We start from the raw sequence: 144179 nt of genomic DNA, 5'->3' as shown, positions 1-144179 counted from the left end.
CGTCATTGATTTGAGTTGCTTGGATGCTGGGTCACAGTTCATCTTGGCAAAAAGGTCAACAAAGTACTGTACAGTAGGTCTTCTGCTGGCCAGACACCTCATGGTGTGTCGTTTCTCCAGGGAGTTGGCTAGGCTGTGAACCTAAATTGTAGTACAACACAAACAGCAATATAATTTATAAAACCGACCAGGCACCGCACACTTATTTCTTTCTAATGTGTCAAATCCATCAACCTGCTCATCAGGAGCAGTTAGTGGTTAAATGTGTCTTGCTTAAGGACGCCTCGACAACCCCGGGGGAGCTGGGAGACCTTCCAATTCCCAAGCGGTCACTCTTCCTCCTGAGTCTCCTGAGCTGTCCCCAATACATCACAACCTCTTGAAAAAGATGAAAGTTTCATCATGAAACGGTTGAAAATACTGTAGGAGAGAGAGGACTCACCTCAAGCTCTGCTCTATCAACTCAGCTGTCTCTTCCACAGCTCATATCTGCTGTTCTCCAGCTCCACGGGTATAATGCTGGAGCAGAAACATACAAATGCATGTGAATGGAATCAATAACACCAATACATGCTATACATTGCTGTAACGGCTTGTGTTTGTGAGTGTCCTTCACATCATACGTGTACAGTTTGTTGATGCTGTTGTTTCTTTCTGGAGTAGGTCACACTCTCTGGAACAGCTGAGCTGAGCCTTTATCCAAGGCGCTTTACAGAGATTTTGCATTACATTCACCCATTCACACGCACATTCATACACCGATGGCAGAGGAAAACATGCAAGGTTCACCGGGAGCAACTAGGGGTTCAGACTCTTGCTCAAGGACTTTTCGATACTAACACTGGGGGAGCCCAGGATCAAACTGGGAACCCTCCGTTGTTCTAAGATTTCAACTCTACCCCTGAGCCACAACCACCCCTCTGGGGTCTGGGAAGCAAAGGGGGTGTGGTCAGACTGCACGGTGCATGGGTTACTGGGGACAGTTACACCCCTCAGGTGGGGGCTGCGTAGCAATGTGGCTGAGAACGAAGGGCTTCCCAACATGCCTTGGGGTGCACACACACTTATTGTTCTATAATTGGTGTTTGGGGGAAATCATTAATGAACCATTATGATAGTTCCTGCCCATGTTTCTGTTTGGCTCTGGAAAGTTTTCATTGTTCTTCATAGATATAGACAATGCCAAGAGTTGTTGTCTTAATTCTTCACCACTAACTAAAGTAGGCTATAAGTTGGAGTTTTGCTGAAGAGGATTGATAGGGCCTGAGAGATTGTGGTTGTAGGCTATACGGAAGGAAGGACAACATTCAAAAGTATTCAATCGTATTTTATTTTTTTAACCTTGATATTATTTTGGCTCCATTCTATATGCTAAAACTAGAAAATAGTTTTGTAATATAAAATTGGATGTCAATGTCAAGCTCCCCTGTAACACAAAACATGGTAGAGGAGCATGCTTTTGCCCTTAAAGGTTCTGGTTTGATCCCCCGATCTGGCAGTCAAAATCTAGGAGAGGAAGTGATTAACAAGGTTAAGTGGCCGACAGTAAAGACAATGGTTGTACCATGAATGTGTGTATATAAGCAGGGCTTTGCTGAAAAGGCCCCAGGGCCCACTTGAGGAAAAATACATCATTACTGTGTAACTTGGATGTCAGATATAACTTGACCACAATACACCACTGCCCTCTAGTGGTCATTCTGGTGAATAAAAAGGCCAGGTGCGGTATTTTACAGAAGGTAAGCACTAAGCACAGGTCTCAAACATTTTCATGTCAAGGACCCCCAATTGATAGACCTATGTTGTAGGCCTTGGACCTACATCTAATAACATAATAATGTTGTAGGCTACCAGGGACGGACCCCCTTAAGATTAGGCCTATTCCAGAACTGTTACATTTTTTAAAGTTCAAAAATTGCAGATCTACAAGACCATTATGTTTTGTGACTTGTGAACTTGATAGTTTCAAAGTATAAAATAGGGTTAACATGGTTAAACTGATTTTGATGTTATAATTAACTAGTTTTGCTGGGGAACCCCCTGGAACTGAGGAACTCCCCAAGGACACATGGGAGTTCTCCGTACCCCACTTTGAGAACCATGTGTGGGTCAGTCAGGAGGTGATGATTGATAATCCTCCATGTGATGTTTTTTCTCCTGAACAATGCCTTTGTTTCAAACTTGTCTCGTTTGCTCACAGCACCATGGCATGCAGTTGGTCATGCCAAGAAGCATGGGCTAGTTTGTCAAACTATTGGACTAGTCTAGTCTCCCCAACTCTCAATGGTGCGTCTGGAATATTTGTTCTTTGTAGGCCTACTCTTCTTTGGTACTGATTACATATAACTCCTTAAAAAAGTAATATTATATTACTTATTACTTCAAGAGTAATATATTACATATTATTATACTCCCCCCCCCATGTATGTAGGCCTACCTACCTACCATATAAGATGTAGGCCTATACAACACAATCTGTTTAGCCAGCTCCTTTTAGAACTGAATCAATTTTTTGGGGGAATAATAATTAATAAGGACGTGCATTGCATAAGCTGTAAAATATAGCAGCAATCTCTCTTGAACTTTTAAACAAACTGTTTTGATATTTGTAATAATGTTATGTATTACTAGTAACTAGTTACTGACCAACACTGGTTATTTAGTGTAATTTAGAACAGTGGTTCTCAGAGTGGATTCCAGGGACTCTCATGCATGGGTTCCTTCAGGGGGGGGTATAAATTGACTCTTACAAGTCTGTAACTCTGACAGTGTACAAATGGAACCAATTGAACCCTTACGGGTCCATTTAGTTCCATCTGTACATTGTCAGACTAGTTAAGGGGAGACCTTGAAATGTGAAAGTTTGAGAAACACTGATTTAGAAAGAGCTACATTTTGTTGAAGTTGGACCAGTTTTTGTCCAGAAATGTCGCTGCGCAGTACGGCCGCTAGATGTCGCCTCGTCCTCAGTCATCACAGACAGACTGGACGATGATGTGTAAACTTGTTGGAGGCTCCAGATGGGGGCGAGCTGTGTGTCTGATGACGGATCCGTTTCATCGAGGAGAGAGTAGGGAACTTGAAAACTTAAACCGCATTCAGTGGAGAGCAGAGATCTGGTGGGATTTGGGATCTGCTTGCTTTTACTAGAGCCAAACAAGCGGCCACCAGTCAGCCCAAGTGTTCCCAGTAAGAACACACCAGAGCCCGGGTTCCCTCTCTCCTTGAGACGATTTCCGGTGCCAACCATGGATGATTTAGGTAAGTTCGCATATAATATCATTTGATTTCCTAACATGATCCTGAATGATCCACAAAATGTCTCGCGTTTTTGGACACACACACACGGGCATGCTGCTGCTTGCTTGCTAGCTGTGGGGGTTTTAAAGCAGCCCGAGCCTTCACGGCAGCTTTAGTTTGACAACATAACATAAGGTAAATAAATCCAGGTTGGTTGGTTCGACCACAACATGGATAGATAGTAATGGTTCTGTGGACAAACAGGCCCTGCAATGCATGCGGACTGACTGAGGCTGAGCGACGCATCAGAGAGAGAGAGAGGAACCTCATTAGATAATTAGCTTGCTGTTTTCTTCCCCCAACATCAAACATCTCTAATGAAGTGAGACTGCTTTGCTTTGAGGTTGAGGACGTAACGTGACGTGTGCTTGTTTTCCGTGTCTGTGCTTGTATCAGAGTAGTAGTAGGCTAATGTAACTGACCGTTGGGATTTCCTGCTGCAAAAAACAACAACTGATACTTGTGGTTTTGTTTTGTGTGAAGTTATTCCCTTTCTCTCTCTTGAGACCGTTCAGCCATTATGGCAGTGTTGGGGGAAAAGTACTCATATGTTTTTACTTGAGTAAAAGTATCAATAATGCAATGTAGAAATCCTGTTACAGTTACAAGTAAAAGTCCGGAATGAAAAAAGTACAAAAGTATTTGTATAAAAATGTACTTAAAAGTATCAAAAGTAAAAGTACTCATTATGCAGCATGTCCCATTTACCAAGTTTTCAAATGTGTTATAAATCTTTTGGAAATAGCAGATCTGCTATTTTCAAATGGCCGGAAATGTATAATATAGGTTTGAAGTGGTTAATGTATGGTCTGTACTAGTAATAATCAATCTACAAAGTAACTAGTAGTAGTAACCAAGTTTTCAAATTTAGTGGAGTGTGTAAAAGTAGAATATTTGAATTGGATCCGAGTTGTACTGTGGAGTAGACCTAGAAGTAAAAGTACAGAAAATTGGAAATACTCAAGTAAAGTACAAATAGGATACCTCAAAATTGTATTGAGTACAGTACTTAAGTAGTTACCTTACACTACTGGTTCCTGCTGCAGCTGTACAAAATTGATACCTGTGTTTGGTTTTGTGTGAAGTTGGTCTTCATTCTCTTGAGACCGTTCTTGATGAATTCCCCCGGATAGATTTGGGAATGAAACTGCTGCCATTATGGCTGCAGAAGATATTCCTAGTACTACTACTGATGTGACAGACCCCTGCTGTCCAACAGTGGTTTACTGTTGTTGTGTTCCTGCCTGCAGGAATAAATAAGACATTCCACAACACAATGGCTTATGGCTCACTTCACTTGTAGTTGAAATGAATGGCCTCAGGCTAGAAGTTGTGTAGACTAGAGAAATGGTGCCTGTAGCTCTGCACATTACTGACGTGTTATTACACATGTTAACTACTAGGTCTCCATTCTAGTCACTTGCTTGTCAAACCACAACCAAAATAATGGAGGTAATGGGTAAAAGTATCACTAAAGCCGCATTGCTTCAATGTCCTTTTCATTCTGATATTTGGCAGTGAATGTATGGACTATTGTGGGGTCTAATAATTGCACACCCCATAGATTTTTCATTACGTTTTCTTCTGAATAGTAAAGACAAGCCGCTATGAAGTGCCTCTCACTTCAAAGATAGCGCACCCTTCTTGTTTGGGTGAGGAGGAGGACTCCCTCCCTGGCAACTGTAAGGTTAAGTTTAGTCAGACATCCGTGAAACGCAACTAAGGGGTCATGTTCATATGGCGCTAAACATGCAGCGGGCAGAATACATTCGTACAGTCAAAGATGATAGATGTGCAGCAAAAGTCAGCCAAAGGGGACTGCCACCACGTGAACTGCATTGAGACTGAAATCGCCATGTTGTTTATCTTTTGCTGCCAAGGACAGATTTTCAGGTGTCTCATGATGTGATAGCAGTTCTGACCATGTAATAAACCAAAGCTACGTGCTATTACAGATGCTTTTACATGTAGCTGATATTAAGAAGAGCGTGTTAGCCCAGTAGGTGCCCATACACTGTAGTGTAGATAGCTGCTTCTTTACAGGGTGCAGTCCAACAGAACAGTGATTTGCCAAGTGCTAACCAATCTGCTAATAGAAAAATAAAATACACTATCCAATTTAATGTAGTTTAAATGGAAACCTAGCCAAACTCTGGTTAAAAACTTTATTCAGTGGAAGTATTTTAGAGACTGAGCCAAGAATATTTGTCATTCTATACCCAGTCAATATTTATGGATACCTTCTCAACTTACATACTGCAAAGGGCTTTCCTTAAGGTAGGCACTTAAAAAAGGGAGTTGCACAAGCCAGCGTAACTTCCATACCATGGGGTAGTAAATTCTAGGAGTGACGTGAGTTTGGAATAAACTTGTCACGATAGGGCATATTACAAGCACAAAATCTTTGCTGCTCTATTGCTCAATGATGTGCAGAATTGGGTTTCTTTGGTTTTGGGGGAGAAAAAGGATGACCCAGATGCTGTCAATGACATGGTGTGTAGATGAAAGTGAGATATGGATCCATCCACCCCAGGCCAAAGGAGAAGAATGCAGCCTATATATGTATTTTTAGCTGCCAGAGAGTCCTCCTCAAGTGCTGAGCCAGCAACACCTTGACCCCCATCTACTCACCTCTTGGTGTCTCTCTCTCTCTGCCTCACTGCCCCAAACCCCCTGCCCTCTACCATACTTATCTAGTTCTTTCTCGCACTTTCCTTCTGTCAGAACGGTCAGACATGTCTTGCAGTATCGGATTGTCTGCGTGGTGTGTTCACTTCAGGTCACTTTCTCCCTTCCGTAAGTGCGGAGTGGACACACACACACACACACACACACACACACACACACACACACACACACACACACACAAACACACAAGACTTTGTTAGTTACCTATTTATGGATGAAACGATCGATTATCTTCTTAGAGATTATTATATTGATGGTTTTCTATTTTTGGATATAGAAATCGAGAACCATGTTTTTTTTTTTTGCAATTATTTGATTTATATGCATCAGCGAATCAACCAAAAAAAATAGACTAAATCCATTAGTCTGATTAATCACTTGAACCGTATTTTATACTTGATTGTACAATGGTGTCATCGCTAAAATAGCAAGCAGATCTACAAGATATACGACGTGTTGTGAGCTTGTAGTTCTGCTATTCTTGCTATTTTTTAAAGTAATAATTAGTTGAATTGATTCGTTGAATTTAACTGTTGGATTCGATGGCCTAGGGACCTGGGCGCAGGCAAGTCATTTGGGATTGGGCCACACATCACATGCAAGGATTGGTCCTCAGCCAAACTGTATATCGTCTGTACAGTACCCACTGCATTGCCCCACCCACCCTCTCTCTCTTCTCCGTCCATACAGCACCATTCCTGTGGCGCACCACATGGGAAGCTGGAGGCTGTGATCTATTGACAGACTGAAAGCTGACTGAGTTAGTGGGAGAGCTGATTAGCCGTGGCAAGATTTGGATACAAGCCACGTTGTACTGCTCGTTTGACTCTTTGGCCATAGAGGCTGTGTCAGAAGAAGTAGGCTACATGTTGGAATTTTGATATAGAGTTTGCTCTCTACATCAGGGGTCTTCAACGTTTTCTGGCCAAGGACCCCTAAGCTGAGAGAGAGATGAAGCAGGGACGTCCAGATTCCATAGTTTCATTGTTTGACAGCACAATTATCAGTGTATTTTGGATTCATTTCAATTTGTGTTATCAGATACTGTATGTAATCACTTGAACCGTCAATACTTAATAAACTTGACCTTTCACTCTGTTCTTAGTGTGCTCTTCTTCCCCCTCTACACCAGAACTCTTTGCCAAAAATAGCCGATCTACAAGCTCACAAAGTACGAGGCGTTTTGAGCTTGTAGATCTGCTATTTTTGGCTAAAGTTCTCAGAATATGGACGTTAGGGTTCAAGTGGTTAATATAAAAAAGGAGAAAAAAAGTTTCTATCACACAAAGATTTGAAGGACCCTCTGTAGTAACTCTAGTGAAAACAGCAGATCTACAAGCTCACAACGAGGTGCAAAGCAACGCGTTGTGAACGTTGTGTGTGCATTGACCTCCTCCTCAGAGTTATTTGGGCTGCCAAGCACCCCTCTGCCCCTCCCTGCTTCATTGCACTGGGCTTGCACCAACAAGACCTGCATATCAAATAAACTCCTAAGTTATGCTTCTTTCACTGACTTCCCTCAGTCTCAACTAAGTCTGTCTCTTGAGCCTCACTTTAAAATTTCTCTCTGTGGATATTTCTCTCTCTCACTCTCTCTCCTCTCTTCAAAGTGTTCCATACCGTCAGTTTAAGTAAGATCATAAAGCCTGAAGTGAGTCCTTCGACTCTCGCTGGCAGCTTGGCAGCTAAAAGCCCCAGTATTTGAAGTGTCATTCAGTCAGTGGCAGAAGTAGGCGATGTGCTCCAAATGAGAGCTGATGTAGCCATCTGTGTTGTAGATCGTTCTTTCTTGACGTTGGCATTTACTTTTTGTTCTCTACTAATTTTAAATATGTGGACATTTACACGTTTGTGTACACGAGTCAGTCATTTGAGAGGGTTGACATCTGTGTCTCACGGTAGTTTTCCCATTCTTAACGAGAGCCAGCAGCGCACATGGAATAGAGAGATGACAATAACCTGTGGAAAGATGAGTCATTCAGTCTCTCTGTATCTGTCTTTGTCTGTCTGTCTGTCTGTCTCTCTGTCCGTCTCTCTCTCTCTGATGACAGCCCATCCTTTCCGTGTGTGCGTGTGCGTGCGCGTGCATGTGCCAGCCTGCATGTGTCGTGTTGGACCCCCTTGGGAGCTTGGTTTCACCAATATATCGTCACTCTCGGACAGAAACCTTGAATCTCCAAGTTTCAAATGTGTATGTTTTTTCGTAAAGAAAATTATGCATTTCTGCATAGGGGATAAAGTTGTGGAATAATTATGACACTCTGCATTTGAATCAAACACGTCTGTATTTAGAATTTGAAAAGGCAGAGGCTAGATTAGAATAATGAAATACTGAATTTTACATGAAAAGTGGAAACAAAACATATTCGTTCCTTTTTTTTCTCAGTCACTATCTACCACTGAGAAACAGGTATATCGGTGACCGAGGTTCCTCTTATTAAGAATATACAATGTGACTGAACTTCCTCATAAGCATGTGAATATGTACTGTATGTACTGAGGGAGGGTGTTGCTGTTACTACATGTCATCTTTTCGACACCCGACTCTAACCCTCACCCTAACCCTAACCTCCATGGAGTGAGTCGCTAACCCTCCGGTCGAAATGATGGTCGTTCGAAAGAGCACGATTTCCCCATGTACTGATCAGTTCAACGTCCATGCACTGAATTATAGAATCTGCAAGCTCTAGGCCCCTGGAGGAGAGAAAGAAAAACCCTCAAGTCTAGGGTTTGTCCATCTGTCTGAATGTATTTGCTAATAGGCTTTGAAGCATATGGTGCACACACACACACACACACACACACACACACACACACACACACACACACACACACACACACACACACACACACACACACACACACACACACACACACACACACACACACACACACACACACATACTGTTGTACATGCTCCAACTCGCAGGCTGCTGGTGCTGACGGTTAGTTTGGAAGGGGAAGCTGCCTAAAACGGCCACAGCGTTGCTCAAAGCTGAACACCATCTCACATGCAGAGAGTCCAACATTACATTGCATCGCCTTATATGGAACAACCCTCTTAATGTTTATGTTTGTTTAGTGGCTTGATTAATTATAGATTTGATGAGTAAGAGACTGGCAGCTAGGCCTGCTATCGAACATTTTCATATGGAAGCCATTTTACGCATACATCTTATACTGGGGGGGGGGGGGGGGGTCAGAGAGAGTTATGATGTATGTGGCTAAGTGCAACATGGCAACCATGTGAAAATGATCAATGAGGGAAGTCATCAAGTGAAGGCATAACCTCTTATGAAAAGGCTGATATATTAATCCTTAAAGGGACATTGTGCCGTTTTTTATTTGACCTAAATCCTGTTGTTCTGATGTGAGGAGGTCATATATAATGTGCGTATATACTAGTGTGGGGAGAATTCCCTTTGTCTTTTGTGAATTTCTACTGAGAAATACGGAAGTGCATGCTGCATACACGCACTCTGGCGTCGTTTCGTGTCATTGGGCATCGCATTGGATATCACGAGCAATGCACGTCCTACTGTACATCTACCAACTCACCATGTTTCCATGTTGCCATGCATTGTTGTGAGCTTGTAGATCTGTTATTCTTGCCTATTATGACATTCCCATAATGGGGACGCTAGTGTTCAGGTGGTTAAAGATTGAGACTATGTAGACTGGGTAATTAAATAAATGGCTCTGGATGCGGTCACACTTGTACTGTAAAGATGGATGTGTGCTAGTTTTCATTTGTACTTTTGGTTCCCAGCCAAGTTCAATGAAGCCTTTTCACTGACCAGACCATCCTCTAACCAGCTGGAGAGAGAAGGGGAAATATTGCCAGTGACCTGTGTTTCAGTAGCAGTGACAAAGATGCTGAATGCTGCAGGCCATGGTCTTAGTCATGAGATGTTGCCTTGTCGACATGACTCATGTCAGTCAGTCATGTTGGTTTTCTGAACGGAAGTGAAATGATTTATATGAAATTGTTCCACTGTGTCAAGGTAATTTCAGGGTTTCTGGAACAATCTTTTTAGCATTTAAGCAACTCTGTTGGTCTGCCTATACTGTATGTCGGGCCCAAAATCTTGAGAGGTCTGCGCAGTGCGCAGCTTATCACAAGTTATCCTTACTCAGGGCATATGACATTAAGGCTTGTCCTGTTGTCTGGGACAACTAATACATCTTTATGGACAAGCTCATTAAAAGCTAAACTCCGTTGGACAAGTGGCTCTTGGTTTCACTTTCTCTGTGACTCTCCTTGCAGCTTTGTGCTGTATGCAGAATATGGACTGCCAATACTATGGAGTGGAAGGTGGAGGGGGCCAAAGGGGATCTTATTTATTTGTCAAATAAAAAAACAGAAAAATAAATGACTGTGAAATGGCTTTTTATCGGGACAAGTGACTTTTGTGCCCGGACAAGTGAATGGGAACTTTACTTGTCCAAAGGGCAAGTGCTTCAAAAAGTGAATGTCAAGCCCTGATACTGAAAATTGCCTATTTGTTGCATTGACTAGAGCTGTATTCAGCCTTCTATCACCTTGCTGTGTTGATGAATTCAGTTCCCTGTTGAACTCTCCATTTCTGCGAGTGTGGAAGCATCCCTGAGCGAGACACTTAAACCCTAACTGCTCCCCGGGCGCCGTGTTAATAGAGCCCTCTGCTCCTAATACACTGTAGTTAGGATGAATAAATGCAGGGGACACATTTAACATAGGCTATGTGCTAGGGATGGGACGATACGTGATATTCACGGTAATTGTATCGTGGAGATTTAATTTATCGTGATATCATCCTCCGTCATGCACTGGGATCAATTCACCCTTTATTTGCCGAGCTGCATATCCGGTACCATTTAAACCCTCTATAATTGGTAAAAGGTACTTATAATATACATACTTGATACAGTCTTTTTTCCACTCTCTATCAGATGTCTTTGCCAAAAAATAGCCGATCTACAAGCTCACGACACGTTGTGACGCGTTGTGAGCTTGTAGATCTGCCATTTTTTGGCAAATGTTCCGCCTCCAGGATAATGGATTTTGATTATGATTTGACACAATAATCGTGATATGAAATTTTCATATCGTTCCATTCCTACTATGTGCTGCTGATGTGCACCGACGAATACCTCAAAGGAGTGTGCACTAAATTATTACATTCACGTCCCTCTGCTTGGTTGACACTTGATTGACAGCTCAGTGCCATTTATCTAGTCTGGAAGCTCAAACGCAATGCTTACAAACAAGAAAGACTGTCCTACAAGGCTACTTTTGAAGCCAAAACCGTAGATTACTGCAGTTGAGGAAATGCACATAAATTAAATTAAATGTTGTGTTTTGATGACGGCTGGCCGTTTGGAAGAATGCACTGTACTTGCATTAAATATAATCTTTTAGATTGTGTTTCATTCTGTCTCTTCAATGCAATTTCGACTAGTACGGCTGGCCTCAAGTATTTGAATAGGTTATTCACATGAATCAACATGTTGGTAGTCAAATGATTGTAATATTTATTTTAAATATTGTAACCATTACACAGCTATGTCACGTGTGCACACAAAGTTGAAAAGGAGAGTATCTGCTTTCAATCAGGTGCAACTGCTGGCTGCTTGTGGATGTTCTGGCTAAGTATTGTGTGGCAGTGACTGTCTGGGGTTGTTGTCTCCTTTGGCTGAATGGCCATAGCCATTTTAAATGTGTCATCACCACTATGAACAAAAACTCTTCATAAGAACCATATTGTTGGCGTAGGTTAAGGCTAGTTCTTCAGACTAAAGATTCCAATCAAGTTGTAACTTGCAACCACTTGCAACAGAATTCCCCAAACTGTGGTATGCAACACTATAAAACTGGACAATCCACACGGGTGCCGAGCTGTTTCCATAGCAATGGTTGGTACTGTGACCCTCCGTGATAATGGGATAGAAACAACAGATAGACCCCGTGCTTAATAATGGACAGTGATGGTCAACATCAAGGTGGCAATCGGAGATTGGTTGCCGTTTCCATTACACGTCAACCTATTGATGTACTGTATACTTATAATAGCTATACACTCCCCCAGTCCCTTCCTTTTGCTCATTTGCTCATTCTATTTATCACTCCCTCAGTCCCTCCCGCTCTCGTGCATGTGGTAAAAAAGAAAAGACTGACCCACACATCACTAAGACTGTATGTATTTGGGTGTGAGAGTGAGAGACAGAGATTCATGTGAGCAACGTGTGTTTGTGTGATCAGAGATGATGAGTTGAAACTTGTTGCTTGCGAGTGGACCAGGTTGAATCTCTTGCATCACAACCAGCTGGCATAAGCCCACCTGCAACAGGCTACAAGTGGCTGCTACGATTCTCCTCTGCAATGTTCTGAAACAGTTTTGTTGCTTCTATCATTGGTCTGAAGCAAGTTTCACTATAGACAGTCATTAACAGAAGCCTAAGTTTCACATTCTCTTATGACTTGTCTTTCATTTAGTTACATTTGTAGTTGATCAAATGTATGCATGTAAACCTTTTTTATTTTCTTAAATGTCTCTCACCGCGCTAACATTGTTCCTGTGGAGTTGTCAGTGGAACAACCTTTTCTCTCAGCGGATATATCTTTATAATCTTCACCAGTAACAACCTTTGCTGTAATCTGAAGACACTTCTTCAGACCCCACCTCACCCCCCTTGCATTTCACTCTCCCTGTACCCCTTCCTGCCACCTTAACCGCCTCGATTGATGCTTGGTGATTACTTGCATTTGTTTTCCTAACCTCAATGTTAAGAATGCAATTTAGATGGCATGTTATTTAAACAGATGCCAGCAAGTTATTTGTTCACCTAGTAGTATCATATAGTTTCAAGTTACTGATTATTTCAATAGTTTGTTTAGACTGAACAACTAGATTCTTGGTTTGCCTGAGATCCTAGTTTCTTGAGGCACTACTTCCTCTGCATTAAATGTCTAAATGAATGCAAGAACAATGTTGGTGTAACTAAGATATTTGCTGAAAAATATGTTTTTGCATGCCTAGATTATCACCTACAATGCATCTCTCGTGAGCTGTCTTTTCATGGTTTTACACAATATAGCTGCCAGTGCAGCTTCCTGTTGTGTTGATTTGATTAGCTCTAACAGTCTTTGTTTCACTCTCTACCAAATCTCTATGCCAAAAAAAATAGCCGATCTACAAGCTCACAATGCGTTGCATTGCGACACGTTGTGAGCTTGTAGATCTGTGATTTTTATTGGCAAATGTTCTGCATTAATGGATGTTGGAGATATTTTGATTATCGCGATATCGTAAAATCGCAATTTCTTTAGTCACAATAATAATACTCATCATTCCATTCCTACTGCAGAGAACGTGTTCTCGCTGCAAAGACCTTTGATTTAAAGGCAAATAACTAAAAACTAAATTATTTTAATTTTTTTTTTTTTTTTTTTTTTGGGGGGGCAGGTCTTGAACTCATCAAGTACAATGCAAATCAGTTCTGTTTTACAAAGCATAGTGTAGTGATATTGATGAATTCCAGATGTTATCAGATTATTCTGCTGCACCCCTGGACTGGCATCACGGCACCCACTCTGGGAAACCCTGCACTAACAGACAGTTGGTATCGGTGCTGGCCTATTAGGAAAATAAAGCAAGGAAGACGACACAAAGAATCCCTTTGATGAGGCGGGTACGAGGAAGGGAGAAAGACTGAGCGTGTGCATGCGAGAGATGAGAGAGAGACTGAGCACAAGACTGTGTGGGTGTGTGTCCGTGCGTGCGAGTGCGTGTGCTTCTAAATGACAGAGTGCTTGGGTTTTAGTTGGATTTACAATCAGCGTGTGGCTCGTTAAAAAGAGCATCATTCAGAAAGCCTGATCTTCAGTTAACCTCAGTCAGCTTAATGACAACTCCATGATGACGCAGAGTGAGAATTGGCCTGCTACAGGTTTATAAGGGTAGTGTGTAGTCGTAAGGGTGTAGATCCCACACATGCACACGCACACACTCTCTCTCTGGCTCTCAAACAGCGCTGATTGTTTATCACTGGAATGATTTGGCTGGACGGAATGCGCTCCAGTCCAGACCCCTATCACTCCCTCCTGCTCCCTCCGTCCCTCCGCCCTCTCTGATTGTCCTGCCAGAGAGGGGGACAAAGAGTGTCCTGTCCCTGGTCCTATGACCCATACCAACCCCAGACATGCAAAGATCCAGCTGAGCGGGCCAGTGGTGGAACAGGGTGCGGCTGGGCAGTTAACCCAAAATATATCCAAACCGACATTTAGTAGTTTAATCAAATAAACGAGAAGCACCTTATGTATCAATACATCGAAATGTTGGGTAATCTACTAAATTGATTTATCTGATTAAGCGCTATATATTATACTTTTTTGCACAATGGTGAAAAAAATAGCTGTTGCATTGTGACACATTGTGAGCTGTATATCTGTTGTTTTCACTTAAATACGTTTTTGGTCATAATCATTCATTAATTGAGGAAAAGGTTTGAAATAATCGTGATATTGAGGATGTGGATGATTTTAATAATGCTATTTGTGCATTATTCTTTTGCTGTAAAACAATGTCCCACTGCTATCGGTTTCAGTAGACTAAATATGTGAGAGCATCTATCTTGTCATTTTTCATTTCACTTACACTTGCAACATTGTTGCATGCTAGAGCCCAAAATAACCACAGGAACAACCAAGCACGCAAACTATACGTGTGTGTTTCCTTTCTATGCGCTGTGATGTGGGGTAGATGAAGGTGCTGGCTGTTGGGGGGATTTATGAAGAAGAGACGCTGTTCTTTGACTGTGGTTCGTTTCTTCTAAATTCATATTTTGTTTTGTCTCTGTTGATTGATTGATTGATTAGAAATGTTGCATAGGAAAAGGTACAGTTTCATGACAGTACAGTTCACTGATACAAGGTCAACTAAAAGGAAACTCATGTAAAACAGGCTTATTTCCATTGAGATCCTTCTCTTTAACTCATATAACATTGAATGACAGACGGATAGAACACAGTGACAGTACTATGCAGTAGATATTTCAGAAAAGACTAGTAACAAAAAAGAAAACTGTGCAAAAATAAAAATCATTTACAATAGGAGGGTCAGGGGGAGGGTAAGGTTAGTCTCGGTTTATTGTTACCAGTTTCGAGCGGCTGCCGCCTGTAAGTGTTTTTTCAGGGCAGTTTTAAAGGATGTTAGGGATTGGCACTCCTTTAAGGCCTTTGGTAGGGCGTTCCGTATTTTAGTGGTATAGCAGGCGAATTTAACCCTAAATAAATGTTATTACACTATGTTGAATAATAATCCAATTATAATGGACAGAATGAACACCTCAACTTGAGTAGGTGTGATATTGATTATATAGTAATGCCAGTATGCCACTCATATCAAACACTACAGGTACTTTCTGCGCTGAGCGATAGACAACATGATGGGACCACACATCGAGAAAGATGTGGAGATGGCACAACATTTTAGTTTGAATGATTATTAACACTTAATAACAAAACTTTAACAAAGAACATCTCCACCTCATCCTTGAATGGTGGTTAGTCCACCTTCATTGGCTTATGACTGTTATTTATACAAAAACCTTAGAGTAGCCAATTATTTTGTCCCTTTTTTACTAACCAAATTTGTTGTTATAACGCTCCACACACACATGACATTTCTGTGTTGCCTGCTGTTGTACCACAGCAGGCAGTGGGGCCGGGCGGCAGTGGCTCAGGGCTAGAGTTGCTCTCTTAGAAGGGTTCCCACTTCCCAGTTCGATCCCGGGCTCCCCCAGAGTTAGTGTCGAAGAGTCCTTGAGCTCTGAACTTAGTTGCTCCTGGTGAGCAGGTTGGTGCCTTGCATGGTTTCCAATCCTCTGCCGTCTGTGTTTGAATGTGTGTGTGAATGGGTGAATGTAATGCACAATCTGTAAAGCGCCTTGGATAAAAGCGCTATATACATTTACCACTACCACCTGCCAGTGAGGAGCCACCACCAGGAGGACCCACTCCTCCTCTTCATCATCCCCTGCTGGATCCTATGGTCCCAGCCATAGAACCACTTTGTGCGGTGACAAGGATCGCCCTCCCGCCTGGCTTCCTACCCAAACACAGCAACGTCAACACGTCATCGTGCAGTTGTTGTTTGAGCAGTTTTTAGTCCACCAATGGAAGCTTCTATTGTTTGATGGCTGCCATTCCTGGATGGCTGTGTGGTTTGCCAATAGTTAACCGGTGAGAGTATGTTTGACCAAACTGTTGCTCTTTCACGCAGCTTGACCACGTAGAAAAGCATTTGGTTGACTGAGAGATGGTAGACAACGCAATCTGGTTAGCTAGTAGTGCTTTTGATGCAAAGACACCATTGATTGAAGCTTGGCCTGTAAAGGTAGATAGGTTGGTACTATCTTTAGAAGTGAGAGCATGTGGCTAAGTGGCTTCATTGTTAATTCTGCAATCTTGTTAGGTTGACTGAGTGGTAGGGTCTGATAGGGCTGCTGGCTGGCTCTGTGGAGATAAAGGATTTGCTGTGTGATTAATTTATGTTTCAGGGGTCTTCAACAGGGGGTCCACGACACCTAGGGGGTCCGCGGCGATACTGCAGGGGGTCCCCGTAATTGTTGGAGAAAAAATTAACTAAATAATAACTTGAAACACAATGTTATACATAAATATGCAATATATGTTGTAGCCCCACCCTGCTCCATCTCCCCGTCAGTTTGGGGGTCCCTGGCCTGAAAACATCAAAGACCCCTGTAGTAAAGGGAATACTATAGAGTAGAAGCCATACTCTGATGGCCTGGCATTGATAGAATCTGGACCTTGTGGTCAGACTGGCTGACAGCCTGGGAGGAAAACAGCTGATGTGTTCTTTTTTGGACACTAGATATATTAAGTGCAACCAGTTTCCTGGTGAGTGAGAAAGGAAAACGGAACTTGCTACCCTACTGCCCTACTCTAACTCTGTATATTTCCCGGTAGATGATGTCTTCCTTTTACTCATCAGAATCTATAATACTTAGTTCCTAATCAGAGTCATCCTCAGGAAGGAAGAGTTCAGAACGTTTAATCCCTATCTTAAAAAAACAACAACAACCCAGCATTGGGATGGATCTCTTTGATATCCCGTCTGAGATCATAGAATTATCACAGCAAACATGTCCATAAGAATTAAGAAAAGTTTGATTTATCAAATAATATTCCATATAGGTTTGCATTTATTAAGAGAGACATGACATGTGGAAAGAGTAGGCGAATGACACAACAAAGACCTTAATGCCATTTATGTAAAGAACCAGAATATAGTCTATGTTCCACGTAAAAACAGAATTATGCCAGAAATTAAATGATGGTATTGAGAAACCCTGTCAGTCTTGGGTGGAGCTGAACAAGAGATGAAGTGAAACACGACTGTACAGTCAACGGAAACTAACATTGTGACAACGCCTTTACTGTATCAGAAGGTAAGTGCATTGAATTTGAAAATGTAATGAGTCAGTGATAATCCTTTGTTTTACTAAAAGACTAGATAACATTATATGTGGTTTGACTGGTGGGTTGCATTAATATCCTCCATGAAGAGAGAATCACACAGATGGATGTGGGGCAGCAGTGGCTCAGGGGAAGAGAAACAGTCTTTGAACACGTAGGGTCCCAGACTCCAGTTCGATCCCGGGCTCGCCCGGAGTTAGTGTTGAAGAGTCCTTGAGCAAGACTCTGAACTCCTTGTTACTCCCGGTGAGCAGGTCGGTGCCTTGCATGGTTTCCTCTGCCATCGGTGTGTGAATGCATGTAGAATGGGTGAATGTAATGCACAATCTCTGTAAAGCGCCTTGGATAAAGGCGCTATATAAATGCACCATTTATCATTCCTATTTTGGGTATGTCCTTATAGGTAAAAGGAAAACAAAGTTGTACATTAAGAATATACACTTTCAGGTGAGCTTGTAACTATTCTCGCTATTTGTCATACTGCAAGGTAAGGTATATACTTTAGGGCTTAAGTGGTAAACATGGAGTAGGATAGTACAAGCTGCCAAAGCCCCATTGAAGCTGCATGACATGATGCTGTAATTAACTACTTGAACCCCAGAATCCCTATTCTGGTAGAGAACATTCACCAAAAACTGCAGATCTACAAGCTGCTATTTTAGGAAAAGAGATTTGGCGTGTAGATGGGTAAAAGTGGACCAATTACAGTTGCAACTCCTTTTCACTAAAAGACTAGGTCAGGGGTGGACAACTTTGATGATGGAGAGGGCCACTATTTTTTAACACTCACTGCAGGGGGCCACATTGCATATTATACTGTCAGGCAGAAACCTCTTATCTCCATATGTTCACTTTTGTAATTCTGTCACACAAAAGTATCAAAGATAGCCGATCTATGAGCGCTTTGAGCCGTTCTCTTTTCTTTATTTTTTTTTACTATTTGTCCTGAAAAGTATATATATTTTTATTTTTATTTGTAATGATTTATTTACACTTATGTTAACTTTGTGAACTTAAATACAAATACTGAAATACATTGGACATAAAAATAGACAACTAGTCATTAAGCTACTAATATAGACTGAAGTCATTAAAGCGGGTCATGTTTGGAATTGGAATATATATATCAGTATTCCGATATTAATCTGCCGGCCACATTCAGTGAAGGTGGGAGCCGTATATGTGGCCCCCGGGCCGACAGTTGCCCATGTACAGTATTGACTAGAAGGTTTAAGTGCTACATTCTCGTAGCAGTGGCGCCTGGTTCTCTACAGAAATGTGCATTAATTTGTTCAAAAGCCCTGCAGGCTGATAGGCTAGTGTCCTAGAAGATGGTGACTGGTCCTGTGACCCAAAAATCCCATGCAGGTTCAACCCCCTTAATACCAAATGTGCCTTTAATAGGTGTGTGTCCTGTTTAAGTGTCCTTGAGCAAGAAAGACACTGAACCACAGCGCGTACATTCATCTGAACACACACACACGGGCGCACGCACGCACACACACACACACACACACACACACACACACACACACACACACACACACACACACACACACACACACACACACACACACACACACACACACACACAATAATAGGACGTCTTGTCTGGATCTATGCATTTCACATTGCTTCCTCTTCCTCTGTTGGATAAGAGCAGCAAGCTAATGTCTAAATGTAACCAATTCTCCCAATGTAATTATCAGGGTTCTCTGATCCACTTTTCCTGTCACAGCCTGAATAAGTATCCTGTGCTGCCAAAGGAGAAAAAAAAAGAAGCATGCATTATGTGGCTGCCCATTTAGTGCCCGGGTAGCTCAGTCGGTAGAGCACTCACCTGGCTTAGGACAGCTGGGCACTGCCAACTCGATGTACAGTATGGGTAGAATGGCTCGGTTAACTAAGACGTGCAGCAAGTACTGGGAGATAATCACCACTCCATCCTCCAGGGGTCTAGTGCAGGGGTCTTCAACAGGGGGTCCGGGCCTCAGAGTCACTACAGGGGGTCCTCCAAATCTTTGTTTGATAGAAGCCTTTTTTCCTACTTTTTTATTACATGAGCTTATAGATCGGCTATTTTTGGCAAAGAGGTTTGATGTAGAGGGTAAAAAGAGCAGACGAAGTACAGAGTGAAAGGTCAAGTTTATTAGGTAATGACGGCTCAAGTGGTTAAATATCTGAAAACACAAATTGACATGAATCCAAAATACACTGACGATTGTGCTGTCAAACGATGAAACTATATGGAATCTATGAAAAGGTTGTGGGGGTCCCTGCTTCATCTCTCTCTCAAATAAGGGGTCCTTGGCCTGAAAACGTTGAAGACCCCTAGTCTAGTGCATTGAAAAGGGGATAAACTAGCACTAATGTCATTATTAGATTAAATCCACACATTTGTTTGTTTCAGTCATATTCCTATTACATATCAGATTATCAGGCACACTCTTGACTGATGAAATTGATTGAAGATATGTAAGGGAAGAAAAGGGCAATAATAAATATAGAATGTTCTCTGATGTAGTGGCAGAAGAGTATACGTCACAACTTAATTGTATCCAATAACAAAGCTTGATAATTATTTGCCAGACCTGTGGTAGTACCATTTATATTTAATAGCATTGGTAGCAGTCACGGAAGACTTTTTCATCCAAGCCAGGAAACTATATATATGATACAGAAGAGAACCGTGTGACATAGTACAGGACATGTGTGTAATGATGTGGGATAAAAATATGGCATGAAATGCCTCCATGGCAGTGGGTATAACTCATCAGTGGTTGGGTGGTCTGTGCCGTGCTGACCAGCGCTGCTATCCATCATCTTACTGTGGGTCTCTGCTCTTACAGGTCATGGTCGCTGAGGTATTTATAGGAGGCCTGCATGTTTCGCTCCATGGCACATAGCCTACTTACACCTGTATGCAAGTGTGTTGTTCTGCATATGTGCATGCGTGTTTTGTGCGCACGCACGTGCGTGTGCTTGTATGTGCACGCGTGCTTGCAGGTGGTGGTGGAAATGTGTGTTGAGATAGCCTGATTTCAGACTCAGCTGAAGCTTGAGTCTGACATTGTGCCCTGTTTGAGCGATTTCTGGAGGGGAGGGACTTTGACGGCATGGATTGGTTATTTGTTAAACCCACCCCCACCCCCTGCGCTAATTGTAGGAGCCGTCATTTCGGCTCCAGAAATCACTTATTATGAACACAATTCCAGACCAGAGAAACAGTCCACTCTGAGAGTGGGCGGGTCTATGGGCTGGAACCAGGCTAGTGTTGAGGGGCATCTTAGGAGTTAGGGCTACTAGCTGTTGAGATTTATAGCAAAATGAAAAAAGTGTGTGTGTGCTTTTGGGTGTATGTGTGTTGGCTATGAAACGGCTGGACACTGAAGTGCTGAAAATGACAACAAGCAAGCACAGACCGTGTGTGCGTCTGTGTGTTTATGGGTGCGTTCGGAAATGCGCACTCAACGCACTGGTGTGCCATGTTGGCGTTCGTTTATTCGGTGCACTTGGTGCGTGATCGTTCGGAAATCCAGTGCGCGGCGGACCGGTGTGCTGAGTGCACGCACTCACCGACCCTACTCAAAAGTTGGGGTTTGACGGTGTGGTGCGTCAGTGCGGTGTTTTGATTGGTTGGTTTTCATGGCCATGTCTCGAGTGCTTCTCAGCTGTGAACAATGGAGGAAATGACCGCAAAATGCAGCATTTGCAGCTTAATTGGTTGTTTGGGCTTGATAGTTTCACACACATCAACATGTAAACTAACAGCAGGTAGGCCAATGTTATGAATTACATCTCCTTTCAATATCAATGAACGTTACGTTAGCAACTGCTTTTCAGAAAGTTTACCTTCAGAGTTCAGAGTGAAAAAGTGCACTGCTGCCTCTTAACTGGTCCTTCGTAAACAAGCCACACTGAACGCACTCTACAACGTCACGCCCACGGCACTCACTACACTGAGCACACACCCGGTGCGCATTTCCGAACGCACCCTATATGTGTGTGCAGGGCATGACATTAAGCCTTGTCCTGTTGTCCGGGACAACTAATACATCGTTATGGACAAGTTCCGAATTAACAATGTACTTGTCTGTTGGACAAGTGGCTCTTGGTTTCACTTTTTCTGTGATGCTTCTAGGGGCACGTACCTTTTTGGCGAAGCCCGAACTGGCGAACAGGGGAAATGTCCCCTACCGTAGCGATCTGGCGAAAGAAAAAGGGAAAAAAAAACCTTCTGCATATTTTTCGTCTTTTTCGTTTAATCCTTCTGGACAGGGCGTTTATCGTGCGCTTGCCCAGGCCGTAAATATAACGATTGCATTCACCACGGCTTCGTAACTTCGCGGCCACTCGCGCCTGCGGCGCTCGGGGGCGAAGAGCAGGACCAAGGTCCGCTGGCCTTCGCGCCGCTTGCAGTGTCGTGGACAATCGAGCGGCTCCGCCTGGAGCTGCGGCGTCATTTACAATAACGCCACGGGCAACAGGCGAGACCAATGCGCAAGCACTCAATAACTACGAAAAATGCCTTAAAACAGAGCCATGTTTAAGACAATAAAACGATTCGCCAGATCGCTACGGTAGGGGACATTTCCCCTGTTCGCCAGTTCGGGCTTCGCCAGATCAGGACTTTCCCGCTTCTAGCAGCTTTGTGCTGAATGGGAAATCTACTTGTCCAGAGTACAAGTGCCCCAAAATGTTAATGTCAAGCCCTGGTAAAACGAAAAATGTGTGTGTGTGTGTGTGTGTGTGTGTGTGTGTGTGTGTGTGTGTGTGTGTGTGTGTGTGTGTGTGTGTGTGTGTGTGTGTGTGTGTGTGTGTGTGTGTGTGTGTGTGTGTGTGTGTGTGTGTGTGTGTGTGTGTGTGTGTGTGTGTGTGTGTGTGTGTGTCATCTCTGAAACAGCTGGACCCACTGACTGAAGTGCTGAAAATGACAACAAGCAAGCAAAGAGTGTGTGTGAGAGAGAGAGAGAATTTCGCTGGTACATGCAGAAGGGCATGCTGGTCATTGTAGCAGTCTGTCAGCTCATGTCAGGTTGAAGGTTGCTACAAATCAGAAAAATCTGTCATTTCAGCTTCACCTGCTTCCAGCTGCTGTCTCAAAAAATGTTAGAGACAAGTCTGTTTTTATATTACTATATTACTTTTTTTTTCGATGAACAACCAAGTATAAAATAGGGTTTGAGCTGCAGCTCCCCGTGTTCTAAACGACAGTCTACTAGTAGTATAAAGCAAATGTTTCTGCCCCCCATTATGTTCTGTCTTGCCTCCTGTTCCTTCTCCTCTGGTTTGTACATTTATCAGTTTTCTACCTGTCTTTCCACACATACTCTCATATATAGAAGTATTTAGTGTTGTTGTGGCTCGTCTGGAATTCCTGTCAGCCAGTCTGTGCACTTTGCTGCCCATCAGATAAGGAAAGAGCGAAGAAGGGAAGGAGAGATGAAAGGGAGGGAGGAAAGAAGATGGGATAAAAATGGAAGGCAGATGCCAAGGGTGACACTGATGCACAGAAAGAAGACTGTTGGCATTGTTGATGCTTGTCATGTGGCGCTGCTGATAATGGGTTCCAGCGAGTGAGCCTGTTTCTGTAAATGCTGTGACATTTATGTAGCTCACAGATAATGCTCATCTAGAATGCAAAATGTTTCTCTTCTCCCTCCCCCCTCTCTCTCTCTCTCTCACATGCACGCACAGGCACACTCACACAGCCACACACAGCCAGTACATACACCACAACTCAACACTGCCCTCTCCAGGTTTGACAAGGTTCTGCCACGAGGTAGGTCAAAAGAAGCAGGCATCGATTAGACTAATGTGCTCCCAGTAGAGCTCATATACTTAAGTGAGCTGCTACCAGTAGGCCTCTCAACTATCTTTGGTTACTCTGCAGCTAAAATGCTTTTGATGGAGTTGTTGTGTTCAGTCAGTGTAGACCTCATTTAATCATTCCTTGCCGTAGTCTGCAGTGATAGACTTAATGGTGGTATTCAGGAAGCATGTTGTGTAGTGAAAAGGATGCAGAGTTGTTATGGCAGGATATCCTGTCGGGGATAATGGAGGCTTTCCCGCTGTTGTTTAACGATTAGGCCCAAACCTCACAGAGTACGTTTGCAGTACACATCCAGGATCACTTGGTCTAATTTCATCTCATTCATTCTGTCATGGTAGCTTTTAACAAGACTGATGTAAATAAAATAACATAAAAGGTTGTTAAAGCTCCAATCATATGTTTTATGTCTCTCCCGATGGAGAGAGTTAAAAGGACGTCTACAATAAAGATGGCAGCACATCTAAGTGTCCAATTCTTCAAATAACGTTGACATTGGCAACCAGTGTCCTTGTAACCAACGCCGCCCGCTGTCAAAACCTCTCAATGGAAGAGTAGAGAGAGATCACCTCCAACCACTGCAGATGTACATATGCTTGCCAGTGACATTGTATTAATTAACATATTGTAACGCACAGATTGGATAAAATGATGATTTATTAATTTAATAGAAGTCCCGGATAGTAGCTTTAAGTGCTCCGTTCTTCTCAGCTCACACGTTTTACTCCTGCAAACTGGTTTCCTTACCAACCCCCCACTTATTTTCCCTGCAATACCCTCCTCTCTTCAGTCTTATTTTCTTCCATCTTTTTCATCATCCGTTTTGCTTCCCTTTTATGTTCTCTCTCTCTCTCTCTCTCTCTCTCTCTCTCTCTCTCTCTCTCTCTCTCTCTCATAATGAGCCCCATGTGGAGTGGTGTTCATGTAATTAAAACACACGGCATTCATTTGGGAAGGGAGGAAGGGAGTATCCTCAATCTGCGTCAACCCAGATTTTAGTCAGGGAACATAACTGTGCCACACATGTCCTCACTATCTTACGCAGTCTTGCAGCTATTTGATCAGGGTATCCCCTTGTAGTCCATAAAGCGGTTGGTTTGTTAGTTATGCGAGATAATGTGAGACGCAAAGTCTATTTTCTTTTTCTTTTAATTTACTGGAACATAACAAGCATATTTTGTATGAGATTTAAAGAGGTGCTTTTATATTATTCCACTTGGCACAAGACAGGAAACGCAGAGAGAAAGCAGCACAGCGACATGCAGCTAAACGTCTGGCTGACCAAGAAGCAAACCGGGGACTAACTAGGTGTTGTACTGTTGACAGATATAGGCTTAACGATTGGAATACGTATCCTGAATGCTAGGGTTGTGTTTAGGCCTTCAACTGTTTCATTATTTTAAACAAGTGATCCAGAAGCACGTCAAAAAGGAATCAAATAGATTTTATTAATCAATTATGTATTTATCAACAAATCGATTCATCACTTAAGCCCAACTTTATACTTTGTTGCACAATGGTATAATTCAAAAACGTGAGATTTTAGATTTGCTATTTTTGAAAGTTTTTGTCTAAAATGAAATTATTTTTAAATGATCAATTATTGATTATTTCTTATTGATTAAATTGATTAGTTCCATTAACTGTTGCACCTCCAGCTGTGTTGTTTTCATACAGGTTTGTGTTTGAGAATGGAAGAGGGTATGTTAGATCGAAGGGTTTAGGATTCTTTCTTATTTTAGGTGGGTGAGTGGGGTGGTGGGGGCGTCTAAACCTCTTCACAGCCCCAAGGCTCAAATCTCTCCCTCTCACCCCTGCCAGCCAGGGGGGCTTTACGTAATACGTAGCTCTCACTCTTATTACTTCAAAATGAACATTTGCCAAATGAAAATCATGCAAAGATGTTCCACACCAACTCTTGGTTTGCCCGAAAGGCTCCCTTTGATGGGATCTCATCGAGTGAAATTAGCGGTGCTCCAGATTCCCCCATCATACATATCTTCAAAGGTCTCTCTTTTCAGTGAAGGATGGGTCGATTTTAACCAGAGTTTAAAATTGTATATCTCGAACTTGCAGGCAGCCTCAAGTCAGATGAGGTTTCCTCCTCATTCACAACAACAGTAATTACATATTTAGCCACTGGGGATCTGGGTCAGATCCCCCCCCCCCCCCCCCCCACACACACACACACATTCATTTTAACCACTTTTATCCTTTTATTGCGACCGTCAGGTCGCAAGTTACTATCAAAACCTTATAGCATTACACCACAAACTCGTCTCTTCTGGGGGGTCCCTGGCACAAAAAAAATTCTGATTGGGGTCCGTGGGCAAATTTATACCAGTTTGGGGGTCCAAATTGACATTGAAAACAAAAGATTGAGAAGCACTGATCTAGGTTTGCCGTGGATAAAATGCTGTGCCGTTGCATCATGTTCCTCTGGCAGTGGGTATGGACACACCTCCAAGCAGACCTCGCAGACTTGCAATGTGGACATGTTTAGAGTGTGAGGATGGGCCAGAGCACGCCTGGCTCATAAAGCCTTCAATGAATAAAGGCATCTCTTACCTAGAAAGTAACGTATGTTTCTTTATCTGTGGTGCTCAAAATGTCAAGGTCCCCTAGAATTAAATGTATTTGGCCGCGGACCCCCATCTCAAAATATTTTGTTCCAGGGACCCCCAGGAGCAAAGGATTTGAGTTAAAAATGTTTGCTTTAAAATAATATATATTCAAAGACAAATTTTCAAGTGTTTCATGAAAATGTGTGCAAATCTTTTTGAAGTGAACATTTGTAACTCAAATATTATTTGCTTCTTGGGGTCTCTGATAACATCATATTTTGAGATGGGGGTTGACAAAGTAGAAGACATTTATAGATTCGGGTCAGACTTGCACAAATCTTTTTTGTTATTGCTATTTTTGAATAGCCAAAATATAAAGAATTATGGTTAAAGTGGTTACGTGACACAGATGCGTTCCCGGTCTTAATGGGTTAACAGCAGAAGCCAAGAACATTAGTGGGGGATCTGTTTAATTTTTAGCTGTTTGTTTGTCGCCTTGATGGTAACTGTACAGGAAATGACAATGCTGGTACAGCTAGATAGATGAAACAGACCCAGGATGAATGTTATATCCGTTAGCTTGCATTTAACCATCTTCTACACTGTAGACATACTGTAGAATCTACTGTATGTCAGACAGGCATGTCAGAATGTCTGCTTGTACTTTGGTGAGTGCATACATTACTGTAAGCCCATATTCTCATCAGGTTGTAACAGGGAAAGAGTTGGCCTGGCATTAATATCACTAAGTAAATATTGTTCTGGAATCTCTGTTTGGAACCTGCATTTCCAAAGGGCGTATTAAAAGAGGTGATAAACCTGCCCCATATTTGCATACAAGGCCCTGATTAGTTTGCCAAATTCAGGGGCAGGGAAATCCAATCACAATCGAGTGGGCCAGAGCAAATCTGCTGAAGGCAAAAAAAAAAAAAAAAAAAAAAAAAAAAAACGTTTTGGCACTGGCAGAATCGTCTGGTTTCCAGGCTAGGGAAGAGTCGCTGTTGGTCTAGCTCAGTCGTGTCCTTGTCGACGAACACAATTTGCGTTTGGTTAGGCTTCATAGCTGCATCAAGTCGTTTCATGTCTCCCGCACCAAAGAATTACAAAACATGTTCACATATTTGATATGCCCTAGAGGCACCTTCAAGGTTGTGCATTGACTTGAGTTTGGAGCGCTGAATTGTTTCGCGCTTACAGTACATGAATCTCACTGAACTGTAAGGACCGAGTTGATTAATCTTTTGTTACATAAGCCATCTGGACAAACAGCTGTTGCTTGAACTGATCACTGGAACTGCTGCAGCAATAATCTGACCCTAATACCCTATATGAACACAATTGAATATAAACTCAAAATAAATTGATCAAATGTAATCAAAGCTACACAAGTTAAGTTCTCTGTGTTCATTGAACTCTGAATGCGTAAAATATGTTTCAAAAGTGTCAATTTGGGTCAGTGTTTGTGTTTCTCTGGGTTAACCACGTGAACCCTGGGGTCCCTATTCTGGGCAAATATCTACCAGTAAGACTCCCTAATCAGGAGATAAGCGACCGTCAGGTCACATGTATACACAAATAGGCCTATACTATTACTGTGTACCGCTTTGCGTGATTTTAGGGCAAAATCTGTAGGAGCAGTGTCCAAAAATGTGTTTTGCAAAAGTCGGCCTGATGGTGGCGCTAAATGGGACAGACCCATGTTGATGATTCATGTCATCAGCAGCCAAGGAGTGTGAGTGCAAAGTTTGGCATGGATAGGGGCAACTGTGGCGGAGATATGAGTAGGGTAAAAGTAAATATCTACAAGCTCACAGGGACTGCCCATAAGTCCGACATCTCATTAGTCCTACATTGGTTAGGGTTAGCATTCACCAGCGTCGGACTAATGGGACGTCGGACCAATGATGTCGCAATGCACGCTTGTAGTTCTGCTATTTTCTGCAAAGAGATTTGGTGCAGATGGGGGTTAAAAGGAGGAGGCCAAGTACTGTATAGACCCCCGAGGTATCCCGATGTAGTTATAGTAGTTAAAAGAACTCACAGAGAGAGGACCGAATGAAGGACGGGCTTCATTTTGTTATTCATCCCGTTGTTTGCAGACAGTTTTCAGTTATCTAAAAAGATAAATATGGGTTTAAGCACAGTAAAGCCTCTACAGTTTCTCTTCACAGTCGCTGACTGTAGGTGAATATTATTTTACTGGCACAACAGAAAGGAAAGTTTGAAGCTGTGTGTGTGTGTGTGTGTGTGTGTGTGTGTGTGTGTGTGTGTGTGTGTGTGTGTGTGTGTGTGTGTGTGCGTGTGCGTGTGCGTGCATGTGCGCATGGTGGACGTTCTTTGATGTGTGCCTTCTTCAGTAGCAGCTTTTATAACACACCATACTTGGTATGAATAATGATGCTGGGATCTCTTATTTCTCTCCCTCACATCTATGGGAGTGTTTTTCTTTTTTGATACACACACACACACACACACACACACACACACACACACACACACACACACACACACACACACTATGGATGGGAGGATAATCGTTATTATCGTTTATTGTGATAAAAAAACTCACAATAATCTTATCATGGAGATTTAGATTTATCCTGAAATGATCCTCCATCATGCAATGGGATCAATTCACCTTGCAGCCGAGCTGCATATCCGGTACCATTTAAACCCTCTAGAATTGGTAAAACAGACCTGGAAATAACAATCTACAAGCTCACAACGTGTCATATTGTGAGCTTGTAGATCTTCAATTTTTTGGCAAATGTTCCGCCCCAGGATAATGGATGTGTGGGATATTTTGATTATGGTGATAATATCATAAATCTCTATTTCTTTGTTAACAATAATCGTGACATGACATTTTCATATCGTCCCATCCCTAACACACACACACACACACACACACACACACACACACACACACACACACACACACACACACACACACACACACACACACACACACAGAGCTATCTGGCTGCTGTAGTGTAAACAAGAGGCTGTGCTGTGTCCATAATGAAGGTCTGTGGAATGTGCCTGGCCTGCCCCCGCTCCATGTGGAGAAGGTTCCCTCTGCTGTGTGAAACCCTGTCATCAGCTGGCATGCCAGCCATGTCAACCATGCTAACGCCAGAGCAGTCCAAAAGGGATCTGGTGTTCAGCCTCCTCCGCTGTGTCTCCTTTCTGTCTGCGGCCGGGGGCCAAAGCTTAGTCATAATAATATCTTTATTTGCATCACACCTTTCAAAACACAAGTTAGTAAAGGGAAGAGTAGAGATGCAAGAGGTAAAACAAATGTAGTGCAAGTGCAAGTACAGATACATTTGCTTTTTGATTTGAGGTATGTGTTCATAGAATCAGTCGGTTCGATTCCCGGTCCGAGCGACCTTTGCCGCATGTCACTCCCTGTCTCTCCCCCATTTCCTGTCAGTAAGCCCAAAAACAAATCTTAAAAAAAAAAGAATCAGTCAGGTTATTCTAGAGAGCCATGGAGGCACAGCGGCAACAAGAGCCTAATCCAGTCATATCTCCATTGGGTCCGCACTACTTCGGAACTTAAATTAAATAAAAGTCTACCAAAGGCGTGCCAGAAGATGAGTCATGAAAGCCAAAGCATGGCTTCAACAGCCGTCTGATTACACCCTCAGACTTTTGACATACCACTCCCTTTGTGGGTATGACACACTCGATAAGAGTCCTCTTCTACCTGTTTGCTTTCCTCGCCTCTTTCACAACGGACAGCCGCTTGTGTTTGACTCTGGCTTTGTAGTTGCGGTGCCCAGTCCCATGCAAACCCACCTACCACAGTTGGATATTGGCAGCCACAGACAACAACTGCCCCAGTCGCTCATCGTTTGCGTGAGTACTGACTCTTCCTCCTGCTCTCTGGCAGATAGGTATGGGACAGGGTGTCAAAGGTGAACCTCCTACCCTAAACCTACTGTCACTTTTTTTTTTACCCCTGCCCCCACCCGCCCCCCCCTCGTTCTGCTGCCCTGCGTTCAGCTCGGTCCCCCTGGTCTCTCATTTTCCTCTGCTGATGGTAGAGTTAAGAAAGGCAGTTCCTGCCTGGCAGACAGTCTTGTTCCCGCTCCTTCTGCTGTTATTCCCCCCTTCCCTGGGCTTGTGTATCTGCTGGTTCTGACAGGTATCTGTGTTCCTCCCTGGGCTTGTCGAGGTCTTGTCTGCTGGTTCTGTCAGGTAGGCTACGTCTCACGGGTGTGTTGCTTCTACGGATGTGTTGTCTTTCTGGGTGCTGTTACCGTGGAGTTTCAGTACTTCAGAAAGTACGTTTTCCATTCACACCTGTCTTGGTTTGGGTGTTTTTAGGACAGTAGCTTAGTTCTTACTCGTTTTATTTAGTCCTGATGAAGACCGCTGAGGTCAAAACAATGTTGGCTTTTGCCTTCTGCCAATAAAGGATGTGCTCGGATCTCCTGCTTTTTTATCTCGGCTTACTTGACTGTTGCTATGGACTGTTGACTGTTTATGCTGGTGCATTAACTTAACTTTTATACATGTTGATACTTATTTAACATTATTATTTATATTGTACTAATAGGTTCTTCAAATGTGAGACATTTTATAGTCATAGCGAGTAAGTTACTTCATTTAGAGTCTTGTCGTTATGCTTGTGAAATTCTGCTGGAGAAACTAAACACTGCTTTGGTGAGTGATGCTAAAATAGGCCCAGTGTTCAGTGATACAGTGTGTGTGCTTCACTAAATCCCAACACTGTCACGAGTGTCAACTCCTTCCCAATGGTTAGAATGATTGAATTTGAAGATGTTTTCTTACCCTGTGTTTCATTCAGAATAATAAATAAGTGTATATTAGATGCCGTTTGTATGTTTATAGCCTACAGTAAGAATCTGAATCTAGCTCTGAAACAGTAAACATGGACCCATGGGTACATGTTTTATACTCGCTAGAGTATAATTAGCATAGGACTTTACTGTGTAGTAGTTGGTGGGTGTGACAGTCAGTCTTCTTGTCTTTGAGAGGCATCAACAAAGACGCAAGGCAAACAGAGGTCAATGAGTAACCAAAGGACTGGTGCTGACATGAGTTACAACTGCGCTGCTCCTCCCATGCCATTAGTGTTAGTCTGCGCTGCTGATCACAGAAGAAATACATTTCAACACTGGAAAATTCTTCAGTCATTGTCTGTGCATTCTGGGTCTGTCCTCCGGGTCCTGTGGTTGGAGCTAGTATAACATATTATAGTTCTAACTTGTTTTTTCACAGTTGAACCACCTGGGACGGTGCTCTTTTGTGGTCATTAGTGTTAATGTGTTTTGTGTGTGTGTGTGTGTGTGTGTGTGTGTGTGTGTGTGTGTGTGTGCGCGCGCGTGTGTGTGGCACAAGTAGCAGAAGTTGAACGCTAGGAGAAACTGCAATAATTTGTTCTTGGTCGTGTATATAACATAACTGCTATTGATGATATACAGGTTGAGATATAAAACTGAAATGAGTTTTGCAGCTCTGCTAGATAAGGCAGTAATGCCTTATGTTTCCAACTAGATCAGTAGCGCTGGATTGGCAATATGATGTGAACCTGTATCAATATATTTGGTCATAAACGCCATGATATTTGATTTTGTCAACCCTGCCCTACTGGGCAATGAGAATGAGCGTTGATATGTACTGTAATGATGGTTAAGCAAACGTCGTGATGGAACTGTTCATGTTTTGTGATCCTCTCCAGATGCTTTATTGGCGGACCTTGAGTCCACAACGTCCCACATCTCCAAGCAGCGGCCGCTGTTCCTGTCCGACGAAACAGCCTACTCCATTCCCACTGGAGGTCAGGGCCACCAGGACCACGTGGACTGCTCCTCCCCACCCCCAGTACCACCTCCGCCTTCTGACCAAGCCTTGAACGGAGGCGAGGAAACACAGGTGAATAAACTAACGTACTGTATACACCTTAAACACAATGAATTATTCAAAATAATAATTCCATCAAAAAGGATTTTTATATGGCCTTTGCACTCAATATAGTACATTGTCTGTCTCTGTCGGGTGGAAACCTCATATGTCCAAAACTGTTACTTTTCACGATTCAAATTCAAAAGTATCAAAAGTAGCAGATCTACAAGCTCAAAACGTGTTGCTTCGCGGCACGCTTCGAGCTTGTGGATCTGCTACTTTTGCGTGACGCTATAGTATGATCAAGTTTGATTGATTGATTGAAGACTTTATTGGAAGTTTGCATAGTGACAGTACAGTTCACAGGTACAAGGTCAACTAAAATGATACATCCAAGAAAGCCTATGGCTTGTTTCCATTGAGATCCTTTTTTTTAACTCATAACATTGAATGAACAGACAGATAGAACACAGTACTATGCAGAAGATATCATCAGTAAAACGTCGTAAAACACAATGCAAAATAAATGGTATTTACTATAGTACAGCATTGATTCATGAAAAAACAGTCCTCTGGGGCGCCCGCTGGCCTACTGGTCCAGGCGCATACCACTTAGGCATGGATGCCTGGCGGCGTCACTGGTTCGATTCCCGATCCGGACGACCTTTGCCGCGTGTCACTCCCCATCTCTCCCCCGTTTCCTGTCAGCCTACTGTCATATCAATAAAGGCATAAAAGCCCAAAAAACGAATCTTTAGAAAAAACAGTCCTTTGGACTTTTTTTTGTGTTATCATTTTAGCCTAAATGCATGTACCATGTGCTGTTTTTACATTTCTGTCTAATAAATAAAAAAATCTAATCTAATATCTTGTGCCTTCAGTCTCTCAGCAGTGCTCAGATAGGCCCTTGGTCTCGGGACAGTAACAGTCCAACCCAACCCCTCAGTGAAGAAGACCACGTGTACAGGTAGGATAGCTCCAACATGCATCTTTCTGAGATTTGAGAAAAATGTAATTGATATTCACATGCTTTTGTCATTTTACTATTTGCTCTCATCAGTTAGCCTTTTAACACTGTTTACTGTTGATCAATTGTGAGTTACAGTACAAAGACATTTACCTTTTTTTGTATGGAAATGCCAATATGGGACATGGTATGAATGTAGAATTATGTTGAAAAGAAGGTCAAGTCTAAGAAACTGTGTAGTATAGCATAGAGAGTATGTTAATTCTGCACGCACATATCCACTAGGTCAAGGAACAAAGGCCACTCTTTTCACATTGGCCTGTTATAGCGCCACCAGCAGGTCGACTTTTGCCAAACTTGTTTTTGGAACAAAATGCCTCAAATCATGCATGCAGTGTCACATTGCCGTTAAAGGCCGAAGTAAACATGGCACCCTGGCCTTTTCACATTGGCCTATTATAGCGGCAGCAGAAGGCCACAATAACATACCTGACATGGTGGAGACCTGTGCTCGGAAGAGCACTGCTTCTAGTTGAGTGTTTTTTATCACGATAAACTATAATAACGATTATCGTCCCATCCCTACTCCCTAGCAAGGATACTTTATTGACAGAGCGGTAGAAGTTTGGTCCCCTATGGGGCGAGTCATTGAGTAAAACCATGGTGACGGGTTTGACTTGACGTTGATAACATGGACTGCTTCTCTGTGCTGTTCTAACAGTTTCCCCAACAAGCAGAAGAGCAGTGAGGCGACGGCCGCTGCTATGAGCTCACCTCTGGGCAGCAACCTGTCTGAGCTGGACCTGCTGCTGCTGGAGCTCAACGCTGTTCAGCACAGCACGCCTAGCTTCCCTATTGAAGGTATGTTACACACTGCAACCCTAGCTTCACTACTGAAGGTATGTTGTTACACACAGCACCGCTAGCTTTCCTATTGAAGGTATGTTTACAGCAGGGGTTTTCTTTTTTTTACTCAGGGCTCCCCTGTAAATAACGTTTTCCTCCACAGCACCCCTGAATTACACTGTTGATTTTTAGAATCTTACAGTTTATCATGCAATGTAAATATTCACATTACACCCGAGATACGGTAGGCTCAACTTGAACCCCAGCATCTATTCTGGAGGGAAGGTTGTGATGCGTTGTGAGCTTGTAGATCAGCTATTTTTGGTGAAAGAGTTGGCCGTAGATGGAAAAAGAACTCAAGTACAGTGCAAATAAGGTCTGTTTTTACTAAGCATAGTGAAGTGATATTGATGTAGTGATGTTGATGAATTCCAAATATCATCAAATTATTGTGCGGCACCCCTGGACTGGATCACGGCACCCTGTAACACAGGGTTTGAGAAACACTGTGCTACAGCATCGTTTTTTTGATGTTTCCTGGTGTTTTTATGTATACATATCTGTCTGTGCCTTGTGTTTCGTTTCTCGCATTTCCATATTTCAACTTTTAATATTTTTTTCCGTAAATTAATACCTTACTCACATCATCATACTACACAGGTAACATAGCCGATCTACAAGCTCACAATGAATTATGATGTGACTCGTTGTGAGTCTGGTGGATTAGCTATTTTTGATATTTTTCATTTATTGTTTTTAAGTGAATGTGGATAAATCTGTCCGTGCAGTTTTCAATATGTAACCAATGAGTATTATTCAAGGAATATTTCACTCAAGAAATTACTTTATTTCAATCGTTTACTAACCCGGTGATGTCTCGAGAATTTTACTCCTTAAAATGAACGTTCTTCTCTCGTGCATGTCATAGTTTGAACCAAAGACATCACAGTGTGAGTAAAACATAGAAATAAAGTCATTTCCTTTAAGCATTCCTTTAACAAGAACTTGTGACTAAATAATAATAACCACATTGAATGCATTGGTACACCGGTTCTTTTTTCTCCATTTCGTCGGGTGGAAACCTCATATGTCCAAAACTGTTACTTTTCAGGATTCAAATTAAAAGATTGTGTCGCTTCGTGCCGCGCTTCGAGCTTCTGGAACTGCTACTTTTGATGCATTTGTGTGATGCTGTAATATGAACATCACACAAATACGGTAGGACATTAAAGGAGTAGTTCACACCCAAAATGACTTTTTTTCCCCCCCTATTGATTAATGACCCGTATTCCAGATTCCGGATGGAGACCCAAATGCATTTGGGTCTCAATGGGGGTAAATTTATTATAATCAAATTATTGGCTTAGGAATGCGACAGAAACTAAAAAATATCATTGAACTCAAGTCTCCATGGGGTGAGTAATCGATAGAAAAAAAGTAATTTTGGGGTGAACCATTAATTTACGGTTAGAATATGGAGATAAGGGGTTTTCTTTATCTTTCTTTATCGGACAGCAACGATTTGCTGAAAAGTAACGGGTTTTGGACATACAAGGTTTCCGCCTGACGTCGCTGATTTGCACATCGTCTCCTTCTGTAGTTCTGCTGATAGACACAGGATGCAGTTTGAGTCATGCAACTACTGTAATGCACAACCCCACTGATCCATGTTGTGATCTTTTGTGTCGCAGAGGAGGCTGCTCCACCACTGCCTCCAAGCACAACCAGCCACTACGTCAACGAGAATGGAGTCTCTCCACCTGGCACGGCCCCTCCGCCTGTCATGGAGAAGCCCAAGCGCAACGCTGCAGGCAGAGGAGTGGAGGATGTCCGACCCAGCGTCAAGAGCCTCCTAGATGAGCTTGAGAGTTCTGTGCCCTCGCCCAGGTAGGAGCCAGCATGCACTCAGTGCTATTTTATGCAGTGTTCATTTAACGCATTTAGACCTGGCAAGCCTATATGCATTATTTTACCCTTTATTCCGGGAAAGCATCTGTGTCAATTTTAGATGTTCCTATGTATATAGCAACTTGATTTTGTTTTAAAACATTTTTAAAAATAAAAGTGGATTAAAGTGGTTATAAGTGACGTTTTCGTTAAAATAAATTACTAGTAAGACACCTCAGGGCGACATGCGACCTCGCCCTAAAGGGTGAGGTTGCGCCAATTCTTGGCCATCTGACCTGTGATATATATCGGACCAGTTACCCATGGAGACCCCTGGTACCCATATATGGAGATCCATGTACTGTATATAGAGATATGCTGTGAGAGTCCAAACATGCTTACTCTTTTATTCGTTATGTGAAAGTCCTATGACATCTGACATCATAAACCTTTTATGCCCATACATGGAAATCCCTGTCTGTAGAAACAGCCGTTAGTGTGGTATGTGGCCGATGTGGCCTCCATATATGGGCATTCATTCCCATATGAAGCCTTGTTAGATATGGGCTTAATATTGATGACATCAGGGTACTCCATATATGGGCATATAGGGGATTCTGTTGGTGTGACATCACAGTGAAGCCAGAGCGTGATGTCAGAGCGGCAAACCCATTCTGTTAAGAGTGGTTCCCCTGACATCACAGTGACGTCAGAGCATGATGTCAGAGTGACAAACCCATAGAACCACAGTGTCAGGCGTTATAGACAGAGATACATACACTGTACATACGTACGGACAAGCTGTGGCCGCTCACATACTAAACTTGCGACCTACGTTGCGATAAATAGCTCTATATTCTGACCAAATGTATCCAGTCAGGAGAGAGAACTCTGATGATAAGCATACAAGTTTAGAAATGATATACTATAAAACTGAAGAGGATGAATTTCTGTCCCACCTGAACATTTTATTATTCGTTTTCCAAGGAGCTGGAGAGATAGACAGGCCCCTGTTACTGTACAAAACCAGTAAGACTCCCTAATCGGGAGATAAGCGACCGTTGGTCGCTTATCTCCACAAATAGGCCAAAAGTTTGTTTTACCAATTATTACACTCTATGTGAACATTTACATCAACAAATCCCAAGTACTATGCAGAACGACCCATTTCAAGTTTTTAATGTACAACAATATTTAGAAAATAGGTCTACAAGCTCACAATGCTACGCATTGTCCTCGTCCCTTATATTCCCATAGGTTATATGGAGATCTCAGTGTTTGTCAGTCCTTGTTCATTTATGCCCATATATGGACATCTCTATATCTACTGTAACAGTCCTTGTCCCTTTATGCCCGGAGATCTCTTAACTGTAAGTCCTTGCCCCTTTTATGCCCATATATGGATATTCCTGATGTCATCAGTATATGAACATATATGGGCTTTCTGATATGCCGATATATGGAGATCTCTTAACTGTAAGCCCTTGTCCCTTTTATGCCCATATATGGATATCCCTGATGTCATCCGTATATGCCCATATATGGGCTTTCTAATATGCCCATATATGGAGATCTCTGTATCTCCATATATGGGTATAAAAGGTTACTTCAGGTCTGACATCAGGTTTGTTTATATTGGGTTGCTAGGTTTGACATCACAAACTCCATGGGCCATCTGACCTAGAAATCTATATTTGGGCATAGATGACTCATCGTGACCTCATCATGATTTCAATCGCTATAAAAGGACTCTCAGTGACATACACTCTCCACAGATAAAGCAGTCAACCAGCCTACCAGTCAACCCATTCTTTGATTACTTTGTACAACTAGACCAGTAAGACTCCCTAATCGGGAGATAAGCGACCGTTGGTCGCTTATCTCCACAAATATCACAACCTCCACCTCTCACGTCATACGGGTAGCCATAGTTACACCTGGAATGTTGAATCTCCATATATGGAGATAACCTACGCATCACACAAAGTCTGACCTCACCAGCCCATACTTGGGCATGGACGACTTATATCTCCATATACGGAGATGGCCATATATGGAGATACGATGACATCACAGAGTCCACAGCTGATGATGTGGCGTGATGTCATACAATACACAAACAAGCCCTATATAAAGGGGCAATTCTCACCAGGGAAGAGAGCATTGCCTGGAATGTTGAATCTCCATATATGGAGATAACCTACGCATCACACAAAGTCTGACCTCACCAGCCCATACTTGGGCATGGACGACTTATATCTCCATATACGGAGATGGCCATATATGGAGATACGATGACATCACAGAGTCCACAGCTGATGATGTGGCGTGATGTCATACAATAAACAAACAAGCCCTATATACTGATGCGATACGATGACATCACAGAGTCCACAGCTGATGATGTGGCGTGATGTCATACAATAAACAAACAAGCCCTATATACTGATGCGGAGATATGAGCATGGCAAAGGTGTGACGTGTGACGTGTGACCGACCGACGGACGGACGGACGGCCGGTGGAGGTTTTCATAGTAAACTGCTCCCTGACGGTCGCAACTATAGCTATGATTACAATCAGAATAGAACTTTAAAAAACGTTTTGTTTTAACCATAGGATACCTCTTAGTTACAAATGGATAAGGAAACCCTGAGGACTGAGCAAGTTGTGTTTGTTTGTGTGTTTGTTTGTAGCCCCACACATTTAGTGGTGTCAGATGAACTAACAGATGCACAAGAGGAAACACCAGCACAACAGCAAGCCAGAATGTCTGCCTCCTCTGCCACACGAGAGCTGGATGAGCTAATGGCCTCCCTGTCCGATTTTAAAGTCCAGAGCAATGTGAGTATGGCTCAGGAGAGGGTACAATTATTGGAGCGAAGGCATACATGCAGGATCAGGTTTCTGAAATTGAAAGTGTATTGTATGTGTATAATTGTGTATAAGTTCTAGTGTATATTGTTGATTACTTTGCGTGTAAGAGTGAATGGCCACGGTTAAGAATTGCTGTAAAGAGTATCACCTTTTTTTTAAGTATACAGTTTATTCTTTTCTTTATGTGCACTAGTGGAGAGAATGTGGGAGAATGAAAATATTGAGTTATTGAGGCAGCACACGGTTGTTTCATCAAACAGGACCTAATAATATTACTTTTGAAATATGACGGATGAGGAACATGTCTCGATGTGCATACTGTATATGGGACAACTTTATTTTCCTCTCTCTTCCAACTCAATCTATTTGTCTTTCTTTTCTTTTCTCTTCTTTTCTACCACTGTGTATGTCTCCATGTGTATTTTGTGGTCATTTCACCCATTATCCAGTCTGGCTCTCAGTGGTCGGTGAATATGGAAACAGCTGACCCCTTACTGGTGATTGATGCTGCTGAGACAGTGGTGACAGCTGAAACTATTAACCCTCATATAGACCCAGTGGACGCTCCCCTGCCCTGCTCTGACCGCAGCCCCACCTATAGCCCTCTCCCACTAGAACTTCATATAGATGAAGGTTCTGTACTCGGCTCAGCCACAGCTTCCTCAACTGCTACCGCATCCGAGACCCCTCAGGATTCTGAGATACAAGACAGTGACGGTGGTGATAATGTCCTTACTGTGACCTCTGATGCGGAGAGCCTCAGTGTCTCTGGCCCTCTAATGCCCCCTGATCAAACTAGAACCGAGAGCCCTGCTCATGTAGCAACCGCTGCTATTAAAAGCTCAAGTCCACTTACTGTTCCTAGGAGCTCAAGTTCTAAAAGCCCTAGCCCGGTTCCTGTTGCCAGGGACCTCAGTCCAGTAACTGTCCCTAAGAGCAACAGCCCTGTTACTGTTTGTAAAAGTCCAAGCCCTGTTCACACAACAAGTCCTAGTCCAGTGGACATGAAGTGTTCCAGCCCTGCTCCACCTTCAAAGAGTCCGTTAACCGTCCCCAAGGCTGCTAGCCCAGTTCCAAGGAGTGCCAGTCCGGTGACAGTCCCTAGGCTCTCTAGTCCTGTTCCAAAGAGTGCTAGTCCAGTCCCTAGGAGTGCTAGTCCGGTTCCCAGGCTTTCTAGTCCTGTTCCAAAGAGTGCTAGCCCAGTTCCTAGGAGTGCTAGCCCAGTTCCTAGGAGTGCTAGCCCAGTTCCTAGGAGTGCCAGTCCGGTGCCAGTTCCTAGACTTTCTAGTCCAGTCCCTAGGAGTGCTAGTCCAGTTGCTAGGAGTGCTAGTCCAGTTCCTAGTAGTGCTAGTCCAGTTCCTAGGAGTGCTAGTCCGTTGATAGTTTCTAGGCTTTCTAGTCCTGTTCCAAAGAGTGCTAGTCCACTGACACTTCCTAGGATATCTAGTCCTGTAACAATCCCCAAATGTGCTAGCCCGGTGACGGTTCCCAAGAGTTCAGAAACGGTGCCAAAATGTGCCAGCCCGGTGACGGTTCCCAAGATTTCTAGTCCACTAACCGTCTCAAAGTGTGCTAGTCCGGTTCCAAAGACTGAAAGTCCAACTGTTATCAGAAGAACATATACCGTTCCAGCCAATACCAATCCCACATCATCTGCAGTTTCACAGCCCACTCTACCGCCAAGTAGCCAGTCCTCTCTTCCTAAAGAAAACCAGGCAGACGAGATTCTGGGGTTAAGTTGGCCATGCCGAGAACCTTTACTGGACGATGCCTTGGACAAACTCTTAGCCTTTGACTCATCACAAGCGGAGAACCAGCCTCCTTCTTCACTCTCCATGGATGGAGCATACTCTGTATTAGGAGATGAGGACAGAACTTGGGAGGAGGAGGAAGGGATTTATCCTAGCCTTAGCCGAGATGGGACACTGACAAGCCGAGATGGGACACTGACACCCATGACTGAGTGCAGCTGGATGGATGACTGTCCGACTCCCTCTACGTGCCCTGGGACGCCAGATGTAATCATGGACCTACCATCGCAGCAGCCGTCTGCTGTGGAGCGACTATCTGCATCTGGCCAAGTAGGAGACGCATCCAGAGTCTCCCAAAATAAGCCATTGGCACGGGATTGGAAGCATTCCTGGCCCCATTTGGTCTTTCCATTATTAGACCTGTTGCAAAACATTCAATCCCATGTTGACACCAACAGCGTTGTAAACACTAATAAGTGTGACACAGATTCATTGGTTAACTATTCGTAATATTAATTGCATTTTAAACTAAAAAGACAGTAGAGTGCATTTTTTGACATCTGCCATGTCCACCGAAGATTATTCATTTTGGCCTTAACCAAAGGGCAGCATACTGATAATTCCCAACAAGTTCTCAGAAGATTTGTTGTTCCAGTTATTTTTCTAAAAGACAGACAATCAGATCGAATGGGGCCGAAACAATAATTATTACAAGTTTTCAAGATTGATGATATGTCAGGGGATGACATGCTTATTTTGGGAGGTCAGATGCTACAAATACACAAGGAGCTGTAAAAAACGTTCAAATGGACAAAGCATCTTCTATGCTTGAGGTGTGGTGCATGAAGTGTGCCTTTTCCCCATTGCTTAGTCATATAAAAAAGCTTTGCTGAAAGATGTCTGCACGTCTCTACTTGCATAAGGTGTCTGTGTTGTTCATCAGGGCTTGGCTTTTCATGTTTATGCAACAGAAGGATGATGTAAACGGTATGTTCATTGCTCACCACAGTGACATACAGTGACACACAGTGAGAGCCTTATAATAATAACAATAATGTGATTATCCACTCTCTGCTGCCTTTAGCATGAACAGCTAATATGAACGCCTCGGCTTTTGTTGTGAATAGATGTTGCCTCGATTTCAATCATCCAGCATGCCTTGCTATAGAATAGATACTAGTGAATGGTTTTGGAATGGGAGTGGAGGGAAACCGTGCTAGGCTTCTGTGACAACAATACATTGGATATGGGAACTTTTTTTCCAAACCTAGTGCATTTTGACAAACATGCTCAGCAGCCAGACCTTGCAGGGACAGGGCCTGTGCTTGCAACCCAACATGTGAATGACGCATCCCCGGCACCCACCACGACTCCCTATCGTCCGCTCTCCAGCTTAAGTCAGTTATCCGCCGCACCAAGGAGACCTCTAACGTGCACCCCATGTTCCGGGACGGGCTGCTGCGACGCAAAATGGGCCCCATCATCGTCAACAAGAGCAACTCGCAGGACCGCCTCATCGAGGAGCTTCAGGGTAAACTGGGCATCCCCGGGCGTCCGGCGGAGCGCCGGCGCAAGCAGCAGCCGGACGACTGGCTGACGGAAGGGGTAATCGTCATGTCCAACCCGCAGCGGACGCGGGAGGAGGGGGGCACTCCAGCTGTGGATAAGGTAGAGATTAGAGCCAACGGCAGGATCAATCAGTCACTCTGGGCAGTGACTGATTGTTTCATTCAAGTTTGTATGACCCATTGCTAAATACATTTGGACTGTGGTCAGATGATTTAATAGCAGTCATTTATTAATTTGGTTGATCATGTGATTTGGTTTTTCTTATGTCACTGGCGGTTAGTATAACCTGTTCAGGTAATGGTGCCAGTTCTTCCAATCAACATATCCTTCATTCCTAGTCGTCTCAATGCTGACTTCTGTGCTTTGTTTCTCTTCTCTCGCGTCTCGTCTCTCTGCTGTCTTGTTTTCCATGTGTTTCTCCCAGATCATCATCCCCCCTGAATCACCTGTTCCACAGAGAAAAGTCCTCCCCCAGTCTCCCCCGGCACCCAAAAAACCTCCCCCGGCCAAGGAGACCCCCCCTCCTCTCCCCCCTCCACCTCCAACTCCACCTCCTCCTCGAGAACCCACCCCGCCTCCCCCGAAGGAGCCGACTCCCCCTCCCCGCGAGCCTACCCCGCCCCCTAAGGAGCCCACTCCTCCCCCTGTTCTGCCCACCCCGTCGCCCAGCCCCCCTCCCAAGCCTGTCACGCCGCCTCCCCCGCCCAAGGTTTTCGTGTCGGTGGGCTGTCAGACCGAGTACGACCCCATCTTTCCACCGGTACAGGCATGGACTCCAGCTCTCTGAATCTCTCTCTCTTTCTCACTTTCTCTGTCACTCTTCCCTCAGTGTCTACCTCATACTGTCCTGCATTTGCTTTTCATTTCACCACCTTGTGTCCAACTCTGACGCTGTCCAACTGTTGTCTTTCTGTTTTAGAGTATAATAACTTTCAAAACGGTCCCGTGCTGGTGAATGAGTGTGTTTGGTGCTCATTTAGCTCTGATCTAAAGCATTTGAGTTTCGAGTTGCATTTTGAGTGTGCTAGAGCCTGTCTGACGACTGGTTCTATATGAGCATGGCTGACATTTCTGGCTGGAGACTGTGCTGCTCTCCGCTTTCTGAGCCTGAGGTCTGGTGGCGCCACAGGCCAGTGTTTTCAGATCGGGCAGCAGTAGAGGGTTGAAAAGCCTGGAAGAGAGGCAGGGGTGTCGCACCAAATTCTGGGCCCTGGGTACAAGGATTCACTGTGTTATTTTGTGCTTTAACTATTGAAAAATAGCAGATCAAGTCTTTGAAGATCTTTTGAAAAACCTAGGTTTCTATGTCAGTGGTGCTCAAACTTTTTCATGTGAAGGACCCCCAAAATGATATGTATTCGGCAAAATGTGAGTTATAAATGTTCCTTATACATATATTCAAAGATTTGCACACATTTTCATGACTTTTCAAAAATAGCAGATCTACAAGCTCGCAGCACGGCACTCGGTACCGCGCTGTGAGCTTGTATATCTGCTATTTTTCAATAGCTAAAGTATAAAATAATTAAGCCCCCCTCCACCTTGGGCCCTAGTAACTCAGTCCCACTTCCCCCACCTTGTGACGCCCCTGATGAGAGGATAGGGGAACAGGGGAGTACCAGCCATACTAACTATCCTGGATGAGAGGATAGGGGGACAGGGGAGTACCAGCCATACTAACTAGTATCCTGGATGAGAGGATAGGGGGACAGGGGAGTACCAGCCATACTAACTATCCTGGATGAGAGGATAGGGGAACAGGGGAGTACCAGCCATACTAACTATCCTGGATGAGAGGATAGGGGGACAGGGGAGTACCAGCCATACTAACTATTCTGGATGAGAGGATAGGGGAACAGGGGAGTACCAGCCATACTAACTATCCTGGATGAGAGGATAGGGGAACGGGAGTACCAGCCATACTAACTATCCTGGATGAGAGGTTAGGGGGACAGGGGAGTACCAGCCATACTAACTATCCTGGATGAGAGGATAGGGGAACAGGGGAGTACCAGCCATACTAACTATCCTGGATGAGAGGATAGGGGGACAGGGGAGTACCAGCCATACTAACTATCCTGCCATGTGCAGGAATGGGACCGAAACCTAATCTGGTGCATGACAGAGCAGTTACCATCACTGTTTTTTACACCTTCTCAAGGTCAACAGGGCCCACTTGCTTGTGAACACATTTGTCTCTGTGAAAGGGAAATGTCAAATGTTTGTAACAAAAATAACAAAACAGACGAACTAACTAAAGACGTGGGTGGATACCTATAGAGCAGACATTGACATGTTATATAGATTAAAGACCAGTTAGATTAGAAGCTGGGCCATTTTACTTTTGTCAAGCTGTGTGTGTGTGTGTGTGTGTGTGTGTGTGTGTGTGTGTGTGTGTGTGTGTGTGTGTGTGTGTGTGTGTGTGTGTGTGTGTGTGTGTGTGTGTGTGTGTGTGTGTGTGTGTGTGTGGCACTTAAATGTGTGAGGATATACGTATGGACCATAGAGTTGCTATTTTCTCTCTCAGTGGAATGTGACTGGGTCATGTAGCTCCAATAACCATACCATCTGAGACGTCCTGCACCCCATTACCTAATGTTTAACACACACACACACACACACACACACACACACACACACACACACACACACACACACAAATGAACAGATCTTGATGTTAGAAAGCAATCATCAAAGACATGGAGACCAAAATAGGTTTGACAATTCGGTTTGTTGTTGTCATGTAAACATTGTCAGAATGGTTCATGTTTGATCGGCCTGTTTTTCTCCTGCCATGATCATCAGTAACAAAACCATTTTGGCCTTCCACAGATCCAGTCCCAGGGGAAGACATCACCAACTGGCCCCCCGAAACCAGCCAACAAACTGGACAACATGCTGGGAAGCCTGCAGTCTGACCTCAATAGGCTGGGAGTCCAGACTGTGGCCAAGGGTGTGTGCGGGGCCTGCAAGAAGCCCATTGTGGGCCAGGTGAGTGACATACAGTCATGTATACATATTACTTTTTTGTGCATTTAAGCTTAATTCAACTCTAGATGGTTTTGTCCTAGTTTATGCTAGTTCAAAAGGATATGGTGAATGAATATGCACACTAGTAGTCTGCATGCATTTGCTGATAGCATCAGGCCCCCCAGTCTATGAATAATTTTGCTTTAATGTGATTGCCTACCAAACAGTGCAAGCTTATATAATATGCATAATAAGGCTTTCTGCATTTGATTAATTTGTGCTTGTGGCAACTGGCAAGTAAAGTAAGTAAGTGACAACTGGCAAATGTTTCAGTGCGAATTGTTACATTTTAAAGAACACACAGGCTGATGTGTCAGTCCCATAGTTGCCTTTCTAAAGACAATACGCGAAGACGAGCTCAAACATATTGTCATATAGCCCTTGTCACTGTAAGCTGCTACCTAATAGCTTATCTCCAGTATATGCATGCTGATTTGATTTCTAAGAATGAGTCATATATGGCGTCAAATAGGGATGGGACGATAAGCGATATTATCGTTTATCGTGATAAAAAACACTCACAATAATCGTATGGTGGAGATTTAATTTATTGTGATATTGTGCTCCGTCATGCACTGGGATCAATTCACCTTTTATTTGTCGAGCTGCATATCCGGTACCATTTAAACCCTCTATAATTGGTAAAAGGTTCTTATAATATACATACTTTTTTTCACTCTCTATCAAACATATTTGTTGCGACACGTTGTGAGCTTGTAGATCGGCTATTATTTGGCAAATGTTCCACCCCAGGATAATGGATTTTGATTATCGTGATAATATCGTAAATCGCGATTTATTTTGTCACAATAATCGTGATATGAAATTTTCATATCGTCCCATCCTTAGCGTCAAATCGTATCTAAGAAAACACTAATTAAAGCAAGTGACGCACAAATTGGGTCTGTTGCTATGCAACTTTTCTTTTCACTATGGAAGGCAGAAACGCTTCTCATGCCGGTGGAAAACATATCCATCATATAAACCTAGCAGTGTGTGTGTGGTTTACTTTAACAAAATAAAATAAATAAATAAAAATAGAACAAAAGGACAAAAAATCATATGAAATTGCAGCAGATATAAAATCACAGTTTCATGTACATGGTTAATAAAGGGTAATGTTTTATATTTATATAAAGGGTAATGTTTTATATTTATATAGCACCATGGAAGATGGTGTGCTGTGATGCCATTGAAAAGATGTTCTGTATGAGGTGTCCTTTGCCTCTTGCGTGTTTCACATTGAGTTTTTTTCTTCTGCATATCAAACAATTTCAGCCTGATTTATACAGGATGTGAAGGTGTTGCGTGACAAAAACACAACGTGAGCTTGTTGATCTGCTGTTTTTGAGCATCATAGGGTCCCCACGCTCATGAAATTCCTAGAAATAATTTTGAAATTAGAAACAACATTTTCCAGCTTTGGAATGTATCAAGGGTCCTGGAAAACATATTTGGTTATGCATTGTTTTTGGAATTTTGGCTATTGATTTTGTTAATAAAAAACATTTTCCAAAACATTTATACATTACACAAAATATGTAACATATGTAGTTTTTTTTTTTTTTTTTTTTCGCAGAACGGGCTGAGTGATTGCAGCCTAAATGTATTACCAGACTTACAAAAATAATAGATCTACAAGCTCCCAACATGCTGCAGCATGAGGCATAGTTGGCTTGTAGATCTGTGCCTTTGTCACGTGACACCAACCTGTGCAGTGCAGCATAACTATTGAGAGCGACACAGGAATCGTTGGTGATGAAGCACAAGCAATTGAAGTCATAGTTATAATATATGTTGAACTAGTATCCACAATGCCTGGGAAATGTGCTATTAATGATTTGGAAAACCAACAGCAAAAGTGTAATTTAAAACAAATCCATAAATGAAGCAAATGCAAGGCAATGGACAATTGTTAAAAATACGTATGCCAATGCCATAATAATGAGTCTTGTATTAAGGTGAGCTATGGCCGAGGATAGATAGTGTAGCAAAAATAAATGGTCACAACATTTTGAATGATATTATACCATTCTATATTCTATGCTTTATCATTGCTACACTGCCTGTCTTTGGGCATTACTCAGTAAGAGTATTTTTTGCACCCAATGATTGTTATATACTGTAGGCCTGGAGTGGAAAATGGGCTGAATATTTTGGAAAGGTTTTGGAAATTCATTGGTAAAAATGGGTGGGATTTTTCTTTATCTATAATGACTTGGCCAGAATAGGGAAGGGATGGCAGTTTGCAAGTGTTTAACCTAATGCAAGGGTCTTCAACAGGGGGTCCGGGACCCATAGGAGATCCTCAGAGTTACTTCAGGGGGTCCTCCAAATCTTTGTGTGATAGAAACTTTTTTTTCCCTTTTTTATATTAACCACTTGAATCCTAGTGTCCATATTCTGAGAACTTTAGCCAAAAATAGTTGTGAGATTGTAGATCGGCTATTTTCGGCAAAGAGATTTGGTGTAGAGGGGGAAAAGAATTTCAAGTTTATTAAGTATTGACGGTTCAAGTGGTTAAATATCTGAAAACACAAATTGACAGGAATCCAAAATACACTGATGATTGTGCTGTCAAACAATGAAACTATATGGAAACCTAATGGCGTGTGTGTCCCTTTTGGCAGGTGGTCACTGCCATGGGAAGGACGTGGCACCCGGAGCACTTTGTGTGCACCCACTGCCAGGAGGAGATCGGCTCCAAGAACTTCTTTGAGCGAGATGGACAACCTTACTGTGAGAAGGATTATCACAACCTGTTCTCCCCACGATGCCATTACTGCAACGGACCTATACTGGATGTTAGTAACGCGCACGCACGCACGCACGCACGCACACACGCGCACACACACACACACACACACACACACACACACACACACACACACACACACACACACACACACACACACACACACACACACACACACACACACACAGACACACACTCAGAGATGTGTAATGCTATGGAGGAAATGGATAATGTGTTTTATTTATTCATAAGCCTAATGGAATAATGGGTACCTGGAAAAGTCTGTACGGTCAACTAAGACAGTATCTATAAGAGTCATACAGTATATGCTCTCTCACAGAGATGGATACACACGCACGCACGCACGCACGCACGCACACACACACACACACACACACACACACACACACACACACACACACACACATACACACACACACACACACACACTGGGGATGTGAAGCAGACTGTGGACTTTAGCCTGCCTGGGGAAAGGCCAACATGAGTCACTGCCGAGAGACGCTTTCTCACTTGTCCCTGTCCTAGTGACACACACACACACACACACACACACACACACACACACACACACACACACACACACACACACACACACACACATCTACAAGCTCACAATGCAGCATTGTGAGCTTTTTTTCAAATAGGACATAAGCGGTTAATTCATAATGTACTTTTGTATGTTTGGTAAGACTTCTGGGCCTTGAGCTGAAAGGTTTGGGAACGTCTGCTCTGTAGTCTATACAGTACATGTACAGTACATGTATGTGTTTACAGTTGGAAGCTGCTAGGAAATACTATCAGTACTGGAAAACATGAGCTAACTCTTCTCGCATTCCAGCCCCTCCCACCCTGCCTGTCCTCTTTAACACTCTGCTGCCCTCTGCTGGCATTTGTGGACAAAAGATGTAATCAAATCCTTTCACTTGTCCTATCCTGGCTGTTGGGTATACACAGTGTTGCATTGGTGATTCAATGTTTGGGGGAACGTGATTTGAATGACGTCACGCACACGTCGCTTAAACACCTACATTACAGGAGTTAACAGGTTCAGACAATAGTCTATTGATATGCATACAGGCTCGTCCCTTTGTTAAATCACCCATCATCGTCTGCTGCTGGTGGATCTCTGCGGTCGAGTAGGAGGTTTGGTTCTCAGAGGTTGTTTAGATATGAGTTTGATGGGGATCCGTCTGCGGACATCTGGCAACGGCAGCTTAGATAGATAGAATATAGATAGATGATGGATCATCATCGACTGATCGATCGATTTTCATTGATCCTGAGGGAAATTCAGATTAGCAGAAGAGAGCCAGTGTGTTGTCAACTGTGAATGAGTGGCTAATCATAGACTCCTGTCACTGTTTTGTCTAACAGAAAGTGGTGACTGCATTGGACAGGACCTGGCATCCAGAGCACTTCTTCTGTGCCCAGTGCGGAGCATTCTTTGGACCAGAAGGTACGTAACACTTCTGAAACAACATATACATGATCCCATAATTCACAGCTGCGTATTGGTAAATCACTTTTACAATAGATTTGTATACTGTAACAAACTAGCACCCTGTGTGTAGGATTTCCAGAGCCTCTTGTCCATTTCAAAGGAGCTTTATTGAAAGCTTTATTTTTTTCAAAACCAAAGTGTCAAAATATAATAAAAACAGTTGAAAATGGGTAACATATATACAGTTGGAGGGGGTACAGCATTGTGTAAATGGAGCATTGTGTTGTTATATATATATATACAGGGTATAAAGCTTTTGGAACAAATAGTATTTCTTTTTTCTCAATATAATTGAAATACTATAAAAAAAAAAAGCCTCAGATTTAAAATGTATGTAAAGGTAGCAGCTCTGTTTATACTGTGTGTGCAGTACTGCCGCAGGGTAGATGTCAGTCAATGGTATATAGTCCTTAGGGTGCTTGTATTCTAGTCTCCAGAAGATATGGGAGATGCACATGCTGTATATTAGTAGTAAGGGTGGGGAAGTTAACGCGATATTAACTAATTAACGCAAAATCCTTTTATCGGCGATAATATTTTTAACGCGGTGATTTTTGCCCCCCGGTGCAGTGATTTTTGAGCCTCGGTGCACCCCGTAGTCAGGAAGCGAATGCAGCCTGCAGAGAGACGCAGTAGTAAACAAGGCAGTCACACAGACTGTCAGAGCGGTGGAGGTTTTGGGACACAGGCAGGGGCAGACAGACAACCACGGTTGCACTCATTGGAGACTATTGGACTTCACTCAGTAATCACAGTTCCCTCGAGAACACAGCGCATTATTTTGACGGGGAGTGGAGGCTTCTGTTGCATGGGCTGACTGTTATGAAGACGTTAGCTTCACATTAGCTTCAGACGTAGCCTACTAGCCTACTAGCCCTGGAACTTGTCTGTGCTTGTCTGCCCCAAAGCCTCTGCCTTGCGAGTAGCCGGAGAGTGTATCATTGAAAATAAAGTCAGCAAACTGCTGATCACCGACAGTGCACACAACATGATCGCAGGGGCCAGGGAACTGGATGGGCATAATGCCTTGTGCCACACATCTTCAGCGAGCTATAGCCTATAATCTCCAAGCAATACCACCGCAATTTGTGGCGTCGTCACGTTAATGTTAATGTATTGTTAATCTAAGGCTACCAACGAGCCATCACAGTGTCTACATAATAACAGGGTTTATCAAAGTGAACTAGGGGTGCCATAATCGTAACACCAGTCCAGGGTGCGGTGCCTCAGAATACTTTGATAATGTTTCAAATGTAGCCTATCAATATTACTTCAGTTAAACCTAGAGCCTCTATGCTTTGTAAAAGGCTGCACTGTACTTGAGTAATTTTTCCATACACAAACTCTTCACAAAATAAAAATTACAAGCTCACAACGCATCTTATGTGAGCTTGTAGATCGGCTATTTTTGGTGAATGTTCCACCCAGAATAGGGATGCTGTGGTTAAAGTGATTAAATGCCAAGTAAAAAGTTAATTTATTTATAATCTGTCCTAATGGAAACGCACATTTTGCCCCAGAATACTTTGATAATATTTAAAATGTAGCCTATAAATATTACTTCAGTTAAACCTAGAGCCTCTATGCTTTGTAAAACGCTGCACTGTACTTGAGTAATTTTTCCATACACAAACTCTTCACAAAATAAAAGATTAAAAGCTCACAACGCATCTTATTGTGAGCTTGTAGATCAGCTATTTTTGGTGAATGTTCCCCCCAGAATAGGGATGATGTGGTTAAAGTGATTAAATATATAAAAGTTAATTTAAATCTGTCCTAATGGAAACATTTTCTCGAATATTCTGGACAGTAAGCCTATTTGTCATATAGAATTTGAATAAACTAGGTATTTGTCTACCTCCCATGTTGATATGAGTATTATATATCTGTTTAAGGTAGTTTTAGAACAGATAAAAAATATGCGATTAATTTGCGATTAATCGTGATTAATTATGGACAATCGTGCGATTAATTCGATTAAATATTTTAATCGATCCCCAGCCCTAATTAGTAGATAACAGAGACTTACTCTAGAGTTGCATGGTTCCCATAGTACTGGAACACAATGAAATTTAAGCTGATACGGTCCATGGGTACTTTCTCCGACATTGGCAATTCATCTGAAAATGTATTTTCTGTTTATTTAACGTAACCCCTGTTACTGAAGCCATGTAAAGAGTTCATGTCTTTCCTCTGTAGGTTTCCATGAGAAGGATGGAAAGGCGTACTGCAGAAAGGACTATTTTGACATGTTTGCCCCTAAATGTGGTGGCTGTGCTCGTGCCATCCTGGAGAACTACATCTCAGCTCTCAATTCCCTTTGGCATCCTGAGTGCTTTGTTTGCAGGGTGAGTGGCTTCACATGTCTACCATCTACAGTATAACAGTGGTTCTCAACCTCTTCAGGCCGCAAACCCCCAAAATAATCATATTTTAACCGGGGACCCCCACTCTGACGAGCACTAAGAGTTGAGGCATTACATTTTGTATAAAACGGTTCTATTGTGAAAATAGCAGATCTACATGTTCACAACGCCCAGTGTTGTACCCGAACGCGTTCAAAGAACGATCGTTCATGAACACGTTCATATTTTGGGCGAACGTGAACTGAACGTAATTGTTTTCGCTTGATGAACGATATTGTCGAACGCGGTCATTCTGACGCCCGTGAACGGAGTTCGTCGGCGTTCGTCGGCCGTTCATGCGGCGGTCCGCGCCTCTGCGCGCCTCATTCACATGCTCCAATAGCACACACTGCACGCAGCCCCTCGTGAACGTTGATATAAGGTGCTGTCTGCACTCTGCAGCTGCACTGTTAATCTCCTCCTCGTTACGTGTCTCGCAAGCCTGACTATATACTTTGTCCTATGTGTGTTGCACGGCGAAAATAGCTGATCTGCAAGCTCACAACGCGTCGCATCCACGAGACAACGTGAGCTTGTAGATCAGCTATTTTAACCAACGCGGAAACATGCTGTGCGTGAGGTTTAGAAACGTATGCCTTCTAGTGGGGTTCCTTGTACATGTAATTTTTTGTTTTCATTTCAAATGTGTGTTAAAGTTTATTTTTCACTTCCAATTTGTAGATTATGGTCTATAGAACAATTTTGGTTTGAGTGTCAAGACAGTGGATTGAAGAAAAAAATATGTTTTGCCCTATTTCCAAAATGACCAAAATCGGAATTGTGTTTTTTGAACAATGTCTTAGTTTTCCCACAACTGCTGTGTAATATATATTTTTTTATTGCTATATCAAGTCAATACTGTGTGGGGAATCAATTGGAGTCAAATATTTGTTTTGAATATTATGATATTTCACACAATGAGACAATAACATGGTTATTACATTCAGCCCTTCACAATAAGGGTGCAGGAAGACTGGGAACTAGGCAGTGGGCACATAAATATTGTGGGCACCTCAATGTTAAGTTGGATGAAATTATTGCTGTGTGTGGTTTTTTGAATAGCCAAAGTATAAAAAAAATTATGGTAAAAAAAAGAACGAACTATGATGAACTATGAAATGAACTAGTTCATTTTAGAAGTTCTGAACTTGAACTTGAACTAGTTCGTTTTTAAAGTGAACTTTCCCAACACTGACAACGCCTCGAGGCGTTGTGAGCATGTAGATCGGCTATTTTCACAATTGCTGCCTCTAAGATTTGACAATTTGGCCAATGTCATTTTAGAGGTATTAAAAATGCCTTAAATTGTCACTTTAGAAACGTGCAGATACCCTCTATACACTTAAACTTTATGTTCGTCTGTTTACTTTTGAGTGAGAAAACAAGTTCATCATCTGGGGACCCCCCAAAATAATTTGGTGACCCCCCCAGGGAGTCCCACTCCCGACCCACAGGTTGAGAACCACTGATCTATAACAGCCATTCCCGACCCTGTGGGTTGTGAGCGTTTTGCAAGTGGGGCCCCCAAATCATCAAAATATCCTTTTCCACTTTGTGTGTTTTCCAGGAGTGCTTCATCCCGTTTGTCAACGGCAGCTTCTTTGAGCACGAGGGCCAGCCGTACTGCGAGGCCCACTACCACGAGCGTCGTGGCTCACTATGCTCCGGTTGTCAGAAGCCCATCACGGGCCGCTGCATCACGGCCATGGGCAAGAAGTTCCACCCGGAGCACTTTGTCTGTGCTTTCTGCCTCAAACAGCTCAACAAGGGCACCTTCAAGGAGCAAAACGACAAGCCCTACTGCCAGGGCTGCTTCATTAAACTCTTCAGTTAGAGTGTGTGTGTGGGTGTACATGGTACATGTGCTTGTATGGATGTCAAAGCCTCCATACATTCATCTATATCCGGGGTCTTCAACAGGGGGTCCGGGACCCCTAGGGGGTCCTCAGAGTTACTACAGGGGGTCCTTCCAAATGTTTGTGTGATAGAAACTTTTTTTTCTCCTTTTTATATTAAACACTTGAATTCTAGCGTCCATATTCGAAGAGAACTTTAGCCAAAAATAGCAGATCTACAAGCTAGCGGCTATTTTTGGCAAAGAGCTTCGGTGTAGAGGGGGAAAGAGCAGACTAAGTACAGAGTGAAAGATCAAGTCTATTAAGTATCGACGGTTCAAGTGGTTAAATAAATGAAGACACAAATTGACATGATTCCAAAATGCACTGATGATTGTGCTGTCAAAAGATGAAACTAAATGGAATCTATGAAAAGGTTGTGGGGGGGTCCCTTCTTCATCTCTCTCTCAGCTAAGGGGTCCCTGGACTGAAAACGTTGAAGACCCCTGATCTATATTATTATGCACACTGTGTAGACATGTACATATAGCATGTAGGGGTGTGGGATTGGGGTAGTGTTTTGGACAGAAGACCATGTGGAGTGGTGGATCAGACCTGATGAAACTAAAGTCCCAGACACTGACTCTTTGCTACTGAAGGGACTTAGCTGCCTGTCCAATCTTTCAGGGTAGGAGATTTTTTACAGAGCCCAAAGAGATTTTTGATACGCTAAATAATTTCTTTATGTGAAGCAAAAAAAATAAGAATCTTATCCCCCTATATGTTGTGTGTGTGTGTGTGTGTGTGTGTGTGTGTGTGTGTGTGTGTGTGTGAGAGAGAGAAAGAATCGTGTTTTAGTCTTGCTCAGAGCCATGGTTTGTAAATTGTGTTCTTTCCCCCCCTTATCCCAGGGCCAGACCCTGCACCATGTGACCAGCCTAGGTCGAGGGTGATTATAACGGTTTGAGACAGCTGCGTGTCACAGTCAGTTGCATGGACCACAAAGCGTTTACATTAGAATTCTAAAACATCTAGGCGGTGTTGAGTAGTGTTTGGCCTGCGGGTGTTGGAATAATCTACTATACAGATGTATTTTTCTAGTTTCAAAACTTATTTAGGTGCCATTTGCTAATATATGCATAAAAGACCCATTTGGGTGCACACACAAATTCAGGAGATTAAATCTGGTTTATTTTGTTCCCTTTTCCTCTCTATTCGTCCTTGGTTATTTACAGTAAAAGACCAGCTCAGACTCATGAAGATCTATCACTCAGACTTCCAAAAGTGCATTTTACAACCATGTGTGCTCAAAATAACCAGGTCCAGTTTTTCTAAGCTTTTCCTATGGAAACCAAACCAGATACATTCTCAATGTTCAGTAGTTACGTTATCAGAAATACTAATTTAGCTGTTTGCATCAGTGGTACAGTAAAGAGGGACTGGTGCTTTTCTGAACAATGTTTCAACTAAACCATTTCTGATTCTCTCGCAATAATCCTCAAACTGTTCACCAGTCAAGATTTATATTGCAGATGTCTCATAAGGGAGGTATAAAGCATGCAACTTAACTCACATGCTCAACAGTTTTCATCCCTGTAATAACTTGGAGGTTTTCTTTACTGCTGCCTTGATTTATGTTGTTTGCATACATAAGATTCAATATTATGTAAAAAGAACATAAACCTGTGTGTGTGTGTGTGTGTGTGTGTGTGTGTGTGTGTGTGTGTGTGTGTGTGTGTGTGTGTGTGTGTGTGTGTGTGTGTGTGTGTGTGTGTGTGTGTGTGTGTGTGTGTGTGTGTGTGTGTGTGTGTGTGTGTGTGTGTGTGTGTGTGTGTGTGTGTGTGTCACTATGTAGATAAATGGTTAATACATGTATTAAGATTTGGTGTAGTTTTTTTGAACAAGCCAAAATGCTGGCCTGGAGTGATTTCCTGGCTCCAGCTTAAAAGTAAAGATTTGGGATACTACTGCAACTATCCACATGTACACCAGTCTTTTCTTAAGTCTTATAAATCATTAAGAATTAACAAGACATTTGTTCCAACTTTGGTCACATATGTTATTTGACGTGAAATATATTGGGCTAATTTCACAGCCTCATTGCCTCTAGTTGAGTCGAGGTTTAAAACATGCTTTATGATCAAATGCATTATTCGATTTGCAGTGTGCTTGATTGGAAGCAGGTTGCATGTATTTTATCTGGAGCAATCCCGATCTGGGATTTTGTCACACTTGCTGCCAGTTGCTATAACAATCATATGAATTTATATAACTGTTATATGCTAGACTGTGACAGAACTGTGTTTTGTCACCGTTTAGATCAATGTTTTGAGCTCATTAAGCTCACTGATATGCAAAGAGCGGGCTCTATGGGCATATAAACAAACTGTCTTGACCATACATACACATGCACCAGCTTGGAATGCAAGTGTCTGAAAACAAACATTTAGCCCTCAATAATTTTTTTTATCATGATCAATGAACCCTGATTCTACTGTGAAATGTTTCCTGCATCCCAGATCAGTGTCTTGTATCACTGATGGTTGGATGTTTTTATTGGCTGGTCAGGAATCAGATACAGATATACAGTAAGGCCAGGTCTGAGCTTTTATCATAAGATGTCATTGGTCATTTCACCATACACAATTTTACTTTTTAATGTTACATCGGAAATATTGTGTGATCTGTCCATAGTCTGATCATTTTATCCTTTTCAGTGACAACTTTTAATCACTTGTTGGCTTGTGGGGTTGAGCTAATCCACAGTGTACCTTTTTTTAGGGGGTTATTTCACTTCATTTGTCTTTACTTAAAAGATTTGTGTGTGTGCCAAATTTCTATGTCAATGCAATGTTGTCTTATACACTGTGGAATCTTCAGTCATTCGGGTGGTTGAGCCTTTAAAGTTTGACTGCCAAGGAAGATATAACCTGCTGTGGTGCATCGTGTGCTGAGTTCCAAATAGTCTCCTAAGCCCTGGAGAATATTTCATTTTTAAATCTTAACAAAATATTACCGTACATTTCTAGCCAAACAATTATACTGCACCAGGCCATTCACAGGTGCACCTACATTCTATACTTGATCAAGGTCTACAGATGAGGTGTGGGGGGTGTCAGGAACACTTGGAATTCAACCGTTGCACCTCTACTTCAACTGTGTTTAACCCCTCAACTAAATGGGGACTGTAATTTGATTTGTGCTTATTTTATTTATGGTCTTGTAGTATTTCTTTTTTTCCTTACAAATATAGCCTTTTCTGTTCATGGAAAATCAAAGCCTCTGACTTTCTGTGAAATTAAGTGAATTTCCCTCTGTAAATGGAGGCATATTCTTGTGATCATTCACCCTTTACATTTTCTCTCAAGTGCCATGATTTTTAAGCCTGTGTGGATCCCGTTTACTGATTAATGACAGCTGAAAATAAAATTATTTCTGGCATCACTGGCATTATTTTTTTCTTTTACCTGGTTGTTTCTTATGTGCTATGATTATGAATTCAAATCAGAGACAAAAAATGCTGTTTGTCGTGTACAGTAGTAATATTATACGAGAAGCAACCTCGCCCTAAAGGGCATGTGCACATGGGCGCATGCACACATCCGCCTGTGTGACGGCAGACTGCTGCATGTGCGAGCAGCGCTGGCGCTTTGGCATGGGATCAACTTTGACCAAAAAAAGTCCTGGTTGGTTGTTTGAGTTGGACAAAATATGGAGATGTCTGACATCATAGACCACATGAGACTGACACAATATGTCCATATATGAGCATTCCCAGATATGGGCTTAATATTGATGACATCAGAGATATCCATAAATGGGCATAAAGGGACGAGGACGCGTATTGATGACATTAGGGATCTAATGTCATCAATGTGACCACATTTTCCCAAATATGGAGATCATAGTTGCCTGACATCATAGACCACATAAGACTGACACAATCCCAGATATGGGCTTAATATTGATGACATCAGAGATCTCCATATATGGGCATACAAGGGACAAGGACGTGTATTGATGACATCAGGGATCTGATGTCATGATGACATGTCATCATGACATCAGATCACGCCTCATGTCACGCTGACATGGGGTAGTGGTGTCAGTGTGTTGTCAGGGTTCCATCTAGAGAAATGCCTTCCAGAATCATCTTTGAAACTGAAGATAACACCATGGAGGATGACAGTGGCGCCGTGGCGGAGGCCACGCCGGTGAAGAGAACCAAGGAAAAGACCATGGATGGCAAAAAGAAGAAGAAACAGCAGGAGGTACCGGAAGATAGCTCAGACATTGACAGTGAGAAAGAAACGGAGACACCAGAGCAGAAGGCAGGGGCCTTCTCAAACTTCAACATCTCCCAGGATACCATCAGCCGGCTGAAAGCTCGGGGAATCTCTTACCTGTTTGAAATTCAGGTGAAGACTTTCAAAGCTGTGTCTGCTGGAATAGATGTTATTGGCCAGGCCAGAACAGGAACCGGGAAGACATTTGCCTTTGCCATCCCATTGGTGGAAAAGCTACAGAATGACTCTGCACAGTTGAGCAGAGGACGCCCTCCTAAGGTCTTGGTGTTGACTCCAACTAGAGAACTAGCTATCCAGGTGTATAAGGACTTCAAAGACATCACCAAGAAACTCTCTGTAACCTGTTTCTATGGAGGCAGCTCATATAACCCACAGATGGATGCCATCCGTGGCGGTATCGATGTTTTGGTGGGGACCCCTGGTCGCATTAAAGACCACCTCCAGAACAACAAACTGGACCTCTCCAAACTCAAGCATGTTGTTCTGGATGAAGTTGACCAGATGTTGGACATGGGGTTTGCAGACCAGGTTGAAGAAATACTATCTTCAGCATATAAGAAAGATGCTGACACTAACCCTCAGACATTGCTGTTTTCCGCCACCTGTCCCTCCTGGGTCTATGACGTTGCAAAGAAATACATGAAGCCAGGGTACCGGCATGTCGACCTCATAGGCATGACATTGTCAAGAACCGCAACGACTGTAGAGCATCTGGCCATAGCATGCCATTGGTCCCAGCGTGCAGCAGTGATCGGTGATGTAGCCCAGGTATACAGCGGTAGCCACGGCAAAACCATTGTCTTCTGTGAGACCAAGAAAGAAGTGGACGAACTATCCATGAATCCATCGGTCAAACAGAGTTGCCAGTCCCTCCACGGTGACATCGTTCAGAAACAAAGAGAGATCACACTGAAGGGCTTCAGAAAGGGGCTCTTTCAGGTTCTAGTGGCCACCAACGTAGCAGCCCGTGGGTTAGATATCCCTGAAGTGGACTTGGTGATCCAGTGCTCTCCACCCAAGGATGTGGAATCCTACATCCATCGTTCAGGCCGTACAGGCCGAGCAGGCAGGACCGGAGTGTGTATCTGTTTCTACCAGAGGAGAGAAGAGGAGCAACTACGCTACGTAGAACGCAAAGCTGGCGTCACATTCCGACGTGTCGGCGTCCCCACTGCCAGTGACATCGTCAAGTCATCCAGCGATGACGCTGTCAAGCGTTTGGACTCCGTACCTGCTTCTGCCATCAGCTACTTCAAAGAGTCTGCTGAGAAGCTGATCGAAGAGAGAGGAGCAGTTGAAGCTTTAGCTGCTGCCTTGGCGCACATTTCTGGAGCTACCAGTCTAGAACAAAGATCCCTGCTTAACTCTGATGTGGGTTACACTACACTTAAGATGGTGTGTTCTCAGGAGATGCACAGCTTAGGTTACGCCTGGAGATCCCTCAAAGAACAGCTAGGAGACGAGATTGAGCAACACATACAGAGAATGAACATACTTAAAGGCAAAAGCGGAGTGTGTTTCGATGTCCCATCTGAGAAAGTCAAAGAGATGCAGGACAACTGGACGGATGGTCGCCGTTGGCAACTGTCTGTCTGTACAGAACTCCCAGATTTGGAGGAGAGGCAGCATAACAACGGTGGTGATAGAGGCTTTGGTGATGGTGATTACCATGGCAACAGAGGCTTTGGTGGCGGCAGAGGAGGAGGGTTCCGAGGCGGAAGGGGTCACAGTGGTGGTCGTGGAAATGGTTTCCGGAATGGTAACGGCAGGGGAGGAGGGCAGAAACGCAACTTCAGCCAAGCCTTTGATTACTGAAAACCCCAACCATGTTCAATATAACCCTGCTCTGTGGACTGATAGGATTTGCTGATTTCTTATTTTATTGGCTAACAGCGATGGACTTTGCTGTATTCATGGCCATTGCTGGTGTTTCTGAATCAATCTGGCAAATCCTTTTAGATAAACTTAAATTGAATCACAGGAGAGGTGACCATTCTGACAATGATGAAAGGGTTATTATGTGAACCTGCTGTTTGATCAGCTTTGACCAGTCAACCTTATGTAGATGGTCATGAGATGACTGCCAAGTGGCACTGTGCCAGAAATACAAAGACAGAACAAATATGCTGCAACTGGCATATGAAATATATAAAATATTCATGACGTCTATACCATATAAACAATATTTACCATAGCATAGTTTACCATATGAAAAGTTTATGTTACATGTCATGTCATGTCATGTCATGTCATGTCATGTCATGTCATGTGCAAGTCATGTCATTCTGAACTGCATGCCTGCCACTAACAAACCTGAAGAGTGTCAACTTGAGTCACATCATCAACAATTTTCAGTTGAAAATATGTCAATTTCACTCAGTGAAAGAAATAATAAAATTTGCCTTAATTGTATAATTGCCACTGCCGAGTATGGTGGAAGGTGCATTGTCAGGCAAACCATTTCTGCTCTAAATCCACAGGGAATGTTCGAAGACTATCGTGTTAGAAAGCCCACTTCAACTTGTGAGTGCCACCCTGCCACCCTGAATCCTAAAGTCTGTCCCCAAAATGACATCGGATGATTGCGATTGCAATTGCTTCAATAACTGTCTGTGTACTGTACTGCATCCATTCATTTGAATGAGTTAACTTGAGTCATTAAAAGAGGTCTGAAAGAAAAGAAGAAAAAAAAAAAAAGTCAGACGCACAGACATGATCTGCAGATTTTGATAGTAACTAGCCTCAGGGCGACATGCAACCGCGCCAAAACGTGGCCATCTGGCCAGTGATGTATATCGGACCAGTTACCCATATATGGAGACTTCTGCATGATAGTCAACAATGTTATGTCAAAACATGCCCATATATGGGCATTCCCAGATATGTCCTTAATATTGATGACATTGGGACAGGGATCTCCATATATGGGCATAAAATGTGTGTTACGGTAATTAGTAAAGCCAAGCAGGGCCTTGGCAAGTTAGGGCCTGGGTTTGATGCCTGGGAATCTCCATATATGGGCATAAGGGGGTAACAGGGCATCATCTGGGAATGCCCCTACTGTATATGGACATTTTATCCTTTATTAATATATATCCATATACATATATGGACTTAATATTAATGTTTTCGGGGAATGTAGGGTGTAAATCAGAGTAAAGCAGGCTCTTGGGCCAGCCTGGGATTGATGACATCAGAAATCTCCATATATGGGCATATAAGGGATTTTGTTTCTGGGATAGACCATATATGGACTTTTTATTTTATCCTTAATATATTTTATGCCCATATATGGAGATCCCTATCTGAACCAGCCCACAGATATGGGCCATGCCTTTGCCATCTGGCCAGTGATATATATATCAATGACATCAGGGATCTTCATATATGGGCATAAAAGGGAAACCCATATATGGACTTTTACATAGGTGATGTCACCTGTGATATCACCTGTGATATCCAGGGTTTGATCTTTGATGAGGTGATGATCACTTCCTGTACGGAAGGACAAGCTGCGACGTGCTCATGGTATAGCCTACTGTGACCTTCAGTCCCAACAACAAACATACAAACCGTAGGTCCCAAATGGTTTTAGTGCCTAGTTGTCCAAGTGCTCACCTCTCCAGGTGCCCACATGGCTCTAGTGCCCAGAGGACTGTGCATAGGCCTACTCTATTTTTAGAGCAGAATGTATTTCCTTTCGGGTCGGGGAGTCACAAAATGAAATGCCTGGATCTCAAGGCTACAAAATCTTGGTGGCACCGAACAGTCTAATTAATGATGGTACACGCCCCTCCCGAACCTCTGAATGACGTCATATTGTAGTTTAGACAGAGCCGATCCGAATTTGTCTCTAAAAGTGGAGTATGCATCGGGCCTAAGTTCCCACTCAACCAGGTGCCCATGTCTTGGGTGCCCACCTCCCCTTGTGCCCTCATAGTTTGGGTGCCCACGTTCCTAGTGCCCATTTGTCCAGGTGCCCACATCCCTAGTGCCCACCTGACCTGTAACCGGGGAGAAAAGCAGATCTACAAGCTCACAACAAAACAACAAAAAAAGAACTGTTTTACTATATAAAATGTGGATCACTGCAGATTCACTGGTCATCTGAGAAAACTAATTTTGTCCGCTTGGATCTGTGACCTCATTCTTTCGGTCATGACCCATCATTTATAAATACATTTATCATTTATGCCATTAATTGAATACATTTATGTTATCCTTTTAGCCTTAATATCTGATTGCACCTTGTGCTGTTTACATTTCTTTTTTTTTAAAGATTTGTTTTTTGGGCTTTTATGCCTTTGATAGGACAGTAGGCTGACAGGAAATGGGGGGAGAGATGGGGAGTGACGCCTGGACGGCCTGGACCAGTAGGCCAGCGGGCGCCCCCCGCTGTTTACATTTCTGACTAATAAAAGTATTCAATTAATCAACAAAAAACACAACAAATTAAAAATGTATTATATTTAAAATAATTTAATAATGGCACAATGAAATCAGGGCAGCAAACTTAAATCAGTTAATTTGACAGTGACCTCTGTCGTTAAAACAAAGTATAACAAAGATGATGGAAAATGTTCATTCACTTTTATATTCCCTTGCTAGAGTTGGGTGATAACAGATACAATATTCCACAGCAGTTGTATGTGTACAGACAGCAGAATGTGACTTAGTCCCTCATAAGAGTGACCCCATTTTCAATGGGGGTTTGTGGCCAAATACATATACATTTCCATAGTGTCTCTGCAATTTGTCTGCCATTCTAATATTCCACCACAGATTAGAAACTCAGAAGATTTGATGAGGACAGGAACAGGCCAGCGGATCTCTCCAGAATGGAGAAGTGATAACTCGGAGCGTGTCGTTTGTCAAATTCTGCAGTTTATGTTTGAGCTCCAGAAGATGAGGTCTGGCACAGGCATCTAGAATCTCCAAACGTTCCAGTTTTTGTAACCGGTGAAGGCTTAAGAAATCTTGATCTGGAAAGTGCCTGTGGCGAATTCTGATGCTTCTGAGCTGAGGAAACAGCTCTGGGATACGATCGGTGCAAGATCCCAAAAACGATGCTGGCCAAGGATCCAAGTGCAGGTGGAGGAGGTTTGGAATATGTGCTGCAATGGTCTCCATGTCACGTGAAGATATTTGTCCAGCACAGAGCGTGAGACTTGTCACTGTGTCTGGAAGGGAGTCAACATACTCATGAGGAGGAGGCCCTCTGACAATGACAAGCGCCGACAGCTGCCGGAGGTCAGTCAACCAGGTTTTCAAATGACTGTCGTCTTCCGCCCCCGTTATATTCCTCTGATATTCCTCCGTTATATTCCGCTGATCACACGTGTACTTATAATATACAGCAAGGCGCTGTAGGCAAGGCATGAGTCTCATTATGTCTTTGGACAGTGAGCGGCCTGTGTAGTCAACAATCTCCAAACTGGTCAGACCACAAGGATGTGCACAGGACTCTTGGCTGGTGGGGATGTTGTGGTTGTACTTGTAGACCATCCAAGGCTCCATATTCATTGAACAGGAAAGATGCTTCAGCTTTGGCAAATTGCAAATTATGGAATTAAATGCTTCAAATGGATCACTGGTGTTTTGATGATAGACGAGGGACGTCAGATTCCTGTACTGTGAAATTACAGTTCTGAACATTAACATTGGATCACCACGAAAATGACGAAAATTAACGTTGCACAAGCTCAAGTGAGTCAGCTGTGGGGGTTGACATACAATCGAATCACACTTCAACGACACAGAGCACTTAGCTCTTATGGCTAGACGTCTCAAGTTTGTAAACGTCTTTACGAGATCAAGGCTTTCTTGGGAGACATCATCCATTATGAGGGTATTAAGGGCTGGCAGCGACAGAGCGAGCTGTTTCCAGTCCTTGGCCTTGGTGCTCTGCATCTCCACACTGTTGATTTTCCTGCGACGAAGCGTGGCCCAGAATTGAGCATTGTACCTGCAGTGGTGGAAAAAAGTATTCACATTCTTTACTTAAGGAAAAGTATCAATACTGGCACTGCAATGTAGAAGACAAGTACTCTGTTACGAGTAAATGTCCAGAATTCAAACTTTACTTGAGTAAAAGTACAAAAGTATTGGCATCAAAATGTACTCAAAGTACTAAATGTGCAAATAGTACTCTTTGTGCAGAATGTCCCATTTCATAAGTTCAAGATGTAGGCTATAAACATCTTTTGACAACAGCAGATCTACAAGCTCACAATGCGTAATTAAAGTTCTCAAATAGTAGTGGAGTAAAAGTACAATATTTGGATCCGAGATGTAGTCGAGTAGAAGTAAAAGTATTGGAAATTGGAAATACTCCAGTACTACAACATTGCACTTAAGTACAGTACTTGAGTAAATGTACTTAGACCACTGTGTACCTGCCAGTGCTGCCAGTGTTGAACGTCAGAGCGACAGAGGTGTCTCTCCAGAGAGAATTAGAAGGGTTGTCCACCAGGTTCTTGATAGCCTGGGCTGGCTTTCAATTTCGGGCTTTTGATCCGGTCGGGAGCGGAAGATCTCCTACGTTTTTCTGTAGTCCAAAACAGACTACACTTTGGCCGGAAACAACGACCGGAAACAGTTTTAACCCGTACTTGCGCATGCGCTAACTACATGGCTAACGACTTGCGCATGCGCTAACTGGGTTGAAACTGTTTCCGGTCGTTGTTTCCGGCCAAAGTGTAGTCCGTTTTGGACTACAGAAAAACGTAAGAGATCTTCCGCTCCCGACCGGATCAAACGGCCCGTTTAGTAAACGAAGACCAGGCTTTCCCCCAGCGGAAAGCCTGGTGATGCGAGGTTAGGTTCTTGAAGAATTGGCAGCACGCACGAACGTTCAGCTTGTCTGCTGTTGACAGATATCCAAACACATGGACCCAGACTTCTGGGGGAAGTAGTAGTGCCATTGCCTGGCTTGCAACAGTTACAATAATAACTTATTATTGACACAAACGATCAAATAAACGGTAAATTGCCTTATCAAATGACTCTTGGCGTTAGTTCGTTTGTTGGCGTGAGACATTTACTTTACCGGAGAAATTAGATTTCTTTCAAACTAAACTGAGCGGCAGCAGGCAGGCTGCTGTGAACTTCCGGTTAACGTCACGCTGACGTCACGTCACTCGCGTTGAGAGAGAGTATATATATTTATAATAAATATAAATACAAGATAATACGTAGATATATATTATTAGGAATGTGGTGTAAAAAATAATTCATATTTTGATAGGCCTACATAAAATAAAAATAGGCTATAAATGCATCAGCAAATTATGATAGCATGTGTACAACCACTGCCACACAAGCCTGCCCAAGTCAGCAACATACACTTGCTGGCACTGTGTTAAAAACCAAATAAAATGCGTTATTATTCATTTAAAATAATAATAATAATAATAATCTATGCAGTTTACAAGGCTGCATAGATTGACGGGCGAACCGTCCAATAGCCAAAGGCTTAACTTCCCCTGCTGTGTTGTGATTGGATATCTGTTTCCCCATATATAGTCCGAACTTCCGTTTCCGTTTCTCTTTCTTTCACGCGATCCTAACGCAAGGTAAGAAGTGCGGCAGGCCCGGCAAAAAAACATGTTAAAATGTGTTCTTTTGCAGATTTTAGCAGAATTAACTTATTTGAATTTTCTGTAATATTTTACTTGCTTCCCTGGAATTCAGAAACATGTATTTTCAGTTACTGGAGTTGACTGTTTGACTTTGTACCACATCTGCGGCCTGTTTAATTTATGCTATGCTATCTAGCGTCAGACAGACATGGACCACATGTGCTACGTTATGGTGTCATGCTTTGAGTGGCTGCTATAATTATACTCCTTGTATATTCACGATTGGGCAATATTTGTTTATTCATACCATCATACAAAAGAATCAAACCCAAAACGTATTGTTTCCATTGCGGGCCATTGAGTGGAAAGAAGTCAAGCAGCAGAGTGCCATGTGTTGAACTGAGGGCTAAGCTAGTTGCGCTGAGACCGGGCCAATCGTTGATAACAATGATCGTATATGTAGGCGCTTTAACCTAAAGACGTCCCTCTGGCAGATGAGGATTGATTATTGAAGACTTGAAGTTTGCATAGTAAAAGGTAGTTTAATGACGATACAGTTCACTGGTACAAGGTCAACTTTAAGGATGCATCAAAAGCTTTTGGGCTTGTTTCAATTGGGGTCCTTTTTAACTCATAGAATGACAAAGTACTGAAACACTAAACTATACATGTGTCATATTAAAAAGTTATTAAGCCAGTGCCATGAACCTGCAGGATAAGTTACAATGCAGCCAGTGTGGTGCTGCTTTGTCGTTCCCCCTGCAAATAAAAAAATAGTTTCCTACTATCCCTGTATGTCTACATCCCCCGGCTTACAGGGACGCTTGGTCTCAGACATTACATCTGCAATGGCCAGATCTTTTTTTATTATTTTTTTATTAATTGATGTCTGCGAGCTAGCTTTAGAACAAGATCATATATGACATGGTGTGATATATCATGAGTTGAGTGTTAAAGTACTAAGGGCTACATTAGCTGTGCTGTTAAATGTTTAGCCTTAGAAGACAAGGTTAGACACTGAATGCTATAATCCCTTGTGACCTTAGACGATTGTTAGGTAGGCAAGTGATTATAGTATAGACTGAGTATAGTTAAAACGGTGTTCTCGAGCTCTTTAGATGTAAATGCATTGTCAAGTGGGTTGCCATCAAATCAGAAGAGGCTACCACCAATTTCAAATATAGTTTCGGACTCATTTCACTACTGACAATTTCACTTCATCCTGTGTCCTGTATGATTTTTCTGATTTGATCAAATTGGAATCTCAACTGAATGCATATGTGTTATGGAGAAGTATTGTGAGACCCCTGCTAAGATGAACACAATAGCAATCAGATGATAAAGCCATGTAACACTATCACTTATTACACTAAACTTGTTTGTTCATTTATTTCCAGATAACAACCTTGTCTTTAAACCAGCTGCTAAGCGATCCTTGGAAGCACTGCAAAGATGCCCAGGGAAGACAGGGCCACGTGGAAGTCCAACTACTTCATGAAAATCATCGTAGGTTCCTCTATAAATCTGCCTAGCAAGTTCCAGGTACCTTTTGTCCAAGTGGTCTGAAGGTTTCGTTTAATCTGTAGACATTTTTGTCACTTTGCAGCAACTGCTGGATGATTTTCCCAAGTGCTTCATAGTCGGGGCTGACAATGTGGGTTCCAAGCAAATGCAGACCATCCGCCTGTCTCTGCGTGGCAAGGCTGTGGTGCTGATGGGTAAAAACACCATGATGCGCAAAGCCATCCGTGGCCACCTGGAGAACAACCCCGCCCTGGAGAAGTGTGTTCCTGACTTAATCTTTTTCTGACTTTAAAGTTTATATTGACTGCATAACTAGCAGGATAAGTTACAGTGCAGCCTGTGTAGTGCTGTGCTGTCGTTCCCCCTGCAAACAGTAACTCGTTTCCTACTATCCCTGTTTGTCTGCATCTCCCGGCATGCAGGGACGCTTGGTCTCGTACATTACACCTGTGATTCTCAATCCTTAAACCCCTTTAGGACAATTGATTACCGCCGTTAACGTGATCATTGAGAGCTATAACAAATGGCTCTCAAAATCATCACATGGCAACAAGAACCCAAATTGTTCCCGTCTTTAAAGTTATTGTTATAAAATGGGGTTCTGTCCTAAATCGTTTAAATTCAAGAACACCAGTTTGATGGGCATTAGCCCGCAGACACCGATTTTATTCAATGTTTAGTGACCCCAATCTACACTGTACAATCCCAGTATTAATTTAAAGTAGACTTGTCACCTAGAAGGTAATTGTTCCTTAAGCCGGAGTTATCGCCCACATTTTGTCAGATGTTATTTTTTTCATAACGGGCAATCTTGTCCTTTCACGGCGATTCGTCCTCTACGACCAGGCTCCAACCTGGATTGTTTATATATTTCTCCTTAACTGCGTACAGTAGTGTTCTGTGCAGTCTCCGCTATTGTGTCGCTAATTCTTGATATAATTTCTTAGGCTGCTGCCCCACATTAAAGGAAATGTGGGCTTTGTCTTCACCAAGGAGGATCTTTGTGAAATCAGGGACCTGCTCATATCCAACAAGGTATGGGCACTATATGATGAACCGAACAAGCAACCGACAAACAATTCCTTTGGATTATTATCCTAGTTGCAATCAACTTTGAGATTATGTAAACCTTCCAATACCCTCAATTGACATTTTATGGCATCATTGAACAAGTTTGTTTTTTGCTCCTTAATGTATTGACCGCTTAACTAGCAGGATAAGTTACAGTGCAGCTTGTTTGGTGCTGTGCTGTCGTTCCCCCTGCAAACAGTAACTTGATTCCTACTATCCCTGTCTGCCTGCATCCCCCGGCAGGCAGGGACGCTTGGTCTCATACACATAGTACATAGTAAATAAATATTACTGGAGAAAAGAAGAACGGATAACTGTCTGGCCTGACCATTTGCACTTCCCTTGGACTGAACAATTTCTTGAGTATCCCAGTCGCAAGCACCTTGGAAGCTATCAAACTCTTAATTGAGGTATCCTCCATTTACAGTCCCATTCATGAAACAGAAAAATCTTAGAATCATGACTGCAGCGTTTAGCAACGTGACTAATAAACATGCATGCACAATGCCTTGACAGGACAAATGGAACCTGTACTGCCTGTTGAGGTGCAATAACCTTGTCGTTCCTCATGAAAATATTCTGCTTATCCCGGTTCGTTAGTTTTCCCTGACACCCTTCATGATGCTGACAGACGTTATTAAACGTAGCTGACTGATGGGTCCGCTCCTGGTGTGCTAAACTGATCATCTGTCTTCAGGTGCCAGCTGCTGCCCGTGCTGGAGCCATTGCACCTTGTGAAGTAATCGTGCCAGCCCAGAACACTGGCTTGGGTCCCGAGAAGACTTCTTTCTTCCAGGCTTTGGGTATCACCACCAAGATCTCAAGAGGAACCATTGAAATCTTGGTGAGTTTGAAAGGGTGACATGGCAATTTTGGTGAGTTTCAAAGGGTGACATGGCAACTTTCATACTTTCCATGACGTTTTATGCCGTTGAAGTTTGTTTTTGCTCCTTAATGTAAATTAGATGGGTCGAGCTTTATTGCTCCAATTAACTCGTTTAAGACCAGGAACACCTAAGTTATACCTTAGAACCTTAGAAACTTGGGTCAGGATTTAAATAGATAATTTAAAAGATTCTGCCTCAGTTCTAAATACGTTTTTGACTGCTTAAACTAGCAGGATAAGTTACAGTGCAGCTTGTTTGGTGCTGCGTTGTCGTTCCCCCTGCAAACAGTAACTTGTTTCCTACTATCCCTGTTTGTCTGCATCTCCCGGCTGGCAGGGACGCTTGGTCTCATACATTACATCATATATTACTGGAGAAAAACAAAACGGATGTGCACTTGGACTGACTGATAATGATGCATGATTATAGATGTCAATATACATGTAGGCACATCTATCATCGGTAAAGTGAGGCGGAGGTGAGCAGATATGCCGTGATGGTATGGCTAAATATTTCATCAGTGAATGTAGAATATACAATCCGTTGAAATGTTTACACTAGCTGGCCTAAGTGGGCCTCTGCTTATGATTGTGTATATCCCGGGAGTCAATAAGCAAATGTGCCATAAATCTAAGCACAGAGCTGAACACCTGGGGCAGTGGTGATGGATCTCTACAGTATATCCACATTCTCTTAACATTTTTTATTCTTTGTCCTAGAGTGACGTTGGCTTGATCAAGACTGGAGACAAGGTCGGTGCCAGCGAGGCCACGCTTCTCAACATGCTGAACATCTCGCCCTTCTCGTTCGGTCTGATCATCCAGCAGGTCTACGACAACGGCAGTGTGTACAGCCCTGAGGTGCTGGACATCACTGAGGAGGCTCTACAAGCCAGGTTCTTGGAGGTGAGCGACTAGGAAACCTCCATACAGTGCATATCGTAACAAGGCAAAGTGAACTTGTAGTTTATTGTTACACGTTTACAGGGAGGCTAAAATACTTTTTGCTCCTTAATGTGAAGTACATGGGTGGACCATTATTGATGCGTTTTTTTAATGTCTGTTTAAATGGCAGGATAAGTTACAGTGCAGCTTGTTTGGTGCTGTGTTGTCGTTCCCCCTGCAAACACTAACTTGTTTCCTACTATCCCTGTTTGTCTGCATCCCCCGGCAGGCAGGGACGCTGGTCTCATACATGTCATAATATGACTGGAGAAAATGTGCATATCTTAACCATTCAAAGTTAACTTATAGTTTATTGTCACACGTTTGCAGATCTAAAAGTGAATTTACATTGTTTTTGTTAGGGTGTGAGGAACATTGCAAGCGTCTGTCTGGAGATCGGGTACCCTACTCTTGCTTCCATCCCCCATTCCATCGTCAATGGCTACAAGAGAGTCCTTGCTATTGCCATGGAGACGGACTACTCCTTCCCTCTGGCAGATAAGGTATTGACACACTCTACACACTGGGTTTTTGAAAAGTACCAGTGCAATGAACCTGCAGGATAAGTTACAGCGCAGCCAGTGTGGTACTGCGTTGTCGTTCCCCCTGCAAACAGGAACTTGATTCCTACTATCCCTGTATGTCTGCATCCCCCGGCTGACAGGGACGCTTGGTTTCAGACATTGCATCTACATGACAGGGTTATGCTTTCATCTGTCGTGAATCCGTATTTTTGTTCTGAAAGGCATATTACTAAAGACCTCATAGTAGATTTGGTATATTTGGAATAAGCCCCATGTAAACCTAACTGTCCCTCTTCCTGCAGGTTAAAGAAATCCTGGCCGATCCATCTGCCTTTATAGTTGCAGCTCCCGTTGCAGCAGCAGAAACTGCTGCAGCTCCGGCTGCTGCTGCCAAGGAGGAGGCGAAGGAAGAGTCTGAAGAGGGTTCAGATGACGACATGGGCTTTGGTCTGTTCGACTAACTTCATAGTACAGCGAACAGAATACATTGACAACAACTCAATAAAAAAATAAGAAAATCGATCTGTTTTCCTCTCTTCTTTAGCCTACTTTTCCAGGAAAATGATTGAAGGTTCAATGTCTTTTTTTTTTGGTCGTCGAGGCTGTGCTCTCAATTTAATTTGTTACAAATGTTTAGCTGTAGTCTGTGTCTTGTATATGGGACTGCTTGAATTATGGGTTAAATGTATTGGTTAGAGCCCATTAAAATGGGTCCGCAATCGCTGCATCAATATGCCGACGGGCCGGTATTCTGACACTAAACCTAACCTCAGTAACCGTAACGAGTAACTAACCTTCCGACGCTAGTCGGAACAGCGGCCTGTCAGCATATTGAGCGGACCCCATTAAAATGGGGATCTGATACCATATGCATACCCAATGGTGCGCAGTAAAGTGTATTTACTTACTAGGACATCTTTTTTTAATCTGTATTGTGACTTTCATTTGTATGAAGGCAGTACAGTGATTCAGGGATCCTAAACAAGGGTTGCTGGCAATGGCTTCTCAGACCAACAAGTGAATATTTTCATTCAGCTCAGTTACAGCAAACATTGACTGTACTTTTTGCCTTTTCAATAGGTACCGTCTAGGCCTATGCATTTAATTTCTGAGTGCCGTTCAGGTTATCTTGTGTTAAATTTGTTAAGGTTAAAGCACCATTCTTCTGTCATCACTTATAGTATCAAAAACTTGTATCAATTGTTTAATCTGTATCCTGAGTTCTGTCCTGATTGGATCAGTTTTCCGGATTGGATCAAATTGATCTCCTGAACATGAATGAGAATGCATGTTCTGTTTCATGGAGACTCCTGTTACATCAAGTACTTTAACTCCAGTAAAAATGGCTATCAACTTTGACTGGAGTATTTCACCAGGAGTATGGTTAACTAGACCGAGTTGGCCTACCTACATTATCCAGCACTGATTCTACCTATTATATAAAGTAACTTGGAATATTGGTAATATCAACAATGAGAAAGGGGAGTTGGTGTATCAAAATACTCTACTAGTTCGTTCATCCACCCGTCATTGTCTTTACTCTGTAGGTCTTCTACTACGGTCGTTTTTTTAATGTGCTAAATGAGGTTTGATTTGATCATTTACTCTGTTCAGCCTCTCAAATGACACCTGAGGTCGCTGTTGCAACGCAAATACATTCCTGTAACTTGGAGGGATTCATGATGCAAGCCTCTGGTCACATACCCTTTAACTTATATATTTTTAATGACATCCACAAGTATTATACGAATGTAGGCTATCATTCATAGCCTACTTTACCTCCACCTTCCAAAGCATACAGGCATCTAAGGTTACCCACTGACTCTTCTGATTACCCAAGAGTTTAGTAACAATGATTTGACATTATTTCACATACCATGTTAGCCTCTGGTGTCTGTCAGTAAGGCCTCCCTGGCATCTAGCATGCATGACTGAGGCAAGACCCAAATTAAAACCTTTGCGTCTGGGGGTCCCGACTCCCTAGAACAAAATATTGTGAGATGGGGACATTTTGGGGGTCCTTACAAACCACTATATCAGTACTAGACCTACCACTGATAGGCTATTCGACCGACAAATGTCTTCTAAAAACAGTTTTCTGAAAAACGTATGTTGCTATATCAGTGGTTGGTTCTCAAACTTTGTCATGTCAAGGAACCCCAAAATGAAATGTATTATGGCCGCGGACCCTCAGAATAGATATACGCGCCTTAGCGCCTAGCTATGGCGTCTCTGGATTTGATAGGTCACCAAGTCCGTTGTAACACACCGGAAACGGTTCAATCAGACCAACAACAACAGGGAGAAAGCTAAACTCGCGTCACCAGACTTTCCACCTCGGAGGAGGAACCACCACTATGGCTGAGGTATTTTAAGCGTTTATTTTCCTTTTGTCAAAAGCCAGTACAGTGTTACGTTTTTGTGAGATGGTATACTGATATATGTTGACTCTTTGTGGATATTTAACTAGGGTAAAGCTGTTAACGTTCTCTGGTCAGCCAACGCCATATTAAGTAGGCTATAGCCAATTTGATACGCCTTCATTTAGCAGCATGTATGTTAGAAACCCGTATGATAACATTAAACAATGGTAAACAGATTAATGATTGATGCCACCAATCCATCATCATTTTGAGTTGAAGTGAGCTACTGTCCCATTTGGCTAGGCTAGGCTACTGATGTTGGCACGGGCAGTAGGCTAGGCTAATGTTATTTCTTTTTTTCTAAAGTCTGATCCAGTGTCACAAACACAAAACTCCATACAATCCAGTACAGGATTATATGGACAGCTACTTGTTATACAGTAGGGCTGGGCAATATTATGGACAAATGTTTGGACCAAACAAACGTAGATGTGATACATTTTCTTTAAAATTTCCCAACTTTTTTCAAAATGAGCAGATTCAATCACAATGCATCGATGCGATGATGTGTTGTGTGAGCTATGTGAGCTTATAAGTTTGTGAATTCTTGAGTTTGTGAAGAAAAACATGCCATCCATCCATCTTCAACCGCTTATCTGGAATCGGGTCGCGGGGGTAGCCGTTCCAACTGAGCTTTCCAGAGTTCCATATCCTGAGCAACTTCCTCCACTCCCTCCGGGAGTATACTGAGGCGTTCCCAAGCCAGTGCGGACATATAAGGTCCTAGGAAGGCGCTCGGGAGGCATCCATATTAGATGCCCGAACCACCTAAGCTGACTCCTTTCCAAGTGTAGGAGCAGCAGTTCTACTCCAAGTCTCTCTCGGGTGACTGAACTTCTCATCCTATCTCTAAGGGAGATACCAGCACAATATTCCCAAATAATCTCATATTATGATCAATATTGCCCAGCTCTGTTGCTCTATTGAAGAGCAGTGTCCACTAGTTCATGTGTAACACTTACTTTACTTACTTTACTTTATTTATTTATTTGGATAGGACAGTACCAGTTAATGGACACATTGACATTAACATGTTGCAATAAATACAAACATACAAAAATCTCAGCGTAAACCAGCCGGAGTTAGCTTAAAGCTAAATTTCATCCGTTGTCCTCACATAAAACAAGAAACAAAACAAGACTAACAATAACAAGAACAGAACAGTACAGGGCGAACAAAACACAACAAGAACAAGGTGCTTGGCGCAACAAAGTGCCTAGTGCGACAAAGTGCTTAGTGCCAGAAGTAAACTAAAAATCCACACAGGAGAAACTAACCTGGCAGAGTAATTCGTACCGGCATCAAAATAGTTCTTATAGGTGGTTACATGTTTGTGAGCGTTTTAACCATTGATTCAACTGCCCTTTAAAAGCACCAATTTGGGGATCTCTCTAATTGAGGTAGGGATCTGGTTCCAATATTGGCATCCATTTATGGAGAGAACGTTTTTACTAAAAGTAGTTTTTCTAAAATCAATTTCACAGTCTCCCCTGGATGTTGACCTAGTACTGCGTCCAATATCCCTCTTCTTATGGATGAATTCCATAAGAGGAGGGGGAGCCAGATCATTAAGGCATTTATATATTAGACATGCATTTTTAAATTTCCTAAAATTTTCAAAGCTGAAAGGTGATATTTTTCCCGGATGTTACAGTGGTGATAGGAGTTTGGTTTTTTGTCTAGTATTTTAATAGCCCTTTTAAATACCTGTTAAATGGGTTTGGTGGTTGTTGTATTAGCAAAAGACCAGTTTGTAAAACAGTATTCCATGTGAGAGAATGGGATTCTAACTCAGGTCTCATGCTTGAAGGAACACTATCCAAAACATACAATAAGCATTTATGGTCTTCAGGCAGAGGCTCTGAGGCACTCCCTATTCCTGAAGACCAAACGCGAGGGGGGACGGGGGGACAGGTGGTCTCCAGATGACAGTGAAGTTACAATTTAATGTCGTTTTAATACTTTTAATACCTTAAAAACATGTCAAATATTGTCCATATTGGGAGATTTGCAACACTAGTGTATAAGATGTTTGGTGTTAATGCCCCGGGGTCTGTTCCCCGGGTTCTATGTTCCCAGTTTCTATGTTCCCAGCTTACATTACCCTAACCGATCTCTCAAGACAGATTCAGAGCTCTGCAGCTCAATCTGTCTGCAGCTCCCTTTACAACGTGTAGAGTTGTTATTGGGAATGAAAATGGAGCCGCACCACCGGAAAAGGAGAGCTGAAATGAACCTGGGATCAGTAGCATTTCGGGGTTTCTGATCTGGTCGGGAGCGGAAACAACCTACGTCATGTTTATAAAACCCTTGATGCGGCGTAGTTTGGCTTATTTTTTGAAAAGTTTGTTCGGTATATCTATCTTTCAGTCCAAAGAAAGATAGATAGATAAGACTAACACTTATCAAGCATTTAAATAGGGGTTTGGGATACAAACAGGGGGGTCCAAAACAAAGTGACACCGCTGTTGCCTGTTTAGACCACGCCTTGGAGTTAGGGGTTGTAAGCCGGGGAATACACTCCCATTGTCCCTTACCGTGCGGGGAGACCCGGGTTCGAATCCTGGGCGTTACACATGTTCCCTGGATGAAATGAGATGTGTTTTTCTCTTCCAGACCCATAGCCTACAGGACCTCCAGCAGCCAGCTGTCTCCTCCAAGGTCTTTGTCCAGAGAGACTACGGCTCTGGAACCATATGCAAGTTCCAGACCAAATTCCCTTCAGAGCTTGAGTCTAGGGTATGCTGCTAATAATATAGATGCTATGAATACAGACTTAATTTTGCATGTATAACATTCGTATTGAAGTAACGTGTGTTTGTGTTCAATGTTTTTGCTTCTTTTAGCTTGACAAGCAGCAGTTTGAAGAGACCATCCAAACTCTGAACAACCTGTATGCAGAGGCAGAGAAAATAGGGAGGAAGTCTTACATGGAGGGCTGCCTTGCCTGTCTCACTGCCTACACCATCTTCCTCTGTATGGAGACACACTATGAAAAGGTAGATAGCATTGTGCTTGGCCTGGGCAATATATCAATACAATTATCGATAACCTGATATGAGACTAGATATTGTCTGGGATTTTGGATATTGTGATATGGAATAAGTTGCCTTTTCCCTGGTTTTTATCAGATGTATTTGTACATTTCTTATTATTATTTTGAAAAATTGTGAAGAAAAATAAATATCAATATATTATTGTCTCTATATCAAGGTATTTGGTCAAAGATATTTGATTCTGTCCGTATCATCCAGCCCTATAGTACATGATGCTGCATCTTGCATATACCTATAATGTTTTGTTTTTTTATCTGTAGGATAGGATGTGTACTTATTTTCGGGAAACTGCTCTCTCTTCATGTAGGTGCTAAAGAAGATTGCGTTGTACATAAAGGACCAGAATGAGAAGACCTACGCACCCAGGGGATTGCTACTGACAGATCCCATAGAGAGAGGCCTCAGGGTCGTATCCTTCATTTAAATGTTGTATCTGGTGTCAGATGGTATAAAAAAAAAAGTTAAACTAAACTGTAGATGTATTGTAGATCATGGACTTTATTGCCAACATTTTGTATTATCTTGTTGGATATAAATCAGTCCTGGGCACAAGATAATAAGAACCTATTTAACTTAACCTACTTTTGTAGATGATTCTACGAGTGCTGCTATTTTTTGGTTTCTTTTTTTCCCTTAACAAACTGTTGTCTAGGTTGAGATTACCATCTTTGAAGACAGAAGCATTGGTTCAGGAAGATAAAGGACTCCAAAGGTCAGTGTTTGGGGCGGGGGGCCTGTCTGCATTTGGAAACCATGGACATAATCCACTGAGTAAATGGTGCATTTATATGGCACCTTTTATCCAAGGCACTTTACAATGATTGTGCATTACATTCACCCATTCACACGCACATTCCACCAAAGCCATCGAGCGTTGTGTTGCATTGTGTCCAAGCTACAAAATAGCTTAGATAACATTTTTGAATGCAACGATCACAACTTGGTAGATTAAATAATGAGCATTGTAGAATTGTAGGTCTACAATTATTATATAATGGTTGTTTTTCTGGTGTAGGCTATTAAGTTTGTGAAGACTGTTATGTAATTATAATTATTTCCTGTTCAGCTCTTTATATAAACTAAATTGTGTCATTATCACTCGATAAAAACTAGATAAAATAAGCTATAGCTACGTATGCACAATCCATGAATATTGTGCATCTTCTGATACTCTCCGGGGGAAAAAATGACAACAAAGCACTCTACCTGTGGAGTTGGTCAAGCGTCAACTTGATAAGGTCGATGACGGCAACGCAGCGCTCTTGGAGCCAAACCTTTAGAATGCTATAATGTTGCCATGGTATGCTAAAGTGAAGAATGCTTCCGAATCAAAATTGCTAAAACAATAGAAAGCAGTAAATGAAAACATTCTAACACTCATCTTTTCTTTAATTAAATATGAACCCTTGTTATCCTTTAAAGTCTGCTGGCAATAATACTTCCTTCTCTTATTTATCTAGACAGACTCACTGGCATACCTGAACCCCCCACAGACCACTGCAAGTTTGACAACCAGTATTGTGCAAAGGTGAGGGATGTCAGATCTGTCTTTGTTTGATAAAGAGGGGGCAACACCCATAAGGATGGCTAGAAGAAGGAGAGAGATGGCTGTGCTGGCTGATGCTGAAAAAGTTTGTGTGTATTTTGATGAAGTACATAGGGCTTAAGTGGAAGAAAACAAATCCCCCATCCCTTTGTTTCTTTACCAATACCTAGATTTCAAAAGGTGCACTTTCATACTGACTGTGTACGGTCTGATGATAAAACTGCATATCTGTCTGTGCATGTATTAGAGATTAAATCAGGCATGTTAAGTTGAGTCCAGCAAAGCCCAACCCAAGACCACAGCTCGATAATTCTTTTTAAGTCCAATGTAGGATTGGTTAGGACAGAAGTCATTCTCCCCTTTTCCAGCTGACTTTATTTATAAAAACGGCTTGGAACAAATATGTAATTGTAAAGCCAGAACCTGACACAAGCCTGTGAAATATGTGAGGATAGGACTAACCTGAACCTGTCGGGTTCAGGTAGTGATCTTAAGCTCTAGTATATAGTATGTGTGTCAGGCATGTAGTGCAACAAGTGTCATTTGGCTAATCTGTTTCAAATTATAGGTCAAATTATAGTTGAACATAAACGCTGACACCTTATTTTACATACAGACTGATTTGCGGGGCAGGGTATGTTTGTTGAGACTTCATATTCACCTAGGAGGAGGATGTAGATACATTTGATTTAATAATTGTCCTGATATTTATAATACTACAGTGTACTTGTCCCTAGTATATGTTTGTAAATAGTTCTGTCTTTTTATACATAGAAAAAAAGTATCAGTTATTCTGGTAAAACACCATTCATAAAGGAGTGCCGTTGTACGTATGTTATATCTCTCTTTGAAAGTGTCTTTTGATAATGCAATGATGTTTAATCTTATGCTGTTAGTCAGAAAGAAGACTTTGTCTTGCTTACTGTCTTTATATTTATCATGGAGTTGTTTAACATGTCTGTAAAGTACACTCCTCTGGTTATGGTTCCACTGTATTAATATCTTGGTTGTAGCTTTCACTGACACACTGTATACATGTTTTGTTATCTCTGCATGCATTTAATCTTATGTAGACAGACCATGTTTTGCTTATGAAATGCACACAATGAATGAATGCTTCTTAGTTTTTCTTCAGGTCAAGTAAGTAACAAATAAGTATATCTTAATGGTAGGGTAAGTGATTTGATTTAATTCAATAACAACAAAATTGGTCTATGTTCCATATTTGGACTTCACCCTTATCTCCTGTGAGGAGAAAAAAAAGCTGTTGGGTGACAGGTTTTCATCCAATCAGGATGGAGTGGGGCCTTCCTCCAATCATGATCGTGTGGGGATGGGCCTTACGCAAACCAAGGCCTGCCCCCACTTGATCATGATTGGAGGAAGGTCCCTGCCTGTCACTGAAACTGAAACTTGAGTGAAATCACTTACCCTACCTTTAAAAATGTGTCATAAGTTATAACACATACTGTATGGAGGCTGTACCACTTTTAATATGTTCTGCTTTATTATTAATGTATGGATGCACAAAACCTAAATGACCATGAAAAGTCTGTAAATATGTGTGAACTGTATCTTTGGTCTGAAGAATTACTGCTATTTAAAATGTTATACTGTACCTGTTTTTAATGACCACAAATCACCCAAAAACCTTAAATACTGCGTAACTCCTTTACATAAATGTAAAGATTCCACTTTGGTTGTTTGACACAACTGGTAAAACTTTCTTATCAATATAGCCTGTCTTATCTAAATAAATGCTCCTTTCCTGTAAATCTGTTGCATCCTGTTTGTGTCTGAATTCAAATACTTGAAATAATCGAATATATCCAATTCAAATGAATAGTAATGTTACCAGCTATTGTGGAAATGTCAATAAATGTAGTTAAAATATTGCTAATATAATATTACCCATGTTGCTATGGTCATATTGATCACAATACTTATTAATATATACAGTATATATAAATGCCACAACTTTGGATAGATCTGTGATTGGTAGATTGTCTGTTGTAACAATGCTTCTTGTCAATAACATACTGTTGGAAAACCTGGTCCTTAAAATGGCCGATCTACATCGACACGTTAGCTCTTAGATCGGCTATTTGAACTATTTAAAATGTATTTTCAAAATGGTAAATTGCAAAAAAAAAATAAAAAAAAAATTTAGTGATAAGGTGTATGGTGAAAAATAGGGTCTAATGTGTCCTCTGGCTTTGAAAGCCCTGGGCAGCTGGTGCACGCACAATCCTTCACACAAGATATTGTTTTCAGGCCTTGCGACAATCCCAAAAAAAACACACTTTAAATGAATAACAAGTAATGTCTGATTAAAATCTTTAGATCAATAAACATTTAAATTGCTTCAGGAATCAAGGCAAATGTTTAATTTAAGTAAGATACCCAAATAATTATACTTTGTAAGCAAGGTATAAACATGATACAATTAGGAAAATGCAGCAAATTAAAAAAGAAAATCTCAATTGATTTAAACTGTACACAAGTTACACCATTTCATTCTAAAGTGCTATTTCAAAGGGAAATCATTAAAATCTATTCAAATGGTTGCAATAAAACATGGACAACATTGCTATTTCATTATTACAAACATAAGTAGTCATTCAAATTAGACCTTACACTTGTCACTTTATAAGTTTGTGATGTTTGTGTCTCTAGAACTGTGTTTGATAATATAAATTATATATTATTTATACTGGGCTAATTGGGACTGTAATTGATAATATGAAACCTGTAATTAGTTTGTCTCACTGCTTTAGACAGTGTGATTGTATGACGTAATGTCAGAAGGTTACACAAGTGACAAGTGTAATTAAGGACTTTAGAATCCTCGTTCGATTGAGATCCATTTCTTTCCCCCTTTCTGTTGGGGACGTGTACTTGAGCTGTGGTCCAGTGAATATAACTATCATCATAAGTATCTGGTGATGTTTATATGAATGACATTTGAATATGGGGCTCTGATTGATTAATTTATGTTTTATACACTACCTACATTCTTTGGGGGTATGGCTTCAAATTCTGTGGGCAATGAAACTAAATTGTATAGTGGGGAGGGTACATGTCTCACCCTGGAATAGTAACACAATTAATTTATAATGGAAAATTATGATGTGGGATACTCAGAGGCCAAAAACTCAAACATCAAATCATGTAAAGTCCTAAGTGCATTTATGACACTCTATATGATTTGGTGATGATGGCATTGATGTTTGTTAGGGAAGGCACAGCTAAGGATAGGATCTCAGTGCAGAACATACTTCAAAACCCCACGTGATCTTGGATTATTACAGTGTGGATTATTTACGTATTATAAAGTAGTTCATCTTTAATACACATGGACACAATTTGTCCAGTGTTATTGATTATTCAGTGGCAATCATTTGTTTTAGCAAGTGTTGATATAAACATTGTTCATACACTCATAGAGCTGTTAACATACAAAAGTTAAATGAACACTGAGGTTAATGTCATGTACCTTTCATTATGGCCATAGCTTGTCGTTCCCCAGAGAGATTTTGACCATGAATAGGCTTGCTTACTCATGGATATGACATTGTGTTAAGTTTTGGTTTGAATTACTTCCAGTTTTCACGACTAATTTCCTTTCTCAACTTTTGGCGAAGCTAGATTTTCACTGATTTGTCATTTTGTATAAAAAACAAGTTAAAAAAGAAGAAGAAAACAAGAACAGTGACATCATATTTCATTCAGCATGGTCTTCACCTGGTTATAAAAGCCATGAGAGCTTTTCTTAAAACTTGACCGTTAATTGCCAACCTATGAAATTCACTAGTTAAACAATTTGTATAAAAACGAAACAAAAATCTCTGTCATAACAATACATCTGGACTTGAGAGAATAACCTTCGGCCAAAGCTTTCAAGAAAGCCAGATGCACAAGATGACATGTTTGCTGTAATAAGCCCTGTGCTCTGAAATGACCTTTTTAAAAGACAAATACATACTGTGACATTAGGATGAAGCCAGTTAAAACATTTCCAGTGTCAAACATAGACAGGTTAATGTTAAGCTAAAGCGTCCTTTTCACTGTTTAGCACTGTTATAACTAGCTATGTATGTTAGACTCTCCACATCCTGTCTCGTTGGGTGGAGATAGCCTACTGCAAAATCGTTCAACAAATACATAGTTATCCGTTATCCCACAGACAGACACACCCCAGAAGGTATGTGCGCAGCTCATGTGCACATATAGGGCACAATGATGGGAATTATATGGTGGTTATAACTGTCTGTATCTCATTTGAAGAAATAACTAAACAAGAAAAATCTCTCACTGTTGCAATGAATACTGTAACTGCCACCTTCTTTTTCCTCTCACTTCTCTACTTAGCAACTAAATGATTATCGCATGTAGGCTACGTCGTGCAACTTTTGCAAAAGTACACCCTCTCAACATTTCTGTCGTGGAGATGAGACTGCTTGCTCCTAACTCAAAAACCCAGACTCTGTCTTGTTTGCAAGGCTTTGTTCCTTGGCCTGCTGGGGAGAGCAGTCCCTGGTAACATTTCCTGCTGATGTCTCAAGCTGTACATCTCAACTGACAGACAACAATACCATGCCAGTAGTACCGTGTGCGTGCACGCACACACACACATACACACACATGCTTGTGCTTTCAACCACCAGGATATTCCAAGTTGTGAACCTCAGACACGTCCTCTTTACACCTCTTTCTCTCCTTCACCGTGAAAAGATGTCCGTCTTAAGTTCTCCTTGACTTTGACGAACTCTGGAGCTTTCAGGGTTTCCTCTTGTTCCTTCTCCTGCTGCCTCTCCAGCTAGATTACAAAACAGAGGAGAATATTGGGTTGAGGAAAGAAGTTGATGCTGAAATATGAGTAGGACAATATCCACACACTTGAGTGTTGTTGGCTGCAACCTGTTGTGAGCTTGTAGAGCAGCTAGTTTCGAATAGCCAAAGTATAAAGGTTTTGGAAAATAATTATCTGCAATGTAAGTAGTCACTAAAGTTTTCAAATACTTGTAGTGTAGTAAAAAGTACACTATTGTGGAGTGGATGTAGTGGAAGAATAAAGTATTGAAAAATGGAAATACTCCAGTGAAGCGAAAGTACCTCAAAGTGTACTTGAGTACATACTGTACATGAGTAAATGTATAGCTACTGGTGGATAGTCAGTGCCGAAACAAGTACCTCCTCCAGTTTTTGTTGCCTTTTGAGGAGCTCCTGCTCCAGAGGCGAGATCTTCTTCCTGGCTTCATCCTCTTGCTTCCTTTGTTTCATCATCTGTTCTCTCTTTCTGGCTTGCAGCACGCGCTGCAACTCCGGCTTGGTCTCCACACTCGCACCGCCCCTGGATCCCAGCCAGGACCAGACACAGGTTAGATTAGAACAGTAGTATTTATATTTATATCTTTGACTTAAGTCTGTAGTTCTCCGACCTTTTAATTTCAAGGCCCCCCTAACTCTGAGAGTGTACACATTTGAATAAATACTTACCATTTTGGGGGTCCTTGACATGACAAAGTTTGAGAACCACTGATATAGGCAGATTCTACAAATTACTTCTAAATCCTAACAGTTTTCTGTGAGGGTTCATTGGGAACCACCCCAAGGAACCCTGAGGGTCCCTGGACCCTCAGGACCTTTGACCAACACTGACTTAAGGAAGCATAGCGATTATAACACATTGTAATAAAAAATACTTTACTAAGTAAAAGCCCTGCATTCAAAACCTTAACCACTTAAACCCTACATATTTTCTTAACCGTTGTGAGCTTGTAGAACTTCTATTTTCAATTAACGTTTATGGTTCACTTCTAGTGGTGCAAGGGTTTATGTGGTTAAGTCAAAGTACAAAAGTATTACTTTACATATCAAAATATACATAGCCTAGTAGTTAAGATTTATGTAGTTATTATGCCGAACATCCATTTCAGTATCATATGTTATTGGTCTATAACTATTTAGCATAACTGTGTTCATCACTTTGATATTGCAGTTGGTAAAGGTGGAGCTAATTCTAAGGACTATACACAGTTTATAAGTTGATTTATATTTTGTATTAAATCTAAATCTGCAAAGTAACTAGAAACTAAACATGTCAAATTAATTTATTGAATTACATTACTTGCATAAGTAGTAAGTACCTCTAAATTGTAGTTAAGTACAGTACTTGAGTAAACGTACTTTGATACATTACACAACTGGATTTCCTCCAAATACAGATACAAAAAAGAGTGTGGGAAAGACCTAATATTTTGAATTCATCAATATCACTTCACTATGCTTAGTAAAACAGACCTGGTTTGCACTGTACTTGATGAGTTCTTTATCCATCTACGACAACTCTTTCACCAAAAATAGCAGCTCACAACACGTCATGGTGAACCTTCCCCCCAGAATAGTGATGCTGGGGTCCAAGTGGTTAAACGTCAAGTATAACGTTATTTTCAGTCAGTTCTGATGGAAACAAATATTTCTCCAATAGGATGTAAGATTCTAAATATTAACAGTGTTATTCAGGGGTGCCGTGGATGAAAAAGTATTTACAGGGGTGCCCGGAGTCAAAAAAGTTTGAAACCCTATAAATAAGCCTATAAACCACAGAATCAACAGGATGAACACATTGCCCACCAGATGGGGAGCCATTCACCATCTTATGGCACAGTCTGAAAACCCAACTCTTCAGACTTTACCTTATTATTATTAATAATAATAGCAACCTATCTTATCCCACGGGGGAACTTCAGTTTTCAGCTTAACCTGGCTGCCCACAGAGGAGCGTGGAGGGGGGAGCAGTTAGGGGTTAGGTGTCTTGCTCAGGGACACTTCGACACATTGCTGGAGCTGAAATCGTACCTGGGACCTCCGGAGTTCTAGGCAGGCTCACTTACCATTCGTCTATGGCCGCCTTATCTCCTACATGTACAGTAGCAATTACTCAGCTTTACTTTGAGTGTAGCATTTATACAGTTACAGACCCACAAGGGTCCATGTGGTTCCTAACATCAATCATTTAGCAGGGGACATTATGTATCTTTCTTCATCCTAGCTTATTACATAGAGGGTTAGGGCTGTCAGTGTGTTGACACTTGCTTTGGCACTGTACATGTATGTTTAATCATGCCAATAAAGCTCCTTTGAGTTGAATTGAATTGTGTTAACTTCTCCAGAAGATGGCACTCTTGTCATTAATGAAAATGGAAGTGGATGAGAAAAGGACTTCAGCTGTTCATGCAGACTATCTTGGAGAGAGACATTAGTCCGATCCATGTCTGACCACCTGTCTGTTTCTTTTCTCTCCGATGAAATGCGCTTTTATATTTAATGAAGTGACAAAAAATGGTTGTGATTCCTTGTTGGTTCAAGAAAGCAAAATCATTTGTTTTCCGTTGTAGCTTTACTGTATGTCATTTCAAATGGATCATGAATATGAATGCAGGGGGGTTACTGCTTCTCACAGAACTGATGTCTACAGTAGAATATAATCAGTAGACAACAGTACTCCAATATGGCAAAGATGGCATAAAAGAACAAATAAGGCGGAAATGGCCATGAAAAAAACCATGAGGGCAACTTGAAATATGTTCATTAGTCTCCGCCAGAACTTCTGCTGTTTGTCTTCAGATCAGAGCCATGAATAAAGTTTTCAAATAGTTTCCAAGAATAAGATGGATGCTGTGCTGCCTGTAACAAAGACGGCTAAAATATGCACTTTGTTACTTGAAAAAGATCCAAACCAAGTATCTAAGTAGTGGTATTTCCCATTAGGACAGAAAGTTAAGACTAAGAGGCTATTCAACCACATTACAAACAAGAACTCTTACTCTTCCTAATAGAAATCGGAGACATGGGAGTTTATTTTAATCAATTGGAGTAACTGCTTCTGTACATAAAAAGGCAGAATGTAAGACTTTACCCTACTCTCTCTGACTGTTAAATCGTGAGATAATTGCCAGCTGTTTCACAATTCTAAGCAGCTATATAGGAGGATAAAAAACACACACAGTGTCTCTAGATGTCTCTCCACATCACACTGTCTCCTTCCTTTCCTCCGCTGTGTGTGTGTGGCTGTTAATTGATTTGATGTGTAGTCTGGGGAGGCATGGTAACCACTTTTAATTAGAGTTGGGCTGGAGAGGGAGAACTGAGCGAAGAGATGATGATTAGAGTTTTGGTTCATTTAGTTTGTCTGTTCCATAAACGTGCGAAGGCTGAACACAGCAAATAAACATGATGCCAATTAGCGATTCCGTCCGCCATCAGTCTCATTGGAACGCGCACACACTGAATTGAACAAAGTAAACACACTTAGTAGGCACACACACACACACACACAACTGTTCTGCCATGCTTGTGAGGAACTTTCATTGACTTCAGTTGATCTCTATAACACTGTCCTAAATCATCTTCGATGCATTTCAAATCCTACGGTAAGCCCCTGAAAGTTACCCTAACCTTAGCACTAAATGAGGACAGGCCGGTGTTCTTCACCTGCGTTTAGCTTGTGTAGAGATTTCATCCTTGTAAAGGTTTGTTTTCCTGCCAAGGGTTTTGTCTTGTGCAAGGACAAGGGATCGTTTGTTTCCTTTGTTAAGGCCCTCTGAGACTGTAAAAGCAATTAAGAGTATAGGAATGATAACAAACACACGCACACACGCACGCATGCACACACACACACACACACACACACAGTCACACACACACACTGTTAAGAAGCCATGTCTGTAGTTGGTTACACTCCGCTTCTAAGTAAAGGACTTGCGCTTGTGAATTTGTGCTTTATACACTTGTTATTTACGAACTTGCCAACAGGGAACTGTGAGAGAGATCAGTACTTGAACTATACTAGTTAAGCCTGATTTATACTTGGTTGCATACTTGGTGTCGTGCACCAAATGTAGCCGATCTACAAGCTAACAACCCGTGTCAATTTGAGCATTTTTAGCTTGTCAATCAGTGCGTGACACGGTGCACAACCAAGTATAAATGGGGCGTAACAGGCCTTTCTTTTTTCCTCTGAGTCACTGGGGAGCCTGGTCTTACTGAGCCCTCACAGATAGCCCTGGCTCTTGTTTCTCCTCTCAAACCACACAGCTTTGTGACATCCACTGACATTTGAACCCAGCCTCCCCCATTCTATTGACATTTTTGAGCGGTGGTCACACCGTCTCCTATACGTGGCCGTGTGTGTGGGTATGCGTCCGTCCGTCCGGCCGTCCGGCCGTCCGTGTATGTAGCCTCAAGCCTGCAGTACCTTTTCTGACCACACATGTTAAGGGAGGGGCGCTGTTGTTCTCACACACACACACACACACACACACACACACACACACACACACACACACACACACACACACACACACACACACACAGGGGGGAAGGGTGGGTCAGCATGTGTGGTCAAGTATTATTATTATTATTAACAAACTGAATGTTTTAGGGTCAAATAAATTAGAGTGTGTGAAGAAACTACAGCATTGTAAAGCACACTAACCCCGCTGCACCCACCCAGTAGTGCTGTTGCACAGCCTCCACGACCACCGCTCAGTTCACACGGGTGTAATTTTTTTTTATGTGGATGTCCCCACTTATTTCTTTCTGTAACATGCCTATTTGAAGGACACTATAAGCACAAATAAACAAGGATATTTGTAATAAATTATAACATCAAAACAAAACAAAAAAACACCCTGGCATCCTAATTCTGGGGAAAACGTTTGGCGACAACATCAGATCTACAAGCTCACAACACATGGTACTTTGATGCATTGTGAGCTTGTGCATTGGCTATTTTCAGCAAAGTGATATGGTGTAGCGGGGGAATAGGAGTGGGACTATTATGGACCCCTGGGGGACTCCAGAATATGTAGGCCAGGGTCTAGCCGTGTGTGTGTGTGTGTGTGTGTGTGTGTGTGTGTGTGTGTGTGTGTGTGTGTGTGTGTGTGTGTGTGTGTGTGTGTGTGTGTGTGTGTGTGTGTGTGTGTCTCATAACACATCTTATTGTTATAATATTGTATTATGCTTTACCTGTTATAATGGTACAGTTACACTAACAATGGTGTTGTAAGGTGATACAATGTAATTGTAAATGTGTACTACAAAGGAAGTGCTATTATACATACTGTTTAATCTCTCAACATATAACAGCAGAATCTGTCAGCTCTACTGCCTTAAATATGTAATGATGTTGTTAGTAGGAATAAACACAGAATCACCCGGAGGAAGTGTATTAAGAAGGGGGAGGAGCCAAACCCGGTTCCTGTTATACACAAAAGAAGAGGTTGTGACCTTAACCCAAACCTAAATCTACAGTTGATTTTGTCGACAAAAAAAAATATATATATTTTTTTTGGCAGGCCTTATTCGTCGTAATGCCGTCACGCTGCGCAGCGTTGTGAGCTTGTAGATCTGCTATTTTCAGAGCACAACACACGAGCGCAAGCAAACATAAAATCACTTGTCTTTTAGTTCTATTGGATCTCTTCTCCATTAGTCCCTCCCTGACATTTTAATCTATTTTTTTTGTTGACGAAAGTCATAGTTTTAGTCATCATAGCTTAGTTTTTATTTCGTTTTTATTTCGTTTTTGTCTGTGAAAAAAGGCAGTCGATGAAAAAGAATTTGTCATAGTCAGCTTACATGTGTGTGATGTTTTTCTAAATACTTTACTGGAGGGAACAACTTAATGTTTTTCTCCCTTTTTGAATTGGATGTTCCCACCGTCCCTGCCGAGATGAGCGTCCATGTTGACAGGAGAGATGATCACAGGTGCAGAGTTTGTACCACCATTATCAAAACAGGGACTTAAGAATGGTTAGTTTCTCAGTGAAGGTGCAGCCAGTGAAAGAGTAGAGATGAACTCCTCGTCATAAAAGGAGACCAGACCCTCCTCATAATCGGACACTACTTTCTGGACCTCCTCTAGTACAGGAAGGAGGACAGCAGGGTCAACAAGAGCCCCATACTCATTTCCATTCCTCAAGCCTATAGTCCAGTAACCATTGTTGAGGGTCACTGTGATTGATTCCTTCCTGTTGATGGACTCCTAGATCCCTCTCAGGTCATGTTCAGAGTCAGACGACAATGCTCTGTAGAGAAAACGTCGAGGTCCCGGGACATCGCCATTGCGTTGTCACTTTTTTTCATATGAAGCCGCACCAAGGCATGAAAATGATGTAGTGTGCATGCCTTGTTCATAGAGGTCGCTAGATGGTAGTCACGCACTATCTGGCACTATGCAATCTGGGAACCCATCATCAAAGAAAGGGCGACACCCACTCGGTCTGTCATTGACTCTGTCTCGAGAGATTGGGCACTATGTGACATCATGTCCGCCACAGCACTTGTTTACATAATCACCATGGCAGCTACAGGCTCCACTGCGCTCTCCACTGATGTCGGCTTTGCAGCGTCAGTCATTACATCACAGGTTTCCCTGTAACGCCCGTTTAGATGGAAACGCAAGGAGGATCGTTTTCACAGATTTTCACTCTAAATTTCGGATTTAGTATCTTTCGTTTTCAACCCCCGAAAATGCTGTTGTTGTTGTCTCCACCAGCCGAAGGCTGAGGGAGAGTATGTTTTCCCCTCCGTCCGTCCGTCCGTCCGTCCGTGCGTGCGTCCGTGCGTCCGTCCGTCCGTCCGTGCGTGCGTCCTCGCAGTTTGTGAGCAGCTAATCTCAGTCACCGTTGGCCCGATCGCTGCCAAACTGAGCACACACACTCCCTGGATGCCAATCTAGAACCTCTGCCCCACATTTTTCAAATCAGCCTCATGGTGGCGCTATAACAGGCCGATTTGTGTGGCCTGGTTGTTACCAGCTAATCTCCGGCGCCGTTGGCCCGATCGCTGCCAAACTGAGCACACACACTCCCTGGATGCTAATTCAGAACCTCTGCCCCACATTTTTTAAATCAGCCTCATGGTGGCGCTATAACAGGCCGATTTGTGTGGCCTGGTGGAGACCTGTGCTCGGAAGAGCACTGCTTCTAGTTGTTCATGGGAGTGCCGTTGTGTGAACGCTGCCTCAGTCTAGATCCGTCTCAGTCTTCCCTTTAACCTGAACCTCATAGTAAAACCTTCCTGGGGAGAAGCTTTGTTTTCCTAAGACACAGACACATGGGAAGAATCTCTCTGTGTTGTTTGGGAGATTCTTCTTTACTGTATGCCTCCATCATTTACTTGTTTTCCATCCCTTCAGCTCAACATCACGTAACTTCTTCATCTCTTGACTGAGAGTCTTCTCCAGCTGAGCCACAGCTGTCCTCACTGTCCCCACATATAAAGACTGATTGACATTGACCTTTGTCCAGTCCTTGGTGGGTGGAGGGGTGTTGATGGATGTGAAATTCTGGAGAGTTTCTTCTGGGGTTGTCTTCAGTGTTTGAGAGCTGCTTCAGCTCAGAACGTCTGTTCTCTTGAGTGATTTCATTTTGCAGTTCTTTGATGAAGCTCTCAGCCTGTTTCGCTGTTGTTTTTGGCTCATCTTCAATCACACCAATGAGCTCAGCCTGACTACACCAGGCTTTTCAAAGCGTGCATGTGTAACGCGAGCCCCGCATATTCCGGCTTTAAAATGGGAATGGATCTATACGTGTGTGTTTACATATGCGGGAATCGCGTGCGTGTCCACACAAATTCTCTGGTGCAGGCCAGCAGTGATACAGCTGATCAGAGCAGTGAAGACTTGCACGCTGCCTGCTATCACTGTGTCTGCATCTTTCTTGCTCTACTGAGTGTTTGACCTCCTGAATCTTCAGTTGTCTCTCCTGGATCATCTGCTGAACGTCATCCTCTGTCTTTGCTTCATATTCTTCTTTCCGCTTGTGATTCCTGAATTGTCTAACCATCTCAGACATTAAAGTATTCACAGATACTTCTGGTCTCTGGACACACATCATTAATGATCCCGGTAATGTGTGATAAATGTTTTGCAATAGTTGTGACGACTGGATCAGTGAACACGTCCATACAAAGCCCCCAGGACGGCTTGTAAATATTGAAGCGGCCCTACTGGTCAAAGCTGGAACAGCAGACTGGGTGAAATACATGCATGAGCAAAAGAGCGCGCCGCTGGGGGTCTGCCATGAGGTTCAATGGACGCCGTTTGACGTTTGTGACGTAATTACGTCTCGGCGTAACAAAAATTGGATCATCGAGATGATCCAATTCCCCCACAATGCACCTGGATTCTGCTTCTTCCGGGTGCTTCAAACCGCCACTGAGCAACTTGCTATTGAAATGAATAGCTGGGGGTGGGGCTATCTGTTCTCTTATGGTCCATACAGATAGCACAGGAAGTGCTCTTCAGACAGGAGAGTATAAAGTATGAAAGACTGAAACACTGGAAATATTGTCAAAACCTCTTGATACTTGATAAACTGCAAATCTCTTTGTGTGTGTGTGTGTGTGTGTGTGTGTGTGTGTGTGTGTGTGTGTGTGTGTGTGTGTGTGTGTGTGTGTGTGTGTGTGTGTGTGTGTGTGTGTGTGTGTGTGTGTGTGGTACTTTGGTTACTTTATCTCAATTGCTGTTGTGATCTCTGCCTTGACCTCTCTGTCTCTGCATGGCTGCATCTCTTTAGGAAGGAAATTAACTACCTAGTACCCACACATGATATGTCCACCCACTCTACATTACTTTATATTATCTTTATCTATTTCTCGCCCTCTCTAGAAAGCTGGATAATTAACCACATGATATGCTTGATATGCAATATTTTTTTAAAGTCACTGTTTTAGTATCTATCTTGCAAAGCCTTTCTTTCTACTCAAAATTATTATTTGGCCTGCAATCAAGATAAGTACTGTTTGTAACTGTATGTAGATCAGTATCTTTCTTTCTTTCTTTCTTTCTTTCTTTCTTTCTTTCTTTCTTTCTTTCTATAAATAGCTTAAAATGCAGTCCCAGATCAAAGACACAGCCTCTCACTTTTCTAAATCAATACACTGTAACGTGATCATTTCATGTTAGAGGAGAGATGATGTGAGTAGGTGTAGTAATTTAAAAAGCTCAAAATCTAATTCTCATCCTGTCTTAGACAGCAATATCACAGCTGGTTGATGCCCTGACATATCTAGGAATCTGTCTAGAATGTTTGGCAGTATCCATTTCACTAAGATTACACCTGATTAACAATACAATGCTGCTCCCTCCTGGTTTATAACAACACATTTACATTTGAGGCACTTTGCTAAGCCTATCCAGAGTGACTAAACAAGAGGAGTTTAGTTTAGTTTACATTTAAGTACAAGATGCACATGTTGCCAGAGCTACTGTACACTCAGCTCCCTTGTAATTTATGTTATAGATGTAGAAATAACATAGGTTTGATGTTACAGATGATGCTGTTGGTTTATCACACCAGAACATCAAATTAGAAGGGCTTTGTTTTCCCCCCCTCTCTACTCTGACTGAATTAGCAAGACTGTAGAGAAATGAAATGTCCTCTATTGCTGACACACCGACTGTCGACCTATGGAGACATTAAGTGCTTCAGTCATCGTGATCGGACAACTTCCCAACAACGCAGCAACGCTAGTTTTGTGCAGTGGCATACTGTTGCCTAGCAACTCTTGGTCCATGTAATCACAAGTCAGAATATCTGAGATTGTTGATAGGAAACAATTGAAAAAAAATATGGAAAAACAAAATAGAAAGACTACAGTACTCGATTTGTCTGCGTGTTAGTGATATTATCTTTAGCAAAATACAGGTTAAATATCTCTATATTCCCAGAGTAATCTTTGCCATAAAGTGTCACCCTATCTCTCCAGTAAATAGAAATACATTTTCAGGTGGAATACCCGTTTAATCCAATCAGGAGAGAGAACCTTGAGCTTCTCACCACCTATAGGAGAAAAGCCAGAGCTCACCCAGTATTGGTTATAACCACATCCACATAGGCATGTCATAAATAATAGGCAAACATTCAGTGAAAATAGAATAGGCCTATTTTGCGAAAATAGCCGATCTACATGTACAAATTTGGCTATCTTCGCTATTTGACGTTCAAAGGAATCTATGGTTTAAATGGTTACTATTTTTAGTAAAGCTAAGGATGGTTGTGTCATTCGGACGGTCCATCGGTACGTCCATCGATCCAACACTTTGGTTCCAAACTGTATATCTGCCAGGGGAGTTTCATTAGGATGGCTCCTACTGATTTTGATGAACCCCACTGGACTTTGCTCTAGCGCACTAGCCCAGGTCAAATTTCCAATTGCTAAAAAAAAAAGAAAAAAGAAAATGAATGTCCATGGCAAGGATGAACCCTACTGATTTTGGAGACCCGGATAGCCTTTCCTCTAGTGCCACCCTTGGGTCTAATTTGCACAAGATACCGGTATCTCAAATTCTAAAGCTACGAAACTTCAACAGGGGGTCCGGGACCCCTAGGGGGTCCTCAGAGTTATTATAGGGGGTCTCCAAATCTTTGTGTGATAGAAACTTTCCCCTTTTTTATATTAACCACTTGAACCCTAGTGTCCTTATTCTGAGAACTTGAAAGTATGAAAGTCTGAAACACTGGAAATATTGTCAAAACGTCTGAAACTTGATAAACAGCAGATGTTCTTTTTCTTTTTTTTCTCACAACGCCTCGGCGTTGTGAATCTATGAAAAGGTTGTGGGGGTCCCTGCTTCATCTCTCTCTCAACTAAGGGGTCCTTGGCCTGAAAACGTTAAAGACCCCTGCCATAGATAAAACACTGATAATATGCTTTGTCATGCAAGGGATGTCAGACACAGTTATAGTACCTTTTTTGATTCAGGAGAAGCTCTCGGTGGAGGTCCTGGTGGCTTTTGGAGGCTTTGACCGGATTAACCAGCTTTCTGGGCTTGATGAGATCATGGTCTTCCTCATCGTCCATGTAATCCGGCTGGGGGACGTAGCTGGAGGCGTGAGGAAGGCTCCTGGCATGATCCCTGCATCCTCCCTCATGCTGCTCTGCTTGGAGGTCTGCATAGGCAGATGCTGTCGGTTGCAAAGGGAGATAGAGTTGGATCAATACACAGGGCTTCCCAAATCTTTCCATGCCAAGGACCCCAAAATAGCCAGAGCCTCTGGCCATGGCCCAACCCCCTATGGAGAAATGGCTTTAAAAAAGTGAAAATAGCACAATGTCTATACTTGAAAATGTTTGAAAAAGTGTTGACGGTAAGACTAAATAGGGATGCCAGAGTTAAAGTTGTTAAACTAGTACAATAATCTTATGACTTGAATCTAAGTTTAAATACAAAAAAATATCCTACATAATAAACGACTGAATGTATGTACACTATGTCTGTCTGTCTGTCTGTCTGTCTGTCTGTCTGTCTGTCTGTCTGTCTGTCTGTCTGTCTGTCTGTCTGTCTGTCTGTCTCTGTCTGTCTGATATGCAAACTGAAACAGAGCCCACATAAGGAGATGACTGACACATAAGGAGATGACTGACATCACTGATACCTCTTAAATCCTACTATCCTACAAGCCGATACTTTCACCTCAGTACCCATCACAATAACGGGCATTCACTAGTTTCTTTTAAACCACTGTATTAGTGGACAGGTACAGGGGGAGATCATGATCAGAATCAGAGACCAGAATCATTAGTAATGTATTGGCTTAGTACTGTATTTTCACATACAATCCTTTTCACATACAAAGGATTTGATTTGATTGGTGATATGTTTTTCATTATACAAAATAGTTTTCTGCCAACATATATAATTAAAATAGGATTTTACGTGATTGTTGTTGTCTTTCAGCATCTACATGTAACCCTGATCCAAGGTCAAGTTCCTACATTAGTAAATGTAAAATAACCCTGATGATGTCGCGCAAAGTTAAAGTCAGACAGACATGTTTCCCACGAGTTCTATGAATTCCCAGCCAGAGGTGGAGAGGAAGGTATTCATTTAAAAAACAAAAAGCGGTGAAGCATACCCAAACAGAAACAACCTGACAAGCGCAATCAAAGAAACAGCAAATTAGTCACAACAGACGTGAGCTCAGGTTCCCTGAGGAGGTTGATGAGGGGCTCCGGAGGCACAGAGGGACAGACAGAACACAGCGCTGATTTGTTTGCGCTCATTAGTTGCCCAGGAGCCAAGCAGCAGGCCGTTTGCCAGCCACTCTGGTCTGTTTGCATTCTGACAAGTTGAAGGAAACGCTTCCTCTGGCACCACTTTCTTTTGTAAATATGAACTGTAAGGTACTGGAGACTGTTGTTGTGTTGTCTTTGTGTCTTGTGGTGTTTGATTGTGTTTTTTTTTTATCTCCTCTACCAGTGGTGTAAAGTAACTAAGTACATGCACTCAAGTACTGTACTTAACACAATTTTGAGGTATTTTTTTTTCTTTAGTTTACAGGAGTAGCCTATGTCCAATTTTCTGTATTTCTACTTCTACTCCACTACGTTTATTTGAGAACTAGATTTTAATTATTACAAAACATACAGTCACCACTTCAACCCAGTACATTACATTGCACAGTATTGATACTTTTACTTAAGTAAAAGATGTGAGTACTTTTCCACCACCTCTACTACCACTGAACATCAATTCAAGCGCAGGTTTCCACATGTACTGTACATGTTCTTTTCATGTAATTTTGTTCCCCCCATATCTGCCATATATTGTAACGTATAAAGAAGGTTAACCATATGATGAATAGCGAAAATAGCTGAGGTTGTCTATTTTGTTAGTTCTTTTAAGAAGCTTTGAAAAATTCTGTACATCTTTGAACATTTCCCGGTCTAATGACATGGCCAAAAATGGAATGCCAGGTTGAAAGTGGTGAAACACTAAACACTAGGCTCACAGATTCTTAGTATTCATGAGTTACAAATTAACCACTCTACAAATCATGGCATCTGACGGATCATGTCACTGACCTCTTCACTGAGTGATTTGCATCAGTGTCCGTTACATAAGAGAAGAGCTAGTAGATAGATGGATATATAGATAAATAGACCTTTGTTGATACTGTGGTGAAAATACAGTTGTCATGGCAGTACAGGCACAGTTATGAAACACAGGGCAGATAGGCCTACAGAAAAAAAGATGCAGCTCAGAGTAGAACATCATGATTTGTGATTTAGGAAAAGTGTACTAGAAACCAGGATGTTGTATAGGCCTACTACGCGACCGAGTATTTCCCGGTGAATCTGTGCGCAAAGGTGGGGGCCGATGGGCAAGGAGGGTTGCGAGCTTATGAGAAACAACTAAAATAAGACCTTAAAACCTGGCGAAAACAGTTGCGTGCATTAGCGGAAGATGACGATAAAGGAAATCATTTAATGCAAAACATTAAATTAACTTCTGAAAAGCCTACACGGCCTTAAAACATGGCAAAAACAGGTGTGTGCATTAGCGCAAGATTAGATGAGGATAAAGGAAATCATTAAATGGAAAACATTAAATTAACTTCTGAAAAGGCTTCTAAGCCTACACTAATAGCCTACTAAAAACTAGTGAACCGCGATCACGTGAATAATTGTGGTTGTAAACAATATTAAACACAGACAATATAAATCCTTAGTTGTGGGAAGAAAAGGATATCATCATGGCCCCAAATAACTTTTAAATATCTTGCAATTAGCGACGAGTCTCTTACTAAATCGGCAAGATTACATTACATAACATGATACATAAAAGCTAAGCTATCACCTCTCCATCATCAGCAATAGTCAGTGGTGCGTCCACACTCCCCCACACTCCCAAGCCCCCACCGTTGCGCACAGATTCACCGGGAAATACTCGGTCGCGCCTACTACAGAAATTCTGCTTGGCCCTCAGCACTTGGACTGCCCGGGAATTACCTCAGTGAAAAAGCTATCAGTGGTGGTAAAAGTACTCAAATGTTTTACTTAAAAGTTACCAATACTGCAATGTAGAAATACTCTGTTGCAAGTAAAAGTCAGGAATTAAGAATTTAGTAAAAGTACGAAGGTAGGCCTATGACGTTTTTACCACGTAGAGATGTTGTTTTTATCACATAGGATGCTGTTTTTAACAACTAGGATGCCGTTTTACCACATAGGATGTCGTTTCTACCACATAGAGATGTTGTTATAACGACATACCCAAGCAGAAAAAGAAATCTCACATGGCAGCAATGAGCCACTATAAAAGTAGCCTACTCATTTTTAACAGCTAGGATGCCATTTTACCACATAGGATGTCGTTTCTACCACATAGTGAAGTTGTTATAACGACATACCCAAGCAGAAAAAGAAATCTCACATGGCAGCAATGAGCCACTATAAAAGTAGCCTACTCATTTGTCCCATTTCACGTTTCAAAGTTCAAGTCTTCAAATAGTAACAAAAAATCACACCCGTGTGAAGTGGAGCTGTGTGTGTGTGTGTGTGTGTGTGTGTGTGTGTGTGTGTGTGTGTGTGTGTGGATCATGTGTACCGATTTTTGTGACATTTGAAGAAAATATGTAGGAGAAGGAGCAAAAAGTGTGTTTTGGAGAAAATTCAAGATGGCGGAAAATCTATCATGGCGCAAATGGGCGTGGCCTATATGGGGAGATGCGTCATGACCCAAGGAATCCAGGGAAAAAATATTTTTAATTTTCCGACCTACGGTTCAAGAGTTACAGGCCAAAACGTAAAGTGGGGTGTTATGGCGCCACCATGCGGCCAAATGACACAATTATTTTTTATTTAATCCTTGAAATCATTATGAACCTCCTCTCCAAGTCTTGAAACTCTAGCCCCTATGGTTTGCGAGAGACAAATAATTGAATGTGAGTTTTTGCAATTCCCATTATAAGTCAATGGGGAAAATTAATTCACTAATAAATTAATATCAATTAAACTATAGAACCTTTCTCTTAGAAAAGTAATAGCCCACGATTCCCGAGTAAGCCGGTCGATTTGACATATGGCGCGAGTGTGTGGTGGCAAAACTGTGGGACTAGTGGCGTGCCGAAGTTTAGGAAGTTCAGGCTACATACACACAGACACACACACAGACAGACAGACAGACACACACACACACACACACACATACCCACACAGCCACGTATAGGGAGCCTGTGCTTCACACAGCTCCAAAAAAGAATAGCAAGCTCACAATGCGTCGCATCACGAGTAGGCTATTTTCAAATGGACAAACTGTATAGGGTAAAAGATTTACTCAATTACAGTACTTGAGTAAATGTACTTATAGTTATTACACAGTACTTTACACCAGTGATAGCTATTAACAAGTGTATTCAAACATCACAGGGATCTCCATATATGGGCATAAAAGGGATTTGGTTCCCCTGGCATCACAGGGATCTCCATATATGGGCATAAAAGGGATTTGGTTCTCCTGACATCACAGTGATGTCAGAGCGTGAGAGTCAGCGTGATGTCAGAGCGGCAAACCCATAGACCATAAAGTAGCGTACACGGACGGACGGACAGATGCGTACGTGTACATGATGTGGCGTTTCTCATAGTAAACTGCGACCTTCGGTTGCAATTGAATTTGACGCTTGTTGGGAATGCACGCTACCCGGTTATGCAATACTCGTTACTCCGTTGTCAGAGTACTTAGTGCAGTAGGCCTACCCAGGGCCAGACTGGGACATAAATTCGGCCCTGGCGTCAAGGCAGCGACGCGTTGTGGGCTTGTATCGCTTTGGTTGGGACTCTTGGGCCACAGTAGCCTGTGATTGAGTTACTAGCCCGGTATTCGGATGATTGACCATATTCACACAGCAGCCATCTTGCCATTAAGTCAATGAAATGCCACCCCAGTTGCCATCCGGTGTAGGTACAGTTTTCAATGCAAATTTCAATATGGTAAATTGACAAGCCAGTGGGGCCAATTATGTGATGTCTCTCTGCTCTGTGGGCCGGTGCTACTGAAGGATAGCACCAGCAATGGTGGCAAATTAGTTGGCCCACTGGCCCACAGGCCCGCTTGTATAGTCGCCGCCACCGGGCATACAGTATGCCCGGTATGCCATGCCTGGTATGCCAGATGCCCAGTCCACCCCTGGCAGTTCCGATTATCATTAGTAGTTGGTAGCCAGTCTGACCGACTTCACATTGGGCACAGCACTCCCTTGGGTCCTTGATGATACGCACGCCGGTTGGGCACATCGGTTGGATTGGAGGTTCTGGATAACCGGATCTCCATATATGCCCACCTGGGCATATCGGTTGGATCGGCGGCTCTAGATACAGATCCAACCGGTAACACTGGGCCCTCCCTCAGGTCCTCGGCGATACCACAGCAAGTTTCAAATCGATCGGTCGGTCGAACGGTTCTCAAGCTAAGCTGGGGACAGTTTGGCACGCACAGAAATGTGCATCTTTTATAGTAAGATGACAGTACATTAACAGGTATAAATATAGTCAAAGTATCCATAAACAATATACCCCTGGTAGTGTGAGTAGAAAAGAGTCTATCCACACAGTGAATAGTGAGAAAAATGCAATCTATACCTGTTAAAATTCTATCACAGTACAACATGGCCTAATGGAAATAATCGCCTGTGTATTGTTTTCCCACGTTCAAGCGTGTGGGCTTTGCAATTACTGATTAGTATAAGCTAGTGTCATCTTTTCACAGTGTTTTTCACACATTTAAGTGAAAGTGCTTTACATACTCAAGTGACTTCATTAGTGCAGCATCTATGGCTCAGCTTTAATGTTCTAATAAAATATACAATGAGACAAACACTACATGTATCAGTGACTTTAAACTGGTGAGTTCTGAATTAAACCAATCCACCGACCAGAACCATTTGAACCAAACATGTTTGTGTTGAGTCGTATTGTTGACCTAAGTCAAACAAAAGAAGATTCTGTGCTTTATTTAGAAAGCCAAAGATGATGCACAGATCACATAATTTGCACTGGAGGCTACATGTGAGCATGCACACACACACACACACACACACACACACACACACACACACACACACACACACACACACACACACACACACACACACACACACAGCCCCAATCCCTTTTATTTCTCCATCACTGTGTTTCTTCTGTTAGTGCCCGAATAGAATGGCCAGATTAATGGGCACCTGATCCGAGCCATGAGTTATTCTGAGGAGAAAAAGATCCGGTGTCATACGCAAGCAGGCCTGTCCAGACACAATGACCCCTTTCTCAAGTGCAACCAGAAACCATCTCCATCTCCACTGCTGCTTAATATTTCAGAAAAATGAAATGAGCTCCGCTCATTGGCTATTCTTCACTTCTCAATCAGGGACAGGACAGGATGTGTGGTGACAGGAGTAATGGACCAGAGGTAACCTCCTTGGATTTACAAATGGGAAGGTACAGTGATGTTAGAGTGAAGGCAAACATTAAAATGTATTTTGATTAGCAGGTTGTTTTATAAATCCTCTTAGTAGTAGAAATAAAACAAACCATCATACTGTATAAATGTATAGGATCATTTAATAGTTGATATGGGAATGAAGTGGATTGTTTTTTGCAAGTCATCTTTTTATTGTATAAGGCCAGAGTACACCAGAGTGATATAGTACAGCTGTAAAGTAGTCTGCCATGTCTATGTCTTTAACATAATTCAGCGTTCATGTGTTTCAAGTTTCAATTCAAGTGTACAATGTGTGGCCCTTCACTCACTTTATTGAAGGCAGTATGGCCCTCTGTAAATAAATCTTGCCCACCTCTGATTTAGAGTAATGATGGACAATGCAACGTTGCAAAATTGCACAAATGTACACTTTTTAAAGAGTACACAAGTACTCTTTGAATTGGTACTCTAGTTTTTCTTTTTAGCATTTCTGTTTTATCCACCGGTACAGCGGAGATGGGCATTAAAGCAAGTGCAGAAGGGAGGGGCTAGCACTTGACACTGGCTTTGACATGAACAGGACAGAATCACTTGACACCACAACCAGGCGTTTACGCACATGGCATCCTACTACGTTGATCTGATGCTATCTGAGGCTGAGCCTCTTGGGCTTCCTGTGTCAGGATGGAGGATGCGTGCGGACTACCAAGTCAGCTGTTACGACTTACGAGATGACCATAGATCTTTCTCTGACACTAGTGGCGGGCAAGCACCCATGAACATGTCTTGATGACGTCAAACGGAAAGAGAAAAAGGTTTGAGTGAAACAAATAAAGAGAGAAAGATTTTTATTTTATTTTATCAGGAGAAGCAAAACATCGGAGTGAACTCAACGGGAGGGAAAGAGAGGGATGAAGTGAGCTAGAAACTCATCACTTGTGTACACCAATCTTGATCCCACAGTGCCTACTACACTATGCTTACTCCTATTAAAATAGGCTTAATTTTGAGGCATATGAAGGGTGATAGATCTAAAGCAGCTTACTGTGGATTGATGTTGGATCTAGTGTGTAGGCGCTATAGCTGTGAGGTATACTTAGCTCTTAATATGGTGTGATGTAACATGTACATATACAGAGTTGTTTCATTAATAAATTGTAATATTGTTTGGTTCAAGTCCCATAACTACGTAGGTTTAGAGACCCAATTGTACAAAACCAGTTTTTCCACATCCCTTTGGTGTTGTGAGTTTGAGTCCCAGACTCTGCAGAGACTCTTTTCTGCCTTTAATTCCTTTTCTGCTTTTTCAGCCTTATGTCATACACTTTGAATTGCCTTTGTATATGAAGTGCAATACATTTGCATTTAGATTAAAATTTAAAAGTTTTCTGCTTTCTTAGACAACACAGTGGAGAGAAACACAGGATAGAAAGGAGAGATAACATCTGAGATATATGGTTATGATCCTGCTACTATATCAGTGACAATGTGGTACGCACAGTAACTGGCCTATAGGACACTGATTAATGATTAACCACATTATTACTGACGTCCCTGTTTTTGGCAGGTCATTATTGATCAAATGTATTTATTTAATTTGAAAAGGGGGAAATAGCAGATCTACAAACTCACAATGCATCACATCGTGATGTGTTGTGAGCTTGTACATTGACTAGTTAGTAGTGAGCTTGTAGCTAACCCTAACCCTTTTTTTGATTTCTTTTTTTTTATGATGACGTCACAATTGGCAGATGACGTCACAATCGGCAGCAAATCTGGATAGCCTGTTTTGAGAACCCGTGGGATACTTTTAACCTTCGCCTTCTCAAAACCAGAGAACGACACAACGGTCAGAAATGGGACTTTGTGAGGATAGAAGGTGCTAGTGGGACCCCAAAAAAAGGTTTTAAAATAGGAAAAGTGAAATTTCATGGTGTATCACCTTTAAAGGAAAAAGTATATATTTTTAACATTATATACTAATACTAACATATTATAATTTTTTTCTGTGAAAGTGATTTGTTTTCGGTATTCCCTATGTATTCTAATATTTGGCATAGTCATAGGTTAGTGGGTATACAGTAGAGGCCGTTAATCAGAACGTCACTGGTTGACCCCCGGCCCTTGTCTATGTCGAAGTCCCACTGAGCAACTTAACCCCCAGTGCTCATCATAACCATCTGAGCAGCCATCGTCTGGGTGAAGCTGAAACAATGAACTAAAACACTAGGGTAGTGTACGGTACCTCACTATAATGTGAGGTACACATTATTCCTCTTACTTCCACACCCCACTGGACAGGTTCCTGGACCAAACTGAAGTAGAGATATTAGTGCAACGATAGAGCTCACCCTCACCGCCCAGCTTCACATGAACACGGCCCATTGTGTTTGTGTGGATGCCCAGCCAAGCCGGAGGCACCCCGGAGCTTTCTTACAAGCCCTAGTCTCTGCGGTGGTGGGCAGGAACTTTACCCCTGTGCCACCCGTGCCCCCAACTTGGTCCATTTTCTGCAAAGACCAGGTTCAACTTCTTTTAGTCTATAGTCTAATACTAATACTACTCAACCTTAGGTTTTATAACCACTCTAAATACAGCCCGGCCCGGACTATGCAGGCAGGTGCTTACACTGGACACTGCAAGAACACAGACTTTCAGACACTCATATGTCACTCTATCCTGTGGTTTCATTGATTTGGGGACAGAACATGTGAGCCGAGCTCGCTCAGTGCATACAGTGAACGCTCTGTCCGTGTATCAAATGCACATCATCTAGTTACGAGTAGACGTTACATTTATAGTGAGTGAGTGATCAGGCCTGGGTTATCATAGGACGGCCAGAATCAAATCACATTTAGGGCTGCTGCCATGCATTCATGCCGAAGGGGGCTTGTCTGCCTCATCCTGGGTACAGTAGCAGAGGAAATGTGATCATGTTGCTCGGTAATGGCACAGGATAATGGTCTATTCACTTAGATAATCCATTCATCCTGGGAGAAAAAATCAAGTGCACTGAACATTTCCTGGCGTTATGAAGTCATTGGGGCTCTAGCTCTCATAATCAGATGTGTGCAGTGAAGCGGTCTGGTGCACTCACTGCTTCTCAACTGATTTTGTACTTGCAAATGACCGTTGCAATGACCATGAACTCAAGGCCAAAATATCAATATATTAGTCAAGGAACATTGACCAATATAAAATATTCATCTATTACGGCTGATCTGGCAACAACACTATCAGAACAGCAATTAGTATCTTTTTAGACACTAACTGTCTTCCGTTCAATCCAGGAAAGTGTCATTTTAGATTCTATTATAGCAACATACGTTTTTCAGAACAATAGATTTTAGAAGGCTTTTGTAGAATCGGCTTCAGGTCTAAATGCGTGAACTCGGGCCTCCCAAACATCTACCAATTCCAAACGTCAACCAAGCTTATAATCTTCAGGCAGCACTACTTGTCAATCAGTACGTGTCCTACTCGACACCAGGGTTTAAATAATAGGGAGTAGAGAGACCACCACCAACCACAACAAATGTACTAGTTATACTGTATTAACATACTGTACTGTATTTGCCATAACCAATAATGTTTCATCTATTAAAACGAGTTGAGGGTTGCTAGCCTGGCGGAGCCAGACGTTATTATCTGTGTTCATTCCTTCCACAGTGGAAGGAATGAACACAGATAATAACGTCTGGCTCCGCCAGGCTAGAGGGTTGCAGCTTTAACTAACATTTGAAAAATGTATATTGTATTGTGTCATACGATGTGTTACGTGTGTTGTTGAAGTATTCTGTGCAGGAATCGTAGTGTGAATACATAGCCAGCAAGCATATGTGTCCTACTTTTAAATGTAGGCTACTACAGTTACAACCAAGGAAACCATGATAAGGAATTAACACAACAGCCCATTGACTGATTTAACCCTGGTGTCCTCGTTTTGGGTATGTCAATATAGGCACAGAAAAAGCAAGTGACAAACAAAAAACAGACGTACAAGCTTACACAAAGTGCATTGAGTCCCTGTGAGCTTGTAGATTTTTACATTTATTTATTTTTTCTTTAGAAAAATGTTGATAGTGCTGAATAGTGGTTAATGTAATGTACCAACAGCATATGTAGAAACATGTACAAATGTATAGGTGCACCAACAGTACATACTCACACCCACCCGCCCACCCACCCACACGCACCGCACGTACGCACCACACGTACGCACACACACACACACACACACACACACACACACACACACACACACACACACACACACACACACACACCTGCTGATAACTGTTCAAACATGTGCACCGGCACTGTTTATTTGAGAGGATCACGGCCAATCCACTCTCTGACTGAGAGGTTGAAGTCTGTTTTTGCTCTTAAGAAAACTCAGATACTGCCACTTGAAAACAAGCAGAGAGACATCGATAAAGGAAGTGGTGTTAGAACGTTGTCATGGAAGCACATATAGATGCATTGATTTATAAATCTATACGGTGCATTGAGCTGCCTAAAGTCTGCATGACTCACAGCCTCTAAAGCGTATTAACTTGTTTCAGCATTTTTAAACTAGTATTATACAATGTATAATCCTACACTTCTTACACTTAATGGGACAAATATTAACATGTTACTATGGTCTCATCCAGTGTACCTTTATAACTCAATTATTTCACAGTCATTTAGTTTTTGTTTCCAATGGGGAACAAATATTCCACACAAAATGCAGCAAAAACAAAATGTAAATTATAGTAATTATTTGAATTGTGTTGGATTATTGTGTTGCTTTTATATTACGTATGTCTTGCCCATCCACTAGAATACAGTTGTTGAAAAGTAATGTGTGACCATGCAAGCAGGTACTGTACAAGTAGAGAGAACTACAGAGATTTGAGTGGTGGAAAACTGAAAAGCCTTTCTTTACCAACCCTCCTCTCAGAGAGAGTTATTTTCTCTCCTTTTCATTCTTATCTCCAGCAGCAATTTCATAGGAACACACCGTTCACAGTAGCCCCTTCCCAGCGCAGCAGCGTATCACTTCAATTTAACTTCAACGACAAAGTTAAAGATAAATGAACAGCTGAATCTCCTTTCTTCCTTTGTGCCAGCCGAACTTCTTAGTCTTACCTGACTTGACCAGTCCCTCCCTGGCTCTGGCAGGCTGCTCGGGGCAGTAGAGGCTATGGCTCATTCTCTGGGCCATCTCTGGGCTTCCTCCTCATGTGTGTGTGTCTCCTGGTGAGAGCTGGGCTCTGTGTGTCAGTGAGCCCTACATGAGTGTGTGCTGTTGTCAGACCGGGCACCCTTAGCGTCTGTCCTTTAGACATGCCTCCCCTCGGCAAAGGGCGAGTGTAAACAGTCACATGACCACTCCTGAGCATTCCACTGCCACCCCTGACTCCCCCTCCCCTCCCCTCGGCTCCCACTCTCCCCTCCCTCCCTCCCTCCCTCTCTCCTCCTCTTCCTTCCTCCCTCCCTCCGTCTAAACTCAAACCTGTTCTCACTCTCTCCCACACTATCTCTCCCACGTGTGCTCTCTCTCTCTCTCTGGTCACACACAGCCTCTTTCTCACCACCTCTCACTGCCGTGTTGTTAACTTATCGTGTTCACAGCCTCCCACGTGCACACACTGACACTTTTTTGCACCCTTTCCTCCCTCTCTCGTCTCTTTCCCTCAATCTTTCTTTGTCTGTTTGTCTGTCTGTCAGTCTGTCTTCCCTTTTCTCTCCTGCTATCTGTTCTTCTATTCCTCTGTCTTTCTGTCTGTCTATGGCTCTCCATCTTTCTGTCTGTATCCCTCCCTCCCTCTCTCTCTCCACCCTTCTCTTTCCATGCACGCTGATAGTCAGTTGTCTCTAGCAGGCAGGATCAGCTGAGAGTTTAATCTCAAAGGCTTACTGCTCATATTAACTAAAAGTCATTAATATTTCATTCTGTGTGCTAGCTCTTAAACACACTAGCATCGGCATCGGCACCACACCAGCATCGGCAATATCTGCCGTAGCAACACTCATTTTGAGAGGTTTGCATCCTCTCAAAATTGTCTTTTCTACATCTCATCTCATCTTACGTATTGTGGGCTATCGCTTATTTCTCCTTGTGCATTAGGGGCATTTATCTGATGCAGTAAAATTAAGTGTTGGAGTAGAATACATTTCAATTCCTACATCACCAACATCTCAGGCCGCCAGCAGAGAGGCGCACCAGGGTTAGAGCAATACATTAGTGCCCATATTTCATCGTTCAATTTCTGTGATTCCACAATGATCATTTTCCGAGAAGGGCCAGGAGAAGTGCTCGGAAGAGGGCTAGAAGGACCTCTACACAAACTACTATACCATACATACCATTAACCAAAGGACCATACAAAGAAAAAGAAAGCTCTCTTAATTCATAATCTATTATTTTAAAATATACTGTTTAGAACGAGCAGATGTCATGTTCTCTTTCTATTATACCGGGATATTCAAGAGATTACATGTTTGAGACATCATAGCATCTCTTGTTTTGTATGCATTGTCTTTCCTCTGACCTTGGGAAGGAAAATCTATATTTGTGAAAATGAGCCACTCCTTTGCAAAGACTGAGATGGATTTTATAGTCATATACTCTAGGGTTTATTGTTTAAGCTTGCACACCCAATGAGCGTCATCAAAACTGTGATGTGACCACAACCTTGTTTTATATAATAATCTATCTCATATTATGAATAAATAAAAAAGAAGCTTGTATTTTATACCCTTTTTGTGCTCACCCTAAAGTATAATCAAGGAGTATTTGGTTGTTATGTAGCACACAGAGTTCAAAGTTGCCTGTGTTTGTTGCTATACTTTCCAGGTCTATGATTAGGCCAAATAGACGCGCTTGGTTTAACAACTGCTTTGATCTAATATCAAAGCATCTCTTCAACAGTGTGGCAAATGGTAGTGTGCAGGGATTGTTATGTTTGTGTCCAAATGATATAAGAGCATTCATGAAAAATGTGTTGAGTAAAGGTGGGCATTCAAATGGCTCGGTTAGCAGGACCATACCTTGCATGCATTGTGCACAATTTCAGTGCTATTTTCACTATAAATATGGCTTTGTGGCTATGTACTTATTTGCCCTTCTTAGAAATGTAGTGGAGTCAACAAAAAAAGTACAATATTTGTCTTGTAGGGGAGTGAAAGTCATATCCAAAAATATAGTAATCAAATAAATGCAGTCCTTTACTGTCCACCAGTCCTCACACTGTAGTAGCTCCCAGTAGAAATGTTTATTTCAAAGTTACAAAACAACGTTTCGACCACTGTGGGTCTTCATCAGGTCTGATATGTTGGTGTGTCATGGCGTGTTATTAATACAAGATAAGATCTGGTCAATTTTGAAGGAGGCTAGGGATTTGCACTCCTTTAAGGCCTGCGGGAGGGCGTTCCACTTGTTGGTGATATAGCTCGAGAACGAATGCCTTTTATAGTGTTAAATCGGGCTTGAACATGATTAGTGGAGCTACCTCTCTGGTGTTGAGACATCCTTGACCTTTTGGAAGTAGTCAGGTACATGGCCCGGGTATCATAAGGTGTAGTGTATCTTGGACACCAGGCCGATTGCAAGATGCTGTAAGCCACCCCACGCTTATGTAGTGATAAGTGGTGAGGTGGGCCCGAGAAGGAAGACCAAGCACGACCCTAATCAGTTTGTTCTGGGCTGTTTGGAGCTTTAATGTATCGGTCCTGATGAAGACCCACTGTGGTCGAAACATTGTTTTGTAACTTTAAAATAAAACTGTGAACTGAGCGGTGGTGTCCATTAATTTCAAGGCTGTGTGTGTGTGTGTGTGTGTGTGTGTGTGTGTGTGTGTGTGTGTGTGTGTGTGCGTACATTTCAAGGCTGCACAACAGCACCTCTCTGGTCACCCAGCGGTATTGCTGGCCAGGCTACAGACACACAGACGCATAGACACTCGCATAGCTACACACACGGTCACGCTAAGGAGACGGTGTGACCACCGCTCAAAAATTCTACTTGGAGCTACTACAACAGTGTGAGGACCTCCCCTCCTTTCCTTCAACTTACAACAACAAGGCTCGATGAGGACAGTGAGCATTAAAGCCTGGTTGCATGACTGTGTCACACACCAATAATAGCACATCTACAAGCTCACAATGTATTGCTGTGTAAAATGTTTTGTAGATCAGCTATTCTCACTTCTCAGTGCACTACAATGGCACGCAATTAAATTTAAGCAAAAAGAGTCCAAGCCGCTTCTTTTCACCTCGCAGGGGGGAGTTTCCCCGGGTGGACGTAATGCGTGGAAGGAACACGTTATTCTAACCAGTTCCTTTCCCCTCCATCAGGTGCACCGGCTGGCCAGGGGGAGGCAGTATTGACTTACCCATGAATGAATGAATGTATAAATATATACATAAACAAACAAATTCTTGCAGGTTTAATGATCTTTTCTTTTAGACTTTTTTTCCCCCTCCTTTTTGAGCGGCGCTATCCGCTCCTACACCTGACTTTGTTTGTATGTCCCGCGACTCCCGCCCCATCCCACATTGGCCAGGCTAGGGGGAGGCTTAATGAAAATAGAAATGCTGTTCCTAGAGAAACTGCGTGGGCTTGCTAAAAACACACACAAAGTATAATATAGGCAGTACATAAAGTACACATCCAAATTTTGAGACAACATGCACAGGTTTAGAATATATAGCATTATACCATCTATATTACTATAATATACCAGTAAGACTCCCTAATCGGGAGATAAGCGACCATCAGGTCGCAGCGTGAATTTAGGGCAAAATCTGTAGGAGCAGTGTCCAAATATTTTTTTGAAAAAATCGGCCTAATATTGGCGCTATATAGGACAGATCCATGTTGATGACATGAGTGTAGACATACTGTGTACGGATTTGTGTGATTTTAGGGCAAAATGTGTAGGAGCAGTGTCCAAAAATGTGTTTGAAAAAATCGGCCAGATGGTGGTGCTATATAGAACAGATCCATGTTGATGACATGAATGTAGACATACTGTGTACCGATTTGCGTGATTTTAGGGCAAAATCTGTAGGAGCAGTGTCCAAAAATGTTTTTGATGGTGGCGCTATATGGGACAGATTCATGTTGACGGCTCTCTTGGCGCCACCGAGACGGACGCGTGGGTACCGGCCCCGGCTCTCCTGGTCGCTCCTAGCCCGAGTTACAGCATTTTATGTGCGCTGCAGTGGCGGGGGTCCTCCACTAGGGGCATCCATTCTGGAGCACCAGGAGTCGGTGGTCCCCGGGAATTCCCCGTGAACAGCCCTGTTTGGGTGGTCATTTGGTCATTTTTGCACTTTTTGGCGGCGGCGGAAGGGGGTCCCTGGGGGTCCCTGGAGCTCCGGGGGTCCCTGGTGGGGTGGAGGTTGTGGATTGGCAGGCAAGGAGTGTGTGTGCAAAGTTTGGCATGGATCGGGGCAACAGTGGCGGAGATATGAGTTGGGGAAAAGTGTGACATGACGGACAGACTGACTGACTGACAGACAGCCGGTGGAGGTTTTGGTAGTAACTGCGACCTGACGGTCGCAAAAAGTAAGACAGAATTCATTGATTCATTTTTGGGGAACAGGACAAAGCCAGATGTTGGAGCTTAGCTCCTTCCAGGAGCACCGCTCAAAAACACATCCGTGTGAAGTGAACAGTGTTGCTGCTGCTGCTGCTGATGATGATGATAGACACACATGACGTATGTACACATGACGTATGTATGACCATGTGTTATTCAAATACTGATGTCGTACAGAACCACAACGTCACAGGTTCAAATTGGGCTCGTAACCTGTGTCAAATGTCATCCTTTCTGTCTGTCTGCCCCTTCTTTCACGACAGACAAACAGAACCAACAGAACACCTCCCAAGAGGTAGCGAAGTGGAACGGCCCAGGCCATAAACTTCATGGCCAACAGGCAACAGGTCCATTACACCTCTACGTACATGGAAAGCAGAGCGACAAGGTGGGATAATCATCAGAGGTTGGGTCACAATTGTTCTCCAAGAAGGGCTGTAATGTGATAAGGCCAGAGACCTACCTGAACCGTTGGGCTTTCCATTAGAGTGGTGTCCATTTTTAACACACTGCTGCTTTGCTGGTGGCTCATGGTCAATGTTGTAGGCCTTCTGTGCAGAGGAGAGAGGAGAGGAGAGGAGAGGAGAGGAGAGGAGAGGAGAGGAGAGGAGAGGAGAGGAGAGGAGAGGAGAGGAGGAGGATGGAAAGAAATAATAGTTTCAATGTAGACATAAGATTGCAGAACGTTGGAAATCAGTATTCGTAGTAAATGATGTTGCTTTGCTAGCATCATAATAAATGTGTGTGAAACGTGTATCTAATGGTTTAAAGCAGGGTATAGGGCATAGCAGTGGCCGTGGTTTACTGGTGCCACGAAAGAATCTGAAATTCATTTTTCCCATGGAGATTTACACAAATATTTATATCAATTAAATTAAGCCTAGAATCAAGTCATCCAAGATCCTGGTGAATCATTTGATTTAATTCTGTGAAAAAAATGAATATTTAATTATATTATACTACATTTAATAATCAGTAAACCATGCCCACTGCTGCTATGCCCAAATGGTGGTGCCAGACGATGTCACTAGCTGTGAGTAGTGACAGAGACAGGATAATCTGAGAAAGGAAACTCCTGGGCTACTCCTGTCATTAGCGCTCTGGGAAAGTTGGCAGAGCAAATGACAGGAGGAGCCACTTTGTGGCGCGTTGTCACTGTGTTCAGGTTTCGATATCGAGCATTGGCTGGGTTATACCTGGGCTCATGGGTCAACTCGACAGAGCAAGACCGAAAGCACTTGCATGGAGGACTCTGAAGTGCGTTGAAGTACAGTACAACCTCCACTGACATGTCAGGCTCAGCTTTTTCTCTGTGTCTGCAGAGTCGTTCTCCTATAATGTGGTGAATGCTGGTCCCTGAAGTCTGCCCTACAGAAGTCCCTGGCTTAATCCACTCGTCCGCCACAACTTGAACTTTATATAGTAGATCCCCTAGGCCAGGTTTCCCCAATAGGCGGCCCGCGGGCCATTTGCGGCCCGCGGGGGGCTACTGTCTGGCCCACACCAACCCCAGTAATAATGGTGGTATAAGAGCAGCAACAACACTAGTATATCGTCGTTGTCGGGTGGATATTTCGTATCTCCAAATTTGTACGTTCTTTCGCAAATCATACAAGGCCGTCGCACAAAAGTAGTGAAAACAGCAGATCTACAAGCACAAAACGCCTCGCACTAATTGGGGAACCCTGTCCTATAAGCTGGTGAATGCTGGTCCCTGAAGTCTGCCCTACAGAAGTCCCTGGCTTAATCCACTCGTCCACCACAACTTGAACGTTATAGATCACCTTGGCATTTGTCGTTGGACACCAGCAAGTGTGCTTGAGGGCGGTTCATCTGCCATACAGTTTTTCTGCCGTTTGCCCTCTTTTTCCCGAAACACGTTTGGGTGACACCTCCACAACAGCAGCCAATAACGGATGGCCAGTGCAGTACCCTGCTTTTTACCAAAGATGTCAGACTTCACACAAATGTAGTTAGCCTTTAATATACTGCCATTAGAATGCTACAATGCTCTGCAGAGGAGCCCAGAATGGAATTAACCTTCATCTCCCCTCCAAGTAAGAAACCTTTTCTTTCTCTCCTTTGCCAACATCCATCTTATTTTCACTGCTTTCCTTTTGTGACCTTTCCCCTCCCTGACCCAAAACTATACTTCTCTGTTTAATCTTAATCTGCCTTCCCACTTTAAAACATCACTTTGTGACTGTTAGGCTAATGATGCGTGATTAATGGTTTGGTGTTTGTTAATCATAAAAGTTATATTCCTCATCATAACAGTTGTTTGCCCAGCAGTGTTAAACATGTACATTTACATAATGTAAGTAAGTACATGTTTAAAACTTCTGCTGTAAGTTACTTTACAGAAACGCTGACATGTTGTTTCTACAGGGCAATCTACAATATGAGTTAACCCATTTCTGCTTTGACTTTGCTTTGGACGATTATCCACTTAAACAATATAACAGTACTGTCTTAAATGGAGCTGTACTAGGGTCCCTCCTTTTCACCCTCTACACCAGTGGTTCTCAAAGTGGGGACCAAGGTGGACTCTCATTGTTCCTTGAGGGAGTTCGAAGTGGACCCTAACATGTCTGTAACTCTGAGAGGGTCCATTTGGTTCCATCATACATACACTCTCTGGGTTATGGGGGTCCTTGAAATACAAATGTTTGGGAACCACTGCTCTACACTAAATATCCTTTTGCAGAAAACAACTGATCTACAAGCTCTAGAACAGGATTTCCCAAAGTGAGTGCTGTGATGCCAGTCCAGGGGTGCCGCAGAATAATCTGATGACATTTGGAATTCATCAATTTCACTACACAATATTACTTCACTATGCTTAGTAAAACAGACCTGATTTGCACAGTACTTACTCGATGAGTTCTCTTTCCATCTACGGCCAACTCTTTCACCAAAAATAGCTGATCTACTGTACAAGCTCACAACGCTGTGAGCTTGTAGATCAACTATTCTTGGTGAACCTCCCTCCCAGAATAGGGATGCTGGGGTTCAAGTGGTTAAAAGTCAAGTATAAAGTTATTTTCAGTCGGTTCTGAATTAAAAGTGTAAGTTAGGGGTGCCGTGGAGGAAAACGTTATTTACAAGGGTGACCTGAGTCAAAAAAGTTTTAAAACCCCTGCTCTAGAAGATCTACAAGTGGCAAGCTTAGAGCTATACTATTTTCCTCAACCCTCACTCACTCCTCCCTCTCCCCTTCATCCCTCTCCCTGGCTGGGTTCCAGGGCTCTACTCTGCTCCTCCATACCAGAGCCTTGCATCCTCCAGCCCCTTCCCAGTGGACTGGCTCTTTTCAGACACAGGGACACTTGGACACCCCTCTCCGCTGGCTGAATGGATATTGTGTTGGTCCTCTATGGTTGCTAGGAGAGTCTGCCTTAGGCTTGAATGTGGTGACAAGGCCCTTACTGTCTTAGTTGCCCCCCCTTCCACCACTAGCAAAGGGTGTGTGGGGGCTATTGAGGTGTGAGGTGAATGCTGCTCCCTGCATCGTAATGTGTGTGTGTGTGTGTGTGTGTGTGTGTGTGTGTGTGTGTGTGTGTGTGTGTGTGTGTGTGTGTGTGTGTGTGTGTGTGTGTGTGTGTGTGTGTGTGTGTGTGTGTGTGTGTGCGCGCGCGCGCGCATGCATGCATGCATGCATGTGCAATTGCAAGTGTATGTGTGTGTGTGTGGCTTTGTGTGTCAGGGTGTTGGATTTGGGAAGGGGATAGCTTTAATGAATGATCTCTTTCTCCTAAATGGGCTTCTGTTGTCCATGTGGTGGAACAGGGAGTTCCACTCTTCCCTTCCCAGCTCAAGCTTCATGCCAGCATATTGATAATAGTGTAGTGAGTGACCTTGAGGAAAACATCCTTCTACATGGACTCTTCTTGACTTGTGTTAACATACAACACCAGGATGATAATCATAAAAATGTATAGCCGATCATGTGAAAATGACCAAATCCTGTGAAATCAACTCTAAATTGCATTTAAATCTCTCTTCCAGCGCTGACACACATTATTCTAAAGATAGAAACTTTACTCTGTGTTCATCTATTATGCTTTGACTTCCTGTGGTAGGACTTTGGGGTTAGGTTTCGGATGTACGCATGTACGTGTACATGATTCATGGATAGTATGCATACAGTATAGTACACCAGTAAGACTCCCTAGATTGGGAGATAAGCGACCGCCAGGTCGCATACACAAACATTAGAAGGCAATGGGAGCCAATCAGGGGGGAATTTGGGAAACGGGAGAGATCCATGTTGATGACTTGACTCTAGAGATACTGTGTACCGCTTTGCGTGATTTTAGATTCTACACAGTAATATCAGTGTTAATTAATCAATTTAACTCAGGGAGGAAGTGTAATGTGTACACCCTCAGAGTTAAATGAACAGATTTGAGTATTAACAGCACTGTTTCCCAAACAGTGGGTCAGGACCCTTACTGTATGTGGGTCGCAGAGAAATAGAGTAATTGTTTATTTCCTTCCGGTTCCTTCCTACATTTAAAAATGTTTCGTCAACAATTCCAACATTTTTTAAAGTATTTGATAAATAAGATTACAATTTTAAATACATTTCCATAAATACATTTGATAAAAGTTTAAGAAGTAGTGAAAATAGAGAAGTGTTGTGTTGTGAGGTTGTGGATCTGCTATTTTCACTTTGGATCCTGGGCAAACATCTAATATCTCTTTTGGGTCTTGAGCTAAAACGTTTGGGAACCTCTGATTTACAGTATCTGTCCCTTTTGCAACATACACCACAGAACAGAGTTGGTCAAGCTTTATTCGTCCATGGCACCTATAACCCCCTCTGACCTTGCTGTGAAATATATTGAGGCCTTTCTAAGCAGTATTAGCAACAGCTCAGCTGGATCACGTAAGAAGTCATAAGCAGCAAAGCCTGTGCTAATAACTATAGAGTTGAGTTTGAAATGAGCTTAGTTGGAATTAATGTCCGTAACTGTAAGTCTATACTTTCAATGATGCTGTCATTGAGTACTGAATACAGACATTATAAGGGAATCATCCTACTGCATGATTCCTATTCCGTATTATAATGAAATGTATTACATTTGACTCTGAACCATTTCTTTGGGAAGAACATTTAGTTTCAGTGTAATATTATGTTGTACAATTGGAATGCTTCGAAGCCTTCAAGTTTAAACTAGGGACACTACAACAAGACAATCAAGAATGAGTCTTGCAACTGCAATGGAGTGGGAAATTACAACGTAATTTCAACGACTGGCCAGAGCAGACTGACTGGAGATTTGGTTGGGCGGCTGGCAGAGAGAATCAGCCTGATCAACATATACAGCCAAACAGATACAGGGGGGTGATTGTAGCTGAATATAAGTCTTATAATGTACTGTATGTGTGTCCATCACACTGTCTACTTGTCTATCAACTATTCATCACTACAGTTATTCAGTTTTCTGTCCAATAGATTCATGCAAAACATAAAGGTGAAAGGTACAAAGGGCAGTCTGACATCTAGTGGACATGAGTGAAACGACACATTTGCATCCACCATGTTACCAAGCTTAATAAGTCAAATCTGCTTGTCTGTTGTAGGGTCACTTCATGTCAAGCACTCTGCTTAATTACTGTCTGACCAAGCAACTCCTCAGCACGCCCTGTTACGGTGTGGTGGGCATAGTAGGCTATGCACCCGCCCCCAGTACTTGAGTCAACGTATAGATACTCCTGGTCAAATATTACTCAATTATGAGAGAAAGTACTTGCTAAAATAAATATCATTGGTTGCTATTGAAATTTTGAAATTTTCCAAAGAAAATTCAAAGCTTTTCCCTTTATTCTACAAAGATTAGAAATTGACAATGGTATTGCATAGTTCTGTTCAGGCATGGCCTTGCATAACATGGTTTTGTCTATTAGCAAAAGAAAAAGAAAAAAAGAATGAAGTTGAAATATTGTCATTCTGACTAAACCTTCAGACATACTTTACTTATCTTTGGACTGTTCTGAACTTCTTCTGGACTTGAGAAACTTCAATATTTCACTGTCAATTACGCCCATTCTGTAAGCAAATTAAATAAGCTCAACAAAAGCCACGCAGTAACATAATACAATAACCAAATATTTGTTACTTCATTGCCACATGACATGCATTCTTTGTCTGACAAAGAGCGCACTTCATAAAAGTACAGGACGCACACGTACAGGACAGGTTTAGTCAGGAAGACTAGATTTAACCATTTATTGCTACAAATAGAATACAGTTAAACTTGGCGTTAAAGGGCTCCGCGTTCTGAGATGTTCCCAGAATTTTGCTATGCTTCATTTTCCAAGGATATGTTTAAATAACATGGAAAATCACTTTTGCATGCTTTAGGTGCAGATTCAGTTGATATCTCAATATGCCAATTGGTTTACATAATAGATATACAGACTCATCAACTCAGACATATCTGAGGTGTGAGTATATGTTTTATTTCTTTGAACTAGTTTTGGGCGTTGTCATATCTCTCTTGTGTTGTGTTTAGCCATGTCTGAGATTTCAGCTTTATATTGTACTTAGAGTTAGGGTCTGACAGGTGGGCCCAAGTGCAGAACCCCAGAACAAGGCAGGCAGGCAGGCAGGCAGGCAGGCAGGCAGGCAGGCAGGCAGGCAGGCAGGCAGACAGACAGACAGACAGACAGACAGACAGACAGACAGACAGACAGACAGGCAAAAAAAACTGTAAGTGAGCTAAACCAATAGATTGTTAAGTAGCTGATTAACTGAGAAACTATTGAGTCACAATTATAATGCAAGTAGGCTGGATAGAAGTCTACAAACGAACAGGGTTCTGCAAGTGTGTCCTTAAAATCTTATGTCCTTAAATAGCCTTGAGGCTGTATGCCATGCTTGCGTCACATACGATGAGGTCGCACAAGGAAACCTGACAGTACTGTGTTGTTACTTAGATGTTATCTGGCTGCCAGGTGGTAAACAGGGGTCATTCAAACACATACTAGAGTAATACACTGTAATTGATCTGTATGGCCTTGTGGCTCAGACAGTTAGCATACAGTAAATACTACACAGGCATGAGGCTAATCGACATCCTGGGACCAGCTGCAGCGCCGGTCCAAGATTTCTGGGGGCCCCAAACCGCACACTGTCACATCCTCAATCCTTTTTGAAATGGGCGTTAGTTAAATGAGTTTCAGCGCAAAAAATGCGCTGGTGCAGGAAAAATACAAGCTTGATTGAATTTCAAGGCATTTACATTAGATGCTTGGGGATGTTGGGTTATGCTGACTAACCTTTGTTTTGCAAATCATTGTTTCAACTCTTTCTGTTGTACTCTCAACAGGGTTATTGCACCAAATTCTGGGCCCCGGGTACAAGGATTTACTGTGTTATGTTGTGCTTTAACTATTGAAAAATAGCGGATATACAAGCTCACAGCGCGGCACCCAGAAGCAAAATTTGAGTTACAAATCGCTTAAAGAATATATTAGATTTGCACACATTTTCGCGACTTTTCAAAAATAGCAGATCTACAAGCTACTAAGCTAGCGGCGCAGCACTAAAGTATGAAATATTTAAGGCCCCTCCACTTTGGGCCCTAGTAACTCAGTCCCACTTGTCCCCCCCTTGTAACACCCCTGACTCTCAATTTGGGCCCCAGACCAGACCAAGACAGAACCTTTTACTTTGTAACTCCTATAGGTAACATTTGACCTTGTCTGTGGAATATATGAAGCCACATTCCAGTTTGTGACCTGTCACCCCATGACAAAAACACATACCATGGTTTATAAATGGCTTCCCTTCTTCTGAAATAGAAATGGTATTTTAATCATTTGCGAAGCAAAGGTTAGTCAACATAACTCAACATCCCCAGGCGGATCTAATGCAAATGTCAGAACATTCAATAAAGCTTGGATTTAATAGGAATGGCTTTGCTTATTCTGAAATAGAAACTGTGTCTAAAAATACTTATAATCATGCCATTCTATTACACCGGGAGCTATTTCATTGCTTTGTCCTACACTTCATGGTCAGAAGGTTTATTGAGTGTAAATTAATTATTTGACATACTGTAGAAGCCAATCAAGCCATACAATATACTATATGGCATATAAAACATCTCTAGAAATGTGGTACTAAGATACCCATGTACCTGACGAAATACTTCCAAAACATCAAGGATGTCCACAACACCAGAGGCAGCTCCACAGATCATGTTCAACCCAGATTCGGCTCAAACAAAGGGTCAAATTCGTTCTCCTGTTATACCGCTAAAAATGTGGAATGCCCTACAGAAGGCCTTAAAGGAGTGTAAATCCCTATACTTCCTTTAAAACCTCTCTGAAAAGCCACTTACAGGCGGCTGCTACTCGAAACTGGTAACAGTAAACCTTTCCTCCCCCTGACCTTTCTATACCATTTAATTTTGCATCATGTTTTACGACTTATATTTTCTGCATAGTACTGTGTCATTCAAATGTTATATGAGTAAAAAAAGGACCCCAATTTAAACAAGCCCAAAGCTTTTTTGAGGTATTGATCCTTTTAGTTGACCTTGTACCTTGAACTGTACTGTCATGAAACTGTACCTTTTCCTATGCAAAATTCTAATAAAGTTTTCAATCAATCAATCAATCAATCAATCAATCAATCAATCAATCAATCAATCAATCAATCATGTGCTTACATTTTTTTTGTATACTCTCAGGGTTAAATGAACTGTGTGATCTCAGTTTCTTAATTAATCATGTTTTGTACCACTGACCACAAGTATCTGTCTGCCTCCCTGGTTCCTGCTTCTGAATTCCTCCTGTCTAATGGATTATTACAGACGAATGGAGGCCAAGATGTGTCTGAGAAGCTTTCTTCCTTTTACTGAACCCTGTATGAAAACACATCTCAATTCACCTTAACCACTTAAACCCCTGTCTCTAGAGTTATAAACTGTACTTTGAGTTTTCTGTCAACACCAAATCTCTGCCAAAAATAGCAGATCTACACGTTGCACACACGCACGTGCGCACACGCACGGACACACACACACACACACACACACACACACACACACACACACACACACACACACACACACACACGTGCGTGCACGGCACACACACGCACATAAACACATACAGTACAGTACAGTAAGCACATTCCCAAACACTCCAACATACCAACATATAAGGTTCAAACAGTTGATTTTTGATGGATGTTGAATGAAGTGTTTATCAAATGGTTGGGTTAAGCTTCAGGTTTAATCTTTAACTTCTTTAAGAGGAACATTTTCCACTGCACGCTCTGCTGGTCATTGCTTTTCAAATGCTAAATGCTAAATGTCCACATAGTTAATGTGTACTCTATGATTGGGATAAACTATATGTTTGGCATACTGTATGCTGTATAAACTTTGTGAACCCAGGGGAGATATGAACTATATCTACTGCCTATTGTTCACCACACACATGCACACACAAGCACTCATTCACTGTATTACTGTCAAAGTCAAAGTATTCATTTAAAAAGACTGTTTTACACAAAAATACCCTTTTTCAATGTACCTGCTGGCCCAAACCTAACTCTAAACTGCACCTTACCTAACACGCATGCATGCACGCACGTACACACACGCACGCACTCACGCATGCACGCACGCACGCACGCACGTACGCACGCACGCACGCACGCACGCACATACTTTTGTTCTTGCTTTCATTTGTAGAGAAATTTGCTCTTACTCCCTCTTCTCTGCCTTTGGTATTCTTTTTTCACAGTGCATGAAAATGTCCTCTACTTTGACTTCACGGGTGTACAGTATGTCCAGTATGTTACAGTACACTACTTTGCTGTTGTCTTATCATCGTTGACGGGGCAAAAATCTAGATCAGCTTTTTTTGACATTTTTAAAGTGAAATTGAAAGTCTGGGGTTTATTGCGACCGTCAGGGAGCAGTTTACTATGAAAACCTCCACCGGCCGTCCGTCCGTCCGTCCGTCCGTCCGTCCGTCCGTCACACGTCACACGTGACCATCAACAAACGTCACACCTTTGTTGATGTTTAAATCGAAGAGTCTTGGTCAAATACTTCTGTTGGTTTCTGCACTGATCATTTATACAATTCAGCTGTGTTTGCTCGTGTCATCATGATGAGGTCATAAATCAGCCATGCCCAAATATAGATTTTACGGGTTTACATGCTTACTCAGTTATTCGTTATGTGAAAGTCCTATGACGTCTATGATATCTGACATCATCATACATACATTCCCTTTTATGCCCATAAATGGAGATCCCCTCTGTAGAACCAGCCACTGACATCACTGTAATGTCAGGGGAACCAAATCCCTTTTATGCCCATATATGGAGATCCCTGTGATGCCAGGGGAACCAAATCCCTTTTATGCCCATATATGGAGATATGGAGATCCCCGTGTTGCCAGGGTAACCAAATCCATTTTATGCCCATATATGGAGATCCCTGTGATGCCAGGGGAACCAAATCCCTTTTACGCCCATATATGGAGATCCCTTATGTCATCAATATTAAGCCCATATCTGTGAATATCTTTGGGTACCAGATGTCTCCATATATGGTTAAATGGTCCGATATACATCACTGGCCAGAAGACCAAGAAATGGTGCAACCTCGCCCTTTGCTTTTCTCCCTTAGGCATCTTACTGGTAGGTAGTTTAATGAGGAATGCAGTATGGTGGTAGGTAGGTAGTTATGGCCTTTGATGTAAGATTTTCACTTTCTAGGATAACTATATTTGCTATTCCCAGATGATGCCCTTTTAGGGTACCCCTCATGCCCATATATGGAGATCCCCAGGCTTTACTAATTAACATAAGTTTTATGCCCATATATGGAGATCATTGTCCCAATGTCATCAGATATATTGGCATAAATGGACACAGGCAAACTAGATGGGCTGTATGGATATCCAGATGTGTGATGTAAGTGTTTTATTCCAAATGTGGCACCCCACAGACATATTTCCAGAAACAAAATCCCTTTCATGCCCATATATGGAGATTTCTGATGTCATCAATCCCAGGCCCTGTAAAAAACATGGTTGCTATGGTAAACAGTTGGTTGCTAGGGTAAACAGTTGGTTGCTAGGGTAAGAAAACATGGTTGCTATGGTAAACAATTGGTTGCTAGGGTAAACAGTTGGTTGCTAGGGTAAAAAAAACATGGTTGCTGTGGTAAAAAGTTGGTTGCTAGGGTAAACAGTTGGTTGCTAAGGTAAAAAACATGGTTGCTATGGTAAACAGTTGGTTAGTAGGGTAAACCTTCAATGATTTTGACATCTTGTTACTAATCTGTCGGTAGATAATGCCGGTCTTATATAAGGTTCATTTGTGTACGGTGTGATGTCATACTGATGTCAGCAGTGTGACAGGAGATAAGCGACCAACGGTCGCTTATCTCCCGATTAGGGAGTCTTACTGGTAAACACTAGAGTTTGGGCAGCTATGCAGCCATCACACCTATGTCGCACCACCGATCCGACCGATATGCATCTGTCAGTCCGTGTCCCTTTTATGGAGATTCCTGATTTCATCAGTAGGCCTATATGCTCATGCATATATGGGTATGTCTGAGTCATAGTGATGGGCCGCCCATCTGGGCTGTCTCTGTGTCATCTTGTGCCAATGACCCACTGAGGTAGATTAAGACAATCAGAGAAAATCCCTGGCCTAAATTTACCAACAGACTAAAAATAATCTAACGGTAGAAACAGTGTTCTAAGAATCTAAGTGCCTGTGTAAATGCCACCTAAGTTAACACGTTTATATGTTTATAATAAGAACATTAGCATGTTTACCCGCATGCTTCATGACTTTTGTGCATGGACAAATTGGACATGGTTGATGTCTTGAGAGGGCAAAGTTGGCAACTCCGTGCACATGCAAGAATGATTTCAAAGCTACAATCAAAATGAACAGGAATGACAAACTAATGGTCATGGCACAAGGACAGTAGGACTTCACAATTTGGACATTTGGATAGGTATATATATCAATATAACCTCACCACGTATTGTGAGATAAACTATGTTTATCCAGTAGATTATGTAGGCTATTGTATAACCTGTCAAAAAATAAACAATCCTTATGTGCTCAAATCAGGACTGGCATACTTGGCCTTCATATTGAGATGGGTAGATGTGGGATAGATTATATGGTTTGTGTGATCTTAAGGAAATTGAAAATGAAATGCATTTTGTATTGTATTGCCTATTCTACAACTCTATCAGAAGACTTTTGAACAAGGTAGATCCAAAATCTCAATTTGTGTGGTTGGATGACTCTGAGAAGCTAAAACATTTTCCATTCGCTTCATTTCTTGAAAAGGCCTGGTCAATTAGGAGGAGGGCCATTTACATGTACTGTAAAACGGCAGGGTCTTAATTGTTCATGTAGGCACTGTATGCATGTTGTTTATCTATGTGGTGTGTAAGGCAGGATGTAATCCAAACAGGAGGATTGTTAATGTCGGTTGTTTTCTTTTTGTGTAATGTGTCATATAATCCCATATGGGATGGGCCAAAATGGTGGCATGACATTTTTCATTAATTGATTCATACAGTACAATATAAATCCCTTCAAGTACTATTCTATTCTATTCTATTCTATTCTATTCTATTCTATTCATGCTGCATGTATGTTGTTAATATTGCTGCACTCATCCCATTGCAAATCCCCTTGCTGATAAGACATTAAGATGTTGACGATGTGTGCATTTCGACGGATCTAAATAGAGATGACCAGTAGAGTGAGACTGGCAAAAGACCATGAATTCATAAGGGTCAGGAATTGGTCATGTGTTCTGCCTCCTCGTTGCCAAATGAGCTATGTTGCCTTACATAACCACAGAAATTGTTCTGAAAATAAAACTGGTTGCTCTTTATCCACACACTCTGCCTCCCTCTCAGAGGGCAGAGTGCCGAGGTTCACTGCCAAGTTACATTTAAACAGTGATATCAGCTGAACTGTAATGCCCATTAATGGTGCAGTGGATGAGGCGCCGAGTCCTGACCCCTCCACACACAGCTGTCCTGGGATAGAAATACACCAGTATCCTTCAGCTTTCTGTCTCAATAAAAGATAAATGTAACCCCAAGTGAACTTAATACTTCGCCATCCAAAATATTGTGTGAATTATGCATTGGTCAGGGAGATCTGGGCTTTGCTGCTAGACCAGGATTTGTACTTGCTTGATGAATACAGGTCCAGACAACTGGACCTGTTGCTTTTTGCTGACCGTGAAATCCGAGGTTTTGAAGCACATTGTCCTGCCCAAAGGACACAGAAGGTACAATATTCTGAACTCTACAAACTTGGACACTATCGAGGGTTTTTGAACTCTACACAAACTTATGCCGCACAGTTGTCTTCTCCAGAAATCTGACAGCATCTCTGCGCAACAGAAAGGCAGTGTTGTTGTGATCTCTGGGGTTGGTACAAGGACTGTGAAGTCCAAACTATGGGCATCCAAACAGTGCCTGCCAAGCAATGCCTGGAAGCTGGCAGAGGGTAATGAAATTACAGCTCAGTCAGGCAGTGACATTTACAACGAATGAAAGCCCAGAGCTGCTCTTTCCCCATTCTGTCTCTCACTCTGTCCCTCATCTTTGTGGTGGAAAATTCTCTTCAAACTCAATTCCCAGTTCAAGTCAATAAACAGAATGTCAAATTCAAAGATGCTCGATATCAGAAATGAATACAGTATGCTGATACGGTATGACTGATTTAACCTCATAAACATACATTATATAAAGAAATAAAGGAAGAAATACCTGCACACTGATAATTAAGCTAACAATATTTAATCATGATTTAAATGATTGTAACATACAAACTGGGTCTGTAGATAGGTGCAAAATTCCCTATAGGAATAATAATTACGTGTGTATCGGAACAATGTGTTTACAGATCATGCGTCTGTGATTGATAACCGTACTGATGTACTTGTCATTGGTAAATAATGATACAAGGTCTATGATTGGTGCCCTTAAGGGCTTGTGACTGATAAACGTACGGGGGTTGTGAATGGTGAATCTATACTGCTCATTGACGGTTTTGTGGAAGCAAAGGGCAGTTTGCTTGCAGATTACGAGAGTGTGTACCCACTTTTCACTGTGACAATGACACATGGCTGTTCAAATAAAGTTTGACTGTGCTGCACTTTATCTATTCCAACCCCTCGTGAACGATATCAACATTTATTCAACAAGTTGTGAAACCTTCTCTGTTTGTCAGATATTTCACCCAACTCTGCGGATTCTAATTCAGTGGTTCTCAACCTGTGGGACATTGTGCAACATTGTTTTCTCACTCACCAGTAAACAAACCAACATAAAGTTTAAGTGTAGAGGGTATCTGCACATTTCTAAATTGACAATTTAAGTACTTTTCAATACCTCTAAAATGATAAATTATCATACAAAATGTAATTCCTCATCTCGTGCTTGTAGGGTGGGGAGGTCCCCAGTTTAAAATATGATTGTTTTGGGGTCGTGGCCTGAAAAGGTTGTGAACCACTGTTCTACTTTAGTGACACTGCCCTTCTTGACTTCACTGCTCATATTGCACAGTACAGTATTAGTTGAGTTGTGTTTCAGTGATATTTAGCCCTACACTTGCACATATTATATATGATTTTCGTCGATGCCTTGGCCCTTATCACTAAACTCTTTTGCCATGTTTCAGTATTTTGAAAAACATTTAGCTTATACTGTATGTACAGTCTTAGAACGTTCAGGATTTGACAGTGTAGTGTGGTAATCACCATTATTACAACAACCAAAAAGTACAGGGTCTTAACAGTACCCAATAAGTTACAAATTAAATGGAGAGTCGGGGTTCCTCAGTTAGTGCTCAGACCATAATACTCCTTGTGAACACAAAGACCTGAGTTTGAACCTGACCCCTGTCTCGTCTTGTATGTTTGTCCTATCTCTGCACTTGTTTTCTTTTCCTATTGTGAAGTAAAGCATAAAAAATCTATAGAAAGAAGAGAGTTTGTTTACAACTGAAAAATGTGCCAAAGATTTTCTGTGAGCGTATGACTAGTTTAAAGGAGGAGTTCACCCCCCCAAAATTACTTTTTTTTCTATTCACGCCATGGAGACTTGAGTTCAATAATATTTTTTAGTTTTTTGTTGCATTCCTAAGACAAAAAAATACATACGGTACATATACAATACATATACAGTTATTCCGGATGGGGACTCCCATTGATTCCGGATGGGGACCCAAATGCATTTCAGTCCCCATCCGGAATCATTGGGGGTAAGTTTACTATAACTTTTGTCTTAGGAATGCGACAAAAAAGCCAAAATCGTATTGAACTCAAGTCTCCATGGCGTGAGTAATCAATAGAAAAAAAGTCATTTTGGGGATGAACTACTCCTTTATGTATGAATCAGTGTTAGGAGAGGTTTTATATGAGGGGTGATGTGTAGGCACCCCATAATACTGCTGTTGCATAGCTGAGACACACACACACACACACACACACACACACACACACACACACACACACACACACACACACACACTGTCAGCTGTCATCTGTATACACACATCACCATGGCAATGCAACACATGCTTCGATCCACATGCCCACATGACAGGTGTGTCCCGCCCCATAGCTTAAATATTTGCAAATGCACAATATGTTCTTATGGCGCAACCCCTCAATGGGGTCCCACTCATACAGTAAACATCCAGAGAATGGATGGAATTATATCCTCCTGGTCTCATGTGTGCCTTGGTTTTCATTGTGGAGAATGGATTTAGATGGAGAATAAGTACATTGTGATGAAGTGTAAAGGTTGACCGTGTTTAGTGGAAACAACTCCAAAGCCGTACCATAACTATCAGGTCTTTAGTCTATAGAATACTGCAGGGAAACCAACAGCGAAATACTCACATTCACATTGACAATGAATCTACAGCTTTCAACAAGAAATGTGTACTGAAAATAAAATAAAAAGTATATTTCACGCATGTAAGTTTCAAAATATTGATACATACAGTACATACATACTTTATATTTGAAATCATATTTTGAGCCTTTTGAATATATTCTCAAAAAAGTATGTTTTGGACAAAATGTGTAAATGTTTAAATAATATTCCTCTGTGGCAGATACTCCTACAGTATCTCAGATGCAATAATTTATTAAGACATTAAAGAAAAAACAATGTTTCATCAGCTAAGCTGCCTTAATCAGACAGCTTAGTCTTTCTTTAATGTATTAATAAATTACTGCTTTAGAGCAATGATTGTGCGGCTACTTATGTATTTTATGCTTGCTTTCATTAGCAAGCACATCATCTCTGCATGATGTGTGTGTGTGTGTGTGTGTGTGTGTGTGTGTGTGCGTGTGTGTGTGTGTGTGTGTGTGTGTGTGTGTGTGTGTGTGTGTGTGTGTGTGTGTGTGTGTGTTCCATCTGCTGTATTCAAATACAAGAATAGTGGCATTGTACAGCTTACAGTATGTACAGTATACTCCCACTGTGGTGATGAAGATCATATACAGTACAGGCCCAAATTGGTGTTGATGAAAATAACTCCAAGTTAGATACCCAAGCTGAGAAATAAGTAATCTACCGCAAAATGTTGGCCCACACTATACAGTACGTTACATTTCTCTCAAATCCCTTTGAGAAAAAAGTGTTCTCAATCACAATTATACTGCATAAGATGTATCCATACTTAAACAGTAAACAGCAATACCTTTTTTCCATAAGACGCTCCCATTGTTTGTGATTGTGTGTCCACAAGATAGAAACAACGCAGTAAAAAAAACACTGCAAGTTCCTGCAAGGGTAAGTTGTAACTCCACTTCTTTGCCTTTGTTGCTTCAGGGTCTGTTCCTGTCTGCCCCGGCAGCGTTCTCCTGTGTGGGGACAGACACACAGACACACACACAGACAGACAGACAGAGAGTCCAGTGACAGCAGTGTCCTCAGCCTGGCTCTCACCCTGTCTGGCACTCTGACAACTGACTGGGATCTGTTAGGTTGTCAAAAAAAAAAAAGGTAAGTTTAAAACGAAAATGGATCTTCAGAAGATAGAAATTCCAACATTGTCAGCACCACAGTAGGACTAAAATAGGTCCAAGGTAATGAAAAGGCCATTCTTGATTCTGAGGCAGCCTGGCTGTGCAAAGAGAGGCAGAGTGCGGTGGAGGGCTGTGTAGACTGCCCATGTGTGTATGTGTGTGTGTGTGTGTCAGTGAGTGTACAAAGTGCCTATCGTGTGTAGCTGGAAGGGCAGACCCTTCTCAGCCACCTGTGACTCCCTACTCTTAACTGTGAGGAGTTAAGGATAACAGCACCAGATTATGCTAATTGGTAGTGACAAGGCAACAAGAGCGATGGGAGAGAGAGAGTAGCCAGGGCCATGGATTGTGATTGATTGTGCCACCGTGCCACTAATCGTCTAGGATTATGTCAGTGTTATGGCATACCATACCACTGACACTGTTTGTCCTTTCCAGGTGTAGAAAAATGTATTGAAATACTACTTCTAAATATCATATCACATTGAAAGACAATAACACCCGCCTTAAGAAATTGCAATTCCATCTTAAAATAGCCTGATATCTTTAAACCACTGTAACATGCCTGCACCAAAGGCGTGGTGTGTTTTCGCAGCTGGCTGCAGTGAATCCAAACTGTATTTGCCCCCAAACTGTATTTTTGGTGAAAATATTGAAAATAGCAGACCTCCAAGCTCACAGCTTGGAGGTCTGCTATTTTCACTATAGCATTCATGGTCTGGAGAGGACACTTCTTTAGTTTTTACAGCCTGATAGAAGGGCAGGGGCTCAAGCCCACTTTGATGTCTATGTGTACACGTGCCTGTTGTAAGCAGGAATAAACACAGGAGCACCTGGGTGGGTGTACTTATAGGGCAATATTACTCAGGAGAGTAATATGTTACTTATTACATATTACTCCTTAAAAAAGTAATATTATAATACTTATTACTTGGAATCAAGAGTAATATATTACATATTACATTATACTACATATTATTCCCCCCCCCCCCCCCCCACCAGCAAAAAAAGAAGAAGAGATGTACAACAACACTGTCTGTTTAGCCATCTCCTTTTAGAACGGAATCCAATTTGTTTGATTAATCATCATAATAAGACAAAATCAGCGATCAGCCAAAATTACCTTTTAACTCATTCCCCGCCTCCCCCGATAGTCCCGAGAAATTTTAAATGTCGTTCCCCGCCAGGCCCGATAGTCCCGAGAATTTGCTTTTATATAATGTAATGTTTAATTAGACTCTTAATTAGCCCGTGACAAAGTTTGGGGTTTCTCACTTAAAGGGAACCAAAGATATCACTCATCAAAGTAAGTGTGTTTGAAAACAAGAGTGTAATAATGTATAAATCTCAATAAAAATGAATAAAACTCTCAATAAACCACAGTGAATGCATTTAGCGTGGCAGAGCGCAGCCCGCAGAGTGAAATCAGCGACACACTGGGCACACGCATGTAGAGGGATGTGGGGCAGGGATGTGCAGAGAATATTTAGAGAGGCAGGGGCTGACATTTCTAAAGGGGCCTTTTGGTGGACAATTCTATTGAATGCAGCCCTCAGGGGCAGGGGCTCAAGCCCCCTTTGATGTCTATGTGTGTACATGCCTGGTGCAAGGGCTCGCAGAAGCGAAACGGAGCAGCTGGATCTGAGACCATGCACAAATCAAACAAAATCCAGTAAAATGTTCACTTGGAAAGCCATAACCTGCCACATGGGCCAACAGAACACACACCTTCATAACCCCCAAAGTCTCCACGACAAAATATTATGTCCCAGGCCCAGTCAGACAACAAGATCAGAGCAGGAGCGTCACAACTCACAAGGGAAAAGTGGGACTGAGTCTGAGTTACTAGGGCCCAAGGTGGAAGGGGCTTCATTATTTTATACTTTTGCTATTGAAAAATAGCAGATCTACAAGCTTGTAGCGTGACACTCGGTGCCATGCTGTGAGCTTGTATATATCTATTTTTGAAATCACCCAAGAAAATTCATGGGGGGCCCGCAGTGAATCCTTGTACCCAGGGCCCATCATTTGGTCCGACACCCAGTTGGAACAGATCCTCAGCCCACTACAAACACACATATATAAAGCCTGGTGAGGCGAGGTTACAAACAACACAATCACCTACTGGACAAGATGCAGCGCCGTTGGCCGGTCCAGTCGAGCACCAACCGATCTTCAAGCCCTGCTACGGGAGTGGAGAGGAGAAAATATCCCCCCTCCCCCGGCGGACTCCTCAAGTCAGGCAACCATTGAAGAAAAGCAACGCGTCGCGTCCATATAACTTCCATCGGTATGTAACAAAACTGCTGAAAATAGCAGATATGCAAGCACACAACGCCTTGCATCCAAGCGTGACCATGGAGGCTGATGAGGAGTATTATATTCCAGTTCTCACAAGAAGGTTGCGTCCAAACTACCAGCGGTGTAACAAAAGAAAAGTAGTGAAAATAGCAGATCTACAACACGTCGCGACCGAGTGGAATCCAACAGGAAGAAACTCAAACACGGCGATCGTCATTGTCAGTAAGTTTACTGTTGTGGTTTACATCCTAACCTAAACTATACTGTTGTTGTTCTGCAGCAGCAGCAGCAGCGTGCGTCCTCCCTATGGCGTGCACGCGCAATCGCGCATGTGCTCGTGTTTGAGGCGCGCCGCGCAACAACTGCTTGGAGTGCTTGCAGCTTGAAGGAGGGCGTGGGTGTCTGTGTGATCGCTGCAGTCTGTTCCGTTCTAAAGCCCGCCTACTGTATCCGGTTATGTAACATTCACATGCACGCAAGAAACGTCTCCGCATCCGGTACAGACCCAGGCCGGATCACCAACAAGCAGAGTAACTTTATTGCTATCAGTTCTCTAGTTGTCGGGTGGAAACCTTGTATGTCCAAAACCGTTCGTTTTGTATTTATCATCTATAAAATGTACTAAACTAGTGAAAACAGCAGATCTACAAGCACACAACGCCGGCGTTGTGTGCTTGTAGATCGGCTGTTTTCACTAGTTTAGTACATTTTATAGATGATAAATACAAAACGAACGGTTTTGGACATACAAGGTTTCCACCCAACAACGACATATAGAGAACTGATAGCAATGAAGTTACTCTGCTATTTTGTGCGACAGTCTTGTATGATGAAGCAGGGCTTTGCTTTGGCATGAGAAAACATAGGCTACGTTTACATCGCCAAAGCAAGTGCCACAAATAAATAAAAAAGTTGAATATGGGGAACATATTTACAGTTATACACATAGGCCTTATATAAAGTTATGTGTGTATGTGTGTGTGTGTGTGTGTGTGTGTGTGTGTGCGTGTGTGCGTGTGTGTGTGTGTGTGTGTGTGTGTGTGTGTGTGTGTGTGTGTGTGTGTGTGCGTGCGTGCGTGCGTGCGTGCGTGCGTGCGTGCGTGTGTGATCTGTGCAAAATAAAACACTTGAATGCTGAATAAAAGGTAAAAAGCTTATTTCTATTTGTGTGAAGTCAGTAAGACGCCCTAAGGGCAAGAGGTGACCTATTACAGCCCTATTACACTATTCCAGTTATTGCCCTATTACACAATTACACTTATTACACTAGTACACTTATCTGATAAGTGCCTGACGCCATAAATACAAATATCAACAGAGTTATTCGCTCGAAAAGCCATCAATCACAAAAAGGTGAATAACTCCTGTTATTTCAAATATAGCTGGATTTTGGTCAAAAATGGCTATTTTGAGATGGCTACAACTATAGAAAAAAAAGCTTTTTATTCAATTTCTTTATTTTTTGATGAGACTAGAGCTTGTCTTCTTTCATGTCAGGTACGGTATAACATTGTGGAAAAAACACAGAATTTAGGAAAAATGTCAATATAAAAAAAATATATCAATTTTTTCATTAAACAAAATGGCAGGGGAGCCATACAGTCAATGTTAAAATGGCGGCCAATGTGTTAAACGGCCTACAAAAAAGTAATGAAAAGTGATATGTAATATATAATTATATGGTATAGTATTACTGTTTCGGCAGAGTTAAGCTGGTTGCACACTGCTGCGTTTTTCGGGCCGAATATCGGACTGAATTTCGGAGCACGCAAATAAAAAAATCAACCTCACGTTATGTCAGTCACGTTTGCACACTGCCGCCCGTTTCGCGCACCACTCGGTCCCTTGCTCTCTCTATCTCTCTCTCTCCTTGCCCTGAAAAACGCATTTCGCAACGAAAAACGCAGCAGTGTGCAACCACCTTTACTCTGCCGAAACTCTGCCAGAGTAATCCCTTACTTTACTCGTTGGGTAAAGTAATAATATTACAGTAATATATTACTAGTTATTACCCAACACTGGTACTTACATTGAGAAATATCACCCTCCCCGCACGGCTGCCCTCCCCCTCAATCGTATAGAGAGACGCTCAACAAAGTGGTTCCCATTTTCCATAAAAAACTCAATTCACTAAACCTTTTTCTTTGTCTTCTTCTATCCCATTTAGTGTAGTAGTTGTTGCTATAAATTGAAATACAATTTTGAAGTTGTTCAGAAAACTTTACTAGGTACCCTCACAAAAAGAAAAACTGTAATCCTGGTCTCTGGTCTCTATGCTGCCTCCCCCTGGCCAGCCAGGGCACCTGATGGAGGGAAAAGGAACTGATACTGGAACCATAAAGCACCATGACAGAGAGAGAGAGAGAGAGAGAGAGAGAGAGAGAGACAGACAGACAGACAGACACTAAAACCTCAATTTTCTTATTTCAATTTGTTTTCTTTCTCCTGTTAAGTGACATAACGACAGGTTCTTGAAACAAGCTTGAGACAAATCCTATACTCTTTGCAATTGCATTGTGAAGATACAAATGGTTGCTGTCGGGTAGAAACCTTGTACAGTGTATCCGTTCCAAGAAATGGAAAAAATAACTGATCATAGACTGTAGGCTCCAATGGATCCAATATAGTTATTATTATTATTTAGTCACAAAGCTCTTAATACTTTTCATCTGGTTAAATATTTATGAAACCCACCGACACACTTGACCATTTTCAAGTAGCAGATATACAAGCTCAGAACACATTGTGAGTTACACAGTAGTACGACAAAGTAGGACGTTAATAAAAAAAAGTGAAAAAAATAATTTGAGATATGGAGATACATGGTTACCACTCAACAGTGAAGAAATGCTGATCAAGGCATAGACTTTAAGAGTGTGTCACCACCAGGCCATTCTGTGAGCAGTTGAGCTGTCAACAGAAGTAGTTGTGTGAAGAGTGAACAGAATAGAATTTGTAGAGCTCTTGGAACCAATTTTCACACCTGGCGAATGGTTGTGGAATGTGGATGTGAATTTTGGTTCATCCTTTTCAGAAAGTTACAAACGCTTCTTCAGCTCAAGACCCTTTGTGTCTCCCCGGTATACTCCCCCTGGAGCCAAACTCACAAAAATACTGTTTAATGAATGAATTAACCACATAAGCCCTATTAAAGAAAAATACTGAAAGTAGACGATCTACAGTACAAGCTCACCTCAAGATCTTTGCATTTTATTTTATTCTTTATTCTGAAAATGTTCTTAAAATGTTACGTATTCCTTTTTGGGCAGTGCTAACCGCTAGTATGTCTGGCTTTGTATGTACAGTAGGTCCCTAGGTATGTATGAGTGTCCGTATGAGCATGAGACTAACATCACACGAGACTAATGTCACACAAGACTAATGTCACACAAGACTAACGTCACACAAGACTAACTTCATAGAAAGTATGCAGAGACCTCATCACCACAGCTGATGTCACAGACAGAACGGCCCATACAAGGAGATATGCACGTGTGTCGTGCTTGATACCACTGGTGCGATGTTTTTAATATTTAGCAATAATTCCAACCAACAATGGTTTTGTTGGTTGGTAATCTGGTCAGCTGTGGGCACCCAGGGCCGGTGTTAAGTCTTGAAAAGTATTGGCATCGGCAGTTACGATTATTCTTCAGGGCTCTTATGGCGTCACTAGCTCTACCTCCTATTTGGGGCTTTTATTCTACGGTATTTCTGTTGCTTTTTCCTCATATGAGCTGTTGTTTTATTACAAAGGCCCTTACCATTCAACCATTGACAAGAGCTCTACTCTCAGGGCTTTTAGACTTTTAATCTTATTTCTTATCTCTCCTATTTTCTTTGACTCTCACCCTTCTTTAAAACCTAATATCACTTACTTTCTTAATCTTCTTATATTGAAATTGACCTAAGGGAGGACTGGCCCATGTCACGCCCATGTCACTATTCTCTCAGTGTATTGTCTAACCTTGTCAATGTGTTGTCAATCTCGTCATGGCATCAGGCGCAAACAAATCAGCCAGCTCCATATGAGCAAAAAAAGGGGGCATGCCCATTTGTGGGCATATTCTGATGACATCAATGATCTTCATACAGTACTGTATATGGGCATAAAATGGACAAGGAACAGGTTTGAAAGTAAGTTTTGGGCAAAGTGCAACCAAGACCTAGAGGCTATTTAAGGACATCCCCTGACATTTTTCTGAGTTTCCTGCTGGCTTAACACTTGGCCTACTGTATATATATTACATTTTGAACTCTATGGGTCCCAAGCTTCCAATTTTCAAACCATGTTGTGAAAGCATTGAAGGTGTTAGAGCAGTTGATTGAACAGCAGAGAGACATTCACTGACATGCTCCTGTTCCCTCAGAGAGCTGTGATGACCAACAGCAAAACACACCTACTATCGCTTAGTATCACAGTTAGTTGTGAGCTTGCCTTGTAGGTCTGCTATTTTCAAATAACGTTAAATTAGTTAAACTGATTTTGATGACGCTGGCTATAGTAACTATTTTGGCTGGTGACCCCCTGGAACCCCCCCAAGGATCCCAGGCTGTGCTGGGGTATGAGAACCACTGGCTTACCAGAAAGAATCAATCAATACACCATCTCAAGTACTGGGTGAGTGGGGGGCACACAGGAGAAGCAACTGCTGTAAAGGTCACGTTGAGTTAGCTGAACTCAAACGTGCCCTTGAGACCATGTTGTAGCACTCCAGTCGTCTGAGGACGACATAGAAGAGAGAGATCTTTATTAACGTCACTGTTTGAACTACAGCAAGGACTTTGAATCAACCACTTTCAACCTGGCACCCCGTATTTTGGGCATGTCATCATAGGCAAACGTTTTCCAATTTCTTCTACATTGTTCCCAAATATGTAGCTTGTAGATCAGATATTTTTGTGCGACACTCCGTCATACAACAAAGTATAAAATAGGGCTTATGTGGCTAATAAGAAAATGCTTTCCTAGGACTGTCCCATACAGGAAAATATATATACATATTGCATACGTTATTCACAGTAAAAAAAGTTTAAAGATTATTTAGGAGAAAAATATAATATTTATTGATGCTGGAGGGGGGTGTATACTGGTGGTTAGACACTGGGATGATACTGTTACAGTAGGTACAGTAAATCCAATGAATCGTTGAAATGAAGATGGGTACCTATTAGCTTTACCTCTAGACACCAGCCCAGTGGAACACTTTTACTGCTGAAGGCCAGTGAAATGGAAAATTGACAAGTTTCACAAATTAATGAGACATGCAGTTAAATTATTACATGCTATTAGGTAATATTGCTGGAAATGGTTATTTTCTTTGCAGTATACCTGATTGAATGAGGAAAAGACCCAGACGGGCATACATATGTGATCGATCTCTCTCTCTCTCTCTCTTACACACATGCACACACGCACGCACGCATGCACTCACACACACGCGCGCGCGCGCACACACACACACACACACACACACACACACACACACACACACACACACACACACACACACACACACACGCACACACGCACACACGCACGCACATTATCACACACACAGTATCAAAGTGTAACCACTGTATCAAAATGTAATCACTGCAGTGGGCAGTTTAGGGCTATATAGGACTATATGGACAAAATAAAATACATCATCACAATGTATTTGACTAAATACCTCAGTGTGTCTATTCTGGTTTCAACCCCAACAAATATTTAATGAGAGTTGTGATATAAAATTTCAGTAATGCCTATGTAATACCTAATAGCTAATACCATACCTATAATAACTACTGTATGTGGGTAATTACGGTAAGCTAGAACAATCAGGTAAGTTCAGGAAATTACAACACTTACATATAAAGGGAAAAAGTATGCCTTATCAAAACATATCCCTAGTCTAATCTAGTCTCATATCACAATATTGATATAATATTGAGATAATGTCCAGCCTTACTGAGCAACATGCTTCTGTGAATAAAGAATAGTTTTGACACAACAACACAGTATGACAATAGTCTCTATGCACAGTGGACAAAAAAGAGGGCCTTTTCCTTACTTCCTTTCACAGGCCTTACCAATTATACTAATTAAGGCTCTGATCCATCCTAGCCAAACAGAGTCAGAGAGAGTGCTGATATTGTGCATGTTGGCTCACTGGAAACACTCTGCTACACCAGTGGGTTTCAAAGCGTGGTCCAGGTACCCTCATGGTTGCAATTTCCAAATGGCCCCTTATGGGTGTGTAAGGTAGTATTTTGTACACAGGGTCCTTCAAATTAAAACTTTTGCTCCACTAAATGGAATAGAGCAGGGGTCTTCAACAGGGGGTCCAGGACCCATAGGGGGTCCTCAGAGTTACTACAGGGGGTCCTCCAAATATTTTATATATTTTCATAGAAACTCTCCTTTTTTATATTATATATTAACAAAAATAGCTGATCTACAAGTTCACATTGTGGCAAATAGCTTTGGTGTAGAGGGGGAAAAAGAGCAGACTAGTTCAGAGTGAAAGGTCATGTTTAAGTAAATATCTGAAAGCACAAATTGACATGAATCCAAAATACACTGATGATTGTGCTGTCAAACAGTGAAACTATATGGAATCTATGAAAAGGTTGTCGGGTCCTTGGCCTGAAAACGTTGAAGACCCCTGGAATGGAGACTTAATTAGTATAATTCACAGGTAAGACCTGTGAAGGAAGTAAGGTAGTAAGGCCCAATTCCTTTCCAATATGGCTGCTGTGAATAGAGCCAGAGTTTTCAGGGTCTGTTTGGAAGAGCGAGGCAGACTGAGCTGTCATCCACGGAGAGGAATTAAGACATGCACATCATCATTTCTGTTACGAGATCCATTGGCATTCTGATGACAGACCATGTTCCGTAACCTATGCATCAGACAAAGGAAATGACAGTATGTAGCAAGAAAAGCAATACTCTGCTTAGAGCTGCTGTAAGTGATAAACAGTTTAAAAACTCTGATGGAATCGTTGCTATATAATGTTTGTTCAGTAACAGGGGTCTTCCCGTCTTTCCAGCTCTTTATAAACAGAAAATATCTTTTAGGTGGGTTGGTGAGAGTACGGGTACCCATTTATGAGCTTAAGCTTCCAGTTCCAATTAGTTTACACTTTGTTTTGTTTCACCACTTCAAACTTCACTTGTTGATCATGTAAGTTCTTTCTCCTGGTTGGCTGAAACTGATATCCCGACCTGAAAATGTATTTTGTCACCGTTTTACTGAGGTTAAGGTTAGGAATAACTTGGTTAGGTTTAACCGTTTAGGAATAGTTTACAGAGGTATATAAGGATATTAAGGATCTCAATGGAAAATAACAAATAAGCCTTGCCTTACCCTTTTAGTTGACATTGTATCAGTGAACTGTACTGTCATGAAACTGTACCTTTTCCTATCCAAAACTTCTACAAAAGACCTCAATCAATCAATCAAAAGGCATTAACCATCAGCCCGCGTGAGTTTCTTTCCAGCGACTCTTCTGGTATTCCAGTGAACTTACTGGACATAGAACTAGAAACTAGAACTAGAAACTAGACCAATAATACATAAATAAGCAAACAACCAGTGAACATGACAAACAACCAAACCAAACCAAACGGTGAACAAGAACAGAAGTAGGCCTAAATGTCCACAAATGTATAAACACAGACACAGTCCATGGGCTGGTCGAGGAGTGGACTGTGATGCCATGCTTAAAGTAGTTATAAGGAGTGCAGTGAGCCTGAGTGCGTGTGTTCTTAACTTCTTGGCGTACGTGCCTTTGAGCACAGCACTGAAGCCAAAGCTGTGGAGAGGGACCAAGGACCTCCAGGGATCTAAATAAGTTTAACCATTTTAACCCTATTTGAAAAAAGCTCACAATGGGAACACAAATCTTCTCTGTTTGGGGCCCCTGGCATAAAAGCTTTTTAGATGAGGCTCTGTGGCCAAAATACTTACACAATTTTGTCACATGAAGTCACTCAATGCAAGTGGTCTTCCACACTGCCATTATTTGCCACTAGACAGTGCTGTTGCCCCCCAACAGTGGCTGTTGACTTGTTCCTCACCAGAGTACACTCTCCACTCCTGGTACATTATCTGTCCATTATCACACTGCTCGCTATTATAATGCTGGTGCTCAGCGAAAGACCGTCCGCTGTCCCATGGACAAATTATATCAATTTCCTCTGGATGGGGGAATGGAGCAGGTCTAAGTCTATGCATTAACTAGAGGGGAGACACTTTAATATATGATGTGTTTCTTCAGCAGTGCTCTGTGGAACCATGATGCAGCGAGGCACACGCGGCAGGAAAAGTAATGGAGCTCAAAAGCAATTACAATAACGCTTTGGATAAAAAGACGAAATGGAGAATGGAGGCATAGGAAATCAACTCCCAACTAATCTTTGGCTAATGGTATTTCAGATGTCAGACTACAAACTTACCACAAACACGGTCACAGTGGCTGAGCACAAATAAAGGGGAGTCTGAGCAGGGAGAGAGGAGGGAGATGGAGAGATAGACTAAATGAACAAAGATGTTCCCTAGGTTCCATTATTAATAGCTTCATATTATTTGATGCTGATAAGAACAAGAGGGAAGAGATAGTGCCTGATTGTTTTCATCAGATAGCTTTCATCCAGCAGCCCTCCCCGGCAAAACACATTTGCTGCAGAGTAACGAGCACCAGTGTGGCTGGGAAAATAGGAAGCGTTGGCTTATTAAGATTGTGAGTGCCGATATGGAGAAGTATATCCGTCTAGACCTGTCATTGTGTGTGTGTGTGTGTGTGTGTGTGTGTGTGTGTGTGTGTGTGTGTGTGTGTGCGTGCGTGCGTGCGCGTGCGTGCGTGTATCTCTCTCTCTCTCTCTGACTATACTGTTTGGTGACTCAGTGTTTGTCTCTCTCTCCCCTCTCTCCCTTTCTCTTCCTTCCATGTTTGTCATTGTCTCTCTTTTGGCCTTTCTTCCCACCTCTCTCCTCCCCTCTCACCCTGTAGGCTATGCCTCTCTTTTCTCACTCTTTCAGGTTCTTCTCACATTCTCCATCCTTCCCGGCTCAACCTTCACACCTGCTGTCTGTAACTAACCAGTGGTGGACAGTAACAAAGTACATTTACTTGAGTAAATATTCTTTTTGAGTATCTGTTCCTTACAGATTCAGGCAGGCAGTTCAGAAATTAAGATATGATCACCTTCCTTCTAGTCCCTGCACTCTATTTCCTACCGGCTTCCTATTAAGAGTTTTTAGAGTGGGGTTTCACATAAGGACATTTTATCAGTGTCATGTAACCAAGGGGAGGAAACCACATCTTTAATATCTTTAAATTCCTCAGGAGTTCTTTTGTGTTATCCTTTTAACCTTAATCTCTGACCGTACCTTGTGCTGTTTACATTTCTGACTAATAAATGTTTATGTTCAATCAATCAATCAAAAAATAAAATTAAAAAAATTAATAAAAAAGAACTCTGTAAAACATATCTAAACACATACATCTAAAAGCATATATCTGGATAAGGGCAGAGGTATACTGCATGTTTATGTCTGTTGTACATGTAGGTGACTTATGTTCTGGGTTTAATTTGCAGTTAATTTTAGGGATGGACATTTAATCAGTCATCATATTGGTATCAGCAATGTTGGCCTTAAAAAAGCAATATTGCATCAGACCGAAATAAACAAATAATATATTGGTTAATTTGATAATACTTGTGTTTGATGTGGAGCTGAAAAGGCCCCTTTCTCTAGATTTCATCAATGTTTTACTGTTTACTGTTTTCTGAGGAAGCTTTTAAAAGGGGAAAACAAGATGGAATACTGTTTATTTTGCATCTGCAACGAGTGTTGTAGCTATTGTATGGTGTAAGGTAAACTATACAGGCCTACTAGAAACTTGTAATTGCAATATTGGTATCTGTAGATTTGACCATGCAATTACTGTAATTGGATATGGCAAAATGAAAATATCATGCATCTCTGGTTCATTTGCTGGTGAGTGGCACTTTTTTAGCACCTCTTTTCCTCTGTGTGCTATTTTTTCTTTTTTGGTGAACTGTACAAAGTCAGGCCGAGTTCCTCGTGCTCTCTGGTGAATGGATCAATGCCCCACTGAGTTTTCATCGACTAGTGTTGGATATGTTGGGTCACAAACCCTGTGATGCAGGTGTTTGTCTGAGAAAAGGTCACAGAAGTCATAAAAATGCTGCGCACGGCTCCTCCTGGGCTGGATGTTGTGGTTCCGGAGAAAGATCGAGTGGGATTCATCCTAAATCACAACTGGAGGACCTCAAACGTCTGTGCACACACGCACGCACGCAAACACACATGCATGCACGCACACACGCATGCACGCACACACGCATGCACACACTCAAACTCAGCTCTTTCCCTTTTGGAAGTATAGAAGTAGAAGTAAATACACACAACAACTGCATTAAAATGTATTAAAACAAATGTTCATCATGGTCATAAAAAAGACATGGAATATCTACCTAAATAAATGCATAAATAAATACAAGTTTAGTTTGGAAAGAATGGCCGTACAATATGTATTGCTTTATCTTTCATGGCCTTACAATATGTATTGCTTTATCTTTCATTCAGACAGACAGACAGACAGACAGACAGACAGACAGACAGACAGACAGACAGACAGCCAGACAGACAAACAGATGGGTGAAAAAATTGTTTTTGTCTTGTGAACAAGCAAATAATGCACAATGATTTATAACTCAATATTAACAGAATATATACTTTAGTTACAAGTTACTTTGAATTATTGTTACATAACTTAAATTAACCCATCAAGGATACTAAATACTCTGATCTCTGTGGAATGAAAAATATATATTTTCAAATCTCGATGCCGAGCAGAGCTCTGGTCTGACCTCACTCACAACACCACCGGTTGCCGTGCATACATGTGTGCAGGCTTCCGCCCCTCCATATTTGGGCAATATGACATTCACCACCATGATGGAAGAGATCATGACAGGAAAATAATCCCGAACGACAACCCCGTTCAAATGTGTCGCTCAAATGTGTCTTCTTCAGGCATCTGGGTTGGGGTCAGATGCCTGAAGGTCTACTGACCGAAACTTTGCCTAAATAAAGTTGTCCTTACTAAGCTCTATGCTATGGGTTGACTTCTGGCCGGGCCCCTCCTACACCTCACCAGGTCCACTCCTGCTCTCACCAGGTCCAGGACCTGTGCGTTGCACCAGACTCCCGATCCAAACATTTAATTAATTCAAAGACTTGCAAAAATGTTCACGAGCTTGTAGATCTGCTATTTTTTTCCCTCAGTATGGACTCACTGATTTGTCTTCAGGTGATCTAACAACATTGTGGATACACTGGTGTGTCTTCAGGTGACCTAACTGACTGAAACTCTTGTCACACTGTTTACAGACAAAGGGTTTTTCACCAGTATGGATACGCCGGTGTGTCTTAAGGCTACTTAACTGACTGAAACCCTTGTCACACTGTTTACACACAAAGGGTTTTTCTCCAGTGTGTATACACTGATGTGTCTTCAGGTGACCTAACTGACTGAAACCCTTGTCACACTGTTTACACACAAAGGGTTTTTCACCACTGTGGACACGCTGGTGCTTCTTCAGGGTATCCAACTCACTGAAACTCTTGTCACACTGTTTACAGACAAAGGGTTTTTCACCAGTATGGACACGCCGGTGTGAATTAAGGCTACTTAACCTATTGAAACCCTTGTCACACTGTTTACACACGAAGGGTTTTTCTCCAGTGTGGATAGGCTGATGTGTCTTCAGGTGACCTAACTGACTGAAACCTTTGTCACACTGTTTACACACAAAGGGCTTTTCTCCAGTGTGGATACGTTGGTGCTTCTTCAGGCTACCCAACTCACTGAAACCCTTGTCACACTGTTTACAGACAAAGGGCTTTTCTCCAGTGTGGATACGCTGGTGATTCTTCAGGGTACCCAACTCACTGAAACCCTTGTCACACTGTTTACAGACAAAGGGCTTTTCTCCAGTGTGGATACGCTGGTGCTTCTTCAGGGTACCCAACTCACTGAAACCCTTGTCACACTGTTTACACACAAAGGGCTTTTCTCCAGTGTGGATACGCTGGTGCTTCTTCAGATTCCCTAACACACTGAAACTCTTGTCACAGTGTTTACACTGGAAAGATTTGTCTTTGGTGTGGACATGCTGGACATGCTGTGTCGATACCTCAATGAAACTCTTATCACATAAGAGGTTTTCTTTCCTGTGTAAGTCACCAAATGTTTCTTTACCTCTCCTGGCTGCATTGAAGTCCTCGCAAGATCTCGGTTTGTCTGTGTCTCCTTGTTGCTGGCCGGTTACACAGCTGGTGATCGTCGGACAGGAGGATGAGGGCAGCTGTCCATTTCTCATCATTTGCTGGTAGAGGTTGTTGTGGCTCCTCTTCATGTTTTCATGGAGGGTGACCCGAGACATGAATGTGCATGGACACTCAAAATGGTTCATGGACACTGCTTCTGTTACAGTGGACTGTAAATTGGAAGGCGTTTCTTTGTCTCTTGCAGGTTGGAAAGACTAATATATTCTCTGTGAATCTCTTTGCCTATGTTTCTATATGTCCCTGACTCTCACTGCAAACTCTGTTTTTAAAGACTTTGTCACGATCGTACACAGACTAAATGTGACGTTTTGAAACTGTGTCACATTTATGCAGGTCGACCAGAGCTCTGGTCTGACGTCAACACAAACCATTGACATCATTCCTAATAACACCGATTTGCACAGTTGCAATTCATCCATCTGTGTTGCGCACAAGTAGGCCATGTAATATTCCTTCCACATGGATCGTCCAGCAGAACATTGCTGCTATGTGCCACTGCCATTTATATATGTTCGGTGGCACAAACGTCCCACGATATTGATGACGTCAGCGCAGAAACAGCGCAGAAACAAGAGTTACAAGGTCCTATAGATTAATTATGACAAAATTACAGTAATATATTGATGTGAAAAATAAGAAATGTAGGCCTACTCTTACTTTTACTTTTAGCAGGTTATGTTTTACTCTTACTTGAGTAACATTTTGACTGAGCTACTTTTCCTTGTAGCGGAGTAAATTTGACCAGGAGTACTCTTACTCAAGTACTGTCCATCTCTGGGTACAGGTGTGTTACCTGTTAAGCTACTATTATTTTTCAACCACAACTAATGAGAAAGGACATCAGTAGGAGTTATCATGAGACAAAAGACAAGACAACAAATTATTTTGGGGGAAATGAAAGCAACAATATGCAGTGATAGAGCGAAGAAAGGGAACTTGGAAAGACACCTCCTGACAAACCACAAATCATACAGTCTGGCTAACCATCGTCAAATAAAAGGGAACGCCCACTCTGTTTGTTCCTCTTCATCTGATGATGTATCAGAGTCTGCCTTGAGAGATTACAAATCATATGACTAAAGTGAAATGAGAAGATTTTTTATAAGGAACTGAAATCTCGGTATTGGTGTATCAGCTGACTTTAATCTGTCTTCCTTGGGGTCAAAAACTAGCCTGACTCAGCTGAGTCCACTCTGGAACCGGAACCAGGCTAGTCAAAAACTGTTATTTGCCTTTGTATAATTGAAGAAAATCATGATGACTGCTGTTTTCAGGGTTTAAGGGAAGGAACCTGATGTTGAATACAGGGAACTTGGAAAGACACTTGCGTTTCTATTTCACTAAACATTTCCAGCAGATAGAGAAGTGAAAACAAGAAGTCAGATTTTAAGTCCCATGAATCCTTTTTGTATTATTGTTTGATGTCACGTGCATAACACTTTTTTCATAATTTATCTTTTTTCATTCAACTATTGACTTATTATCTTTGCATTATTTGAATTAACGATTCAAGGTCCCTAAATAGATCTCATGCCCAAAATGAGACTGAGCAGAACATTCCATGGGAAATGTGTAACACACTGCATTACGAGTCCATTAGTTTATATTTAGGGCTAGCCATTTGTTTCTGGTAAAATTATTGACCGTTATTATTTTTTGTTTGACTGTGACAAAAATAAAATATTGATCAATATGTCCATCACAAGCTGTCATATAGTGATGACCCCTGTGCATAAAAATATCTCTAAAACACTGATGTCCCGGTTTTCATCATTCACTACCAAATTGTGCCGTTAAAATAACATTTATATAGCGCAGGAAGAATGACGTAGCCAGTTCAGGGGGAGAGAGCTTAGGGGTTGACAGCGCGCCCCAGGTGGGCGGGGTCTTATACCCCGGCCCCTCACCCAGAGTATTTCAGGAGAGCCAACCTGCTTAGTGTCAGTTGCTAAACTCAACGCTGCTACGGAGGTCGCTGCTACGTTGCTACACTGCTACAAACTTTGTCGTGCTACTTGGGAGGCGCTGCGAGGCTAAGCCAGCCTGCGTGGTCACCGATCACCAGTTCAATGAGGTTCATCTTTTCTCTTGTCTATTACTTATTATTACTTATTCTACTCACCATGTCGGGGAGCTCCCAGTCGGAGCAGGAGGAATTCCCGGGTGAGGGAGAGGAAGTCGAGGTGGTCCCAGATTCCGGGGTCCCGCCAGCGCAGTCGGTGGAACCGCCCACTCCTCGTAGACACACCAGGCTGCTCCAGTCGCTGTCAGAATGGCCGGTGCACAAAATTCTGGACGAGCTATATGCTAACAACGTGGCACCCCCGGCGGGGCTCAACCATGAGGGGCTGTATCAGTTCATGGTCGCAGCGCGGAAAAGCGCCCTCGAAGAGGTCCAGGCGGGCAAGGGAAAGGGCAAAGGTAAAAGGCCAGCGAAGGTGGAGAATCTAGCCCCTCCGAAGAAGAGGAAGAGCGGCGCAGCAAGCGGCGGCGCTCCGGTTCCCGCCAGCAGCAGCGGGGAGGATGGCTCCGAGTTCAGGGTCGCGAACCTGGAAGTACTCCTAGCGCTGTCAGATCTAAAGAACACCATGTCGGGGATGAGTCAGCGGATCCAGATGCTGGAGTCCGGCGGCGCCAGCCCATCGTCCGGGGTTCCGGGGCCAAGCGGAGTGCAGCCGAGGGACAGTGAGGTGCCCTTCATTCCACGCAGGAACCTGGGGACGGCAGTCCCAGCGGCAGCGGCGGGGGCTCCGTTCATCTCCCCGGCGGCTGCTATCCCCGAGGCGCTGAGAAGCCAGATTCTCGCAGGTAAATTGCAGCGCTTGTTTTGCTCGATTGCTGGTTGGGGTTAAACCACCGCTAAGTATGCTTTAAATGTGTTGGCAGGTCAAGATGTGAACCTGGTAAAGATCCTCATATGCGCTGCTGAGTCCTCAGCGGAGAGATTCCTAGACTGCGGGGACTTCTCAGTCATTCTGAAGGACAGCGACCCTAGACTCTAAAACACTGACCCTGGCAGAGTTTAACGTAGCTTTTGGGGTGTACCGGGATACTTTGTGCGAGGTCTACCCGGACCGCAGGGCCGAGTTGGGCGGCTACATGTCCATTATTTCTGATTTAGCTTACACTTACGGGGGCGGGCTCTTTTATGAGTACCATAAGAGTTTCTCTTCTAAAGCTGCGTTACAGATTCAGCGCCTTAACCAGCGCATCGATTGGTCAGTGCAGGATCTAGGTTTAATCAGCCGCCATTTCACGGCACACCCGCCGTTGTCTTGCTCGGTCTGTGGCTCCTACAGCCACAGGACCGAATTATGCCCAAATGCTGCTTCCCAGAACGCGGCTAGTAGGCCCAAACCCTCCCCGCCCGCTTATCAACACCCACCGATGGGGTACGGGCCGCCAGCGAATCCGAGACAGCAGGTGCCGTATGCTTCTAACCGTAATGTTCTTATCTGCATTCAGTTCAACGAAAATGTTTGCACTTTTCCTAAATGTAAATATGCACACTTGCAGCTGGTGTGGGGACAGCC

General features: G+C 42.2%; 5 protein-coding genes across 6 annotated transcripts; 4 read left to right on the top strand and 1 right to left on the bottom strand.

Annotated features, from left to right (window-relative positions):
* Positions 1-3066: 3066 nt before the first annotated feature.
* LOC308287855 (paxillin-like) lies at positions 3067-54841 on the top strand. The gene is made up of 11 exons (XM_080729161.1): positions 3067-3261; positions 31575-31768; positions 32620-32705; positions 33427-33566; positions 35243-35438; positions 38133-38280; positions 44466-44624; positions 47294-47467; positions 48814-48895; positions 51140-51288; positions 52913-54841. The coding sequence occupies exons 1-11, from the start codon at positions 3249-3251 to the stop codon at positions 53177-53179; spliced, it is 1608 nt and encodes a 535-aa protein (XP_080585287.1). The 5' UTR covers positions 3067-3248; the 3' UTR covers positions 53180-54841.
* Positions 54842-57316: 2475 nt separating this feature from the next.
* LOC308287146 (nucleolar RNA helicase 2-like) lies at positions 57317-59302 on the top strand (the record flags this gene model as incomplete). Its single annotated transcript, XM_080728266.1, has 1 exon — positions 57317-59302. One exon carries the CDS (start codon positions 57317-57319, stop codon positions 59300-59302), a length of 1986 nt encoding a protein of 661 aa, XP_080584392.1.
* A 5736-nt stretch (positions 59303-65038) lies between these two features.
* Positions 65039-70537, top strand: rplp0 (ribosomal protein, large, P0). The gene is made up of 8 exons (XM_080728801.1): positions 65039-65061; positions 66465-66573; positions 66674-66849; positions 67539-67626; positions 68360-68506; positions 69269-69454; positions 69856-69996; positions 70320-70537. The coding sequence occupies exons 2-8, from the start codon at positions 66520-66522 to the stop codon at positions 70476-70478; spliced, it is 951 nt and encodes a 316-aa protein (XP_080584927.1). The 5' UTR covers positions 65039-65061; positions 66465-66519; the 3' UTR covers positions 70479-70537.
* A 1771-nt stretch (positions 70538-72308) lies between these two features.
* LOC308286524 (golgin subfamily A member 7-like) lies at positions 72309-78776 on the top strand. Its single transcript, XM_080727565.1, has 6 exons — positions 72309-72383; positions 75057-75179; positions 75287-75439; positions 75804-75905; positions 76149-76208; positions 76957-78776. Exons 1-5 carry the CDS (start codon positions 72375-72377, stop codon positions 76194-76196), a joined length of 435 nt encoding a protein of 144 aa, XP_080583691.1. The 5' UTR covers positions 72309-72374; the 3' UTR covers positions 76197-76208; positions 76957-78776.
* Positions 78777-79414: 638 nt separating this feature from the next.
* On the bottom strand, positions 79415-125820 carry LOC308287466 (protein FAM107B). Of its 2 annotated transcripts, XM_080728643.1 has the most exons (5): positions 125653-125820; positions 109369-109456; positions 92803-93019; positions 82236-82395; positions 79415-81861 (listed from the first exon to the last, which is right to left on the bottom strand). In XM_080728643.1, the coding sequence occupies exons 1-5, from the start codon at positions 125674-125676 to the stop codon at positions 81745-81747; spliced, it is 606 nt and encodes a 201-aa protein (XP_080584769.1). In that variant the 5' UTR covers positions 125677-125820; the 3' UTR covers positions 79415-81744. The 2 variants fall into 2 exon arrangements, with proteins under 2 accessions (XP_080584769.1, XP_080584770.1); XM_080728644.1 differs by lacking the exons at positions 109369-109456; positions 125653-125820 and adding an exon at positions 104446-104613.
* Between the last annotated feature and the right edge of the window lie 18359 nt (positions 125821-144179).

The sequence above is a fragment of the Nannobrachium achirus genome, assembly GCF_963921795.1.
Source record: "Nannobrachium achirus genome assembly, chromosome: 6".
NCBI classification, from domain to species: domain Eukaryota; kingdom Metazoa; phylum Chordata; class Actinopteri; order Myctophiformes; family Myctophidae; genus Nannobrachium; species Nannobrachium achirus.
This window is presented reverse-complemented; position numbering and strand designations above follow the sequence as displayed.

Coding starts and splice junctions, on each gene's coding strand:
- LOC308287855 (XM_080729161.1), top strand. Junction 32,706..33,426: donor GAAGAAGACCACGTGTACAG/GTAGGATAGCTC, acceptor CTGTTCTAACAG/TTTCCCCAACAAGCAGAAGA. Junction 51,289..52,912: donor CTGAGTGCTTTGTTTGCAGG/GTGAGTGGCTTC, acceptor TGTGTTTTCCAG/GAGTGCTTCATCCCGTTTGT.
- rplp0 (XM_080728801.1), top strand. CDS start 66,520: ATGCCCAGGGAAGACAGGGCCACGTGGAAGTCCAACTACTTCATGAAA. Junction 66,574..66,673: donor ACTACTTCATGAAAATCATC/GTAGGTTCCTCT, acceptor GTCACTTTGCAG/CAACTGCTGGATGATTTTCC. Junction 68,507..69,268: donor GAGGAACCATTGAAATCTTG/GTGAGTTTGAAA, acceptor TCTTTGTCCTAG/AGTGACGTTGGCTTGATCAA.
- LOC308286524 (XM_080727565.1), top strand. Junction 75,180..75,286: donor CTTCAGAGCTTGAGTCTAGG/GTATGCTGCTAA, acceptor TGCTTCTTTTAG/CTTGACAAGCAGCAGTTTGA. Junction 75,440..75,803: donor TGGAGACACACTATGAAAAG/GTAGATAGCATT, acceptor CTCTTCATGTAG/GTGCTAAAGAAGATTGCGTT.
- LOC308287466 (XM_080728643.1), bottom strand. CDS start 125,676: ATGGGAGCGTCTTATGGAAAAAAG. Junction 82,396..92,802: donor CTTCTCCTGAATCAAAAAAG/GTACTATAACTG, acceptor GCTGGGATCCAG/GGGCGGTGCGAGTGTGGAGA. Junction 81,862..82,235: donor GGCAACAAAAACTGGAGGAG/GTACTTGTTTCG, acceptor TTTGTAATCTAG/CTGGAGAGGCAGCAGGAGAA.